The 142,727-nt window shown below is 36.5% G+C and overlaps 1 protein-coding gene and 1 long non-coding RNA gene across 2 annotated transcripts; both read right to left on the reverse strand.

Moving 5' to 3' along the window:
- Nucleotides 1–1,680: 1,680 nt before the first annotated feature.
- Nucleotides 1,681–110,448, reverse strand: ACER3 (alkaline ceramidase 3). Its single transcript, XM_016161498.2, has 11 exons — nt 110,253–110,448; nt 70,460–70,570; nt 55,263–55,315; nt 42,920–42,972; nt 40,340–40,421; nt 35,954–35,989; nt 28,095–28,153; nt 12,352–12,453; nt 10,127–10,231; nt 5,612–5,657; nt 1,681–5,080 (listed from the first exon to the last, which is right to left on the reverse strand). The coding sequence occupies exons 1-11, from the start codon at nt 110,353–110,355 to the stop codon at nt 5,027–5,029; spliced, it is 804 nt and encodes a 267-aa protein (XP_016016984.1). The 5' UTR covers nt 110,356–110,448; the 3' UTR covers nt 1,681–5,026.
- On the reverse strand, nt 56,906–65,606 carry LOC118602775. Its single transcript, XR_004950752.1, has 2 exons — nt 62,294–65,606; nt 56,906–58,563 (listed from the first exon to the last, which is right to left on the reverse strand). It is a non-coding gene; the product is annotated as an uncharacterized LOC118602775 (long non-coding RNA).
- Nucleotides 110,449–142,727: the final 32,279 nt, after the last annotated feature.

A 142,727-nucleotide genomic window follows, 5' to 3' on the forward strand; every position in this document is an offset into this window, starting at 1 on the left:
AGGCCCAGGAAGCTTAGACTGTTTTGGGGACTGTGAAAAGAAGGAATTCATCCGAATCTGAAAGTGAAGTCTGATGGTGAGTTCTCGGCTTGCATTCCTAGCTTGGAGGCTTTTAAAAGTTCAACCTGAGAGTCCTAATAAAAGTTCCAGCAAAACAAACTTTAAAAGGCCTACGTCTTCAGTCACTATTATTGCTGTACTTATATAAACGATCAGGCCTAGTTTGATGAGACTAGCCTTGTTTTGCAAACAAAAGTAGTCTTAACTTGATTATCTTTAATAAAAATGGGGGTGATTATAGAGGGAAATTTTATGTTTCAATAGACGAGTATAACCCGCCCTTGTGGATTAACATATTTCTAGTTCTGTTCATATTCTTTATTTTTGCCCCTTTATAAGCTGGATCCTGCCATCTTGTGCATTTTCGTCAGTAATTAACATTTCTAATTTTCTTCTACTCCTGACATCTTATCGCTTAAAACTAAACCCGCCCTTTTCCTGAAGCCCTGCAAGCTGAAGCCAGACGACTTGATATAACTTTAAAAGATTTATTACAACAGTTAATGCGCTCAAGAAGTTCACCAGAACATAGTCCTTTAGATCCAGGAAATAACCCTGACTGAGACCACCACTACCACCCTTACTCCACCATGTAAAGATGCTTTGAGACCAACACTTAAAAATCATTTTGATTGACTGCCCTCTGGACTAAAAAAAAATTAGTTTATGATATGCTCCCACTATTAATTTTTATTTTCCTTTTGTTTCTCCATAAATCTATGTCTTCTGTTTCTAGATCCTAAGAGATTTCTCCACAGCTACCAAATCAGCTTCTGGTCTGTGACACTTAGGAAGTTTTAGTTGGGAAATAAAGGGGTCCACAACACACCACTGTGGCATAAAAATTATTTTGAGCTGAAGGCATTCAGGAATCAACAGATGTAGAAAGAGTCCTGTTCCTGCCCACCCACCACCCCCCCCCCCCGCCCCCTTGCTGAACTCCTTTTATCTGCCTAAACACAGAACCTCCCAAAAGAACTCAACTGTCATAAATCCTCTCCCCTGGAGTTTCAGCACCACACCTAAACAGACATTGTCACAAAACTATCATTATCTGCCATCTATTCTCCTAAGGGCCCATTATCTTTCCTAAAAGTCATTTGTTTTTCCATAGTACCCATTCTTTACCTTTCCTTCTCTTATTAAGATGGTGTATAAGCCCCAAATTCTGACTTCTTGAGTCATATTTCTCTCTGATCTCCTACATACATATGTGAACAAAAATCTCACTTTTCCCTTGTTAATCAATCTGTCTTTTGTCAGGCCTCCAACTACTGAATCTAAGAGGGTAGAGGAAAGGTTTTTCCTCTCCAAAAGGTGAAATTGTCAAGTCTAGTAGCATGCTCACATAAACCTCAGTGATATTGGCAATTTCTCTCTAGCAACTACAGTTAGACATTAAAATAAACAATTTCCTAATTCTTAAAGGAAGTGCAACAGTTTAAAAAGCAGTATTGAATTTTTCCAGTCAGATGGGTCATGACCATTCTTGGTTTTTGCTTTACAGCCTTCCCCCAAAAAAGCTTTAACTACTTTTGGCCAAACTTTTGTCATTATTTCCAAATACTTACAGCATATTGAATAAGCTGTAATTTTAGACACTGAAAAAACAAGACAAAGTGATCAAACTAATTATATTATGGCACTGATATGTTGCAAAATGTAAGACAGAGTTAGATCTGCAAATCACCACATAGTTGTAAATTCCAATTATAACTGGTTCTCTTTGAAACACCTGTTTTATACAAATGTTTATCCAGCAGCACATCATAAACCACAGGGTTAAAAGAATTTCTTGTCATGTAATGTGGAATTGAGAGCTAAAACTGTTAAACTTAGCAACAAATGATTTTCTGCAAGAGCAAAGTAATACAGCACCCACATGACTCACAAGGAAACCTTAAACTAAATTATTAAATACTTTTAGGGGCACCGGCTAAATTCTGCATTAAAACAGAACTTAGTTTTTTCAGGCATTTAGATTTTCATGCATTTTGTACCTGGTATTTTTGGTCTCTTATTTTGACTCACACCCCCTCTCCTTAGTATAAGAAACATCCTCTTTGTGTAAGAAAAGCCCAGATTTTAACAGTCCTGGAAATTTTGCAGTAAGGTTAAACCATAGTATCTGATCAAATTCTGCTAAACCAAATATCACTCTTTGGGGTTTTCATTCGTATATTATGTTTCTCCAGTTAAGCATCAATTTATAAAATATCACAAGGATAAAAGAGATCACTTCAGGTGGTGGCAATGTTTCACAAAACACCAAGGTGGGGCGGAGTGGATAGAGTGATCAGTCAGATGAACACAACCATCTTCACCTAGTTTTTTCTTAAAAAAATTAAAAAAGTCCAATTGTTTTCCATTTTCCACAGTGAAAATGGCAGCATAGGAGGAAGGATACTAAAATGTACAAGCAACATTGCTTCTTTCACATCCTTATAAAGTATTAATGTTTTCTAAAATATAATTTGTTATAAGGCTCACAGATGAACACCTTTCACATCAGGTGATATGCAAACAAACCATTATTTGCTCAGCAGGAAACAGGTTTTTTGTACACTCTAGTTAACAGCAAGCAAGTCATCCAAGAAAATAAAGGGAGGCGGATAGTAGTAATCCAACTCTGTAATGCCCACCCAGAATCCTAAGAGGAAAAAAAACAAAGCCATTGAAACAAAGATGATTTAGCAATATCCTGAAGGTTGGCAGTATTTCCATAATACTCGATATGGCACAAGTGCAAAGTCCTGAGTGTGCTTATACAAGGGTTGCTGAAAAGAGAACCATGTGTTAGGCACAAACTAACTTGGAAAATTAAAGAGCCTGGAATTAGTCTGCTTTTTGCTCAAAACTTTTAAAACGTTTTATGCTGAGCTTTCATGCTATTTTCAGAACAGAAACAAGGGTCTTTGCAAATTTGGCCATAGTGTTACTAGTCACCCAATGGGGCCCATGCTTCCCCAGTGAGGTGCTGGACAACTTTATTCAACAAGTGGTGTCTGAATCAGTCATTCAACAAACTGCTCTAGAGGGCCTATATCAGGGCATGCTCTCCCCTTAATTTGACTTTAATACTGTAGAATCTCAGTCTCCCAGTGTTTAGCAGCATTATCATGAAGAATGTGCCTTTGTTCCTATATACGTATTCTTTATGCAGAAGTATATCAAAAGACAATGGTGCGAAACAAATGAACTCATTAAAAATGTAAGGTAGCTGCACATAAAATGTAGCCAGAAGTCAGAATCTTGTAATAAATGAAAGAACAGTCTTATGGGCTGTGTGTTAGATCTGTTGAGTTTCATATTTTCCTAAGGCACAACCAGAGTTCTTTTAGATTTATGTTTTGGCAAGTGCTTTTCTTGCTGGAGGATCATAAATGTAGGTGGAAGTATCTGCCTAAGTGCATGTTGGTATGCTAAGGTAAGGGAAATAGAACTCGGACTAAAACTAAGGCCAGCAGGTGAAGAAAACACCACCATTGTATTGGTTTTAAATTTGTACTAAAGCTACTTACTAAATACTGGAAAAATGACTGAACTGTTTAATACATTTGCTTAAAAAAAAAGTGAGTTTCTTTTTGAAGCTGTAGCTCAGGATTGTATATAGGTTAATATCACCATGTGGTTAAAACCATCTGAATTTTATAATAACGTATAACCAGGAAAAAGTCATAAAAGTACTAAATGGTGTAGAACTACAAATACAATGATATATGAGCAAAGTTGTCAAATCAGGTTTTTAAATCTAGATAGGTGTTATGTTTGTGAAAAGTGATACAATTTGTTACACACTCAAATCCAAATTAGAACTATCTGCCTTACAATGAGATTCTGCTGCCATTTTTTGAGCACTTTAATTTTTGGAAGTTCTGTTATAAGTTCAAGTAAGTTTAGAGCTGTTTTTAACCCTTATACTTATTTCTTTCAAAAAATTAAGGAGCAGGTATTCTAATAAGCTTTATATAAATAGGATCCTGATCATTTATTTCTAGTCAACCTAACACATTTCCCTGGGCATAACCATGGCCTCTGAAAACTGGAAAATATTGCATAATTTAAAAAGTCAGAGTATAATAACATTCACTGGTAACTTCAAATAAATTATGCTAGGAAGATGCAATATGAGTAGGCTTCACCACTAATGTTTGCCTAGCCATAAAAACAGTAACAACTTAAAGATCTGCAAAGATCAAAGGAAAGAAAATAACCACCTTTAACTGGCTGGAGATACAACATTCTACAGGTGTCTTTGTGGGCTCTGTAAAGGCTATAAGATGATCCACCTACTCCGATTGGCTGTGGCCACACACAGACATGACAGAGCTGGGATGTGACAAGGACAGAACACAGTGGCAGGTCTGAGCTGGCTTATGATACTCCGACTAAGCGCACAGGCAGACAGTGAAGAACTACCATCTGATAGTTTTTTGTTTTTTTGTTTTTTTTTTTTTTACCTTAGAAAACCATCCATGAGGTTACTATAACAAAAATATAAATCAAAGCTGATACAGCTAAGTGCTGGCTGACAGCTGGCCATTTGGATATAGCGTTTTGCCAGCCTAGCTGTTTTCATTAATCAAATATTAAGTATAATTCACATGCAACCCTTGTCAGAGAAGAGGAAAAAGTTAATTTCCTATGATCAGCACAAACTGTTAGCCTATTAAGAAAAGCTCAATTTTTCTAGCATTCAAGTATATACATATACATCATGTCTGTTTCTTTTTAAACATGTCAGGGTGAGGGTTAGGAGGAGGACAAATGAGATCAAGACATGAGCTAAATATCCAACAAGCCCCATTTCTCATTCTGCGTGTAGCTGGCAGCGTTAGTCAGAAAGTCACTTCCTTGCTGTGAAGGTCATGCTATATTTAAACATGTAGGTCTTTAAGGATTTCCTTATTCATTTGGCCAGGTCTGCGATAGGTGCGTTTTTTTGTTTTCTGGGTGGTATAATTCGTCAGTACTTCCTGAGAGGCTCAAACAGGATCACTGGCCAGATTCCGAAGATAAACTGTTTGGAAACAAGTTAGAACAAAATGAGAGAAGATAAAATTGTTCCCTGAAAAAATGAAAAAAAACACATGTGTGAGCTATGACTATAGTGCTTGGTAGGTTTGCTAGTATTGTCTTGGTAGTAGCGGCCTGAGCACAGCCCATTTTTTCCAGGCTTCAAAAGGCTCTGGTTCCAAAGCCTTTCCCAGATCACAGAAACTATTTTTAATTCATTTATTTAAATATATTAAGCATCTACTAGCATGGAGCTGGACATTTAAATCATCCTTAAAACAAATCTTTAATATAGCTATTAACAGCTCCATTTTATTGTTGAAGAAACTAAGGCTTAAAGAGATCTGCCTAAGGTCATAGAGCAGTGGGTGCGAGATTAAGATTTAAGGGTATCTGGTTCCAAAGCCTGTACTCACTCCACTACCTCCCCACCTCACCCGCTTCTTCCGCCTCCATCTCATCCTTCCAACACACACAGACACACACACACACACACACACACACACACACACACACACACACGCAGCAGACTTACCTTCACTTTTGGCCTGCATCTCAGGTAAAGCGTTCTTGTATATATACTGAAATAAAAGAGGAAGGAAAGCTCTTCAGATTGACTTTTAATCCATGCACACTGCTTACTGACAAATTTAACCATAGTGTTTCTGTATATACGAGAACAAGCAACATTGGTATATCCTTTGTTCTTTTAGCAACCATATTTTTGAGCGCCTACTCTGTCCAGAACACTTGGCAAGATGCTAAGAAGACAGAGAAATGATCGACTCAGACTATGACCTCAGGATGTTTGTAGTTTAGTAGGGAGCCTTCTCCACTCATGCTCGATATGATTTATATCACAATTGCCAGTTTCATTTCTGCAGATATACTGTAGTAAGGATTAAAGTAGAGTGTTCTTCGAATGCTTTGGAAATTATTATTGATATTGTAATCCTCTACAAGGTATGAAATAACCAAGACAGTAACAGAGTCTTCTTAGTATCCTTGAAAATGAATCACCTCTGAAGATATCATATTCTAAAATTAGTGCGTACAGCAAAAGTAAAGTAAAATTTATCCCTGAATTCATTAAGCTATCTATAACATACAGCATACATAGTTTTATGTATAGTACACTATTAAATTTGTATATTAATATACAGTGTATCATGTACATATGCAAAATAGAATTTTATAGTATGAAAATTTTTCTCTTTTAAAAAATCACGGGAAAAAAAGGTGAAAGAGCATGTATAGTTGAATTTGCATAATTTAATGCGGCTATGATGCCACTCTTTCCAAAACCAGAACTGTAAAGAGGAGCATCAAGTATTATAAAGAATATTCTACTGCCTTATAACTGTCAGATATACCTTATCTGACAGTTTTTCAGATATTAATCTCTAAAACAAAGTTGCCACTTTTTCCTTTCTCTTTAGGAAATAATCCTAGACTGGGGTAGAGAAGCCCTGTATTTCAACCCTTGCTGTTACCTCCAGCACTCCCGACTGTTTATTATGCACCTTCAATGATGGGGAAGCACTGGACCCAGAGCTTTATACACATTTCATTCTTACACTACACCTTACTAGGTAGGTATTATTATTCCTGTTTTGCATTTGAGAAATGGTCTTAAAGTTCAAATGTTCCATTCAAGGTGCCACAGCTATTAAATGCAAAAAATAGAATTCAAATTTAGGTTCTATCTAATTGTTAGCCAATATACTATACTCTAACTAACCAGTGACCTTGAGCAACTCACTTCTCTCTGGGCCCAGTTTCCTTTACCATCAAATGAAGATTTTATATTAGGTGATTTCCGAGGACTACTAACTAGATTAGTTTGGGGAGACAGAAAACTCTGGGCTCAACTCCAGGCGATAACACTAAGATCATGTGTGAGGTACTTGAATTCTCTGAGCTTGTCTTTCCTCAAGGAAAATAATACCTTCCCTATAGGACTGCCTTGAAGATTAAAGGAGGCAACGGATGTCAAATGCCTAGTCCGGATGAAATTATAAGCTTAAAATTCAAACTTTTTATTATGAAACATTTCAAACATAAACAAAAGTACCTATCACATAAAATATTAAAAATATCTTCTCATATGTGCAGAATCTGTAGTGATGTTTCCTCTAAAAACTCTCCTAAATTACTTCAGTACAACTCTTCCAACCAGGAAATTAACATTAATACAATACTACCATCCAAGTCAAGACTTCATTCAAATTTTGCTGACTGTCCCAACAATTTCTTTTTTCTTTCTGATCCAGGTTACTAATCAGAAATAGGCTTTCCATTTAGCTTTCATATAATGTCTTAACAATTTATTTTCTAACTAGAACAGTTTTTCAAGTGTTTCTTTGTCTCTCACGTACCCGATCGTCTTAAAGCGTATAGGACTTTCAATCTGTAGAAGAACCTTCAACCTGGGTCCATCAATGCTTCCTTACGACCAGACCCAGGCCATGCATTTTTGGCAAGAATGCCACAGAAATGATGCTTAGCTCATCTCAGTGCATTACATCAGGAGACACACTATACTGACCTGCTCCATCATGGGTGATGTTTAAACTTAGATGCATAGTCAAGTTGGTTGCTGACAGTTTTCTACACTGTAAAGTCGCCATTTACCCCTTGTATTGGTGTGTCATGGGAAGACATTCTGAAGCACACCAGTATGTGTTCCTCATTAAACTTCCACCTATCAGCCAGAGCATCCATTGGTAACTAAAGCCTATTGACTACCCCTACGATGGCTGCCAAATGCTGATTGTTTCCATTTGTTACTTGGTATTCTTCTGTAAGAAACAGTTTTTGCTTCTCCTCATTTATTTATTCACTTGTTTATATTAGTATGCACTCACAGATTCTGCTTTTGTTCAATAGGTTGTTAAAAGTCTTGCTATTTAATTTTGATACTCAAATTATCACAGGAGATAGAACTAGGTAATATATGTATGTGCAAACATATGTATACATATATTTATAATTTACACAACACAATCATCTTTTTCTATTTCTGAGTGTGTACATATGTGTATATATGTGTGTCACACACCCATGAGTTCATACCAATCCTTTTAATTCCAATCTTACCCGCTAAGAGTTCCTTCTAGGTTTTCCCCTTTCCATATTTGTAAATCTCTTCAAAGACAGTGGAGAATTCAGGCTTTTGTTATTCTCGAGATATCTACTTTCTGTTTAATCAATTCATTTATTTCCCAACTCAAGCCACCATCTCCATCTATCCCCTCCACACCCCTTCCCCTCATCACCCTGCTTCTTTGCCCTGCACAGCAGCCCCTTCCCCTTCCCTAAGACAGCCAGATTTTCTTGGAAGCTCAGCATGCTGCAAACCACTGACCCCTCTTCCTCATTCCCTATTCCTTAGACATTGAATGCTACCATCTTACACAGCACTTGCTCCCCCTCAGTGCCCTTCTTGAAGGGTTTCCACACCAGGACTAAAGAAAGTGAAAGGAAAATGGAAAAGGGAAGGAGAAAGTGGGATATCCTAGCCTTTTAAAATAGAATATAAGTATAATTTCACCTCCTCTTGAGTATTAGAGAAATTCATTACTGTATTATATTTCACTGAGATATTGTTCTTGGGACTTCTTGGGCAGTGGTAAGGTCCTACATTTTTAATTCTTGGGTCAGCTTTATAATTATTCTTGTTTCTCTTCTTCTATCATTTGTCAATTTCCCCAAACATTTTCTCTCACATCCCTTTCCTTTTAAATTAGATATTCCCCTTATGCTATGGGCTGAGAATCCAAATAATCAATGTAGTAAGAAGTTGCAAAAAGTATATATACTTAGAGTCAGAATTTAATAACCTTGAGCTTTTCATAGCATGAATTCAGTGATTCTTATTTAGTTGTCCAGAAGTTCTTTTTATATAATTCTCAGGTAGTTAAATTTTAGATAATTCAGGTTGCCTAAACAAGTTGATCTCCAGATAGGTGAGATGCAAATATTATTTTGAGGAGGTATTCTAAAAATTTCGCTTAAGTAAATTTTCACATTGATTCAAAGGAAAATTTTCTCCCCCTTTCTACACATATATCAGCTCTCTCAATTCTTTTTTCTCTTTATCATTACTATTTTTTTAAAAAATTGGGTGACATTAATAAAATCAAATATGTTTCAAGTGTACAATTCAAAAGTACATCATATATATATTGCATCATGTGTTCACTACCCAAAGTTAGATTTCTACTCTTTCAATTCTTGAGAATTTGAGATTAAACTTAGCCTTATCCCCTGGTAAAGAGATCAATATGTACATATTCACTAAGTAAATCATTTAACAATATATATTGAGTGTGTACTATGTGATAGGGTGTTCATTGTTCTCAGCATTTGGAAGACTAACAGTGAATAAGATAAAGTCCCAGCTACTCTTAAGGAACTTATAGTCTAGTTGGGAGAGGTAAACAAGTAAATAAATATGTAACTGGTTATAAATGCTTTGAAGAAAAATAAGGCCTGATAAGGGGGGAGAGAGTGATATGGAAGTATTATTTGAATAGGGTGATCAGAAAGGATTCTGATTTAATTTTTGCTATTAATGGCCGACCGCCAACAGATTCTTTACTAGGGAAGCAGCAGAAAAGTGGCAACCAATGTGACAAGGAAAGAGACTACTTAAGCTGCGGACTTCAGACTCATGCTTTTCCACTCCCCTACTCAGGGGGTCTGGCTGCTTTTCTTTCCCCCTTATATTTGTTCACTATAAAATAAGATATGCTGATCAACTAGAAATGGAGATATTTTATTCTATTATTAAAAAAAGTTTACATCTTACTTGCATTAAATAGATCATGTGTCAGAGGTCAATTAGTATAACTGTCTTACTTTAAGGATGAGAAAACCAGCCTTGAGAGAGAGAGGAAGGGACTTGCTTAAGGTCACGCAATGGCAGAGGCAAAGCTGGAACATAAGTTTCTGATACTGTCTCTGACATTTTATATTTACATCAGCCTATTTGAAGAGTATAGAAAAAAACACGCAATATTAGTTTTAAAAAGCCTCTATTTCCTACCTGAATAGGATGTGAAGATAAGACCCAAGGCCAGTTAGAATATGCCACCATGCATGAAATTGTGTGGTAACACCTATGACAGGTGGTACCTTCTTTCGAAAGTTCCTGTATGGAAAGTGGGGTAAAATCACCATGTTAATTTTTTATTTTTATTTTTTTAATATTCAGCAACTAATGCTGACAGTCTCAGAAAACTTTGAAATGCCATTTCTCAAATACGGCAATTATTTCATTTCTAAGCCTGTTGCAGTCTGCTGTTGTTTTCCAAAGTGTATTTTAAAGAACAGTATTCTTAGCAAAAGTTCTACAAAGAAAAGGACTCTGTGGTCAGAATAAATATTGGAAATAGTACATAGTTTATTGTGCTTTTGGCAATCTGTGATGCATATTAACAGATAACAAACTTTGAAAAGTCCTACCATAACTAAAAGAGTTTATCTTCTTTTTTTTTTTCAGGTAACCTACTAATTGACAGGACCCTTTACTCAAGTAATATCGACACCTTATGGAACAAGTGCTTCCTGGAACACTCTTTGGTAAACATTGGTTTACTTAGCTATTTATTCACTTTAAGAAACTAGATAAATGCTTTTCCTATGCCCTGCATACAACCGTAATCTTAGAAGAGCACCACACAGTATACAAAGTCCTTTTGTATCTATTATTTCATCTCATAGCGAATATCTGAGGTGGCTATTATAAGCTTTGCTTTACATCTGAGGAATGTAAAATTCGGAGAGGTTAACTGAATTGTTCAAGTCACTCAGCTGGTGGTACAACCAAGTCTAAAATTCTAGATATTTTGATTGTGTAGCATATTAATAGTCTCATTTAGTAGAAGGGAAAAAAGTCAATGTGAAACACCAAATTATTTTTCTAGATATCTCCATGAATTTTTAAGACAATCATTATTTCTAAACTAGAAACCTACTTTGTTTCTTAGTGGCCCTCACCCAGAGGAGGACTTACATCAACAGTGTAAAAGCTCCAATGGGGTTTCTGATGAGTATTACTGATTCAGAACAACGCAACTAGATCTTTGTTTCCTGAGCAAAGTGTATTACTTGTTTGTTTATGTACATTTAAAATCTCAATTTACTTAACTTTTTATTATGGATAATTTGAAACATGTGCAAAAGTAGGCAAAATAATGTACCCATTATCCAGCTTAGCAATTTTAACTTATGGCCAATCTTGTATCATCTAAACTCTAATCCACTTCTCCCCCGCCCCATATTATTTTGAAGCAAATCTATCATTTTATCTCTAAATATTTCAGTATTATCTCTTGAAGATTAAAACCTTTTTAAAACATAACCATAATACCAGTTTTACACCTAAAATATTATTAATCCCTTAATATCATAAAATATTCAGTTACCAATCAAAGTTCTAATCATCTCATTAACTTTTTTTTTTAATAATTGGTTTGTTTGAATCAAAATCCAAAAAAGGTCAATATATCACATTTGGTTGATATAGCTCTTAAGTCTCTTTTTTAATCTATATGTTCCTTCTCCCCTAACTCCTGCCTTCCCCTCCCCCCGTTCCCCCTCACTCCAATTAATTTGCTGGAGAGACCAGGTCATTCGTCCTACAGATTTTCCCCAGTCTGAATTTTGCTGATTGCCTCTCTGTGGTGCTCTTCAATACATTCTACTGGCCTCTGTGTTTACATAAAACTGTTTAGGTCACAGAATTTTGAGTTGGAAGGACCCACTAGTGTAACCTATTTAATTTGTTCATTTTATGAAAACTGAGACACAGAAAGAGAGTGTCTTAGTGACAGACGAGGGTCCAGGGACCCAAGAATCAAACTGTAGTCAATGCACAATTGCTGACAAGATAGTAAAATGAACACTTGCCTTTTTTAGAAAACAATATTAAGCACATTAAAGTACAAAATTATATACATATATTTCAAATGCTTATTACAAATCATTCTTATTTCTTCAGTACAGCAAATTAGGCAGATAGATTTCAAAGACCTAGTCAACATTTGATTAAAAATCCCTACGGATGTTACAAAATATCTTTAGACCTAGATTTTTAGGTAATTTAAGTAAGTCTTCCCAGAATTTAACTTTATTGTGTTGTACAAATCTTTTTAACTTCAACGATGGCAAAAATTCACATCAGGGCACTAATAATTCTATATGCCTATGAAACTCTGCTTAGTTGATTGCTTCCAAAAATTTTTCTCAAAGATTAAAAATATATCTTACCTCAATGAGACACAAAAGATGTTATCTATGTTCCATAATAAAAATCCCAATAAAAATAAACCCAAGGATGTATAACCCAGTCCTCTAAGCCAAGGATAAACCCTGTGGGGGAAAATAAAAAGCAAAGCAAAATAAAATTTTGTCAAGTCATGTCATAATCAGAGCTTGAAGTCATCATTTTCATGAGAAGGAAAGGTTTTCGATAGTTTTAAAAAACAAACCCATCTATTAAATTCTCTAATACATTTGCCTATTACAGTTAGCCATTAAAAGATCCTGAAAGAGAATGTGCCACTAGGACTTTGCTAAATGTATCAAGAAGGTAATTTGAAAGCCCTCAACAATTCGGCAGTCTCATGGAAGTGTAAGGGGAGTGGTACAACAGAATTAACACAGACTGAGTCACTTGCTCTGTTTTGGATACCGGAGTAAATTAGATATACACTATACACGCTATACAACAGACACATAGACACACACACACACACACATAAAATCTTCAAATAAACCTTGTGAGGCAGGTATTATTTTTTTCATTTCACTGATGAGAAAATGAAGCTTGGTGACTCGAAATACTAACAGTAGTATATTTTTGATAGCTTCAATGAGGTATCATGGACTTAAACTGTATATATTTTAAAGTGTACATTTGATGAGTACATCTATATATATCCATGAACCCAACACGACATTCTAGATAATAAACATAATCATCACTTCCAAAAGCTGAGTGTGCATTTTTTTAGAATGTTATATAAATAGAATAATATAGTATAACCTCTTTATTGTTTTTTTCACTTGGCATAATTATTTCAAAATTCATTTTCTTTTATTGCTGAGTAGTACTCCACTGTATGGATATATCACAATTTGTTTTTCTGTCCAAATGTTGGAGAACATTCGTGCTGTTTCCAGTTTTTTGCTAGAACAAACAAAGCAGCTATGAACATTCATAAGTCTTTGTGTGGACATATGCTTTCATTTCTCTTGGGTAAAAAGCTAGGAGAGGAATGGCTGAAATGTATGGCAGGTGAATGTTAAACTATTATAAGGCATGGGTAAACTTTTCCTAAGCAATTGTATCATTTTATATTACCACTAGCAGTGTATGAGTTTTTTGTTCTACATCCTCATTTATTGTTCCAATGGGTGTGTAGTAGTATCACATTGTAGATTTAATATGCATTTCCCTGATGACTAATGTTATAGAGTATCTTTTCACTTGCTTATTTGCCATCTATATATCTTCTCCGATACAATTTGTTGAGCCTTTGCCCATTAAAAAATTGTTGTTTGCCTTATTATTATGAATTCTTTATATATTCTAAATCTTGTTGGATATATTTTGCAAATATTTTCTCCGAGTCTGTAATTTGCTTTACAATTTCTTGAAGAACCAAAGTTTGCTATTTGATGAAGTTCAATTTATCAATATTTTCATTATAGTCTGCATTTTTTTTTGTCCTATTTAATAACTCTTTGCTTAACTAAAGGCTGCAAAGACTTCTATATTTTCTTCTAGAGTTTTATAATTTTAGCTTATACATTTAGGGATATGATTCACTTCCAGTAAATTTTTGTAATGGTGTGAGTTTAAGTTCACTTTTAAAATAAGAATATCATGCTGTTCGGCACAATTTGTTGAAAAGATTATCTTTTCCCCACAGAATTACTTTGGAAAGTTTATAGATGTGTGGATCTATTTTTAGATGTTCCACTGATCTATATTTCATTCTTACCACCAATATCACATTGTCTTAATTATTATAGCACAGAATAAATCAAGTAGTGTAAGTCCTCTAACTTTACTGTTTTCAAAATTGTTTTGGCTATTCGAGGTCCTTTGCCTTCCCATGTAAATTTCAGAATCAGTTTCTCAATTTTTACAAAAAGCCTGCAGAGATTTTGTGATCATACTGAACCTATAGATCAATTTGGGAAGAATTCACATCTTAATAATACTGAGTTTTCTATCTATGAAAATGGTACATATCTCCATTTATTTAGGTCTTCTTTAATTTCTCTCAGCAAAAAAAACCCGTTCATCATAGTTTCCAATGTACAGGTCTTGCATATATTTGCTAAATTTAACCCCTAAATATTTGTTGTTTATTGATGCTATTTTCAATTGTTTGCACTGGTACATAAAAATGATTTATGAATATTGACTTGAATCTGGTGGCCCTGTTGAATTCCACTTATTGTTTCTGGTACATGTCCTGTGATATTTTCTGTATATTATCATGTCATTGCAAATACCATGTTGGATAAGACTTCTACCAGTATAATATTGAATAGAAATGGTGATAATATATATATCCTTGCTTTTGTCTTGATTTTAAAGATAATTTTTAAAAACATTTCATGACTAAATGTGTTGAGTTTATAGCTTAAGAAAGTTATCTTCTACTACTGGTTTGTAAAGAATTGTGTTTTTTTAGATCATGAATAGCTGTTGAATTTTATAGAATGCTTTCTCTAAATCTATTGTTATTGTCATATAGGTTTTCTCCTTTGTTTTTTAATATTGTGAATGACAAGAAAAGATTTTCTGAAGTTTTTTGTTATTTTAACAATAAGTATTTGCATATAAATGAATGAAAAGGGTGATTAGTTTAAAAGTCATCAGAAAAACATAAACCTGGCTGTGTATGGAAATGACATTACTGCCACTGTTTGATTAAGGTTCTCAGAGAAGATGAGGTTAAGAGAATCGTAATCTGTCTTCAGCTTTTAAGAGTTTATCATAGCCCCATTTGGGGGAGACAAGAATGATTCCCAGAAAACACAGGGCTCAACAGAATGAAGGCATCTGGCAGGGTTGTAGTGTGGACTGGGTGCTGAGATGTTATAGGAATACGATCAGTGGGTGCAGGACACTATTTTCTGCTTCTAGGCTTACTTACCAGGGCCAATCTTCAGCTTTCAGCAGTAGTTCAAAGCAAAATTCTTCTGTGAGGTGAAATGCATGTCTGGTTATCCAGGTAGCAGGGTACGCAGGAGAGAGCAAGAACTTCATCAGCACATGGTCCATGCAAGCTAAGTACAGATATACTTCTGGGGACAAACTACCCATATATTATCAGGTATAAGAGTCTACAAAACAAAAGTCCCTCAACATATGTGTCTGGAGTCACGCTGCTTCATTTTCAACTGGCTGCCTGCCTAGTGTATAGCTATCATCTGAGAAATCCTTTCCCTTCACCTTCACTTTGGGAAACGCCTTCACCTTTCTCTGTAGTGGATTTCCTATGTCTTGTTTCCCATGTCTTCCTTTTTTCTGGTTTATTCTCTTATTTTGTTCAAATGCATCCAACAACAGGTTTTTAAGCAATAGTTAGTTCATGATATGTAAGTTTTTTGAGAACTCGAATACATAAAAATATATTTTGTCCCATGCTTTATTGATAGTTTGGCTGCCTATAGAATTCTAGGTTAAAATTCTACCTTCCAGTTTTGCTTTGGTAGGTCTGAAGATATCTGATTTCTGACCCTTTATATGTATATCTGCCTTCTAACTGTATAAACTTGCAAAATCTTCCTTGTCTAGAATTCTGAAACTGGCATGGGTCTATTTCCGCCTATTGTGCTGAAGAGCCAATGGGTTCTTGTTGTCTAATAACTCGTGTCTTTCAATTATAGAATAGTTTCTTGAAATATTTTGCAGATGATTGCATCCCATTTTCTCTGAAGCCCTGTCCCCTTTTTTATGTTAGTACTTCTGGCCCAGTAATATTTCTACTGAGTCTCTTCTAGTCTCCATTTTCCCCTCATCATCCTGATGGCCCCCAGGGTGTGTCTGTCTGTCTTTGCTTCTGCCCTTTCTGCTGTGAAGCACATAGAGTTGAGGAAACACCTTGCTGCTTCTCCACCGCAGTGGTGGTGAGCGAGCCTAAGGGTCCTGAGGCCTTGCAATGTCCTGTTTACTCAGCCATACCATGGATTTCACGCCTCTTGAGTGGTGGATTCCTGCTGGTGAATGGGGGAGTGGGGTGATGGACCATAATGGAATCATGGTGCATGTCTAGGAGGAGGGATGCCAGTAGCTTCATTTATCTTTCAAACCTTTCACTTTAGTTTTTCATTTTATCATATTTTTACATTCTATTTTTTTAGGGATTATCTGAATATTGCTTCTTATAGTATCCTACTCTTGATTCTTAGGTGCAGTATATTTCTAGAAATATTAATAAATATTTGTTCTTCTCTTGATTTCAAGTTTTCCTCTTCTTTGTTTTTGAAGTTGTTTCCTCTATGTTGACTTTTTCCTTTATTATTTGTTTTGGCCTGTCTTTCATATTGGATGCATTTATCATATGTCTGGTACTGTTTCTTCATTCTTAAGAGTGGGAAACTAAAAAGGTGATGACAAACTCTAAATGTATGGTTAAGGTCTTTAGAGTAGTAATTTCACTATAGGGTATTTTGTTGGGCCAATATTAGTACCTTTAGGTCTTTTCAGAGTACTCACATTCCCTAAAAGAAGATTCTTTCAATTTTCTGCCTATAGGTCTTTGCATTCAGCATTCAGAATGTATAAGATCACCCAATTTCCCTGATTTCAGTATAGTATTCATGTGCTCAGTTGTGCCTGGTAATATCCAATCTAGAAACATTGTTTACCCTTTCTACAGAATAAACTTCCAAACTTTTGCAGTTGCTCAGTGGTATGGAGTAGGTAAGAGGATCTAATGATTTAAGTTTTCTTAAAACATTTAACCTATCCTCTATTTTTGAGCCCTCCTTCATCTCCTTGTCTAAAATGTCTGTTGCTGTTAATGCCTGATACTTGAGAAATTTTCTGATGTAAAGTGGAGGTTCTTGGCCTATGACTTGTTTTTTGGGGGGTTAGTTAAGGCAGTTAGCAGTAATCCATCTATTTTTCAGCTTCTACATTTTATTAAGTCTTTTCCTTGTGAATATGCTTTATGCTTTAAAAATAGATTCCTTTGTTGTAGTCTTGGTAGGGTTTTAGAAGTGAGCAAAATTAAGTATCTGTTGATCTTCAATATTGTACCTTTGTTTTCTTCTTCATTAATTTTTGCCCTTTATTAGTTCCATTCTTCATTTCTCTTTGGGTTTATTCTATTAACCTACTTTCTAATTACTGAAGTTGGATGCTTAGTTCAATATTCTTCAACTTCTCTATTTCTAATGTAAACACCTAAGGCTATAGATTTCCCTTAAAATCATTCTTTGAATACAAGGGAAAAAAGTCAGAATAGAAATTTCAAAATGCTTAAAATGGAACCATAATGAAAATACTACAAATCAAAGTAGAATGTAGCTCAAGTGGTTCATAAAGTTTCTAAATATATGGGATATTCTGACGAATCCTGTTTAAATAATTGTACTATAGTCAGAGAATACATTGTGAATGATACCAATTCTTTAAAGTCTGTTAAACCTTGCTTTAAAGCTAGTATCTGACAGATCTCATAATCATTCAATATATGCTTGAGAAGAACATGCATTCTTTAATTGCTGAATGTATTAGATGGTTTTGTTATTATGTTATTCAAATTTTATCTATATCATTGTTCGCATTTTCTGGGTCTGAGTTACTGTGTTAATATCTCAGCAGAATTGGAGTATTTACCTATTTCTTTTTTGTAATTCTGTCAATTTTTGCTTAAAATTTCTATACAAGTTAGAAATTGTCACTTGTTTCCTAGAAGTTGAATCTTGATAATAATATAGTGAACACTTGTTGTAAATAATGCCTTAAATTTTGTCTGTTATTAGAATGGCTAGTTCAACTTTCTTTTAGTCAAGATTTGTGTGATATATATATTATTTATACCCTTTCAAAATTACTGTGCATTTATGTTCTAACCATGTTTCTTATAAACAGCACATTGTTGGACATTTTTTCCATGTTTGGCAGTCTATTGTCTTGTAATTGCTTAGTTTTGTCTGTTTATATTTACTATTACTGATATATTTTGAATTATTTCTACCCCTTTATTTTCTGCTTTATATGTGTCCCAACTTTGCTTCCCTTTCCCCTTCCTCCTTCCCTGAGATTTTTAAATTCAGTTTTCATAATTCTATTTCCTCTTTCATGTTTTTGAAAGTTATAAAATCAATTATTGTTTTTAGTGTTTACCAAAAATGCACATGTAAGATCTAAAATTAATCACTGTATGTACCCTCTTCCCAAATAAAAAAGACTTTAGGAACTATGTATCTTATGTGTTATTCTGTTCATCATTTTAGCTCCACATTTTTAATCTCTCAAATTAGGTATTATTTTAAACACTCATAATATTTTGTTCAGATAGTTCAATAGGTGACCATTTTTTCTTTTACTGTTCTTTCTTGTGTCTCAGCTCTTTCTTATAAAAGTATCTTTTAGAAAGAAGGTCTCTCAGTGAGGTGTAATGGTAAAATTTTTCCATTTTTGTCTCAGAATGTCTTTATCTTACCCTTGTCCTTAAAAGATATTAGGGTATACAATTCTAAATTGATGTTTAATTTCTCTCAGCACTTTGAAGATAATAGTCTATTGTGTTTTGGCTTCCACTGTTGCTGTCGATAGTAGATTATTTGTTATTCCTTTGTTGGTAATAGGTCTTTTATCTTTGGATGTCTGTAAGATCCTTGACTTTGGATTTCACCAATTTCAGCATGCTTTTCAGGAATCAACTGCAGAAACTATCTCTATTTAAAGCAGAAAAAATTTTAATACTTTAAATTCCAACCGAAATGCTGAATGAACAAGATTTAAGCTCTCCAGGAATGGTTTATGAACACAACCACAGAATTATTTTGCCAAAGGAACATTTTTTCCCCCCACATTTAGGAAGCTGGAGAACTGGAAAACCTCTGGATAAAACATTGCATCCAGCAACATACCATCTTAGCTATAACTCACAGATCAAGAAGCTGGCATCCCACTTGTTTGTTCTAGAGCCATGGTATGCACGCCCTAGATATACAACAGTAAATGGTTGCCTTACATACTACCACTTCTCTTCCCTAAGCTGACTTAGTTCTGAATTCTAGTCTCATGTGAATACATATAATTGGCAGAACCTGAATGTATTTAGAACCTTACCTGCAAAGAAAATATGGGAAACATAGCTCAGCTTTTAAGTCTCTCCACTATAGGAGGGCACACTTAAAGGAAGCTGGAATAATGCTGAGTGAGCTATCTATCTTCCACACCTGAGAAAGATTTGCTTTCATTTATCCTGCTTAGGAATTATTCTTGACATTGAGGAATCATGTCTTATTGATTCTAGAAAATTCTCACCTATTATCTCTGAATATCTCTTTTTTCCTCATTTATGCTATTCTCTACCTTTGGAAGTGCAATTAGACATGTTATCTCTTTGTGATGCTTTAGTTTATTTCTTTAGACTTCCACTTTAATTAACACTCTCTTCAACTATGTCTAATCTACTTCTAATTTATCCATTGAGTTTTTATTGCAAGGATTTTTTTTAAATGTCAGATGTTCTTTAATTCTTTTTCAAATCTGGAATTTCATTTTTGATACTCTACTGTTCCTTAGTTACATTTTCATTTCTCTTTTATTCCATTAAATATTGTTAAAAAATAGTTACTTTGTTTTAGCATCTGATTTGGGGAGTTTAGTTCTCCTGTTTTCTTTTTCTCTTGACTTTTGCTTATGGTAGCTAATTTCTTCTTCTGGATTTGGAATTACTGATTGTATGCAAATGTTTGATCTCCAGTCTGTGGAAATCCTGAGAGGCCTACCTTATGGGTACATTTCTTTACAGATAATTTGCTTTTCTTTTTCTCAGATACACTGGGGCTCTATGAAAGTTGGATCAGTTTGAGTTAATTTTACATGTTGAGGTTTCTAAGACAATGAAAGTTACAAACCCAAACCTGTGTGAATGAAGATCAGTGATTACAAATTCTCAGGGGAATAATTTTTCCTACCTAAAATTGAGACTAAAAGACAAGTTACTGAGAAACAAATTTTTTCTAGCCCAGCCTTTCACTGACAAATTATCTCTTTGATGGTCCTGTCTTATGTCTACATGTGAATGGTGGTGGTCGGGGGTGGGGGTGGGGCAGTTCTAACAGCCTGTTTTAAACATGTCAAAAGCTTTGCCTTATATCTCCCTTAAAGCTATTCAAATCTAACGTTCTGATTTCCTGGTATCTACAAATGCATTTCAAATTGATCATGATCTCAGAACTCATTTGTCTAATTTACACCTCCTTCTTTGAATCTGATGCTCTAAAATTTAAGTTCTTTTGAGCTCAGCTATGAATTTAAAGGATGCTTCTTATATTTTACCCAGAATTTCTAACGTTTTTTTACAGGAGTAATTTTCAGATATCTTGTCAAAAATATTAAAAGAAACAGAAGTTTTATGAGTTTCAGACTCAAAAAAATCTTCACTAATAAGCACTATTCTGAGTTCCATGGGTTAGCAAGATAACTAAGACTTTAAGAAGCTTACAATCTAGTTGGGCAGACACATTAAGTAAACAATGAACCATACTAAATGAAATGATATAAGAAATGGAAATATAAGAAAGAAGCTATGACGAGACAGATGGAAGAAAGATGTTTTTTACTTTATAGGATAGCCACTGTTCTGTACTTTTTATAGGTCCATCATTTGTCTTTCTAAACGTACCAGTATCCTATCTACCAGACTTGATTTAAGTCAAGAACTGTGTTTTATGCTTATTTACATTTCCCTAGGGTGCCTATATTAAAAACAAAATAAACTATGGACTTCCACTTCTGAGAAGATAAAACAGACATACTTTTCCCTTCTTCTTCCCATTAAGTACAATTAAAAACCATGAACATTATATATAAATAGATATTAAGAAGATTCTGAAAGGTGAAGAGAAGAGGGCAGATTGGTTAAAGGCTCTGGGACCATTATAACACCACAGTGACAAGTTCCATGTATTTTCTTGTCTCACATATTCCAGAGTTGGAATTGGAGTAGCCAGAAACCCAGAAATGCCCCTAAGCACAGATAAAAAATAAAAAAATTAAAAAAATAAAAATAGCCCAGCAAAAGTCTGTTTTCTAGCCAAAGGACCAGTTAAGAAACACAGTTTAGAAACATAACCACTATTCTATAGCTAAATATCACAGAAAAAAACATGGCCTCCCTCACCCATGTTGCAAAGGCTGATTGGGAGCCTAGACTCTCCTCCTCTTTAGGCGATAAGGAGGAGCCATAACCTCTTGTCAGGGTGAGGGCAAGCAGGAAAGGGCTGAGACTTTCATCCTTACCCAGTAGTAATGTGCTCTCTACTCCTTGCATTATCGGTGGAGACCATGTGGGGAGGCTGGACTTCCATTTTCATGTGGTAACAACATGGTCTTTTTATCTTTCCCCACTGTAGTGGTGTCAGAGGAGACAGACTAGAGAGTCGGATCTCACTGATGGCCAGAGGTAACAAGGTCATATCATTGAAGTATCAGTGGAGGCCACATGGTGAGGAATAATTAGGCACTCCTGCCCCTCCCAGTCAAGGTGGTATCAGGAAGGCCTAGTGAAAAATGGGAATTCTACCCCGGCCCAGCAGTAATGTGTGCCAAGAGAGGTCAAGGAGAAACCTGGAATCCTACTAGTATATGGCAGTAATTGACCTGTCAGACTATAACAAAAGATCCACCATTTGTGTTATCAGTGTTCTGGGAGGAGAGGAGAAAGTACTTGATGAAATAATGACTGAAAACTTTCAAATGTGACCACCCCCTCCCTCAAAAAAAAAAAAAAACTATAAAAAAGCTATAAACCCACAGATTCAAGAAGCCAACCTCAAACAGGTTAATCCCAAAGAAATCTACAACAAGACACACCATAGTCAAACTTCTAAAAACTGAAGACAAGGAAAAAATACTTGAAAGCAGTGAGAAAGAAAAAAACACCTTACCTGTATTTTAGGGTAAAAGCAATTTGAATGACAGGATTTCTTATCAGAAAACTTGAAGGCCATAAAGAAATAGCACAACTTTTTTCAAGTTCTGAAAAAAAGAACTATCACCTAGAATTTTATATCTAGTGAAAATATCCTTCAGGAATGAAATAGAAATCAAGATATCCTCAGATGAAGGAAAGTTAAGAAGTTATGTCGTTAAAAACTAACCCTAAAGGGATGGTTAAGGAAAATTTCTAAACAGAAGGGAAATGACGAGAAAAGAAATCTTAGAATGTTAGAAAGGAATACAAAAGGAAAGAGTAAAAATATAGGCAAATGTAATACATTTTCCTTTTCCTGTTGAGTTTCTAAATTATGTGTTATTGTTGGGGCAAAAATCATAATACTGTCTGATGTGGTTATATATGTATATAAAGAAAATATTTAGGATAATTGTATTTTCAATGGGGAAGGGAAAAGGCAGTTACAGGTTGAATTTTTCCCCTCAAAAAAGAGATGTTGAAGCCCTAACTTCTAGCACCTCAAAATGTGACCTTATTTATAAATAGAATCATAGCAAATATAATGAGTTAAGATGAAGTCACCCTGGAGTAGGGCAGGGTCCTTATCCAATATGACTTATGTCCTTATATAAAGACAGCCATGTGAACACACAGAGAAAAAGGGAGAATATCATGTCATGACAAAGGCAGAGACTGGAATTACGCAGATATAAGTCAAAGAATCCCAGATTGTCAGCAAACCATCAAAAGCTAGAAAGAGGTAAGGATGAATTCCCTTCCAGGTTTTAGAGGAAGCATGGCCCTAGTGACACCTTGATTTCTGACTTCTTGTCTTCAGAACTGTAAAACAATAAATTTCAGTTGTTTTAAGCCACCCAGCTTCTGTTACATTGTTATAGCAACCCTAGGAAACTAATATAAGTATGTAAAGGGGAAGTAAGGTTTCTGTACTTTACTGGGACTAGTTAAATGTTGACACGATTAGATTGTGATGTTCTGTATATATGATACCAAGAATAATCACTAAGAAAGCTATAGAAAGAAAAACATTCAGAAACTCTATAGATATATTAAAATGGTTCGAGTAACTCACAGAAAGATAGAAAAAAGAAAACAAAAAAACTATACAGGATAGAAAACAAAAACTTGGGAGATAATCCTTAATATATTAATTATGTTAACATAAATGAACTAAATACACTAATTAAAAGAGATTGGAAGAGTGAATTAAAAATCATGACCCAACTATATGGCATCCAAAAGAAACTCACTTCATATCTAATATAGGCAGTTTGAAAGTAAAAGAACAAAAAAGGTATATCATGTAAACATTAATAAAAAGAAAGTTTTATTAATATGGCTATGTTAAGATGAGATAAAATAGAGTTCGGGCCAAAGAAAATGACCAGAGACAAAGAGAGAAGAGAAGAGCATTACAGTATGACAAAGGATCAATCCACTAAAAGTCATAACAATTCTAAATGTCTACGCACCAAACAACAGAACTACAAAATGGGATGAATGACAAGATGAAACAAAAACTGACAGAATGAAGGAGAAAAAGACAAGTCCACAATTTTATTTGGAGATTTCAACATTTTCCTCTCAACAAGACCGAACAACTAGACAGAAAATCAATAAAGATAGAAAAGAACTCAACACCACCATTGTGAAGTAAATGGATAATTCAGTGAGCTTGGGTTATGCAAATACTGCACATTCCAAGGAAAGGATTGGCCCTTGACTGGTTCCTAGGAGATAACCTCTGAGTTCTTGGAATATCCTGTGTTAAAAGAGTGTCTCTGTATAGCTGACACCTTGGGCCACACCATATGCTAATAAAGTGATTAATGAATGGTAAATGCCTGTTTTTGTTTGCCTGGGGCCCTGGGCCATACTATATATCAGTATGAAATGTAATCATGAGTATAAAAGTTTTTCTGAGTTTTGTGAGTCCTTCTAGCAAATTATTGAACTTGAGGGTAGTCTTCAGGCCACTAACAAAACCATAAAACATAACCTAATAGATGTTAACAGAACATTTCACCAAATATCAGCAGAATACACATTCTTTTCAAGCACACATGGAACATATGTCAAGATAGACCATATCCTGGCTCATAAAACAAGCCTTGACTAATTTGAAAGAAATTAAATCATAGAGAATATGTTCAGTGACCATAAGAGAATCAAACTAGAAGTCAATAAAAATATCCAAATGCCTGAATGCTAAACAATATACTTCTAAACAATCTATGGGTCAAAGAGGAAGTCTCAAGGTAAACTAAAAAACATACATTGAAACTGAATGAAAATAAAAATACAAAATATCAAAATTTGTGGAACACAACTCAAGTAGTGCTGAAAGGGAAATTTACTGCATGAAATGCTTACTAGAAAAGAGGAAAATTCTCAAATCAATAATCTAAGATCCTTGAAAAAAGAACCCTGAAAAAGAAGAGCAAAGTAAGCCCACAACAAATAGACACAGTTCTGACAAGCTTGACAGAGAGAAAAGAGACTCACATATTACCAATATCAGGAATAAAACAGGATATTGCTATAAACCCTGCAGACATCAAAAGGAAAACAAGGGAATATTATAAACAACTCTACGTACACAAATTTTGACTTAGGTGAAATGAACCAATGCCTTGAAAAATACAAACTATCACAACTCACTCAATAAAGTGATAAATCTGAATAGCTCTGTAACTATTAAGGAAATTGAATTCACAGTTTAAAATTGCGCCCCTTCCCCCAATATTATAGGCCCAGATGGTTTTGCTGGAGAATTCTATCAAATAATTAAAAAAGAATTAACACCAATTCTACACAATTTCTTCTAGAATATAGAAGGGGAAGAAAGATTGTTCAATTCAGTTTATGTAGCTATTATTACCCTCATACCAAACTAGACAAACACAATACGAGAAAATAAAACTTTTATGAATATAGATGAAACAATCCTTAACAAAATATTAACAAGTATCATTTAGCATACATAAAAAGAATTTTACACCATGACTAAGAAGGGTTCATTAAGAATACAAAGCTGGTTCAATATTTGAAAATCAATCAACGTAATACAACCATAATAATATACTACAGGAAAAAAGTCATATGAGCAAATCAAGTGATATGGAAAAAGAATCTGACAAAATTCAACACCTATTCATGAAAAAGATTCTCAGAAAATTAGGAATAGAGAGCAACTTCCTCAACTTAATAAAGAGCATCTACAAAAACCACACGGCTAACATTGTACTTAATAGTGAAAGATTAAATACTTCTCTCGTAAGATTGGGAACAAGGTAAGGATATCTGCTCTCACCACTCTTATTCAACAAAAATCCTGAAAGTTCTAGTAAAGGCAATAAGGCAAAAAATACAATCAAAAGTACATACATTAGAAAAGATGCTATAAAATGTCCCTATTTGCAGCAAATCTCAAGGAATTTTCAAAAGTCTCCCAGAAATGTTTTCAACAAGGTGGCAGAATACAAGACAAACAACTAAAATCAACTGTATTTCAATATAATAGCAATGAACACGTGGACACAAAAATTTAAAAATATAATAACGTTTACTCTTGCTCAAAAAATGAAAACTCCAAAATGCTGAAGAAAGAAATCAAAGATGATCTAAATAAATGGAGAGATACACTATGTTCATAGATTGGAAGAGTCAACATAGTAAAGATGTCAATCCTTTGCAAATTGATATGCAGGTTTAACGCAATTCCTATCAAAATCTCAACAAGATTTTAGACAATTTTATTTTAAAATTTATATGGAAAGGCAAAGGAACCCAAACAGAACAATTCTGAAAAAGTGAGAAATATCAGTTTATATGATTTGTAGAGTTATTTTACAGCTACAGTAATCAAGAGGGTGTGGCACTGATGGAGAGATAAGACACACAGATCAAAGCAAAAGAATAAACAACCCAGGAACAGATTTTTACAAATATACCCACATAATTTTTGAGAAATGTATAAAAGCAATTCAATGGTGGAAGGATAGCCTTTTTAATCAATGATCTTGGAGCAGCTGGACATCCATAGGTAAAAAACGAAACTCAACCCAAGTCTCACACCTTATATGAAAACTACCTCAAAATAAATCATTACTTAAATGTAAGATGGAAAACTATATAAAACTTTTAGTGAAAAACATAGAAAAATGTAGGGTTTGGGATAGAGTTCTTAGACTTGACACCAAAAGCATGATTCATAAAAGGAAAACTGATAAATTGGACTTCATCAAAATTAAAATCTTTTACACTGTAAAAGACCCTGTGAAGAGGATGCAAAGAAAAAGTACAGATAGAGAAGATATTCATGAGCCACATGTTTGATGAAGGACCACTCTCTAGAATACATAAAGAATGTTCAAATTTTAACTGGAAATGGAGAAATAATTCCATTAGAAAATGGGTAAAGACATGAACACACACTTCACCGAAGAGTATATACAGGTGGCAAATAAGTACATGAAAATACATTCAATATAATTAGACACTGGGGAAATGAGAATTAAAACCACAATGAGATATCAGTATATATACATAAGAATGGCTAAAACAACAAATTTTGACAAGGATGCAGAGAAACCGAGTCACTCATACTGGTGGGAATGTAAAATGGTAGACTCACCCTGAAAAACAGTTTGGCAGTTTTGAGAAAAACCAAACACAACTATCACAGAACCTAGCAATTCCACTCTGGGTATTTATTCCAGAGAAATGAAAAATTATATTCACACACAAACATGTAAACAAATGTTCATAGCAGTTTTATTCATTATGGTCTGACCACTGGAAACAATCCAGGTGTCATTCATCAGGTGAATGGTTAAACTGTGGTACATCCATATCATGGAATACTACTCAGCAATAGAAAGGAATGAACTACTGGTACACTCAACAATTTATATTAATCTCCAGTGAATTATGCAAAGTGCAAAAGTCCAATCCAAAAGTTTATATATACTGTATGATTCTATTTATATGACATTCTTGAAATTAAAAAAATATATAGAAATGAAGGACAGATCAATGGTTGCCAGGGATAAGGATAGGGGGTTGAGAGGATGGGGTTGGGAGGGAAGTGGGTGGACTATAAAAGGACAACACAAGGATCCTTGTGATGGAATTGTTCTCTATCTTGACTCTATCAATATCAAATCCTGGTTGTGATATTGTCCTATAGTTTCATAAGATGTACTTTGGTGGAAATTGATAAAGGGTACAGGGGATCTCTATTATTTCTCACAGATGCATGGGCTTCTACGATTACCTCAAAATAATAAGTTTAATAATAAAAAAAAAAAACCCTACGAATCATACTATTTATTATGGAGCACCTACTGTATCACCAGGCCTATGTAAGGTACTTACATGAATATTTATTTAATCTTCATAAACTCTATAAAGATTATACCTATTTCCTAACTTATATTTCTGGAACATTGATTCTTTGTGACATTAATAGCCTTCCTTAAAGAGTTCCTTAGTGAAGTGGTTTGAGAAACGTAAAAACATTTTTTTTTTGCAGTAGGATTTTTAAAGGCCTTTAATATACTTACATTATAAATATTCAAAAGAAAGCCATCATATACAGCTTTCCTCAAATTTCTTTAATTTTTGAGCTTTTGTTTTCACATGCCTACTACCAACTTGCTTAAAGAACTAGCATTCTTTGTAATATACCAGAATAAATGTTGGATTATAGTTTTCAATCAATATCCCTACTGGAGTTGGATTTTATGTGTTATTTCGATCTAGGTAATATATTTACCACTCGAATGTACTCTAATCATAGTGTTGCTGATCCAAACTACTTACCATGTAACAATATAAATAGATCGAAGTACCAATGTAAAGACCAACATTCCATACATGACCTGAATAAGAAAGGAAAAATGAAGTTAGTAAAATCATTATTCTATAGCAAAGGGAGTATATTTTGCACATGAAAATAGCCCTCCCAATTAAATGTAAATTACATTTTAAAGAACAGAATTTTTAAAAATATGTAATTACATAATTGAGAGTCATACTAACCTTTAAGGAAAAATTAAGAGCCTGCTTGTAAATAACATCAGAAGTCCTGTGTCCATTGTAATTCTGAATGGTTAAACACAATTTTAAATATCTGCTGAAACCTGATATTTAAAATTGTGTTTAACCTAATTTTGCCTCACATTCCTTAGATCTTTCCCTTCTCTTTAGCTTCATTTTCAGCAAATGATTCTACTTATAACAATATAAATATGAACTCTTTTAACCTTTTCTCCTAAACGTTTCTCCATTCATATATGCATCCTCTCTCTGGATTCTTTCTCTCATTTGTCTCCAAAGAGATGCCCATTTCTTTTTGACTGAGGTAAATGTAATTTGGGTTCTTTAGTCTATATACTCCTACATCTTCCTAGACTTGGCTCTATCAACTATCTTTCTCTTCTGTATTGATCAATGGGTAGGTACTACTACTACCTGGAAAACTGAACCTAGTGGAGAAATTGAACTTTTAAAATTATGAAATAGTAAATACAAAAAAATTGCATAGAATATAAATGTATAGCTAAACAAATATAAAGCCAACAGCTGGGAAAGTACCACTCAGGTTAAGAAATGCATCTCTCCTAATACCGAGAAGTGCTGCATGTTTCTCTTTCCAATCCAACCCTTGCCCCTCCCCCTTGGAGGAATATCTGAGTTTAAAACTTAGGAGGAAAATCTGAGCCGAAGAAACAGGTTTATGAATCATCAGCATACAAAAGTCAAGGGAAATGGATTGTTCAGGGAGTATATTAAATATACTGAATGGATAAGGAAGGATCTATACCCTGGCAGTACCATGGGGCTTTTTTAAATTAATGTACTTCTCTTTATTATGTCTAGCTATAAAAGGCTGACTTCCTAGGCTCTCTTGCAGCTAGAAGTGGCCACATGACCTTTGTAACTTTATGCATACTATAATATCAGTCATATTTTAAATATAGATACTAGAATATTTTTCTGCTCCTTTTAATTTTCATCTGAAAATATTTTAAAATTTTTGTCTTTCCATATTTAATAACTTTTCAGCCTCCAAGCTCCAAAGACTATGAAAATATTATTAGTGTTTTCTATCAGCTAAAGTATCCTAGAAATATGCTGTGTATAAACGGAGACCTGCTATTTATTCTCAAGGAAACTATAGCTTAGGAAAAAAGCAGGCTGTGTTTTTATCAGTAAAAAAGAAAATGAAAGTGTATGAGAAAAGCAGAAAAGGACAAATGTTTTGTTCTGTGAGCTGCATTAAAATGTGGAAACATTTGAAGATGGATGAAACTGAGAGGTAAAAGAGGGCAAATTAAGTGGGACAGGGCTATAGTGTGGGACTTTGGAAAGGGTACATATACAAAAATTATTCTGATGATACTGAGAGAGACTGACTTTAAATATTTCCTCAGAGTTAACATTCTCTAGGATTCATTCCTTATGGTCTAGTTCTTGGAATAAATCAGTAATTGAGAAAAGTTCCAAATAACCAACCAGTTTATTTTCCGCCAAGTACTTACTGAACATTGACAGTGATAGCCATTGGACCAGGCATTTATCATTCAAAGATGAAAAGGCACACTATTCCTGACTTTAGTGAGCTCAGTGAGTCTAACAGAGGAGACACATGTGTAATCAAATCTAGCACTTGGATCTGGTTTCTCAATTCCATTTTCCAATAAAAGAAACCAGGGCTCCATGGAGATTTGGCTGATTTCAGGCTTGAGGTAGGGGAAGAGCAAGATAAGCCCAGAACATCTTATACTAAAATGTAAGGAATACTCAAAAAATAATGAGAACATGTCAAAAGGACACAGAAACCAACTTGAAAGGGCTCCACTGGCCAAATATGAGGCAATTATGTATCCAAATAAATGATAGTAACAAATCATGACTTGGATAAAATAGGAATACATTAGTCCATAGAGATAAAAAATAAATTGAAAGTTTAATAATTGAAAGAATTTTCATAAGTCTCAGGGTACTTTTCTACAAATTTCTTATTAATTATGCAGGCACAAAGAGTAACTTTACAATGGAGAAGTATGGTAGACACTATCTTAAATGATCACGCTACAACATGCTCCAACATTTTGATAAGATACCTTCAAGTGGTTCAGGGGGAAAATGTTCTCTGTAATGTTCTGGCAACTTTTCTGTAAGTTTGATATTATTTAAAAATAAAAATAGAGTAAGTCTTCACTTAAAGTTCACAGATTCTTGAAACAGGCAAAATGACATATAATGAAACCAATTTTACTACAGGCTAATTGATAAAAGCAAGAGAAAAGTTCCTACAGCATATGATCAAAGTATAAGGAATGATGTTGAATGAAATGACGTTTAGAATCTGCTGTATTTAAACAATAAAGAATTTTATACTAATCTGTTAGAATACTTAGGCACTTAGCTCACCTGTGGCCAAGTGCAGTTAATCAGAGTGGAAGGTAGGTAAGGACTTTTATATAAAACCCCAGTGAGTGGGAATACATGGTGGTGATAGGTAATGGGATTTAGGCATTTGGATTTTGTAAAATATTCACTCATTATTTTAATAACAAACAATTATCCAAACATAGTAAGTAACCTCTAACAGATAAAGCCAAGAGCTGCAGTTGGAGGATCTAGAGTTTTCTGCCATCTAATTACTGCCTCACTATATAACCTTGAACAAGTCACTTCCTTATCTTGGCCTGGACTCCCCACTTGTAAAATGAAGTGACTGAGCAAGGTGATAGTGGTTTCATATTCCTATAATTCTAGTCAAAATAGGGGTGCAAGAGGCATTTTATCTGAAAAGTTAATATGTTACTCTAATATAAGGTTGGTGCTTCTACATAATTATATGATAGTTTAAATACTAATAAGACAAATGTAGATATTACTTTATAACTAGAAAACAATTATACAAGTCTCAAAAGGCAATATAGTCTATGGGTAAAAATATAGTTTTTGTAGATATTTAGACTGGTTTAAGATTATAATTCTGCCCCAACTATACAGCCTTCTAATTTATTCTACATAAAACTGTCAGATTATCTGCAATAGATCTTATCATGTCACACCTCTGTCAATGACAAAAGCATAAGATCCAAACTTTAGCATGATATCCAGTGCTTCACTAACTGGTTCATCTTCCTTTCCCTTCTAATGTTCTAGAGGATCTTGCATTTTAGTACAGGATTTCCCAAACAGTATCCCCCAGAATACTATTGTGCTGGGTGATATCAAGAAATATTCTATATAAAAAGAGTTCTATGGTCAAATAAATCCTGTTCAAATGTCATTTCTTGTGTGAAGCCTTCCTGAAATCCTTCTATAGACATTAATCTCTTTTTAGTTCCAAAATATTTTACTTATATTTGACTTCAGGCAGTTTCTAAAGTTGATAACGGAATTTTGGTTTACCTTAAGTAAAGCATAGCTACGCCTAAGTGTTGCATATTAAGTCTTCATCATTTTTTCTGTAAGTTCATCATTGTACTAAAATCTAAATAGCATTTTTCGTTCTTTCTAAAAACATTTTTCTGATAATAAATTAGATTCCATAGTAATCTGCTATAAAGTGCATCATCGTATCACAGAATACATATGGACTTTGAAATAAAAAGGACCTTGAGGGTTCAATTTCCAGCTCTGCCACTAACTAGGCAAGAAACATTGGGCAAAATATTTAACCTTTCTGACTGTTATCTCGCCTACAAAATAAAGATAATTTGTTTGCAGGTTTGTTGATATTTTAGGAAGATAATAGGTAAGTCGATCGTTATAAACTATATGAAAGAATACATAGTAATTAGCACATAATAGATACTTGAAATGCCAGTTTCTTTTGCTTCTTTTCCAAGTGTGCTTACATAGTAGTTTCCTTACATCCCTAATATGTAATAAAATGGCACAAATGAAACAATAAAATTTAAATAAACAATTTTTCCAACTGTTTATATAATGTGTCCTTTCTTGCAAACCTTGAGGGTCAAATTAGAAGGAACAGTAATAAAATACTGATATGTCATATCTAGAAACAATCTTTAGGAGAATCTATTTTGGCAGAAAGACTTTAAGCAATAGTACTCTTTGAGACATTAGATGAGATCTCATTTGAGATATTCAAGTACTGATTTGTCAATTAGCTGCTTAAAGAGGGTTCACTAACTTCTTAAATGTTCTTTTAATTTATCCTCATGCATGCTTTTTTTGTTTCCTTAAGATATACTGGTATTTCTAATGAATGTGGCAGCTGTGTGATTTGAGTATTACCCTTTGCAAGGCCACCAAATTAAATAATTGCATTTGGCTCTCTTTTGGAGATGTTTGGAACACCTTGGATTTAATATAGTAAAGCGCAACTGTTATCAGTATTTTCTCCCTCTGGGAAGCAAATTTGGTCAGTAAGACAATCATGCTGGTTGTGTCAAATATTTTTTTAAAGTGTTTATTAACTCTTTCCTTCTAACTGTATATCATTACTTACCTCTCTAGGCCCAAATCAAATATTTCTTTTCAGAAGCTTTCCATGATTATCATAGGCAGATATTTATACATGTCATCTTACATCTTAATATGTACTTTAATTTTTTATTTTTTTCCTCTTTTTAATTCCCCTTTGCCCCACATCCATCCCTGACCTACAGATGTTGCCATTTCCCCATAAGAATTGGATCTCTGAAGGCAGGGTGTTCCCGTTCCCTCCCACATGCTTGCTGCTTACACCTCGTACACCTCGGGGTGCATTGGGGGGGGGGGGGCTTGACACACCTGGTGCACCTGGCGGGTGGGGGTGCCGGGGGCGGGGGTGGGGGCGGGGGTGGGGGCCGGCACAGCCGGGGCCTGGTGCACCCGGGGTATGGTTCATGGCTCCACCTGGGGCGTAAAGCCAGGACCTCCTGCGTGTAAAGCAGACGTGCTAACCACTCCACTATGGAGCCACCCCCTCACTATGTACTTTTACTATCACACTGTATTATGTTTATTGCCTCGTGCCTTTATTATCTTATATTAATTATTTTTATATTATCCTTGTGAACTATATTTATTTGAAGACTTTACAGATGAGGAAACTGAAGAACAGGCACAGCAAGAAATCTGTCCGTGGATAATAAAGTGGCAAGAAATAAAAATTCCAAACTTCAAGAAATCAAACTAGTAAGAAATCAAGATTCTAAATTCTCTAGCCAGAGCTCCTTAACATTGGACAATGTTGCTTTTCCCTCCTTTTCCATTATTTTTAAGATCCTGAAAGTTACTGTAAATCTTATCACAAATTCCAAAACAATTTTCTACTTACAAATTCCAAAAGAATTTTTGTTTCTATACATAAGAATATCAACAGTTTATATGAAAGAATGAAAGCAATAACTCCAAACTTTGACAAATATAATATTCTAAGAAAAAAGCAGTTCTCTTAAGATACTCAGAAATAATTAGAAATAGATTTTTTAAACCATCAGTATAAATAGAAAGTATCAATTTTAATTACTTAACGGATCAGCACAGGATGTTCTAGATTAGACATTTGAGGTGAAGGCCTCTTCAAATTAAGTTTTACGAAGTAGTGAGAAATGCTACTGTATGACAATAGTGGGGCATTTTCCCTGACTTTTTTTTTTAATACCAGAGCAAGTAATAATTTAGCTATATGCAACAGATGTATTATGTAATCCTCTCTTGAGTCATTTTAGTAGACTGTGGCCTTATCTACATTAGCACTACTTTTATGTATTTATTAAAGAACATATATACTGCAAATATTTTTTACCAGGTCTATCTTCCTGACTAGATAGTGAGCACCTTGAAACCAGCAGCTCTATCTTATTTGCCTTGGTATAATAATATCAGTTAATCTTTACTGAGTGTTTACTATGTGCTAAGGGTTTTTTACATGTGTTATTTCATTTAATCCTCAGACAACTTTAGGAAAGTATTATACCAATTTTAGAGATACAGTTTAAGAAGCTCGTTAAGAGTTATCTGCCTAATATAGCACCTGGCACTTCGGGTGCTCAAAGAAGTAACTTGTCAAGGGTATACAAGTTAGTAAGTGGAAAGATTAGACTGAAATCCAGGTCTGCCTGACTTTAGATTTTAAAGTCTTGGTCTAATCCTCTCTACTCCCAACTTCCAGCTTAGAATTTGGTGCTGAGAAGGTATACAGTGGACATCTGTTGAATGAATGAATGTCTTTTACTTTCAGGTTACTTATCCACTTCAACCCAAGCTTTCCTGTACTTCTTCACTTCTCTATCCTGATTTTTAATCTCTGATCCCAGGATATAAGCCATAGCTATAAGCTTTTATCCTGCCTCCCATCCTATTAGCAAACCTTGCCATTATACACAGAAAAGAAAATATTACTGAAAAAACATGGAAATTCCACTATGGGAAATTATATCAATAGTTACTTTTATTATATAAATAGTGTCAAATAGGTCTAAAATACAAAATGGAAAATTGATGGTTATAAGTTTACAAAACTTAACCTCAAATTTCCAAATTTTATATTTTTGTGGTTAGAATTTTTCATTCAAAAGCAAACAAATTATAGAAACTGGAAGTATTCTTCTTATAAATAAACTTCTTCATTTTTTATAGTGTCAATAAATCTTTTTAAATAAAGGGGGTAACTACATAATGACATCACTCTAAGCTATAATAAACAGGAAAGTGAGGGTGTCTTCTCCTGTATCATCCACCTTAGTACATCTAGCTTCATCTAGCCTGTAGAAAAGCAAGATGCAATAACATGGTTTGAAATTTATTTTAAAAACGAGATTTCAGTTTGATGATTATTGTCTAGCTTCGGTTTTAAAAGTTCTAAGAACTTCATTTTTTATATAAGCACAATATATTCTATAACTACGAGGCCTCTGATACTCCTGAAATATGTGCTGATTCATTTCTTTATATTTATTTGCTAGTTTGTTAAAAGAATGCTGACAGGAGTCAAACAAATCTAGGCTACAATCCTGGCTCTGCTCCTTAATAACTGTGTGAACCTGGGGCAAAGTACTTAATATCTCTAAACTCATTTGTCTTAAAAAGTGGACAGTAATCCCTAATTTGTAGGACTGCTGGGTAGATTAGAATCTGTGTAGTAATGGGCATAGTGCTAGGCATATGGTGGCACTCAATAACCAATAGTTTTCTTTATTTAAGGTCTGCTACTTTATTTCACCCTGGTTTCATTATGGGATGCACTTACATCATTATTTCCTACAGTAAAGTTTCCTGATTTGCTTCCCTTAATCTAAATAACCTCCCACCTCAACAATTTTATTAATATATATATATAAGGAGGAAAATATTCAAGGAATTTTCAGTCTATCTTTTCAAGAAAATCATATCATAAAAAAGACTTCATATGTGTATGTGCATAATGCTTCTTGTTTTTTTCTGCTTATAAGAACTATGCTGCACTGCATTCTGACTACCAATAGCCAGCTGGTCCTGGGCATTGGCTGTTCCAGGTATATTCCTGTTACCTCCACCTGGCTCTTGTAAGCACTTGAGTTTGCAACCTCTATTTTAAAAATAGTCTTAACACATCTACCATTTCATTTTCAGAAGTTGTATCTGCATGTAATTTACCAAAAAAAGGAAAATATAAGGCAGGAAAGTATTGTTAAACAATCAAATGTGTAATAATTTTTAAGAATTACCTGATGGAATACAGGCTCCTTTACCTTAAGGTAAACCTGTAAAATATTAAAACACATATGAATAAAGTACATTATGGAGGGAAAAGAAAATCTATTCTAACAGTTCTGCAAATCCCAAACCTCTCCTGCTCCTCTAGTCCTGCTACTTAGATCTCACTCCACTCATGGAAAACCAATCAGATTAGGTGGCATGCCACAAGAGGGCTAGTACCTACAGGTGAATCTCCCCAGTGTTATCTTTACCATGGTAAACTACATGTTTCAAAGCTGCTGCAGATGACTCTGGCCTCTTGGCCTCTGCATCAGCATCAAGAAGGGGCAAAGATGCACAGATACTCCTAAGGGTGAAGAGGTTATGCTGACAATCCCTGTAGCAGATCTGTTCTACAGTAGAAAAAACACCGAACTTAGAGTTAGAGACAGTAGTTAAATTTCAGACTCTGCTACTTGCTTGCTATAATCTTTGAGTAAGTCAGTGGCATTTACTTAACCGAAAGACAAATTTTTCCTTATCTAGATAATAGTGAAGAGGAATAATAAGCTAAAATACGTGAAAGTGTCTAGCATATACTAGGTGCTCAGTAAGTAAAAAGATGCAAAACAAATTTCTTATGCTTTCTCCTGCGTCAAAAAACCTAAAACTCTCTCACCTGGATGCATTCTCAGTTACATAAACCCTAGTTTTAGGTTCCAGTGTCATGTGGTTGATATTATTGCCCTATAGGAGTAGACCTTAAAAACGACATGGTAGAGAGGAGTCAAAATTCAAATCGTAACCCTGAAATGATGCTCACTGCTTACAAGACAAAGTCCAAATTTCGAAGCCTTCCATGATTCGTTTGGTCTCATTGCCCTCCTCTTGTCCCTTTTTCATCCTATGATCCAGAAAGTACAATACTTCCCCAAATGTTCTAGCTCCATGCATCTGTATCTTTAAAAAGGCTACTCTTTACTTTGCTCACAAATCCTTCCTTGCTTGCAAACACCTATCTTTCAAGATTCAGCTGAAACTATACCTCATTCTTAAAGCCTTTTCTGATTCTTTCTCCATTCAGAAGCAACCACTCACCCTCCTCTGTACCCTCACTATGTATAAACTTCATGGTATTTATTTGTTTCTCTCACCTATAAGGAAATAATCTATTTGACAGCAAGAACTGTGCTTAGATATTTCTATATCCTTATTTAATGTAGTGCTTATCTCACAAATTTTACATAATTTTATAATTTGGCTGCAAAATTTCCTATTCCTAGAGGAAGTTCCTTACCTTACTACAAGAGATTATTTCCTTTAAGTATTCATAGAGCTCTAATAGTAAGATGTGTATGAGACATTACATCTGTAACTCTAAACTGAATACAGAATATCTTTAATCTCTGAAATTTGATACATAAAATACTAATTTCCTTTTTTCTAGTTCCAGATTTCTCATTGTTACTAATAAAAGCAATGCAGAAGAGCATGCCTCTTAAAGACATTTTTTTAGGGCAAAAGAATTATGAAGTTCTTACTATCTGCCAGGTATTAATTTTTACAACTAATATAAAATATATGCTATTATTATCTTCATTTTACAAATGAAGAAAACTAAAGCAGACAGTAGTAACCTGCCCAAGGTCCCACAGTTATAAGTAGTGTTGGTCCAAACTCAGATCTGATTCTCAATTCTCCAATAAAACTTGGTTGGCCAGGCAAGTCACTAAAGCTCTCTGGACTTTATTCTCTTCTTGTACACAATTACAAGACTTTCTTTCACCTCTGAAAGTCTAGGATTCTCCCACAATTAACAAGTATGTAGTTTATGCAAAGGACTATGAAGGGCAATGAAGAAGCACAAGAAAATAGGCTGTGTTCTTTCAACCTCTTATTCACCTTTTCAACTCACTGAAACCTAGTTTCTGCCTCCACCCATCTACTGCTGATGGTATCCTTATTAAGGTCACCTGGTCTTAGAATTGATTTTGTTATGGGTCAAACCTCAATCTTCATTCTATTCATCTTCTTAGATGCAACTAATCTGGTACTTTTTCTAGAAATCTCTCTGTACTCTGTGATATCAGACTGTCCTAGTTTTCCTACATCTCTGATTACTTGTTCTCAGTCTCCTTTACAGGCTCCATTTCTTCCACCTGACTCTCAAATGTCAATGTGCCTATGCACAGCACGATGACTATAGCCAATAATACTGGATTAAATACTGGAAATTTGCTGAGAGTAGATTTCAGGTGTTCCTATTACACCACACACTAAAGTGGTAACTATGTGAAGATATTTTAATTAGCTTGACTGTAGTCATCATTTCATTATGTATATTTATATCAAATTATGTTGGACACCTTAAATGTATATAATATTTATTTAAAAATGTTGATTTTTATTGAAATCCTTACGCATTATGAAATGAGGTATCCTAATTTTATCATAAAAAGAGTTTGCATACTGACGTGCTTTGACTGTCAAATGGACAAATCAAGTGTAACTTTTAGGGTATAGTATCATAAATGAATACTGTTTTGCTTATCTCTAATAATAAAAAAAAATGTCAGTGTTCTATAGGGTTGTATCTCTGGTCATCTTAATGGTCTATGCTATTATCTCTGTGCCAGTTCATCTATTCCCACATTCATAGTACCATCTGTTTACATGACAACTCCCAAATCCACATCTTTAACCCAGACTACCTGTTAAGCCTCAGGTATCAATACTATCTGGCACCTCAATCTCAACTCATTCCAAAATAAATTAATCTAACCCTACTCCCATGTTATAAACCTCATCATCTTTCCTGCAAAATCTTCTCTTCTTCCAAGTTTCCTAAGTTGGTTAAGGACCTAATATGTAACCAGGCCATAAACTAAGGAGTCATTCTACATAATTCTTTTTACTCCATTCCTAGTCCCTATACTTAGGGAGTCACAAGTCCTATGGGCTGTTATTTATGACAGCTTTTATCCCCAAAGCTATTTTACTCTAGTCTGAGTCATATCTTGCCTAAGCAAATGCAAAAGGTCCTGGGTCTAGCTTCCTACTCCTCTAATCCATCCTCCATAACCAAAGGAATCTTTCTAAAACATGTATCTAATTATGTTTTTCCTCTACTGAACCAATTAATGGCTCCGCACTACCTTGAAGATAAAAATCCAAACAAATAATGGTATACAAGGGTCTTTATGATCTGACATTTATTTAAGTCATTGGACTTAACTCACTCCTCACCACTTAACATATGCTCCAGCCATATTAAATCTCTCCTAATTCTTATTGGTTGTGCTGATTTAATTAAATCTCTCCCCATTCCACTGGCAGTGATAATTTAATAAGAAAATAAATGTACTCAGTACAGCATCTGGCACATAGTGAGCACTTAAAAAAATGATAATCCATTACCTGTTCCAAGGTTCAATGCCTATGGACAATGTCATAGTTTATTTAGAAATGCTTCACCACACTCTTGCCCAGGAGCCTGTCGAACTTCCTATCATCCATTAAAACTCAGCTCAAGTATCTACTCTCTGGAGTTTTCCTTGGCCCACTCAAGCTATCCTCATTGATCCTCTTGATCTCATCATCATATTAGTCTTTACCTTTATTACTGCAATTATTTTTTAACGCAATCTTTGTTTACATGTTTTACTTCCCTACTAGAAATATACTCCTCAAGCACAGTAACTACTTGTTAATCATCTTCGTATTTTCTACTGCCTGATATGGTAGGTTTGCAATAAAAGTTTGATGAAATGAGTATCTTTTACATAAAATGGAATTCACATGAGAGAAAAGAAGCACTTGGGTAGGGCCAGAAGAGATCAGCTATCTCAACTTATTAGAAAAAGGCTAACCATTAAAATAGTCATACTAGGCATAACAGAGCAAAGCCAATCTCTCTTTTTTTAAAAACAAATAAAAGGTAATATGTCCACCCATGAGAAAAAGTTAATTTTTTCCATTGCTACTAAATATTTGCCTTTGACTTTTCCCCAGTTAAAAAAAGACCCAGATTTTTAAAAAAGTTGTTCCAACTTTTTATTGAGAAATAACACCTAAACGGGAAACAAAGAAGCCGGGTTGGACCTAGTTAGTACTTGGATGGGAGACCACCCAGGAAGACCAGGTGCTGTAAGCTTAAAAAATAAAAAATAAGAAATTGTAAACTGACAAGGTCCTTGCAATCTGTGAGGTCAAGCAAGGGTTGCCTTGCCTAAACAAACAAACAAACAAACAAACAAATAAAAAATAAACCAGAAACGAAGGAGCAACATCTGTGAGTTTAGTGTAGAAACATTTCAGTTTGAACAGCATGAAGCAAAATACTGGAAGCAGAATGTGCCAAACGTCATACATGGCTAGTTCAATGCTTAATATGTTAAAAACAAAATATGACTTACTGTGGTTACTACTAAACTGAATAGAACTAAGGTAAAAAGCATATGGTAGTTTACTGAGTTCTTGATCTTGAAACATTCAAACCTTAAAAAAAGAGAGAGAAAGAAACTTGTTTTAGAATATAAAACTATGAAAACAAATAGAAAGCTGTTTACCACTTACCCACTGGGTCTAGTTATGCCCATCATTTCCTCCCACCCAAGTGCTCATCTCGGAGAACTTGTACTGCCTACAGCCTCCAGGACACTATGGGAACAAGAGCAGGCATCTTCCTTAAACTGAACCAATGAGAGCCTCTCTCTTGAAAATCTGGAGTTTGGGAGCCAGAGATTGAATCGATTAAATGTAGAAAGTCAAAGTTATAAAGCTGTATGGATTCCAGTTCTGATGCTGATATCTGGGCAGCTAACCTGAATGAATAAGGAGATGATTGAGCAGGGAAGTCATTCTCAGAGAAAGAAAAATAAAGCACATACAAAGACTTGAAACCATGTGGAGAGGAAGTAATGGAGAAAAGAGAAGGAGAGAGAAGCTGTCCTTCTAGTCTAGTGAGGCTGTACTTCCTGCTATTGGGTTCCATGTAATTTCTTCACATCCTTACAATAAATAAATCTCTCTTAATTCAAGCTAGCTTGAGTTGGTTTCTATACCTTGTAACTAATGATCCTAGACTAAGGCATACTATTATGGAAAATATCTCTTTATTTATCCATCTCCCCAACCAGACTGTGAATTCCTTGTGTGCAGGGATTAAATCTTGTTTGCATATATCTTGTGACTTAGGATAGTGTCTGACATACAGGAAATATTCAGTGAATACAGAAATATGAACAAATATCTGGCCATCCATTAAGGATCCAACCTTTGAGTCTACGTTTTGGTACAAGCAGCAAAGAGTTCTCTCAGTTTACTTACTAATTGGCTACAGAACTGGACCCAACTTCTACTTCTTTAACTATAAAGAAAGATGGTAGCCCAGGAGATTTCTATGATCTCTTTTATATTTAAATTCTGGAACTGAATAACTTATTAAAAAGAGCTCATCTGAAAGCATTTTTCTAGATCAGGGCAGCAAATTTCAGCCCAAGGGCAATTTCTCAGCATAAGCCTGTTTTTATAAATAAAATATTACTAGAACATACTCACGCCCATTTGTTTACATATTAATGTCTGTTTCCACAGCAAAGTTAAAGAGTTGTAACAGAGACCATAGGCCCAGAAACCTAAAATAATTACTATCTGGCTCTTTACAGAAGAAATTTCAGCTCTTTTTTAACATATATACATATATTTTTTAATTCCTCCCCCCGCTTCCACCCCTGACCTACTGGACCTCTGAAGGCAGGGTGTCTCCTCCCACATGCTGGCAGTGCACATCCAGGGATGTGGACCGTGGCTCCACTGGGGCTCAAACCCAGGACCTTCTACGTGTAAAGCAGACATGCTAACCACTACTCTATGGAACCACTACTCTATAAGTTATAAATATATTTTTTAACTATTCTGAATTTTACATATCTTTAGAAGAAGATATTCTTCAATTAACTATGATGATCGTATTGAAAAGATCAGACAACCATCACATAAGGGATTCAGAGATGTCTTAAGTATTAGTGCTAGGGAACAGAGGTATACTTAGAAGGTAAGGTTCTTAAACTTGTAACTCAATTTCCCACTCTGACACTAACTACATGATCTTAGGCCAGTCATCTATGTATAAGCTTTGCTTATATCTGTTCACAAAAAAGGGGTTCTATAGAAAGTAATGTCACAGGGTGATATGATCATAAATTCCTAAAAGGGCAAGTTATGGTGGGTAGTCATACCCCAGGCATATAACTTTTTTAGTTTAAAAGGTTTATCTTTGTCTTAAGCAAGTTTTGTCCATCTCTTTTGTGAATCCAGGTTTACAGACCTTTGAAATAAGTGTAACCACCCGCAAGAAAACACATAGTCTTATTACCTGTCCTATAGTCCAATCCCACCTTGCTTTCTCCCACATTCATGTAATCTTCCTTAAATTCCCAGCTTAATGCTAAATGCATAAAAGAAGCTGCAAAAACTGTTTTGCTTCCCTGCAATTGTCAGTTTGGGCTCAAATAAACTCATAATAATTCTCTATAGGTTTGGATGTTTCTTACATTGACAGATCCTTAGACAAGTTACTAAATCTCTCTGTGCTTCACTTCATCATCTATAATAAAGGGACAATATGCATTTATCTTACACAACTGTGAGAATTAGAGATGACTTGGTAGCTCTAAACAATTACAGGTACAAAGTAGATACATACTATTTTTATGACATAATATATGAAATCTTTCTCTCAATTTATACATTCATAACTCAAGGAAAGGTAAATTATGCAATTTAAGTCACATTTAAGTAAGAGTCTATCTAAATTGGCTAAAGGGTATTGAGATCACAAGTTATAATCTTCTACACTATTACAATCTCCCAGTATTATTAATTGAGTTAATTATATTACTTAATTCACTAAGGCAAATATGAATTTCAAAATATATCAGATAACTGAATTTCAAGCCATATTGAACAAAATAATTTTAAATATTAATACTTACATGCAGTATACAAATATACAACAGCTGTAAATCATTGGGAGTTCATCCAATAGCTATAAGAAACAAACACAGAAACAGGATTTGAATATTGTAGAGTTGCAATTATGCAAATCAAAATTAAACATCAGCATGATTAAGATGTTTACCTCACTAATATCTTTTACCAATTCTTTTATATATTTATCATCATCTAATTTACTCTATGTATATTTAGTTAATTATTTTTGAACAAATGATCATACCCATCCATCTCCTATTCTTAATGTATATACCCTAAGTAGACTCACTAGGCAGCTCAGATCACTTAGTATCACTATGATATCACACTTTCAGGAAAGAATGTCTATCATCTGCAGGTCTGTGGGTCCTACCAGTATTCTTTTGCATTTCTCCCCCTTTCTATAGCACCTAAGATTGATTAAAATGTCCACTAATACATATAAGAAGAGATATTAATGGTTGGGAAGTAAGTTAATCTAAATAATCTATGTCTCTGAAAAAGAATATTACCCTTATTAGCAATAATAATAATAGCTATTATGTATTAAACTAAAAGCTAAATGTTGTAGATAGGTTATTTCTAATCCTTGAACTAATCCTATAGAATTTATTTATTCGCAAGAGATGCAGTTAATTAATTTTTTAATAATATATCTACTAGGTGCCAGGCAATGTGTAAGAAGCTCAGGATAAGTCATTGCCTTCAAGGAATTCAGTCTAGTGAGGTAGAGGGAATGAAAAATGTATGTTTAAATATAGAGTAAAATGCCAACAAAAGGTAGCAGGAAATGAAATGGGTGGCAGATAAAGGCATTCATTCCAAGAGGAAAAGAGTTTATGCAAAGTAGTATCTTCTGGTAAATAACAGCATGTGGGCAAGGTCTCACGGTTAAGTGTTTTACATTCATTATCTCATTTAATTTTCACAACAATATAAGATAGGTACCATTATCACCATTCTTAGATGAGAACACTGAGGTTTAGATGTTTAAGTAACTTGTCCAAGATCACAGAGCTAATATGTTAACAGAGCCACATTTTGAACTGACAACTCTACATTCTGTTGTTTCTAAAATCTTCCACTAGAATCACCTTTAAGTGCTCCAAAAAAACTGGCATAGTTATCATGACATCCTGTAGATAAATCTACCATAAGTTTTATGGTATATAAAGATTTCTCTATTAAAAGTTTTGAACCAGGATCTACTGGCTTTATACTATACATCTTTTGCATTTTTATCTTCCTTAAGTTTTCATGTGTTAGGAAAATATTTGTGTAACCAATTGGCCGTTTCCATATGTACTGAGGTATGTAAATGGTCCATTTTGGAGGATTCTATCCATGTATTTGGAGGGTAGAGCATAAAAAGATAAACTTTTTCTCTACTATCTCATAGGCCTATCATAAAGTCTATGCAAGGCAGTTGAAATAGTTTCTGTCATTATTTTTTATTGATTATTTATTGATTCAACAAATATTAAGCACTTACTATGTGCCTGGCACTATGCTATGTGCTAGAGACAAGATGGTCCATGCTCTCACAGAACTTTACAATCTAGCAGGAGGTAGAGACATTAAACAGTTAACTGTATGAACCAATGTTTAATTATAATTATGATAAGTGCTATGAAGGAAAAGTACAGAGTACCAAGACCATACAATAGGGGCCTTAATTTAAGGAGTCATAAAAATTTTCCTTGAAGAACTGACACATAAACTAAGACTTGAAAAAGATGCAGATTTAAGTAAGGTGAAGAGAGGCTGAAGGGAAGACGAGAATCCTAAGTTGGGGAAACAGCATGTGCGGGGGTCCTGTGGTAGGAGGGACTTTTAAAGAATTGAGAAAAGCCTAATGTGGTTGATGCCTAATCAGTGATAAAGAGAAGGGGTATGAAATGAGGCTGGAGAGATAAACAGCAAAGGGACTAGGCAAAATGTTTAGGCTGAAAGGGCTTCTTAATTTTATCTTAAAAGCAATGGTAAGCCATTGAAATGGTTTAAGCTAGATGACTATCTTCATCAGCTTGGGCTGCTATAACAAAACACCATAGAGATTGGGTAGCTTAAATACCAGAATTTGTTTCCCACAGTTTTGGAGGCTAAGAAGTCCAAGATCACAGCGCTGGCAGATTTGGTTCTTGGTAAGGGCCTTTTTGTTGGCTTGGAGATAGCTACCTTCCCACTGTACCCTGACATGGTGGAGAAAGTAAGGTCTCTGGTCTCTTCTTATAAAGGTACTAATCCCATCACAAGGACCCCACCCTCACAACAACATCCAATTCTAATTACCACCACAAAGCCCCATCTCCAAATACTGTCAAATTAGGGATCAGGGATTCAATATATGAATTTTGAAATTATTCAGTCCACAAGCAGTGGTGGTAGTGGTGTTTAAAATACAGGGGTTTATAATTATTTAAGTATGGTGAAGCTAATACTTCAGAAGATGACTGCCATTAAAAGACAGTTTGTTATTCAGTTTCCAAGAGCAGAGGGCATGCCATGCATGCTGAACAGGGCTATACAGGAAAGCACCAGGGTCAGTCAGGAGGAAGGAGCAAGGGAAAGAATGGGTGACAGCCTTTGTTGTGATTTCGAGAGAAAGGCGAAGCAAGGGGGGATAAGCAGGCCTAGCATTGGTCAACTTGAATAATTTCAGCAGGCTCTGGAAAACAGAGATCTAGTGGTCCTGGGGTGATTAGGGCAGAGGAATGCTGCCTCCTGGAGTATAAGAGGTAGTTTAAGAGTATGGGCTCTGGTTTGGTTCATTTGCATAAGAAAGGCACAGTCCAGGGTGAGTTGTTTGCTATTTCTAAGAATCGGCTATCCCTGGTAGGGGCAGTCTCTCACTAATCAGTGAGGCCCCAGATGCCAGAGCATCAAGAATACAGAAAATAAGAAAATATTATGGACTGACTGTTTTTGTCATAGCCCAGAGAACACACTGAAGCCCTCATCTCCAATCTGACAGTGTTTGAAGATGGGGCCTGTGAGAGGTAATTAAGATTACATGAGGTCATGAGGGTAGATGTGATGGGATTAATACCCTTATAAAAGACACTACAGAGTTTTCAAGAAGGTGGCTGCCTGCAAGCTAGGAAAAGAGTTCTCATCAGACCCAACTACCTGATCTCAGTTTTACAGCTTCCAGAACTTAAACAATAAATGCCTATTGTTTAAGCCACCTAGTCTGTGGTATTTTGTTATGACAGCCCTCACTGATTAATACAATAGTAAATATCCAATGCCAGATCAGGTATTTGTGGAGTGCTGTGAAGGGAGTAAACACAAATGTGGAGGACTGGCTAGGAGGTTACGGCAGTCCAGGCTAAGGAAAGTTGCTATTTAGATTAAGGTAACAGAACTGGGAACAGACATAAGTGAATAGGCTTGAGAAATATTTAGTAAGTAAAATAAACAGGGATTTGTAATGGATTTAATATAAAGGTGAGGAAGAAGAAACTGCCAAGATGACTCTCAAGTATCTTGCCTAAACACTTCAGTTGATGGTTCTATAGTTTACTAAGATTGTGAAACAGAGAAAATTACAAGAACAAATTTCAGCATGTTGAGTTTAAGGTACTTGTGAGATAGCCAAGTAGAAATATCAATCAGGCAACTAGAAAAACAAATCTGTAGCTCAGAAGAAAGATCTGGATTCCAAATGTTGGCTGCTTGTTTATTTGTTTAAAGAAACTAAATTAAACTGAGCATATGTTAAAAGGGCATAGAGTTTTAAATCTGCATGATACACATACAATAGTTATTTGAAAACTATAACTAGCAAAATTATGACTGGTACAAGAGCACAGAGTTCCAGGGTCAGGTGGGGTGTGTCTGAAGATGAGTCAAGAGAAGTAGCTAGGGGCCGGATCACAAATCCTGAGCTTCAAATTTATGAGCTTGAATCAAAGTTTAAAACGTGACATGCCATTTAAAGATCAGGGGACTATGTTTTACTCGTTTCACATCCAATACTTGTACAAAGCCTAGCAAATGTTACTTGAAGAATGAAAACAATTAGCTTTGTTTGTAAGAAGAGCATTTCTGCTCCAGTGTGACAAATGGATAAGGGAGGCAGGGACACCAATCAGGAAGTATTTATAGAAACCTGGGTTGGAGATGATGGATTAAGGTAGTGGCAGTGGAGATAGCTAGAGGCAGATGTATCCAAGAGTTTTAAATTTGAATCAAAAGGTTTTAGTGGTTGTAGAGGTGAGAAAGTAGGAGAAATTAAAGGTGAATCGGCTTAGGCTTTCGATTTAAGATGGCTCCACTGACTGAGACAGGGAGCAAAGGAGAAAGAAGGGTAGCATTTATAACCAGAACATCTACTGTTCGTATTATAAAGTCTGAATTAGCTTATATTATTACCTAACATATAAGCTATCTTTGTTTTTGTATTATAAGTAAAGTTATATGTGAACAAACATTTTTCTTTGGTTTTATTTTCTAGGACAAGTAAATTTATTTTTACTTATGAGGGACAAATACATTTCTCTTCTACTAGCATTTATTTTTTCTAATATCAAACATATTATATGCTCAGAACAGAATACTTGGAAAAAGCAGAAAAACACAAATAAAAAATTAAGAAATTGTCTTTAATTTTACCCTCTACAGGATTATCAATAACAGTTAGTGAAAGCAAAAAAAGAATGAGTTCAATGAGTGAACAAAAGAAGGTGGGAGAAGTTTAAAAACTTAAAACCTTTATACTCCTACCGCCATCAATACCTTAAGACAGTTAAAGGAAACAAAAGAATAGAAAACAAATTTGGGTCCCAATCTTGTCTCTAACTTTCTGTGTAACTTTAGTCAAGTCACTCTCTTATTTTTCATTTATAAAATTTGTAGATGGGACTAAATTTTAAAAATCTCTCTTAATATCAAAGCTCTGTGATTCTAAATTTTCCTTTGGTACCTTTCATCCCTTATTTGAAGGCCATCTGCTCACTCCTGGTGTCTCTACCCTTCCCCTAGTGTCTTCCTCAATTCCATTCTCAAATGGCTTTCTCTTGGGTAGATTCCACAAGAATGTGACACATTAATCCTAAGAAAGGAGTTAGTAATAGCTTAAAATGTTACCCTTCACAGGGCACACATAACTTGATTGTACCCAAAGTAATGAATCACTAACAATGGATCAATAATGATAATGTCAGACATTCTGCTTGGCTGAAGAAAAGGGAAGAAAACTAATATTTATTAAACATTTATTTACCAGATCCTATGATGGCACTTTCACATAGGCCAGTCAACTGATCCTCATAACATTCCCACAGATATTATTAGACCTAGTAGATAGATGAGAAAACTAAGCCTCAATTAGATTAAGTGGTATATCTTAAAGAGCCTGTAAAGAAGTAGAACTTGAACCCAAGTAGCCATCTAGGAATAATAAATCTGAAGGAAACACTATCCAAGCTCCAAATTATTCTTTTATTTTTTATTTATTTTTTAAAAATTAATTAATTTTTTATGGTGACATTGGTTAACAAAACCCAGTAAGTTTTAACTGTACCCTTTAAGAGTAAGGCATATATATATATTTACACTGTGTTTACCTCCAATAGTTAGATTTCTTTCTGTCACCACATATTTGACCCTCTTTATCCTGTCTACCTCCTCACTCTTCCCCCACTCCCTACTCTCTGGTAAACACTAGTCTATAGTCCATGTTCATGAGTCTCTGTTTGTCCTATTCATTTGTTGCTCTTAGGGTTTATATACCACATGTAAGTGATAGCACGTGATTTTCTACTTTTTCAGTCTGGCTTATTTAGCTTAGCATGATTATATTAAGGTCCACCCATGTTGTCACAAATGGCAGTATTTCATCACTTCTTATGGTTAATATTCCATTGTATATATGTACCACAGCTTCTTAATCCAGTCGTCTATTATAGGACAATTCAGCTGCTTCCATATCCCCGCCACTGTGAATGTTGTTGCTATGAACATCAGTGTGCAAATATCTTTTTGGATGTGGATTTTCAAGTCTTTGGGGTAAATACCCAGTTGAGGGATTGCCGGATCATATGGTAGATCAATTCTTAGTTTTTTGAGGAACCTCCATACTGTTTCCCATAGTGGCTGTACCAATTTGCGGTCCCACCAGCAGTGTATGAAGGTTCCTTTTTCTCCGCATCCTCTCCAACATCCAAATCATTCTTAAGACCAAACTGTCAATATCTGCTTGAGCTCACGTTAGGCAGAGCTGAGCCTCCAATATCTCTACAGCTATAACAAGCTAAGTTCAGGCTGGTGGAATCGTTCACTGACTACCAGAATCAGGTCAGTGGCAGTACTGCCATTTCTTACTTTACTTCACTGACTGTGCATAACAAATGATGGCCTAGCATAACTGAGCCAAATTTACCTTGAAAGGAGACAAGACAGGGAGCCTGCAAGAAATATTTATAATCATTTTATGTTTACATTAGAGATAAAGAAGCTGTTTATACAAGTCCTACAATATTGATTATTCTTCCTTACTCCTCAATCACTGGAAAAATGTGATATCAGCCCAGTAAGACAAATATATAAAAGCACAACTTTGTAGTCCAAGAGGGGAAGAAAATAAGGCATTTGTATAATTTGTCCATGAAGTTGATAAAGTAGTATTAAAGTAATGATAAAGCACAAAATCAAAGATCTCAGAATGAAAGGCCATCTTGCCCATCTGAATGCTGTGCTATTTTGCCAACAATTAAGTTTATAAGCAAATCAAAGTGTCCCACCTTTGTTTAAAGCATCCCACCTTTGTTCAAAATCCTTAACAGCTCACAGGGGATAAAGTTCAAGAGGCTTAGATATAGTTCCTAAAACATATCTCTTGCTTCATAGTTCAATGCCTGCTCCAGAGTAGGTACTCGACAATTTAATAAATGTTAGCTATTATTATTGGTAGTACTATCACCATCATCACCACATACTCCTATTCCATGGCTACAACCATAATGTATTATTTACAGTGCCATGAGATGCCAGACGTACTCTTACAACTCTGAGTTCTAGTTGGCCTGTCAAATTCCTATTCACCTTTGACAATGCAACTCAAATATATATCTGAGTCGTCTGTGTGAAACCCCTTCTCTGACCTTCCTCCCTAAATAATTATTCTTTCCATTTCCATAGCACTCTGTATGCCCCATAGATTCACTGAGAGAAGAACAAAATCATCTTCACCTATACATGCCTGTTTCCTAGGTCTGAAAAAAAATATTTTGAACTAATGAAAGTGTTTGTCCAGTCTGTGTTTGGGCACTTTCAAGTACAGAGGACTCAAGGTCTCCCAAGGCAGCCCTGACCATCTATTCCCTCAGAAAATTCTTCCCTGTGTTAAACAAGATGTCTCTTTGTCTTTAATCCCACTGGGACCACATATAATAAACCTAATTCTCTTAAATATTTCCACTCTAAATACTGATGCATAAAACATTTATGTAGTGCTATGTGCCAGACCTGTGACATAAATAGTGGATACATCAAGGTCAACCAGAGACAGTCCCTCCTCTTAAGTAACTCACATTCTGATAGAGAAGTCAGACACATAAATACATAAAACAACACAGATAGGGCAGTAATAAAGACACATGGAGTGTTATGGAAGAACATCTGAGGGGGGTATATCCCACCCTGAGGCCATAGAAGCCTTCCCGGAGGAGTTGCCTCTTTGCCTGAAACTTAAAGAATGAACAAGAATTGTCCATGGAAGAGAGGGAAATGCAATAGGGCCAGACGTGAACAAATGCACGGAACAGATAGTCTGGTGCATATAGCTGAGTGTGGGTAACAAGGCAAGGCATGTCTTCTCTTCTTCAGGCTAAATATAGTCATGCATTGCATAACAATGTTTCAGTCAACCATGGATGGTATAAAGGATGGTGGTCCCATAAGATAATGGAGCTGAAAGATTCCTATTGCCTTGTGCCACTGTCGCTATCATAATGTCTTAGTGCACACATTACTCACGTGTTTGTGGTGATGCTGGTATAAACAAACATACTGTGCTGTCAGTAGTATAAAAGTATAGCATGTAAAATTGTAGTAGCAGGTTATATCATTTAGGTTTGTGTAAGTACACTCTATGATGTTCAACCAATGGAACTGTCTAATTACATTTCTCAGAATATATTCCCATTATTAAGCAGCACAAGACTGTCTTCCAGTTCCTTCCCTTCAGCATTATGGCTAGATTTTTAGTTCTTTCATCATTCTGGTGCCTCTCATTTGAACACATGCCAGATTAGTCAGTCCTCAGACTGAATGCAGTTATTACAGTCAAGATTTGATGAGCGCACAGTAGGGAAGCCTAACCCCTCCTTCCCTTGGATGCCTGATTTCCTGACATCTTGTCTCAGCACATTTGTCCAGTTGTTTTCTTCATATCTGGCACAGATACATAGATGAAATGGACTTCAGCAAAACTGAAAGCTTTTTTGTTCAAAGGATGCTATTACGATAGTGAAAAAACACCCACAGAATGGAAGAAAATATTCACAAACTATATATTTGGTAAGGGTTTAGTATCCAGAACATAAAAGAACCCTTGCAATTCAATGATAAAAGGCAAATGATCCAATCAAAAAATGGGCAAAGGATCTGAATAGCTGTTATTTGCTGAGAAAATATACAAATGGCCCATTATCGCATTAAAAAAAAAAAAGACTCAACATCATTAATCATTAGGGAAACACAAATCAAAACCACAATGAGATACCACTTCACACCCACTAGGATGAATGTAATCAAAAGGACAGCATAACAAATATTGGTATACATATGAAAAAATTGCTGATGGAAATATAAAATAGTACAGACACTCTGAAAAACAGTCTGGCAGCTCCATCAATGCTTAAGCACAGAGTTACCACATGATTTAGCAATTCCACTGCTAAATCAGTTCCACCCAAGGGAACTGAAAACATCTACAAAAACATGTACATGAATATTCATAGCTGAATTATGCATAAAAGCTAAAAAGTAGAGATAACTAAAGTGTCTGTTAATTGATAAATGGGTAAACAAAATGTGGTATATCCATACAAAAGAATATTATTTAGCCTAAATAAAAGAAGCCAGACCCAAAGGCCACATATTGTATGACCCGCTGCTATGAAATGCCCAGAACAGGCAAGTCTATAGACACGAAGAGTAGATCAGTGGTTGCCAGGGGCTAGGTGAAGGGAGTAACTGCTAACTGGCATAGGGTTTCTTTTCGGTGTAATGAAAATGTTCTGCAATTAGATAATGATGATGGTTCCACAATTTTGTGAGTATACTTAAAAGAACTGGTATACTTTAAAAGGGTGAATTTTATGGTATGTAAACTATAACTTTAAAAGAAAATCACCTATGTATCCATAATACTGCCAACAAAATCAGGAAGTTAACATTGATTTATTACTACCATGTAATCCTGAGGCCCCATTCTAACTGTTTTAATAATATAAATATTAAGCATGTGCAAACACAATCCAGTACAGAATTACACACTGTATTTAGTTGCTCTTTCCTAAAATTTTAATCTGATTACATGCCAGTTGTTTCATAGACTGTCACTCAATCAGATTTTGCCTGATGTTTCCATAGAAATAGATTCACATTATGCGTCTCTGACAAGAATATCAGAGAAATGATGCTGTGTTCTTGCCACTGTATCCTATCAGGTGGCGAACAATTTTGATTTGTTTCATTACTGAAGATACTCATTCTGACTGCTTAAGGTGATGTCTGCTAGTTTCCTCCATTATAAAGTTACTCTTTTTCTCTTTGTAATTATTTTGTAGTGAGGTAGTTGAAAACTATGTAACTTGCATATCAAACTTTTAATTTATTCATTTATTTATTATCACTTATTGTTTCACTTATATCATGTATTATCTCAGTATGGACTCACAGTTTCCCATTTTATTCAATGGGTTATATAATCAATGGATTTGATAACTGTAATAATCTGTTATTATCATTACTTATTTTGATGCTTAAATTGTCCCCAAATTGGCCACTGGGAACCCGTTCAAGTTGGCTTCAATATCCTTTTGACATGTTCCCATCTTTCTGTTAGCACGACGTTCCAGGTTCATATTGTCCTTTTTTCTGCCCCAGCACTTGACATCAGCCTTAGTTCCTTTTACTGAAGAATAATTTTTTGAAACCAGATCTGAATAATAGGTATGCTCTTTAGTATTGGGGTTCCCTGCTCCCAGGTCCTCCCATGGACTGAGAACTAGAGAATGTGTGTGTGTGTGTGTGTGTGTGTGCGCGTGCGCACATGTGTACAAAAATATGTATGTATGAAAAAATATGAGCTATACCACTTAAAACTGCATGATTTTGGTTAAATCAATTAGTCTTTCAGATTCTAGGACTGGAATTTGTAAAATGTAAGTCATAAGTATCTAAGATACTATATATAAAAACACTTGATAATTGCTACAGCTGGACAAATTCTAATTAATTTTTAGTAAGATAAAATGCAAAGCCTTAATTTCAGTATTATTACTCAGCTGTTGCTCACTGGTATCACCATACTGATTGTTAGTACTCTTGCCATAGTGTTGTTAAATATTTTGAATATCATTCCTGCCATTTCTCATCATTTCTTCAAACACACTTTAAGTTCTAGTTGCATCACTGTTGTCAGATACACCACACATTATAATGACTCCTTGCTTCTGTTTATGTCATAGTGTAACTCTGGTATGTCATTTCATCTTTTTACTATTGAAAAATTTCAACTAATTCTTTCAGAGTCTGTTTAAATGTCTTTTGTCTTATACAGATTCTTGCAAGCTCCACTGTGTTGCCATAGATTACTTTTACTTCTTTAAAAATAATTTTCAGTAATAACTATGTATAGAGTACCAGGTGGGTACTAGACTAATTGGGGGGATCATTTCGTAAATTATATAAATGTCTAACCACTATGCTGTATACCTGAAACTAACATAAAATAATACTGAATGTCAACTGTAATTCAATAAAATAAACATAATAATTTTCATATTATACCATTGTTTATAGGTGTGTTCTCCCAGCCAGAAAGTATGATAATTGTATTCTACGCTCGATTAGGTCAGACCAGTGTTATCATTTGCATATTCTCCAAATCAAGCATGGCATGCACAGCACACATGACATCTTATCATAAATGTGCACTGAATATTAGAATCAATTCTAAGAATTCTTATACATTTAATATAGCTGTAATTTATAATTCATATAATGTTATATACAAAGATTCTTCTAGGATAGCACTGTCCAATACAGTAGCCTTAGCCTATGTGGCTACTAAGAACTTGAAATAAACCTAATCTAAACTGAGGTATACTGCAAGCAAAGTGTGAAATATACAACTGATTTCAGGATGTGAAACATTTCATTAATAAATTTTTATATCGATTACTTGTTAAAGTAATACTTTGGATATATTGAGTTAAATAAAATTAATTTCACCTATTTCTTTTTAATGCAGCTTTTTAATGTGGTTACTAGAAAAAAATTTAATTACATACATAGCTCACATTATATTGGACAGTACTGTTCTAGAAGTTTCTGGGTTGTGATGGGAAAAAAAGGTGTCAAAAAACTGAGGACTAGGACATAGTTCCATAGTGTAGAGGTTAGCATGTCTGCTTTACATGTAGAAGGTTCTGAGTTCGTGGCCCAGTGGAGCCACAGTCCATAGTCTATGGCCATGCCACCTTGAACAAGCCCGATGTCTGATCTCGGAAGCTAAGCAGGGTCAAACCTGGTTAGTACTTGAATTCGGGAGACCACCTAGGAAGACCAGGTGCTGTAGGCATAAATAAAAATATATAATAAAAAAAAAAAATTGAGGACTAGATATATGGTCTCCTTGGAGCAAGGACAGTAAATAAAAATCCTTGCATAGCTTTAAAATTTTGTGACCTAGAGGGACCAGATCATTCAAATAAATGTCCTAAGAGAGAGACGTGAGGAAATGCAGATATCTAAGAATAAGAATATATTTATTTTGGTGAACTGATTATGTCTTTTTAAAATGTCTCCATGGAACTCTACTCTTTCATCTTGCTTTAAAACTGTACATGCCTGCATAGAGATGGTCAAAAAGCTATAATGCTCTCATTTGTTTTCTCTATGGATAACTTATTTGCTTGCCTCTTTACTTTACTTAAATCAATCTGGATCTTTTGGCCTAAAGCAAAAAGTCCAGACTACAAATCCCATCTGTTTTTTGCCTTTGGTCTCTTGTCTTGATACCATCTCCTCTAGGAATGTGTCCTTTTCTCAAATTTGAAGTATCTCTGGATTAGAAGAAATAGACATTTAGTCAATTTTGTCATTACTGACCTGCATTTCATATTTCAGAGTCATGTGGAAGCACCAGGATCCCATTCCTACCACTGAAATTAAAGCAAAGAAACAAACAAAAAAAACAATTAGCATAAAATTATTTGAAGGTAGCCAGAGTGACTTGAGAAGACAATAAGACATTTCAGAGCACTGAGTTTTTAAGAAGAACAAAGTTTACAAAATCTTGTGGCAGGATATAACAGACTTTGCATGAGCTCTATAATTAATGAAATTTTGGTATAGAAAAAACAATGTAAGTTCTCTTAAATTCCTTCCACTAAGTGATTTTACTAGACTAATCAATATTCTCCATTCTTTCTATGAAATACACTACCTGATGCTCAGGGTAAGCTTTAAGGCTCATAGCTGATTAACAATCGTTCAGTACTTCCTTGAACTTCTGCTCCAAAGAGCTGAACTATATGCTTACTAAGAGCCAGTCAGTTATGTTTGTTCCCAAACCTGTTAATGCCACTGTATTTAGTTAACAGAAATGCAAGTTTAAAAAGAAAGCTGCTGTTTCTACAAAAACTATTTTGAATGCTTAAAACAGACTCAATAAACTTGAATTGCTAATAAAAATAGCTATTGAATTAGGTGTGGGTAAAATATGTTACATATCAGGAACAATAGTAAAAATCTAAAGATTCTATATCTGTGCCTCAAAGTTCTTCCTATGGGCCTCTATTTTAAATAAACTGCTTTCATTTTAAGGTTTTGAAATCTTTGTTTGTTTTTAATACAAGAAAGACAAAATAAAACTATAATTAGAATCTCATATTCAAAAGTCATGCCCTATATCAAATTGTGAAAAATTATATGGCTATGTGTTTTCACAAAAATAAACCTTTTACTGATGATAAGCTTTGACTTTTTAAAAAATCAACTGACCAAATAATAAATCTGATAACTGAGCTACTGTGATTCATTAAGTTCAGTTAAATAAACATTTACTTTCTATTTGCCAAAGTCAGTTACAGATGCTGAAGTACAAAGGATAAGATTCAGTCACTGGCCTTAGTAAAGCATACAGGCTAATGGAGGATACAGGCAGATAAACAGAAGATGCCAGTATATAGAGATATGTACAGAGTACCATGAGAGCACAGAAGAAGGGCATTTATGAAGGAAGTCAGAGAATGCAAGACTGATGCCAGAGGAGTTAACCTTAAGGATGTATAGGAGTTAGCCCAACAAACACGGTGAACAAGGTATCACCAAATAATCTGTATGAAGCCACTTGAGAAAAATTTCAAACTCTTTGTTACTCTTGCTTTAAAAGAAAAAATCACTGTATTTATCATTGCATTATTTTCTACTGCTCAAAATAAGATGAGAGAAGTAAAGTTATTACACTTGTTTTACTAAAAAATGAGAAAGCAGGATGCTTGGTGTCTTTTTTTCCAAAGGAGAAATTAGCAGGTACAAAGGTAGATAAATTAATGAAAAGGGGAGCCAACTCTGTGAGGTATTTAAAGTCACACAATATACTATGAAGTCACACAATATACTAGGAGATGACTATTCATTCTGAAAGGGAGACTGGACACTTAATCATGCTTCACTTAAGAAACGTTTTTATCTAAACTTTTCCAAACATTCTCTTGGTACTGTTTATTTATACAGCATTAAAAGTCTGATTTTTAAAGAGATCTCTATAATTTATTTTTTTCAACAACCCATTAGAACACAAAGAAATGTAATAGAACAGCCATCACCTTCTCCACACATTGTTTCATATTTTGTCACATTAAGCAAACCACCAATATTTATTAAAGTTTACAAGCTTTATAGATATAATTCACATATTATAAAATTAATTTATTTAAAGTGCATAATTCAATTGTTTTAATGTTCAAAAAGTTGTATAATCATTGTCATTATCTAATTTTAGAACATTTTCATCACCTCAGAGAGAAACCCTGCACCTATTAGCAGTTACTCCCTATTTCTCCTCAAACTTCCCCGCTCCTCAGCCCTAGACAACCATTAATCTATTTTCTATCTCAATAGATTTACCTGTTCTAGACTTTTCATATAAATAAAATCATAAAATATGTAGTCTTTCTGTCTGTTTGCTTTCACTTAGCATAATATTTTCAAGGTTTACTCATGTTATACCATGTAGCAATAACTTATTCCTTTTATGGATGAATATTCCATTGTATAGACCTATATTTTATTTATCCATTCATCGGTTGATGGACATTGTTACACATTATATGTTTGCACTCCCCAAATTTATAGCTTGAAACCCTAATCCCCAATGTGGTAGTATTTGGTGGGGTAGGGCCTTTGGACGGTAGTTAGGTTTAATGAAGTCATGAAGGTGGGGCCTTCATGATGCGATTAGTGTCCTTTTAAGAAAAGGAAGAAACAGGACCTCACTGTCTCTCTCTGCCTATATGCAACAAAAATAGGCCATGTGATGACACAAGGAGAAGGTGGCCATCTGCATGCTAAAAAGAGGGCTCTCACCAGGAACCAAATAGACCAGCATCTTAATCTTAGACTTCTTAGCCTCTAGAGCAGTGAGAAATGAATGTATGTTGTTCAAGCCACCCAGTCTATGATGTTTTGTTATGGCAGCTTGAGCTGACTAAGACAGACTTTTAGGTTTTTTCTACATTTTGGCTATTATGAATAATGCTGCTATAAAAATTCATATACAGGCATGCCCCGTTTTATTGTACTTCACTTGACTGCCCTTCACGGATATTGCATTTTCTATAAATTGAAGGTAAGACTCTCCACTAGCAAAGATTACAACTCACTGAAGGCTCAAATGATGGTCAGCTTTTTTTTTTTTTTTTTAGCAATAAAGTATTTTAAAATAAGTTGTGTATATATTTTTTTTTCAGACATGTTATTGGACACTTAATAGACTACAGTACAGTGTAAACTTAACTTTCACATGATGCACTGAGAAACCAAAAAATGAGTGTGACTTGCTTTATTGCAATATTAGCTTTAGTGCAGTGATCTGGAACCAAACTTTCAATATTTCCGAGGTATGCGGTAATCTAGAGATGACTTTAAGTATACAGGACGATTTGTGTAGGTTATATAAAAAAAAATTAATGACACTTTACATAAGAGACTGAAGAATCCTCAAATTTTGGTATCTGAGGGGACTCCTGGAACCAATCCCCCATGGATACCAAGGGACAACTGGACTACGTATATATATATACGCATACATACACACATACAGAGATTAACATAATTGATTTTGCATTTTAAAATATAGCACTCTGGTTACAAGGCAGGATAATATCTACAGGACTGGTCTCCAATTCTGAAAGCAAAAAAAAAAAAAAAAATTAGCAACCCCATAAATGTATATTTATTTATGAATTGTATACATACTCTGGTCAATGTAAGGCCCTGCATGATCTAGCTCTTGCATAAATCTCTCCAACCTCCTATTCTGCCACTTGGCTCCTTAACTACTGAAGAATATTAGGGCAAAGTCAGAAAGCAAACAGAAAATTACAATATGGTGTATTAAGCACAGTAATAGAGATACACATTGTGTTCACTGGGGGTACAGAAAAGGATCGTTTAATTATATCAGGTAGTTGAGAAAGGTTTGAAGGAAGCCTTTCTAGAGAAAATGAGAGTTAAACTGAGTCCTGAATAACATGGTGAGTTTACCCGACAAAAGAGGTTAAAGTCAGAGATGTAAAAATATATATGGTACTAAAAATAGCAAGTAGTTTGGCCTAGCTAAAGTGTAAAGTACATGTAGGAGAATAGTGGAAGATGAGGCTAGTAAGGCAGAGAGTCCAGATTAGGACCAATCTGCCAAGAAATATAGATTTTCAAGTAGGTTATCTCATTTAAAGACAAAATGATTCCATTCAAAGAGGCATGTCTGGCTGTAGAAAACTGGTGACATTTAGCACAGTAAACCAGTTTTTATCATTGACATACTACAATTTATCAAGAGGTGCATATTTTCTGAAACGTCATCCAAATTGGCACAAATAAAAAATTGAAGAAGGGGAAGTTATTTAAGCCAAAGGAACAAATGTGAAATGTGTGAAAACAAAACGACATTCACTAGTCCTTAAATTACACAAATTAGAAATTCTGAAGATACTTAAAAAAAAAGGAATATAAGTATTTTTATTTTCTTTTTTTTGCAAATCAACTGATTGGTTCAATCACACAGAGAACAAAATGTGTAATTAATATAAGGGTGACTGAATTTGACCTCAAAATAAAGAAAATAAGAGCAAAAATAAATAAATGGAACTATATCAAACTACAAAGCTTCTGCACAGCAAAGGAAACCATTGACAAAACAAAAAGGCAATCAAATGAATGGGAGAAGATACTTCCGCACAACACCTCCTATAAGGAGCTAATGTCCAAAATATATAAAGAACTAATACAACACGACAAAAAACCCCAAACAATCCAATTTAAAAATGAGTAGAGGACCTTAATGACACCTCTCAAGAAGACATACAAACAGCCCACAGACATATGAAAAGATGCTCAACGTAACTAGCTATTAGGAAAATGCAAATCAAAACCACCATGAGATATTACTTCACTCCTGTTGAGGGGCTATCATCAAGAAGACAAGTAATAACGAATGTTGGAGAGGTTGTGGGAAAAGGGAGCCCTCATACACTGCAGGTGGGAAGGTAAATTGGTATAGCCACTATGGCAAACAGTATGGCGTTTCCTCAAAAAAAAAAAAAAAAAAAAAAAGTAGAATTACCACATGACTCAACAATCCCTCTTCTGAGTATTTGCCCCTAAAATTTGAAAACATTTATCTGTAAAGATATATGCACCCCGATGTTCATTGCAGTAGTATTCACAGTGGCCAAGACACGGAAACAATCAATAGGTGATTGGATAAAGATGTGGTACATATATACAATGGAATGTTACTCAGCCATAAAAAAAAAAAATGAATACTGCCATTTGCAACAACATGGATGAATCTTGAAATTATCATGCTAAGCAAAATAAGTCAAATAAGTCAGACAGAAAAGTTGAGAACGATATGATTTCACTTATATGTGGGATATACAACTGAAAATAAATAAAGCAAAAACTCATAGACACAGACAGCAGTTTAGTGGTTACTAGAGGGAAGCGGGGAGAGGGGAGGTAGGTAAGGGTAAAGGGGGTCAGTTATATGGTGACAAAGAAGATCTGACTTTGGGTGGTGAATGCAATATACAGATGATTTTTAGCAAATTGTATACTTGAAACCTATATAATTTTATTAACCAATGTCACCCTGATAAATTTAATTTAAAAAAATATATGGGTGACTGTTAGCCAACATTTCATCCTGATGCTTCTCTTAAAAAAAACTGAGGCATCAAAGTTAAAATAAAATTCACACTCGTAGGAATTATCCAGAGCATTCCAAAAAACAACTAACAGGTACAGGTTTCTCTACATGGTCATACCTGAAGTGAAAACTGCGGCAGTCAAAATAGTAATAGAATTAGAATAAAGAGGTCAATGTCCCATATACATCTTCTAATTAGATTTCCATATTCATAGCATTTTAATACAGTTTTAAGAGTCTCTCAAGCATATAACGGAATTTCACTGAGTTGAAATCTCCCGATTCAAATATTTTGGCATGACACCAGTCAAAGTTTTCAAGGTTACAAAATACAGGTATGTTCTGATACACATTTACTTTGATCCCTCTGATTGACCATACTGTGGAAAGAGTCTTAGAGGACTTTGTAATCAGACCTTAACCAGGATCCTAGATCTATCACTTATTACTTATTAACTTATTAATTGACTCTCTTTGAGACTCAGCTGCCTCTGTAAAATACAGATAACGATGTTTTATTTATTTATTTTTTAAGTGTAAAGGATAACAATGTTTATCATGAAAGGTGGCTTGAGGATTACCTAGCACATACCTGGCATATAATAGGTATCAATAAATTTTATTTTCTAGTCCTTAACTCAAGCAATGAAAAACATCACACACATAAAGAATGGAATCATTAGATCTGGGAAGTAGGTTAGCTTATTTGCCATGACATAAAATTAAAGGCCCAAGATACATTGAGTTCCTTTTAAGTTACATCATGATTTACCACAATGCATAAGGAACCCAGCATAGATGAAAAAGAGCACATTAACTACAAAGTGTCAAAGGCATTAACAGTATAATGTGTGATTGTTTTAAAATCTATGAACTCGACTAGAGATTTTAGTTTTTTTGGTGGTGTCAAAACAATACCAGCTACAATTATAGAGCATGCATAATTGTACTTTCCAGGTGAAGTTAGCATTTGCATTAGAAACAAAATGCACTATCATATTAGAAAGGCAGTAGAGTATAGTGATTAAAAGAGCTTTGGAGAGTTGTCCTAAGAAATTTGGACCTTATCCCTAAGCTGATGAGAAGCCATTTAAGATATTTAAAAAGAGCTTTTCTAATCATTTGCCTCCTATCCTAAAGGGAATTGATTATTCACTCCCTTTTCTATCATTAATCTAGTATATAACCTTATTGTAGTAACCCACGCACATAGAGAGATGAGAATATTCTATTTAGTGATATCAATGTATTTTGGATTACCCTCTACCTTCCCACCCCCAATAAAGTTGCTACAACATTAGTAGATGGGCTACTATATTAATTTAGCAACATAGGTTACAGTAGTAACTACATTAGTGTGGTAGGCAGAACAATGGCTCCCAAAGATGTCTACATCCTAATCCCAGAACCTGTGAATATGTTATCTTCAATGGCAAAAATAACTTTGCAAAGGTGATTAAATTAAAGGCCTTGAGATGGGGAGATTATCTGGATTGTTACAGTGTGCCCGACCTAATTACCTGAGTCCTCAAAAGCACGAACTTCTGGGAGATGTGATTATGGAAGAATGGTCAGAGATGTAAAGTTACTAACTTTAAAGATGAAAGAAAGAGGCCATGAGCCAAAAGACTGTGAGCAGCCATATAAACTAGGAAAGATAAGTAAATTGACTCTCCCCTTAGACCTTCCAGAGAGGAACACAGACCTGCAAACATCCTGATTCATCCCATGAAACTTCTGTCAGATTTCTAATCTGCAGACTGTAAGATAATAACGATATTTTATTGTCTTAAGCCACTTAATTTGTGATCCTTTGTTATAGCAGCAAAAATCAATTTAAGTACCAACAAATGGCTAGTATATTAGTTACTGAACCAGTACATGAAGTGCTTTTTAAAACTCTTGCCTAAGAACTTCGGCTCATCTGAAGGCTCTCAAGAAAAGTAAAAAGGCAAGTTACAGACTGGGAGAAAATATTTGCAATACATATAATATCTAACAAAAGGCTCGTATCCTGAAATATGATATAAAAAATCAGTAAGAAAAAGACAGACAACCCATTTTAAAATTGGCAAAAGATTTGTTGGCACATCACAAAAGATGACATTGTTGACACATCACAAAAAATGACATCCAAAGGGTCAATAAACTTTTGGCAAATGCTCAACATCGTTACTCATTGAGGAAAAAATATTAAAGCCTCAGTGAGATACCACTACACACCAAATCAGAATGACTAAAATTAAAAAGACTGACAAGTATGGGCAACAATGTGTAAAAAATGCAAATCTCAAATATTGCTGGTGGGAGTGTAAAATGGTCCAACTATTTTAGAAAATTGTTTGGCAATTTCTAAGAAATTTAAACACAGACTATCCTATGACCTAGCAAATCTACTAGACATACATCCAAAAGAAATGAGTGCATATGTACATCAAAAGACATATAATACCCACAGAATATTTATTTATAAAAGTCCTAAACTGAAAACAACCCATTAACCAATTTTATTAACCCATTTCATTAATATGAAACCAGGCAAATGAACTGTATTATTCATACAATGCAATAATACATAACAATAAAAAGAATGTACATCAGTACATCAGATACAAACTACAATGGTGACACTCAAAAATACTATATCAAGTTAAAGAAGCTACATGCCAGAGTACACGCTATATGATTCTATTTATATAAAGTTTAAGAACATGCAAATTAATATATGGGAATAGAAGTTGGAATAGTAGTTATCTTTCTGGGGGTGTACTGACTGAGAAGGGGCTCAAGGAAACTTTCTGGGGTAATTGAAATTTTCTGTATTTTCATCTGGAGGGGTTTACTTAGATAAAACCTCATTGAACTGCATGTATACTTAGGATTTATATATTTGAATGATTATGAAATATACATCAATTTTTAATAAGAAAAAATTGAGAGGGACCACCTCTTCCTTGCTGTGCTCTAAATATACCTTGTCCATCAAAATACTCCCACCTAGTACTATCCATATTGTTTCTGGAACACCTTCAGGCAGGTTAAGTTAGTGACAGACTAATGTTTCATAGGCAGAGGAAAAGTAAGAATACAAAGTAATGATGATACTAATAGATAAGAGATAATATGGTAATTGAAGAGAGAACTAAGGTATTTCTGCACCCAAGTAAGGGGAATGTTTGGACCTAGGGAGGTTAAGGTATGTTAAATAGTATAGACCTAGAACAATTAATAATAGACATGATAATAACAGAAATGAGACTAGATGTTATGATTTTTATACTTATTTTCTTAGAAAATAATTGTTATTCAATTATTGTCTTACTCTGACTCCAGTCTAAAACATTAAAACATAAACCACAACTCAGGCCATAGGAATCTGCCTGTCTTAGGCTACTTTCTACCAGGCTCTCTACCTTTCTGCTTGCACTTTCTACTGGGCAATTTTCCTGGCCATCTCATTTCCTCACCTCCTGTTCCCTAACTACATGGGCTACTTAGCTATGGTTTCTGTGGTTTCTGCTTCTCTGGTTAAGCCTGTTGCTGGGTTTTGGCTATTAGATTGAACATTAGATTGAATATTAGATTCACGGTGTAGTCATATGAAAACCACAACTGCACATGCATAAAGATGAGAAACTATTTACTAAAAAATGAAAATACTCTTTCTGTTGGGTGATAAGATTATGGGTATTTTGCATTGTTTTTCAAATTTGTCTTCAATATAACCATCACATACTTTTTTAACCAACCAGCAAAAAAGGTCATTGATGTTTTTGGCAATGTCTGGAAAACTGGGAATAAATAAAGGGAAATTAGTAGGCAAGTTATAAAATGATTTCTAAAGGTCCTTTCAACAGCACATTGACTTTATGTCTATTTCATTACTAACTGTAACTGCTATAATCTAAAATGTTATTAGTCCAATAGGCAGTCTACTCACTTTCCCCTTGATAAGAGGAATAATGTTCTTAAGATCATTTCAGATGACTTTGATTAAGTCTGGCAGTAAGAGACTGACTATAGGCATGATCACACTAAACTCAAGGCAGCTCCATGCAAAGATTTCCAATGGTTCTTTTCATAGGGTAATGACTTGGTGTCTCTGTGACATTTCTACTTCAGTAACTTTCTATTTCAGCACTAGGCTTAGAGATAATAAACTCATTAAGTAGACTTTTAAAATCTTTAATAATCTTTAATAGATTTTTTTCCTGCCTTTTTTTTTTTAAACTATTTTACAACTCATTTCTCTTGTTGCTAATTACCTACTCACTTAAATAACTGCACAACAAACACTGGCACAATTACAAATAGATTTTGTTGTTTATTTATTTGCAATTCATCACCCCTCAATGTAACATAAGCTCTCTGGGAATAAGGATTCTTTTTTGCTATCATATAATATGTACCGCATAAAAATATTTGTAAAGGAAAGAATAAGTGAACACATTGCTATTTTAAAGAAATAAGATAAACCACCATTTGTGATTTGAGCAGTAAAGAGAAAAACTAAATCTCATGGGAAAGATTTCTTTTAGCTTGGTTCTATTGTAGGTAATGCAGTTTAAAATTACTGGCTTATAGCACAGTGATTTCAGTCATGTGCCAACTAACAATGGGGAATGTGTCATTAGGCGATTTCATCATTGTGTGAACATCATAGAGTGTACCTACACAAACCTAGATGGTATAGCCTACTACTATAAACGTAGGCTATAATGGTATAGACTATTGCTCCTAGGTTATAAACATGTACAGCATGTTACTGTATTGAATACTGCAGGCAATTACAACACAATGGTTGTTATCTGTGTAACTAGACATATCTAAACAGAAAAGGTAAAGTAAAAACATGGTATAAATGATTTAAAAATGTTGCGCCTATATGGGGCACTTGGCATGAATGGAGCTTCAAGGCTGGAAGTTGCTCTGGGTGAGTCACTGAGTGAGTGATGAGTGAATGTGAAGGCCTAGGATGTTACTGTACACTGCCGTAGACTTTATAAACACTGTACACTTCATCTACACTAAATTTATAAAAATACTTCTTTCTTCAATCATAAATTAAACTTTGCTTCCAATAACTTTTTTACTTTATAAACTTTTTAATTTTTTAAAACTTTTGACTCTTTTGTAATAACATTTAGCTTAAAGCACAAATGCATGATATAGCTGTACAAAAACATTTTCTTTCTTTACGTCCTTATTCTATAAGCTTTTCCTATTTAAAATTTTTTATTTTTACTTTTTAAACCTTTTTAAAAAAACTAAGATACAAACACGTTCGTTAGTCTAGACCTACACAGTATCAGAATCATCAACATCACTGTCTCCCACCTCCACATCTTATCCCACTGGAAGGTCTTCAGGGGCAATAACACACATGGAGCTGGCATTTCCTATGGTAAGGAAGCCTTCTTCTGGAATACCTTCCAAAGGACCTGCCCAAGGTGAGTGTCACTCCTTGAGGAGGTGACACTCTTTTCAAAAACACGTTCATGGTAATTTGGTTTCTTTCTTTCATCACAGATTTGTTTGTAAGCAGATAAGGCACCACAAACATTTCTATTAATGAAAACCTTTCAGAGTTGGGGTCCATGTTTTAAACTTTATAAAGAGCTTGTTGAGGTCTGCCAAAGTTTCTGCTAAACCCTTCACTATGAGTTTTCTTGAGGGGAGGGTGTCTCCTTAATCACCTGCAGTTTTCTTTTATCTTACCTCTTCTTCAGCTATGTGTTCCCACTTCAGTTCCAACAACTCTTCAGTCAGTTCCTCAGGAATCACCTCTACAAGCTTCTCAATGTCAGCCTTATCCACGCCCTGGCTTAAAGTTGTTGCCATCTCAACCACAACCTTGATGATTTGTACAACCCTTATCCTTGGCAAATCTTTTGAAGTCATGGATGAACTTCCTCAATGTCTTCTTCCATGTGCCACTCATATACTCCTTGCTGACATCATCCCAAGCCCAAGCAGTCATTGGTGTAGTCACAGATGTTGTAATCAGAATTGTTTCAGTATCTTAAGTAGCTGTCACAATAACCTAGGCATAGACTTCTTCCTTGAGTAGTAGGCCTTAAAAGGTGCTACAACTTCTTTATCCATTGGTTGGATCAAAGAGGTGGTACTTGGAGGGAGAAACACCCCTTTGATATTGGGATGAAAATCCCAGTAAAAGGAAAATGTCCAAAAGTATTATCATTAATAAGCAAAATCTTGAAAGGTATGTATTCTCCAAACAGAGCAATTCCAGAGGGCATCTTGGAAGAGGAGTTGATCATTCATAATTTCTTATTGTTCCCCTAATACATTGGCAGTGTGTGCTTATTGATATGCTTGAAGGCCCTGAGGTTCTCACTGTGTGAGATCACAAGAGTTTTAATTAATTTGTAGTATGCAACACTGCCCCCAAGCAAGACTGTTATCCTTGAAACCAGGCATTGACTTGGTCTCCTTATGGATGAAATCGTTTTCAGGTGCCCCTTTCCAGACTAGGGAAGTTTCACCCATATTGAATATTTGTTCTGGCAAGTAATTTTCCTCCACAATCAGCTTTCTAGAGTTTCTAGAAATTCTTCAGCTGCCTTCACATCACCACTTGAAGACTCAACTCTTTCACATTATGTAATGAATAACGATTCTTGAATCATTTAAACCACAAAACTAGCAGTAAATTCAACATCATGGTCAGGTCTAGCCTTTTCTTTCAACGTCACAAACTTTTTGCTTTGGCTGTCTGTGATCGTCATGATGCTGGGAGGGATATGTCTTTATATCTGGTCTTTAATCCACATCATTAGAGTTTTATCCATTTCTGATACATGCCCTTCTCAAACTTTTGTTAATCTTGTTGCTTTCAATGAAGCAACATCACTTTGTTCTTGTTCTTCTAAATTGGAACTACTGTGGAATGGGGACATACCTGACTAGCAAGCAATAATAGTCCTGATTTTCTACCTTCATAGTCCTTAATCACTTTTAATTTTGTTTCCAGTCAATCACTTGATATGGCCTCTTACTGGCAGAGTCAGCAGTGGTTAATGTTTTACATGGCTTTGGGCCATGATGAACAAAACATGAGATTAAATCACACACAAAAGAAAATGATGCAACCAAGAGATAGTAAACACAAGATATATAAGGCTGATACCAGTTTAACACAGCATATTGTTTTACAACAAACTTTTTTAAAGAAAGCATACACTTTAAAATAACTGTAAAAAGTATAATATAGTAAATACATAAACCAGTAACATAGTCATTTATCATTATCAAGTATTACACAGTTCTATGTACTATATTACATGACTAGCAGCATAGGTCTGTTTACACCAGTATCACCATTAACACATAAGTAATGCATTGTGCTACAACATTACACCAGTTATGATGTCACTAGACCTAGACGGCAGGAACCTTTTTTTTTTTAAGTTTATTGGGATAACACTGGTTAACACAATTATATAATTTTCAGGTGTACATTATAATTTGACATCTATATATTCTATTTTGTGATTACCACTCAGATTCCAATTTCCTTCAGCTACCATATATTTGATCCCCTTTACTCACTTTACCCTCCTCCAACCCCCTATATTTGACACTCTTTGCTCTGTCTGCCTTTTCCCTCCTCCCCCACTCCCTACCCTCTGGTAACCACTAGTCCATTGTCCATGTCCCTGAGTCTCTGTTTGTCCTGTTCATTTGACAACAGGAACTTTTAAGCTTCATTATAATCTAATGGGACCACTATCGTATATGCAGTTTGTTGACCAAAATGTTGTTATGTGGTTCATGGCTGTAAAAGCATAAAGATCTGGGTTCAAGGTATAGGTCCACCATTTACTAGTTGTGTGATCTTGGTCAAGTTACTTCTCAAATAAAACGAGGTTACAGAGTTCTTCATAGCTTGTAGAGAGTATTATATGACTTCATATAAATTAATGTACTTTCCACAGAGCCTAACATATATAATGCTCTATGAATGTTAATTACCATTGACTCTTCAACCTCCAACGTTAACAGCAAATTTTATGACTTTATAAAAATTAATGACTAAGCTAATATCACTTGAAACTTGGAAAATTCTAAGAGTACTAACCAGGCCCGACCCTACTTAGCTTCTGAGATCAGACAGGATTGGGCTTATTCAGGGTGGCATGGCCATAGGCTGTTTTCTTGTTATAGTAATTTTGCATGGAAATACACTGCTTTTTTGGTCCATTTTTGGGAAGAGTAAAGATTTTAGGTGGCTTAAAAAAATGTAAGTCAAGACTGTCCCCTTTTGTCAGAACAGTCAAGTTCAATGTCCTTTTTCATACATATTTATTTACTGATGGGGGGGCAGTTAAAGAAGGGTCTGATTGTTTTAGTAGGATCTTAATTCCTCTAAGTTCCTTCTTTCCCTTAACTAACATGTCTCAAAAGGGTATCCCCCCTTTCTAGTTATCTCTTTCCCAGAAGTGATGCCTTTCCCAAACTGCCACCATAGGTCTCAAATACTTTCAAGTCCCTTATCTTTAGCTAGTAATGTGATCTACCAGGTCTTAGAATGCTTTCAGAAATTTTATATTTATTGTGGATCTTTTTCTTTCTATTGGTGTTTTTGTCAAAATTAGGCCCTCAATACCTCTCTCTTCTTTTCCATGTAATTTTAAAATCCTCCCCAAGTCTAAGACATCAAATATAGTTCTGTTGGAATTTACTGTTTATTTCTTACTTAAAAACAATTTCAAGTTCATAATATTGTTTTTCTCTTAGTAAAGCTGTGGGTTAAGTATGGTTTTATTTCTGTTCCTTCTTAACCTGTCCCTTTTTATTCTTATTATTACTGGCTGTGATTTAATATTTTATAAACATTCTTAAAACACCCCAGGAAATAAAGCAAAGAGCTAAGTTTGTGAACAAGTCTTTCTTTTGAAGATAGATCAAGTAACTTTCGTAAAACATCATGCATAAAGAAAAGATTCAGAAATCAGTCTCTCATATACAATGACTAACCTAATTATGGTAGAATCTGATATGATACACTATAGCTTATAGTTTTGTACTAATTAAAAGTCCTTTTTGCCCATGTGTTAATAATATCTACCTTGAGGTAAAACAAAAGAAACTGTGTTTAATTTAGAAAGTTATACAAAGAAACAAACTAGAATCCATTTTCTTTGCTATTTTTGTCTTTATGATGATAATGCAAGAACATAAGAGAGTGATTTTCCCATCTCAGGCTCTGGTAAAATTCATTCATTCATCTACCCAATATGTACTGAGGACCACTAAATTGCCACCTAATAGGGATACAAAGGTAACTAAGACACAATCCCTGCCTCACAGAAAGTAGAGGAATATGAAAAAGTCACAAAGGTTAGATACAGGACAGTGTCCTTTACAAAAGTCTTAAAAATATGCAAACCATACTATATATACTTTTTAATAATACATACATATGTTGTATAAACACAAAAACGTGGGAGGGTGTGCTAGGAGAATAAAGGGAATAAAATCAGGTAGGAAAACAAAGGGAGCTTCAATCTTACCTATAATTTGTAGTTTATTTCTTTAAGAAAGAAGAAAGAAAGACCTGAAATAAATATTGCAAAGTGCTAAGATCTGACAAAGGCTGGTGATAAGGCACATGGGTGAATCTGTTATATTATCTCTATTCTTTTCTTAAAGTATTTTGTGATTTTTAAATTTTTTTATTCAAAATATAGTTCAATTTACTTACAAGATTTGTAGAGTTTTAATTTAGAAGTCTCAGAATATGTTCAAATTGTGTAATAAACACAAAACTTAGAACCAATTTTAGGAATGAATGAGAAAAATTGCCTGAATACTGTACATCATTTTTTTAGATAAAAATTATACATACCTGTGAGTGCTAAATAAGAAGCAATGTACCGCTTTTCCAGTCCATCTTTAATACTTTGAATTGCACCAAAAATTGGAGGTATAATCATAATCAGGTTACTCACTGTATTCCCTGTAGGAGAAAAACACAAGCAAGAAAATAATCAATACTACTTTAAAGATATATGCATCTGGCTCTTATCAAAAATTAAACAGGTGACTTCTCAGAAAGATGGTGAAAAGATATGAGCAGCTAAGTGTGAATGCTCTATTCAACAAAAATTTTTCCCAAGGATCCAAGTAAATAAAGATGCCTTCAGACAAATGAAACTAAGAATTTCAAACAGAGGCATCCAGGAAAGGAAATACTAAATTCTAAAGGGAAAAAGTAGAAGTATTTCAGAAAGAACCTCAAAGATACAGCAGAAAATGAGTTGGAGAAGGCAGCTTACATAATGCAACTAAAAGGATGGTCTGTGGATACAGAATGTCAAGAAAAAATATAAGACTGAGTTAATTTTGTCTTTTGAATCAAATGGCAACAAATCAGGTTCCGCATTTTTCATGTCTTTTTAAAAATTTTATTTTTTGTGGAATGGAAAAAGATATTTGTATATTTGTATTTTATGGCAATGTAGTAATAATCTTAACCTGATCTTTGTTATTGTCTTTATAAAAACAAAGCTCAAACGTGAATAGCAAAGAAACAATAAAAATCCTAATAGCAGAAATAAGAAGAAAAATGGGGAGAGAAATGGCTAAACTATTTTCTAAATTGATTCTGGGTAGGATAAAGTGGCACAATACATTCAAAGTTCCAAATAAATGATTTTCAATATAGAAGAAGATATCAAGACAAATAACAGTTAATGGGCATATACAGAATACTCTATAACAATAGCATATACATTCTTCTCAAGTGCACATGGAACATATTCCAAGATAGACTATATGTTGGGCCGTACATTAAATCTCAATAGGTTTTAAAAGATAGATAGATGGATAGATAAAGTATCTCCTCCAACCACAACAGAATGAATTTAGAAATAAATAACAGAAGGAAAAGTGGAAAATTTCACAAATTTGTGGAAATTAAACAATACTTAAACATTCTTAAACAACCCAGGGATCAAAGAAGAAATCACGAGAGAAATGTGAAAATACCTAGAAATGAATTAAAATGAATCCACAACATACCAAAATTAATGGGATACAGCAAAAGCAGTGCTAAAACAAAATCTTCAAGCCGAATTGAGATGATGCTACTTAACAACATGAAAATATACAATACACTGATGAAGGTAAATATGTAGTCAAATTCAGACCACTAATACTGTAATATCATGGTGTATTAACCACTCTAGCATAAAGATAAAAGAACAAAAGTACTAAAAATAACTGCAGCTACAATAATTTGTTAACGAGTACACAATAAAAACCAAGTAAATTGTGACATCAAAAACCTAAAAAGAGGGAAGTAAAGGGTACAGTTTTAATGTGAGAAGTTATCAGCGTAAAAAAAGACATAAGTTGTTTTATGTAAGCTTTGTGGTAACCACAAAGCAAAAATCTACAGTAGATATGCATAAGATAAAGAGAAGGGAATCAAAGCATACCGCTACAGAAAAATCAATTCACAAGGCAGGCAGCAAGAGAAGAAAGAAGGGAATCACAAAACAGCCAAAAAAGCATAAGTAGTCCTCAGTAGGCATTAGTAAGTCTTAAACTATCAATAATTACTCTAAATGTAAGTGAATTAAATACTTCAAGAGATTCACTTCAGTTTTAAAGAGATACATTGGTTCAAAGTGAATGAATGGAAACAGATATTCCATGCAAATGAAAACCAAAAAAAAAAAAAAAAAAAAAAAACCAAACCAGGAATAGCTACATTTATATCAGAGAAAACAGACTTAAAAAACAAAAACTATAGGAGATACAAAGAAGATTACGTAATAAAGTGTTAAATTTTCAAGAGAATATAACAATTGTAAATATATATGCTCCCAACATCACAGCACCTAAATATGTTAAGCAAATACTAACAAATCCAAAAGAGGAAATAGAGAACAATACAATAATAGTAAGAGACTTCAAAACCCTACTTTTAAAAGTGAATAGATTATTAAGACAAAAATCAATATACTAGAACCCCCTTATCTGTAGAGGATATATTTCAAGACTCTTCCCACCTCCCTCAAAAAAACCATGAATAGTACAGAACCCTATATATGCTATGATTTTTTCATATACATACATATCAATGATAAAGTTTATGGCTTCTCTTTGGCATATCCAAATTGCTAGAATCACTACTTTTGTGCCTTGGGGCCACTGTTAAGTAAAATAAGGGTAACCTGAACACAAGCACTGCAATACCACCTTAGTCAATCTGATAACAGAGATGTCTACTAAGTGACTAATGGGTTGGTAGCATATACAGGATAAATACACTGAATAAAGCATGATTCATAGGACAGAGCAGGGTAATGAGACAGTTTATTACATTACTCAGAATGGCATGCAATTTAAAACTTATGAACGGTTTGTTTCTGGAATTTTCCATTAATACATTCAGACTGCAGTTGACAGAGGGTAATTAAAACTGCAGAAAGCGAAACCACCAATAAGGGGTGACTACTGTATAGAAAAGTTGGAATTCGACTATACCTGAGGCCAAATGAACCTAACAGACTTAAACATTCCATCCAAGAGCAAAAGAATACACATTCTCATCAAGCACATTTGAAATATTCTCCAGGATAGATCATATAATAGCTTATAAAACAAGTCTCAGCAAATTTTAATAAAACTGAAATCATACGAAGTATCTTTTCCAACCACAATGGTATAAAACTAGGAATCAATAACAGGAGGAAAACTACAAATTCACAAATATATAGAAATTAAACAACATACTCCTGAACAACCAAATAGGACAAAGAAAAACACAACACACCAAAACTTACGAGATGCAGCTAAAACAGTTCTAAGAGGGAAATTTATAGCAACAAACACTTACACTAAGAAAAAAGAAAAATCTCAAATAGACAACTTAACTTTACACCTCAAAGAACTAAAAAAGAACAAAGCCCAAAGCTAGGAGAAGAAAAGAAATAAAGATCATAGTGGAAATAAATGAAATAGATCAATTTCATTTTGTTTTTTTTTTAATATAGAAAAACAAAATTAACAAACCTTTAGCTAGACTAACTCAGAAAAAAAAGAAGACTCAAATAAAGTTGAAATGAACGAGAATGTTATTTGTTGGCATATAATTGTTCATAGTAATCTCTCATGGTCCTTTGTATTCCTGCAGTATTCATTGCACGTTCTCTTTCATTTCAACTTTGAGTCTCCTTTTTACAATTATATGCCAACAAAAAACCTAGGAGAAATAGATAAATTCCTTGATATATACAATCCAATCCACCAAGACTAATCAGGAAGAAATAGAACATCTGAACAGACTAATAGCGAGGAGTTTGAATCAGTAATCAAAAACTTCTCAGCACAGAAAAGCTGAGGACAAGTGGTTTCACTGTTGAATTCTACCAAACACTTAAAAGAATTAACACCAAATCTTCTCAAACTACCAAAAAATAGAAGAGGGAATACTTCCAAATTCATTTTATGAGTCTAGCATTATCCTGATACCAAAGTCAGATAAGGAAAATTACAGACCAATATCCCTGTTAAATATAGATGCAAAATTCTCAACAAAATATTAGCAAATAAAATTTAATAGCACATTAAAAGGATCATACACTATGACCAAGTAGGATTCATCCCTGTGTGCAAGGATGGTTCAACAGATGCGAATCAATAAATGTGATATACCACATAAATAATAAAATTCATATGGTCATCTCAATAGAGGAATCTGACAAAATACAATATCCTCTTGTTATAAAAATGCTCAACAAATTGGGTAGAGAAGGAATATATCTAACACAACAAAGGCCATATATGACAAACCCACAGCCAGCATCGCACTTAACAGTGAAAGGATGAAAGCTTTCCCTCTAAGATAAGGAACAAGAAAAGGGTTTCCACTCTCAGTAGTCCTATTTGATGTAGTATTGGAAATACTAGCCAGATGAATCAGGCAAGAAAAAGAAATGAAAAGCATCTGAATGGGAAAAGAAGTAAAATCATCTTTGCAGATGATATAATCTCACATTTAGAAAATTCTAAGATTCCACCAAAAAACTTCTACAACTACTCAATGAATTCAGTAAAGTTGTAGGATACAAAATCAATATACAGAAAATGATTGTATTTCTATACAACAAAACATCTGAAAAAGAAACAATCCAATTCACAATATTAAAATCAGTAAAATACTTATGGGTAAATTTAACCAAGGAGGTGAAAAATCTGTGCACTGAAATCTATAAGACTTTGATATCGCATGTTCATAGATTGTCAGAATTAATATTTTTAAATTTTCCATATTACCCAAAGCCATCTATAGATTAAATAAAACCTCTATCAAAATTCCAAAGGCATTTTTCATAGAAATAGAAAAAAAAATCCTAAAATTTATACTGAGCCACAAAAAACCTTGAATAGCCAAAGAAAACCTGAGAAAAAACAAAGCCAGAGGCATAACAACTTCCTGATTTCAAACTATACTACAAAGCTATAGTAATAAAAATAGTAGTGGCACTGGCATAAAAACGTATGCATACATCACTGGAACAAAATTGAGAGCCCAGAAATAAACCATCACATATATAGTCAACTAATATTTGACAAGAGAGCAAAAAACACTCAAGGTAAGGATAGTCTCTTCAATAAACAGTGTTGGGAAAACAGGGTAACCACATATAGAAGAATGACTTTATACTACTCATAAAAATGAACTCAAAATGGATTAAAGACATAAGCATAAGACCTGAAACTGTAAAACTCCTAGAAGAAAATATGGCAGTAAAGCTCCTAAACATCGGTCTTGGCAATAATTTGGGTATCACACCAAAAGCACAAACAACAAAAGCAAAAATAAATAACTGAGACCCCATTGTACTAATAAGCTTTTGCATAATAAAAGAAACAATCAACAAAATGAACAAGCGACCTTCAAAGTGGAAGAAAATATTTGCAAATCATATCTAATAAGTAGTTAATATCCAAAATTTATAAAGAACTCACAGAATTCAACAGAAAAAAAATCTGATTAAAAAATATGCAGAAGACCTCAATAGACATTTTTTCCAAAGAAGACATACAGTTGATCAACAAGTACATGAAAAGATGCTCACCATCACTAATCATCAGAGAAATGCAAATCAAAAGCACAATGAGATATCCTCTCATACTTAGGATGGCTATCATCAAAAACACAAGAGAAAACAAGTGTTGGTGAGGGTGTGGAGAAAAGGGAATTCTTGTGTACTCTTGGAGGGAATGTAAAGTGGTACAGCCACTATGGAAAACAGTATAGAGGTTCCTCAAAAAATTAAAAATGAAACTACTATATAATCCCACAATCCTACTTCTTGGTATATATCCAAAGAAATAAAAACAGGATCTCAAAGAGATATCTGCACCCCCACGTTCACTGCAGCATTATAATAGCCAAGACATGGAAACAACCTAAATGTCCATCAACAGAGAATGGATAAGAAAATGTAATACGCATGCATGCGCGCACGCGCGCACCCACACACACGCGCGCGCGCATGCGCACGCACATTATTATTATTAAGCCATGAGAAAAAAAAAATCTCGTGATAACTGAGATGAACCTGAGGAAATTATGCTAAGTGAAATATGTCAGACAGAGAAAGACAAATATTGTATAATATAAAGTGTATTTGAAATCTAAAAGAGCCAAACTCAGAAATAGAGAATAGAGTGATGGTTACCAGGGGCTGGGAGTGAAGGAAATGGGGAGATATTGGTCAAAGAATACAAACTTCCACTTATATGATTAACAAGTTCTGGAGAGCTAATGCACAAGATGGTGATTATAGCTAATAAGACTGTATTACATACTTAAAAGTTACTAAGAGTAGATCTTAAATGTTTTCAACACACACACACAAAACAGTAATTATGTGACAGACTAGAGGTGTTAGCTAATGCCATACTGGTAATAATTTTACTATGTGTAAATGTATCAAATTAATATGCTATACACCTTAAACTAACGGAACATTATATTTCATCTATACCTCAATCAAGCTGCGGGGGTGGGGGGGCGCGTGGGGGAAGAATCCAAAAGGATTAAACGATTTCCAAGTAACTTAACCCTAGAACAAAATCGAAGACTATATTTGATAATACGAAAAATATCCAGGTCCCAGTAAGGTAAGAAACACAATGTCTGGCATCCAATCAAAGATTATCAGGCATACAAAGAAGGAACAAACACAATCCATAATGAGAAAAATAATCAACTGAAACCAATCCATAATGTACACTAATGACAGAATTAGCAGACAAGGATTAAAACAGTTCATATATAAAAGTCTAGAAAATACAAACTAACCTATAGTGTCAAAGAAAGCATATCAGTGGTTGTGGGGTAGTGCTGGGGTAAAGGAGACAGTGGGATGGAGAAAGAGGGCTTATAGAGGGACATGAGGAAACCTGGAGATGATAGATACGTTTACCATCTTGACTGTGGTGATGTTTTCACATATGTACACATATGTCAAAACATAATTTTGTACACTTTAAATACATGCATTATATTATGTGTCAACTATACTTCGAAAAAGTTTTGTTTTGTTTTTTTAATGTTTTGCCTCTGAGGAGTAGAACTGGAGGATAGAGAGGAAAGAGTTATGGAATGGCACTGCTTTCTGGTTTTGTTACAAGTCTTTTAATACTAGATGGATTTTTATCTATTTTTTTAAATGTATTACTTTGATAAAACAAAAATTAAAGAAACTTTTAGGAAAGAGAATACAATAGATGGGGATACTTTCATAGATGTGGTAACATTTGAGCTAGATCCTGAAAGGAGAGAAAGGAACTAAAACCTACCAATAGCCTATTAAGTACCAGGTACTGGACCTCACATTGTACAAGTGCCAACTTATTTGCTTCTCTCAATAACTTTGTGAAGTATTAGTGCCCCATTATACAAAAAATAAAGTCAGGCTAAGAAAGTATATAATTTATCCAAGTTTTTACAGTAAGCAAATGGCAGAGCCAAGATTTTATTCCATATTTATCTACCCTTACAGCCAATGTTTCTCCCCTTAAATGCATTAGCAAAATGTTTGCATAGAAAGGTCCTTATTAATATTTTAAAAATTATGTGAGAGAATTCTATTAAAAGTGTTTTAAAGTAAATTTCAAATTGTACAAATAGCAAAGTTATTTGCCTAGATGGAGTATGAAAATATAAGGTGTGAAGCTAGACAGATGGAAAGTTTTAGATCTAAATAGCTTTAAGTAAACCTGTAGAAGATGTTGAATATTGTACCATTCAGGGAGTCCTAGGATTCAAACTAATGAAAATCTTTACTGATGACTGAGATAAGGGAATTGAAACATGCCCAAAGGAACATCTAATATTAAATTCAGCTGAGATGTCAATACTATGACGTCAGAAATACATTTTAAATAACCTAGAGGCAGTGGGTAGGGGAGGGTCCTAGAAAGTACATGAAACTCAATTAAGAAAATTACAAGTTAGAATGAGGATTTGCAAACCACAAGTCTTTTCTGAAAGAAAAGACTAAAATAAAGGAATCATTTACTCAATAAATAAAACATGTCAAGTGGGGAATGGCATGATTGCTAGAGTCAAATATCTGAATTGTTAAACTAAAGGTGAATGAGTCTTGTGGCTGTACAATATCAAAACTAAAATCGATAACGTTATGGAGAGGCAGATTTCTGCTCAATATAAGGCAAAACATTTTAATAATAGAGTGATCCAAAGAAATGTAATAAGATGTTTTATTAGACTGTAAACTTTTGAGGGGCAGTCTCACTCATACTTCTATGTTTTTCACTTGGCACAATACCAAAGATAAGGGCAGGTACTCAGGAAAGTCTGGTAAAATGAATAAATCTATGCATGCATGCTGAAACCTGAATATAGTAGTGTCTCCCTTATCTTCTGGTATTATTCATAAAATTATGTGTTTCTTAATTTTTTGATTTAATGATGGTCACAGTGGATGGTAGCTTTATTTAAGAGTAACTTCTCTCTTTTAAAAGTGACAAATGTTTATTGTAAAAAATTTAAGTAATTTAGAAAAGTGTAAGAAAAATTAAATCATTAAACATCCCCAACACCTAGAAATTATCAGCATTAATATTTGATAAGCTTTACATATATAGAGAAATGAATGGACGAATTAAAAAAGAAAAAGTAAAGAGTTTATTTTTTTTTTTCAATTACAGTTGACATACAATATGATATTAGTTTCAGGTGTACAGTATAGTGGTCAGACATTTATATAACTTTAGTGATCATCCTGATAAGTCTAGTACGCACATGATATCATGCATTATTACAATATTTTGACTATATTTTCTATGCTGTACTTTATATCCCTGTGACTATTTTTCTAACTGCCACCTGTACTTCTTAAGTTCTCCTTTTTCACTTCTTAATCTCATCGTCCCAAACCTCCTTTCATCTGGCAACCATCAATTTGTTCTCTATATCTATGAGTTTGTTTTGTTTATCATTTTTTAGATACCATATATAAGTGAAATCATACGGTATTTGTCTTACTCTGTCTGACTTATTTCACTTATAATAATACCCTCTAGGTTCATTCACGTCATCACAAATGGCAAAGTTTTATTCTTTTTCATGGCTGAGTAATAGTCCTTTGTATATATGTACCACATCTTCTTGGTCCATTAAGAAAAGGCAAAGTTTTATAGGCTATTAGACATACTGTTTAAAAAAAAAACTACTAAATATATCTTAATTTAATGAAAGAAAAGAAAGCAAAACTGAATATGAAAACAATTAGAGTCCTGATTTTTACATTTAATTTTTATAGCAAATGAATCCTGGCTGTGAAACATAAAAAAATTCACACTCTTCAATTTCCTCCCATCTCCTTTCCCCTACTTATTGATTTTTATTAGTCATTTCCACATTGTCAAGGACTATAAATTTCACATTGTCAGGGATTTTTATTTAGTTCTATAAACCACATTTTCCACCCTTTTTTATGTAATAGCTTTAATAAGACAAAATTTACATATCCTAAAATTTACCTTTTTCGTGCGTACAACTCAATGGTTTTTAATATATTCAGAGATTTGTGCAACCATCATTACTAATTTAAAATATTTTCATGAGCCCCAAATGAAACCCCAGACCCATTAGCAGTCCCTTCCCATATTTCCCCTTGGCCTCAGTCCCTGGCAACCACTAATCTACTTTCTATCTCTATAGATTTGGCTATTCTGGACATTTCATATCAACGAAATCATATAATACGTAGTCTTTTGTCTCACCATAATGTTTTCAAGGTTCATCCATGTTGAAGCAGGCATGTATCTACAGCTTCATTCTTTTTTATTGCCAAATAGCCCACTGTATGGATATACCACATTTTGTTTTTATATCCATCCTTGCACATCTAGGTTGTTTCTTTGGCTATTATTAATAATGCTACTATGAACATTCATACACAAGTTTTTGTGTGGACATGTTTTCAATTATCTTGGGTATACATACCGAGGAGTGGAATTCCGGAGTCATATGGTAATTCTATGTTCATCTTGTTTTTAGCCTCAGTTCTCTCTTCAAATGGATGCAGTCCCTACCACCGGTCTTTTTTCCTATGGCTTTTCTTTCCATCTTGCCTTTTTATTTTTTTAACCAAGTTTAACTTATTTCAATTCACCATGATTTTCATATAGTTTTTAAAAGAATTTATACATGCTGCATTCTCTGATTTTTTGAGTGCTTTCAAATATTATCTTTTGTCTTTATAGTTAAAAGATGACTTAGCTATAAAATTCTGGGGTCTCTCTTTCTTTCAAAAGTACTGTGCTGTTGTCTTCCAGATTGAACATTACTATGGAGAAGTTGGAAGCTAGCCTGAATTTTCTATTGTAGATGACTCACTTTTTTGCCTAGACTCCTGAAGGATTCTTTATACTTGAATCTGTGTATCTTGGTAGTTATTGGGCATCCAGATCAGATAAAGATGCTATACTTACTATATCACTCTATAAAGCTAAGTAAAGATAGTTTTAGATCAAAGACATTTTTGACTCTTAACTCAGGCTGACAGCTTGAACCTGTAACTATAGCTGTGGAGCTACAGTTAAAACTTCAATAGCATCAAAACATGTCACATACCTAGGTACAAATCTAACAAAAAGACAATGTTAGACACGATACTAATAAAATTCCCAACAAGTTTTTTTGAGTGCAAATTTATAAGCTGATTCTAAATTTTACATGAAAACTAAAAAGCAAAGAAGAGTCAAGACAATCTTGAGTAATAACAACTAAATGAGTATTTACACTATTAGATATCAAGTCCTATTAGCAAGGATAAACAAATAAGACAATAGAACAGTTAAGATTCCAAGAACAAAATAACGTTTACAGTCCCTCCATTTAGACAAACATGACCCTGCAGTGTAGTATAGAGAAGATGGTCTATTCAATAAAAGGTACTGGATCAGCTGGGCATTCGCATGGATAAAATGTTAGTCTGGACACCAAGCTCACACTTCTTACTCAAAAATAAATTCAGATACACTGCAAATCTAAATGTGAAAGGTAAAACAGTATAACTTTTAGAAGAAAACATGGGAGAACATCTTCAGATCTTGGAGTGGCAATGAGTTTTTAAAAAAGACACAAAAAGAATTAACCACAAAGGCAAAAAGACTATAAATGTCCAGAAGATAAGACTATAGAGTCAAACTAAGACTATAATGTCGAGAAGAAAAAATAAGACTTTTTTTTTAAAAAGTTGACTTGCAGAATAGATATGAAATTGCTTTGTAAATAAGAAGATAAATAAATGTTAGATAATTTAACTTTACTGAACAAAAAGAATGCACATAAAATGATCATGGACTGGATATTTTTGGTTAAAAAATAGTAAGGGTCCAACCAAGAGAGATAAACCACAGAATAATCTGAACCGTTAAAGATTACTATAAAGAATCATTAACTTTAAGAGGGAATCAGAGTAATGAGGGATTGACTTAATAAGAAGTAAAGAGAACTCAACAGAATATAGAAATAGCAGAAGTACTCCTAAGATGGAAACAGAACACTAAAAGAAGAGGTCTCTGCCAGGGCTGAGATCCAGACCTCATTGGAGAATGGATGACCATGGCTCACACAACACCAGGGAAGGTGCTGTAGTGCCACACCTACAGAGCTTACTGAAAATCCACTCCAGTATTTGTCCTTAATCTGCCCTCCAGGGTGCCAGGGAAATCTGATCACATCGAGGGGGCAGTTAATGGCACTAGGTGCTGCTGACTACAGTATTCTGCAGGAGCTGGCACTGGAGACGCTGACTAAGCTTCAAGATCTAGGTACTAGGGAAGCCTCATGCATTGTACCAGATAGACACTGGATAAGCCACTTACGCAGCAAGACTCACGCACTGGAGAAGCCACTCTGCCAGCACAGCAGAACCAGGAAGAAACATCATTTCCTACTGCAATGTCTCGCAAGTGCCCTCCACTGACAAAGTTTAATTTCCTGCCAGCTGTCAAAGGAAACAGAGGAGGCAATGAATACTGAATTTGGAGCTGAGAGGTAATAAATTGATATCTAGCACAATTATAAAACTATGTTTTTTACCAATTATGATTGGGCAAAACTTTGGTTAGTGAGGGTTCCCCAAGTAACAAAATGATATGAATGGGTGTTTTATTTAAGATGGCAAAATAATATAATTTTTCCTCCTTTTCCCTCACATTTTCTACAATGTGGTTATATTGTTTTTATAATTTAAACTAAAATATTAATAAAATAAATGAATGATAGGAAATTAGGGTTAAATTGCTTCTATTATGAGTTTAACTGGGTTTGGAGTACTCCCAGGAAATTCAATTAAAACAGTTTTTTTTTCTGGAAATAAAAACTAGAGATATATTTACATACCATGCAATAGTGTACTAAAACATTAAAGTAAAAAAATCTCTTTTTTTCTAGAGGGAAATTTGGTTTGGACAGAGACTTAAGAAATTTTTTAAAAAATGAAAACTATGATAGTTTTATACCCCAAACACAATCTCTTTGTATTCTCCCCCCCAAATACAATTTATAGGTGAGGTTGACAATATTCTAATAACTTCAAGACTTCTTAATAGGTAAAGTCATCTTTTTCAAGCAAAAAAAAAAAAGGCAAATAGTAAAAGCTTAGAAAAGTCAGGAGAAAAAGGCAATGTGCATAAGAGTAGATTTGAAACAACTCTGCATGAAGATGCTATAGGAAGATGTTTGCCTCCGCAATGACTGTAGGTGGAGCCAGTGTGCTCAAAGTGTGTGCAACAGTCTTAATAGTTCTTGGGACTGGCAGAAAACACCGAGCCCTGGGGCAAGTAGATAGACAATCTAGAGGTCAGTTGTATTTCAGTTGTATAACCACCATCCAGAGCTAAGGATTAAAAAAATAGAAGTATTAAAGCCTGGTGAAGCTAAAAAAATGATCTATACTGCTTATTGCCACTGTGCGGAGCCCTCCTACGCAGTGAGCAAATGAGCTAGATGAAAGCAATAACTGGTCTGAGTCTCCCCAAAGCATTTTGTCAAATATTTTACTGCTTATGCAAATGTTCAAATAATGTTAAAATTCCCAGAACTTCAGAGACTTCAGAGATCGAAGAAGACAGGGAAATCATCCAACTTAATCTCCTTGATTTACAATAGGCAACATTTTGTTCATACCTACTACCACTTCCTTGCTGTATGAACGTGGGCCACTTATGTATGCTTAAGCTTTACTTTCCTGACCTGTAAAGTGTATGAGGGGGACCAATAATATTTAAATTATTTAAATAAATAAACATGATTAAAACAATGAATATGGCCAAATAATGCATATAAAGATCACTTCTGATAGGAGAATGATCCATTGAACACTATACAGGAACTTCCACAATCATGCTATGTTAAGAAATGCTTCCTGGGAAAAATTCTTGTACTTGGACCAGCTCAAGAACAGCTGTCACAAGGGAGAGTGTTTGCCCCCTAATCTAGACCAATAAATAACAAAGAAAATTGTAGGATGCTCTGGTTCGTTCAAAAATTTTTTAAAAATCATATATAAATGCATGTTATAGTACCGGGTACTAGTTTTTAATTAAGACTGATAGCAGATTAAAAACAAGAAGCTAACACAGGTACAGTTAAGTCCTCACTTAATGGCATCAATAGATTCTTGGAAACTGTGACTCTAAGTGAAATGATGTATAAGTAAACCAATTAGCCAATTACCATGGGCTAATTGATATAAACAAGAATTAAGTTCCTACAGCATATTTCTGATCACAAAAACACCACCGAACTTCTATGTTAAGCCCCCAAACGCTTCTAATGTTAAACAATTAAATAAGTGTGAGCTGTACATACATTTAGGAAAGATGAAGAGAAACAAGTAAGATAGTTCTTTTCCAAACAACTTATTCAGGTTCAGTCGCAGGTGGCCAGAGCCTATCCCTGCAGCTCAGGACGAAAGGCGGGAACCCACCTTGGACAAGACGCCCTTCTACTCTACTACAGGGCCACTCACACACATACCCACCCACACTCACTCAGACTGGGACAATACAGATATGCCAATTAACCTAACATTCACATTTTTGAGATGTGAGAGAAAGCCAGATGCAGAGATGCAGATGTGGGGAGAACATGCATATGTCATACAGTCAGTTGTCCCAGCCTGGAATTGAACTTTTTTCTCATCAACATCACAAAACAAACGCTGAGTAACAACATTATTTGAGAACCTGCTATAAGTCTTCCTTTAAAAAGTGATAAATACAAATTCAGTTCAATTTAACAAACATTTATTAAGCATTTTCTATTGGCAAAGTACTGAGCTGGGAGATGGGAAAAAAGGTTAGTAAGTGAATAACCCTGGTTCCTGTCCTGAGGAAGTATATGTACAATTTAGTAAGAAAGACAGACAGGTAAACAACTAGCAAGGAAGAAAGGCAGGACCAAAGAACATAAATGACATACTTAGGGGGAGGGAGGGAACCCAAAAGGGGCTTCAGTAAGGAAGTCACACTTGAGATATACCTGAAGAAGAATTTTTACATTAATACAGGAGTCATTCTATTTTCTTTGGCACACATATAGTAGCTTCAAAAATTAATTTATTAAAACTGGTTTTTCACATTATTTTTAAAAACAGACATTACACTTTCACTTTACTGCATGTGAGTTATGACAAAAATATTTTAAAACCACATATTGTAAAAATAAAAACATTCCTATAAAATTCAAGATGATGTACAATTTTAGGTTTGTGAAGAAAGGCCAAGTACATAGTGGTAAGGAGATAAGAGAAGAACTTGGGAACTCCACTGTACTTTGTGGCTCAGATAAACTCTAGCCTAACAAGAGATAGAGTTCATAGTGGGGAAAGACTTTTCATAGCAAAAGGAGCATTATGTATACATAACGCTGCTTTGAAGAAGGTTCAAAGACAAGAGCTGAACAGGGAGAATAAACAACACTGAGAATAAACAGATAAGCATGATGGAGACGGCAAGAGTCAGAAGAACAACGGAAGAAAGACAGTATTAACTCTGTGGAGAAATGCTTGGTGAAATGAAGATTTTAGATTTAGCCAAAGGTCAAAAAGAGGAGTTTCTAAACCATGCGCAGGATGACCAGGCATTACTGAAAGAACAAAATCTGAAAATTATTTTGATAATCCCTATTTCCTTTCCGTTTTTATTGAAACTTCAGGACCCTGAGAACAAGTTTTGTCTAACCACCTTACTGAAAATGATCACTCCCCCTTTTTACAGCACATACTGTTCTAACCTCTCATCTGGCACTTAGCACAGATTGCCTTGTATAGTCAGCACTTTTTTCCACTAAATCAGAATATAGATATTATGTCTTATCTCCTAAGCTAAACAATATGGAAGAGGCAACCACAGAATCAGATGTAATCACACCAACAGCATGTCTAACTAAGAATTAGTCTCACAATAAATTCATTTGAAATAGTATCTAGTAAGTTATAATCTACAGAAGACTTTCAAGTACAGAAGCAATAACTAGACAGCAACACAAAAGTTACCAGATAGGAATCATTGGTATTTCTAGTAAGAACTGGTTTCTGGCCCAATCTATCATAAAGAATGTTTGTTTCCTGAATACATAACTCAGAATATACCATCATTTGGGGCAGGAGGAGAGTCTTTAAAGTCACTGGAGAAGTTTTAAATAAATAACCAGGACATTAAACTGGCTGTGTAATATAAGTTACTGATCCGCTCCTCCTGAAGGAATGAGTGAAGAAAACAGGGAGAGAACTGGAATTCATTAAATATCTATTTTGTATCAGATGCTATATAACATGACTTCTGTTTTAATTTCAAAATCTCTAAGAATAATGTAATAAACAATCACCACCTAGAATTGATCAGTTTATATTTTATGACTGCATCAAGCTTTTTATTTTAATAAAGGAAATAAATTATTACAGATAAAGTTAAGGTCACCCATCTCTCCAGGCCATTCCCCTTCATGCATTTCCAGAGGTAATGGCTAGTGTTAATCTGGTGTGCATCACTGTAATTCATTTAAAATTTATTTTACGTATATGTGTGTCCATAAACATAGTTTTGCTTTGTTTGTGTTTTTTTTTGATTTTTTATCTAAGTAGGATAACTTTTTTCTGCTCCTTTCTATTTTCTATATTTTTTCTTCAGAACATTTTGAAGAGTTGAATTATTTAAGTACTTCCCTAAGTCTGAACGATGACACCATGAAGATTTTACCACTATTTCTCCCAGGCTTAGCACTGTGCCTGGCATACTGAAAGTAATCAGACAATATATGCTGATTCAAAATGTTCTACAATAGAAAAGTAATTACTTTCTAAAAAGAAAAATGGGAAAAGTTGTTTTCACAAAGAAAAGCCATATAAACATAACATCAATAAAAAAAAAATACAACATACCATAATGTAGGTTAATAGGAAATGGTACCAATTAATTAACCCTTGGCTTAATATAACTGATGAAAATTTCACAGAAAAGATAATATTTGAGTGTACTTTAAGGGCGAATAGGAGTTAAGACAAGTGCAGAAAACAGTATTCAGGGCAGAGATAAGAGACACAAGCAAAAGAAAGAACATAGTGTGCCTAGGAAACCATAAGAAGTAACTTATATTATGTCTAGGGGACAAGGAGAAAGCTATGAAGATAAACTTAAACATAGATAAACATGTGTGTGATCTCCCTACCAAATTGTAAAAGGTCTGAACTCTATCTCAGGGAGCAAATGGAGAGCAAATGAGGTAGAGGAATCAATAAAAAAAAAAAAACAAGAAACTTAGAGTTAAGCCTGAGAGACTGCATATGATAGAAGAGGAAAAATAGGACACTACTATAATAGTCCAAATAAGTGATGATGAGGGCTTGAACTAAGATGCCTATGAGATGGGCAAGAGGGAAAAGGCATGGATTCGACTAACTTAAGAGTATTCCCAATTGGTTATGCAAAAGTCGACCCAAAGCGAGCAAATATGTAATTATTACTCTGCTGAAAACTAATAAAATGGCAAAAGTGTTAAGAAAGTTACCTTTCTTTCCATAGAAGGAGAGAGTAACTTTAAATATGCAGGGTCATCATCATAAATATTCCCTAAACAGATTTTTCATTATAATTCAATGAGGTGCTTTAGCTTGATGGTTGGCACATAGTAAATGCCAATAAATATGAGCTGCTATATTAATACTACTGTTCTGAACATTATCTAAAAGGCTATAAAAAGAGCTCATTTCCCTGGAAATCTGTATATTCTTTAACAAATAGTCAGTGGTTCCTCCTTGAATCTTGGCACGAATTCTCAGAATTTAAATCTTCCCAGTTGCCTATGGCAGAAAGAATTTCATCAGATCTAACTGTTTAAAGAGTTAAACAGAAGAGTAAATACATAAAACTATTTAGCAGTGGTAGGAAGGTCAGCAATGAGGATTTTAAACATGTCTGTGCGCTCTCCCCCCTATAGAGTGGGGCCAAGTATCTGAAACAACTAATAAATTCTACCTTCTTACTTCCTGCTAAAATATACTCCATTAAAATCTCTCTACAAAGTAGCAGATTCCAAAAAGCTAAATGTTAAATACTATGTGCAAGTGGACAAATCTTTTTTAGTAGGTTAGAGCCACAGTTCTCAAACTGTGGTCTGTGGATCCTTTGGGGGGTCCTTTAGATTAAAACTATTTCATAAAACAGAGTTATTTTCCTCATTCACTGTATTGACATTTGCACTGATGGCACAAAAGCAATGGTGGGTACAATTGCTGGTATGTTTGTACTAATCAGGGCAGTAGCAACCCAACTATACTACAGTCATTGTATTCTTTCCCACTGCCATACATTCACAGCTTAAAAAAAAAAAAAAAAAAAGCCAGTTTCAATTAACAATGCCTTTTATGAATACTTTTATTTCAATGAAGACTTTAAAAATTCCTTTTATTTTAATGAAAATGAAAATTACTAATTGCATTAAATCTTAGCTCTTAAGAGCATATCTTTTTAATATTCTCTGAAATAAAATGGAAATCTGCACAAAAAACTTCTACTATATACTGAAGTATGATGGTTCTCAAGGAGAAGCATTTGTGTAAGTGTTTTGAGTTGTGATCTCAACTAGCTGCTTCTCCCATGGAATGCCATTTTTACCTAAAAGAACAAACAGGTAACTGTGATTATTCATTTTGGGTATTTAAAAAACATTTTCCTGAAAATGAGAAAAGTGGGCCTGTCACTTCAAGAAAAACAGCTGACAGTAATTTTTACCAATGATAAAATTCAAGCTCTTGAGAAAAAATTAGAATTTTGGAAAACTTGCATCTGCCATTGTGAATTTGACAGCTTCCCAATACTTAAGAGACTTTTTTGATGAAATTAGAGGTGATATATTAATAAGTGTGATCTTTTGATATTACATAAAGAAATGTCAACATCTAGAAGATCTGCATCAACAGTGAAACAATATTTTCCATATGAATGATACATGACACTATAGAATCATGCACGGGTAAAGTCTACTTGAAGTGCAAGACAGGCCAATGGATTTTAATGTAACATAGTAAGAAAAGTTCAATGATATGGTTTCAGATTCTACATTTTAATTAACCCTAAGACTGCTCCTTGTCAAGTTTTGGTATACTTTCAAAGAATAACACAGACGATTATCCGGAAAGGCTATTTTAGTAACATAATTCTTCCTTTTCCAACTACATATGACTGTGTACAGACTGATTTTCTTTATACACTTCAATCAAAACAACATATTACAACATATTAAATGCAAAAGTAGATGTGAGAATCCAGATAACTTCCATTCAGCCAGACATTAAAGAGATCTCCAGAAATGTAAACAATGCCATTCTGATCATTAAATTTTGTGTCTTGGTTATTTTCCATAAAATTATATTATTTATGTTAACATATATTTATTGTTTTTAAATGAATTAAAACAAACATTAAACATTTTTTCTCTTTGATTTCTAATATAGTACATATCAATAGACAAAACACAAATATAAATAAAAGCTCTTTGGGATTCTCAATTTTTAAGAGTGGAAAGGGGTCCTGAAAGCAAAAAGTTTGAGAACAGGAGAGTGGAATACTAGCCCAACACATTTCCTATAGTCTACCACAGGGTCAAACCAGTTTTCTATTCAGAAAAAGCCAGACCTGTGGGGTGGGAGGGGGTGTCCTTTAGCAAGGTTTCCGTAATGCACCCCTGTCTCAAAGATCTACACTTAGTGGGACAGGAGTGAGGAAGCCTGAAGGATATAAGGGGACAAAAAGGAAGGATAAGACTTCATGAAAATCCCAGATGCAGGTCCAGAATCTTGGGCTTTGGTAACATAGTAAGGATCCAGTGGCTGGTCCATGTGTAAAAGATGTTTCAAGAATACAAACATCTGAAAGTAATAATCCCTTTGCAGAGAAGGGACTGATATGGAGTGAATTTTCTGTTTTTGCTGTTTGGCCTAAAGGCAAGCCATAGTCATAATGGTGTGGCTAACCACCAGAAATAAAATCTATTTGGCCTGAGGAACCAGGGAATGGAGCCCAGGGGAACCACTGCCACCTGAGAGTGAGGGGAGAAACAGATGGGAGGGAGCTAAAAAGAGTCCCTAAATTATCTGTACGAATTCTGTCCAAGTCTCAGGCAGACCCCTGAACCATACGTGCACAAAGCCAACTTAAAACAACTTGCAGCTATGGTTAGAAAAGTGAGCTGATGTGTTTATTTCTAACATGGCAAATATTAATAGACACGACCTACGTAAACAAAAGCTCTCTGAAATCCTCACTTAAGTTTTCAGAGTATAAGGGGTTCCAAAACCAAATTGTTTAAGAACAGGTTTACAGGCTATCCTATTATCTATAGGATAAAACTGAGACTCTCTAAGATGTCACATAAGATCTTTAATAACCTGTCTCTTAATTACTTTTCCATTACCACCATGCATTCTATGCACAACCACATTAGATTATATACTTCCCAGAAAAGCTTTGTACTTTCTTATCTATGGATTTGCACACACTGTTCCCTACTTTAGGTGTCTTATAATTAAATATATCAAATGTCAATTGAATGCCTATTTGGCCGGGCACTTATGCTAGACAGTGGTAAAATTCTATTCACAATTTAAAACCATCTAAATTATTACTTTCTCAGTAAAACCCTAAAATAAGAAGAGAAGAAAGAAATCACCCAAATATCCTCACAGAATTAGTTGCTTTCTCCTCTGAATGCCAATACTATCACTTTGTTGATTTTCTATTTTTTCCTGCACTAATCTCCAATCTCTCTAGTTGTCAAGTTTGATGTTTACTCCTCTTGGTATTTCAAAGACATAGCATATACCTTGTGCATAGTAAGTGCTCCGAATGTAATTGTGTAGGAGAGAGTCAATTTACCGCTGAACTGGGAAAGCTCTACTCTTCTCTCTAGGGATATTGGATACCTGTCTCTTGGACAAGATAAGTCAGTCGTATTTATGATATGCTGTTTAAAATCCAAACCTTCCCTGGTAACTGTAAACAAATTTGTTTGCTGATGGTTTTCACCAGACAGAACTGCTTAGCCAGCTTGGCTTGACTACATGTCCAGAGTGATACAGAATACCCCACCGGGAATTTCTGCTCTGGGCTCTCCTAAACCCAATATTTACCACACAGATCTTGGTGGTTCAATCCAGAGATGAAGTAGACCTGTGGGCAAAATAGGATCCTAGGAAGTTTCACCTTGATGTCCCCCACATCCTCAATGCTTGTCTGTCCTCTCTTTCTTTTGCTGCACCATATCTTTTGCCTTTAAATAAAGGCCTTAGATAAATAATGCTCTATGGAGACTTGTGAGTCCTTTCAAATACCCAAACTTGTGAAATCTTTGCAGTAATATTTTCTATACACTTCAATGAATGTAAAAAATAAAAATAAAAATAAAGCATATGAGCCAGCTCATATCCTTGTCAATCTTAAAATGAAAATTTCTACATTTTATACTGCTTTACAGTTTATAAATACTTTCATATCCACTAATGCTAAATTCTCAAAGTAACCCTATAAAGGGATAGTGTCACCATTAACTAGAGAAACTCAGGCTCAAAAAATTAAATGACCTGTCCACAGTTCCTCAACCAGTAAGGCATAGAACTGGATTCTATCTTAGGTCTAAGCCTATCAATTGTACTAGGCTACCTCCAAAGTTTGCAGCATTACATGTCTCTGCTGTAATTAAAGGGTTTAATGTAATATCTCTGATAAGACTTACTGAAACAAGTCACAAAGGCATGTGCATTCATATATTTATTAAAGAGGTTAATAGCAATATATCATGTTGATGTCAAGAGGTTGAACATATTCATTCATTTACTCCACAATTACATGAGTACCTATTACAGGGCTTAGGCGCTGTGTTAGGTAGAGCTTAACGGTTTTGGTGAAAGTGAGACATTTTAAAGCAGAAAAATTAATGCTTTTTCAGTCCATTGATGAAAAAAAAGTCTGAATTTAATTGTATGATCTGACATTTTAAATTCTTAAGAAAGCCATTAACCATCATGTATATGGTACTTTGGAGTGTATGAAGTCATTACTTATCTAATTTGATCCTCAAAACAAACCTACGAAGTATTTTAAATTCAATTTGACAGCTAAAGAAAGTGAAAATCAAAATTAAGTCATTTGTCCTGATACATACAAGATTACACAGCTTGTACAAGGCAAAGTCAGGATTCAGGGACAAGGTTACAAATCTATCGCCTTTCCACTTTGTAAACTATTTCTCTTATTCTTGTGTTGATTTGGATTTAAATGCCATGTCATTTTTTGTTTTAAAACATCTACAAAATGAAAATAAGTAAAACCTTTGCTTATTTTACCATAATAATTATTAATTCAGAATTTTAAAGTAAAATAATTTAAATTTCTTAGTGATTTTATTCTAACTGATGCGTTCATTATAAATGTTTCTTAATATTTATTGACTTACACATTTTTAACCTGGTAATTTCAAACAGTTTTTTGGCAAATAAAAATCATTCATTTCTTTAAGTCAGCCTCCAGATCAATATAAATGAAAATGAATAATTAAATTTAGATTTGTGTTTTCTAAACATAAAGTTTTCTGAGTTGTGGAATTCATTTTGAAAAGGTATAATTAGTTGTTAATGTTTAACAGTATCTCATAACAGTGTAAGCAACTAATATTTGTTCCAAAGGACACATTAGGTAAAAAATAGGTTTATGAATTTATTTCATTTAACTTAAATTCTTAAACAGTGTTTAATTTAAATCAAATTCCTAGTTCTACCAGAATCCTTTGGACCAAGTTCCACTGGAACAAGACTTTTTTCCAGGGTACTCATTGCCCAAGTGTCAGCTTTTAAAGATCTGAAGAAAACCTGCTTTAAAGAAAACCGGAGAAAATGAGATAGGTCAGCCAAGGCAAGTGCACCATGTAGCAAACAGAGGTTTCTCTGTGATCCAACTAAAACAGCAGTTCTGTTATACCCACACACATACAACGAATACTTCTATGGTCTTTCCCATTAACCTTTAATCCAAATACTAAAATTTTTATTTTTAAACTTGATTTTAAGAATAAAGAGAATGAAAGTGAAAAAAGTGAAAAAAAATCACAAATTAGATAATTAAAAAAGAACAAAGCAGAAGAGTACTAACAACCATTGAGTTTATATCCCTGAAGCCCTGCTAGTGACTTTATTTACATAATCTCTTTTAATATAAAATATCGCTTTGTGCGGTGGGTTTATTATTCTCATTTTATGTATCAGGAAATTGAGGCAGAGCAAAATTAAGGAACTTGCCCAGTGTCACACAGCTCCTGAGTGGGAATATCTAGATTCAATCTCACATCATTTCTCTTATACAACAAGCTGTGTGCTTCCTACCATATCATATAAAAAGAAAAAGCAAAAGTGAAGACAAAAGAGACACAATCATGAGTGTCTGGTCTACACTAATAATTCTTAAGAAGAAAAGAAACCATGTAATTCTGCCAACTATACTAGACTCACACGAACCTCTATAGAATTTATTCATTTGTAATCCACATGAGTAAAGAAATGATATTGTCTAAATTCTTTCACTATTGTAATGAACCACTTACCTTTGTGCTATTTACCTTTTCACATTTAAAGTTTATAACCTAGGTAGAGCATAACCCGTTGGGCAAAAAAAAAACCCATCAAGAACACTGCAAAGTAATATACATACAGTAGGAACCTAATAAATATTTGTTGTTTGAATACTGTGGAGTCAGTAAGTACTTGAATAGCTGAAGATGTAATTAGCCTTCAGTCACAATGAATTTAAAGTTCTGGTTTTGAAGTTCAGTCTGGAAAAGGGTTCTGTTTTAACAGATCACCACCAAGACATACTACTAGTCTGAGTTAATTCATCACTTCTCTAGTATCCTCTATTTTATCAAAATGGCTTCAGAATGACAACCAGGCAAAAACAAATATTTTTTATTCTGTAGATTACAATTGGTAGAATATGCCAAGCAATTCCTCAATGATTTAAAAAACATTTACTGAGAACTTAATCTATATTAGACACTGTACTAAGTGCTGTAGATACAGAGGTAAAGCTGAAGAGCTTTTTTAACTTGAGACATTATTGATAATAGTGGAGAGTATGGACAGGTATATAAATAATTACAATACTATGTGAAGTATACTCACATCATTCATTCAATATTTTTTGGAAAGCTGCATGTACTAAACACTGTAACAAGCACTGGGATACAGCAATGAAAGAGACCTTAGAGCTGCTGCGTCCCCAAAAGACTGAAGGTGATTCCCAAAGCAGGGGATTATGACTGTCCAACAGAAAGAGATAGAGCAGTGAACTGCCTGTCTTAGTACCTTAAGAGGCTGAGGTTCGATGCTTACACAGGAATAAAAGATATAACAAAATAACATGATCATTTCAATATACAGAATAACATTTGACAAAATTCTTGACAAAACTCATGACAAAACCCACTCATGACAAAACTCAGCAAGTTAGGAAAAGAGTTTTCTCACTCAGGCAAAGGATATCTACAAAAAACATAGAGCTAACATCACACCTAATAATGAAATACTGAATGCTTTCCTCCTCAGATCAAGATAAAGCAAGATGTCAATTCATACCGCTTTTACTTAATATTGTACTTTAAGGTATTAGCTGGTACAATAAAGCAAGAATAAAATAAAATAAAATGCATAAAGATCAGAAAGGAAAATATGAAACTTTCTATTTACACAGTACATGATAGTTTACTTAGTAACAAAAAATAGGTGAACTTAGCAAGATATAAGATAAAAGGACAATAAAAATCAATTTTCTATCTAACTGCTAACAACAATTAGAAATATAAAATTTTAAAAATACGGTTTATAAGAACATCAAAAGTCATAAAATACTTAGAAATAAATTTAACAAGATGTTTAAGACTTTACAGTGAAAACTGCAAAGTACTGAGAGAAATCAGGAAACCTAAATAAATAGGGAAATATACCATGGTGGATTTTAAGACTCATATTTTTAAGATTTCTGTTCTCCCCAAACTGATTTATAGATATAATATGATCCTAATCATAATCTCAATAGGTATTTTTAAAATAAAAATTGATGTATTAGGTATCTTTTTTACATAACAAATTACCTCGAAAAAGCAGCTTAAAAAAATCAAACATTTACTATTTCACATAATTTCTGAGAGTCAGAAATATGAAAGTGGTTCAGACTCAGTAGCATTTATGGACCCAAATCTGAAGACAATTCAAGGCCTGAATGGGGCTGGAATACCTTCTTCCAAGATGGCTGATTCACCTGGCTGTTGGCCTGAGACCTCTCAGTTCCTCACCAAACAGACCCTTCTTCATGACAAGAGAGCTAGCTTCCCCGACAGTGATCAAGAAACAAGCCAAAATGGAAGCATCTTTTATAACTAAGCCACACCTTTTATAACCTGGTGTTTGAAGTCTCACCCCTATTACTTCTACTTAATTTTATTGTACTAGAAGAAAATCACTAAATTCAGCCCATACTCAAGGGGAAGGTATGGTTACGTTTCACCTCTTAAACAGAGAAGTAAAAAAAGATCTGTGCACATCTTTTAAAACCACCACAATTGACAAACTGATTCTAAAATTAATATGGAAATGCATAAGACCTAAAATATCCAAAACAATCTTTAAAAAGAGCCAAGTTGGAAGACTTATAGTAGTAGTTGACTTAAAGTCCTACTATAAAGCTGTATTTATCAAGACTTTGTGGTAATGGCATAAAGATACACAAATAGATTAATAGATTAGAGATTCCAGAAACAGACCAATATGTACAGCCAACTGATTTTTGACAAAGGAGTAAAAGCAATCCAATGGAGAAAGAAAAGTCTTTTTAGCAGATGATGCCATAACACCTTGATATACATATGAGGAAAAATAAACCCCAATACCTACTTCACATTATATATGACAATAAATTTGAAATGGATACAGACCTAAATATAAAGTTATAACTACAAATCTTCTAGAAGAGAATATAGGAGAATATTTTCACAACCTGAAGATAGACAAAGGTTTTTGGACAGGATAAGGATAAGGAAAGCGATAACCATAGAAAAAAAAGCTGACAAATTTGACACTGTCAAAATCTAAAACTTTTCCTCATTAAAAGACATCTCTAAAAAAATGAATAGACAAACCACAGACAGGGAGGAAATAATTATAAAACATCCATCTGATAAAAGGACTTATATCCAGAATATTTAAGGATCCCCTGTAACTCAATAATAAAAAGAGAACAATTTTTTTCTAACGGGCGAAAGATGTGAAAAAAACGTCACAAAAAAAGATATCCAAATAGTCAAGAAGCACATGAAAAGGTGCTTAACATTTTTAGTCAGCAGGTAAATGATAACTAAAACTATAATGAGATACCACTACACATATTCTAGATGGAATAAAATTAAAAAGAATGAAAACACCAAATGTTGCAGAGGATGTGGAACAATACCTCAAACTTCCATGATGAGAATGAAAAATGGTACATCACTGTGAAAAAGTCTTGCAGTCCTTTACAAAATCAAACATAAACCAACTCTAAATCCTAGAAATTTACCCAAGGAAGATGAAAACTTATGTCCACAAAAAGACCTGTTTAAGATGTTTGTAGCAGCTTTATTTATAATAGCCAAAAACTGGAAACAGCCCAGGTGTTCATTAATAGGAGAATGGATAAACAATCTATGGTATTTCATATAACTTAACAATTAAAAGGAACAAACTACAGATACAAGAGCATGGATAAATCTCATTTCTCATAAGCATAAATCTAAATGGATTAATCAGGATTTAAAATGTTTTCAATTTTAACCTCTGATACAGCAAATACCAATAGATTTAACTCACAGAGTTCAGGGTCCTCAATAATCTTGAAATGTGTAAAGGGGTCATAAGTACAAAAAGCTACTTCTGATCTGGTAAAAGTTGTATATGGGCATTCCCTACAATCTAACAATTATCCCTCTAAGTACATACTGAAACTCTTAAACACTGTGTGTACAAGATGTTTAAGAATGTCCATAGCATTACTTATAATAGCAAAAACCTGGAAACAAAACATCCAATGGTTAAACAATGAATAAATCAACATGTGCATACAGTGGAATTCTAAACAACATAAAAATAAATGACCTACAGCTACACATATCAACACAGAGAATTCTCAGGAACATAGATGACAGTAAGGACCACAATTTGGGTGAAAAAGCAAGTTGCAGAAAAACATATATATGGTGCAATTCCATTTATATAAAATATAAAACAAGCATACCTAAACAGTATATATTTGTAGGAATGTATAAGCAATAAAAATTTAGGAAATGATAAATCGTAAATTAAGGATAGTTATCTCTGGAGTAAAAGGAAGATGATGGGATCGGGGAAGGGCGTTCAGGGTCGCTAAATGTTTATTTAATGATGACTTCTCTTAACCAAAGAATAGTTATCTTACTATCAAGGTCATAATTCTCTTTAATTGTGAAGCTTTAAGTCTGACATTCCTAGAGTAATAAAAGAACAGAGAACATCCATCTGAATAGCAACATTAATTGAATCAACTGGGATATCCAAAAAAAGGAGGGATGCAGGGTGAGGGATCACTGTTATCTAACAGGTAAAATAGCCTGGAAACCATAATATTTCATTTTGAGAACACTATTTTCTTATCTAGAATCTCTCTTACCCTTTTATATGAATGAACAAATGAGCGAATGTTGGTCATAAAAAGTTGTTATAGCAGTATCAAGATTTTAACATGCATAATTTGGGACTTCTGTTTTGTTTTCTGGTTCCGTCCAGTCTATCCACTTCCATTAAAAGCAGCGTGCTCTGAAAAGTTAAAGAACTTTAAAAGCAAGAGTGAACACCTATGAGCCAAGGATTTGTCTAGCTCTGCAACTGAATTATTTCAGCCTTGAAGTACTTTTTTACTTTCACTGAGTAAAATACCTCTTTTGAGTCTCATGAGTACTTTACAGGGATAAATAAAATGATGCTTATAAAATTCACTGAAATCTTCAGATGGAAGGGCTCATAAAAGTATTAAACTTTATTCTTATGTTGAAAGTCTCATCTAAGAATAAAAGGCATGGTGTAATTTGGTATACTCTAAGTTTACACAACAGGAAATCAAAATTGCTCAAAACTCAACTTCAGACACTGTTTCAGTTATCTATTGCTGAATAACGACCACCCCAAAACTTCGTGGCTTTAAAAAATAATTTATTACTATCTCTCACAGGAACAGCATGAACAATGAAAGGTGCACAGAAGAATAAATGTATACATAAACAGCCTGTTTTGGTGGGAATATGGTATAAGTAGGAAGTACAGGGAAAAGGAGGAAGAAAGACTTAAGAGTTTAGAATAAATTGGATACTATAATGAGCTAAAGCTGCACGTCCACCAGAATAGCTAAAATTAAAAAGACTGACACCAAATGTTGGCAAGAATGTGGCTCAAACTCTGAATGTAAAGTAGTACAACCACTTTGGTAAATGAGCTGGCAGTTTCTAATATAACTAAACATATAACTACTCTATGACCCAGTTATTCTAATTCTGGGTATTTATCTACAAGAAATGAAAATATATATCCACAAGAAGACTTGTACAAGAATGTTTATAGCAGCTTTATTTATAACTGCCAAAACCTGAAAAGGGACAGATGTTCATCAACACGAAAAAAGATAAACAAACTGTGGTATATTAATACAATGGCATACTATTTGGCAGTAAAAAGAATCACCAATACATACAAAAACATGGATGAATCTCAAGAACATTATGCTGAATGAAAGAAGCCTTATGCCAAATAGCTACATATAGTTCTAGAACAGGAAAATCTAATCTATGGTTTGGGGGAAAAAATCTAAATATTTTTGTCCCTAAGGAGAAGGGGAAAGTTGGAAATAGGATTAACAGAGAAGGGGCATGAAAAATTTTCCTACTTGATGGTCAAGTTCCATATCTTGATAGGGGTTTTAGTTATACAGATGTACGCATTTCTCAAAATTCAGCAAATGTACACTTAAGATTTGTGCTATACACTGAATATAAATTTTATGTCAAAAGGAAAAATGAAGAATTGACCTTTAGTGACATCATGCTGAATTACTTAGCAGAAAGTGTACAGACGTCTGCAATTTACTTTGAAATGTGTCAAAAAATAAAATGAATTGACAGATGGAGAGGAATGGATAAATGAATAGATAAGTGATAAAATGTGTATAATAAAATGTTAATGGTAGAATCCAGGTAGTAGGTGAACAGAAATTCACTGCAAAATCTTTCCAACTTTGTTGAATGTGTGAAAATATCCGTTAAAAAAAAAAAGGCTTTTTCTCAGAAGCTAAGCAGGGTCGGGCATGGTTAGTACTTGTATGAGAGACCTCCTAGGAAGACAAGGTGCTGTAGGTAGTTAAAAAAAAAAGGGGGGGGGGATTCTGGGAAAATATGGCAGAGTGAGAGACGTCCTCAGATCTCTCCCTTTGAAACACCAATAAGCTGAACATCTAAAACTGAACAAAAAACACCCAAACTGCACACCAGCATGTCTGAGTGTGGGATCTGTGCACAAGAACTACCATAGGTCAGAACCCCGGGTATCAGGCAGTGGACTGGGACAAATAAAGAAGCTGCCTCTCACAATCGCCAGAGCTCCCTGCAGGAGGGGCGGGCGGAAGGGAGAAAGAGCTGCGAGTTCCCTGATCAGCCCTGCCTGGAAGTGCCGGGACTTTTCTATGCAGCCAGCAGCAGGGCTCAGTCATCAGGGCAGAAAGCAGAGAAGCAGGACTGGACAGCAGAGAAACAACAGGTGATTATTACCGGCTTCAGTTGCAAAACCAAGGCTGAGCTGCCGCCTCCAACCACCAACCCTATACCTTCCGAGACTGATCACTGTGGAGCCCCAGGGGAATCTGAGCAAATGTTATCAAAACTGTTGCTAACACTGACAGGGACTGAAAGTGAGAGTAGCGAGTGTGATTAAAATCTACAAGAAAATAAAAGACGTTAGGCTCTATATAAAGCAGGGATCCAAGAGGCTTAAATGCCACCTACTTTAAACCAAAAGAAAAGTGTCTCCTTTGCAGCAGGCTAAAAAGAGACCTTTATATAATAAATCCTCTTTCTGGAAAAATAGCAGAATATACTTCCATTAATGCCTAGGAGGAGAAATAGTCCATTAAACACCAGGAACAACCAAGACGACAAGGCATCTCAGAAAGAAAGAGAAAAATCTCCAGAAAATTAGCTTACAGACATAGAAATATGCAACTTAAGTGACAGAGAATTCAGGATGGTACTTCTGAAAAAAACTCAGTGAATTCCAAAACAAGTCATATCAACAATTTCAGAAATTGCAAAACAGCTAGATGAGCGGAGTAAGGAGACTGAAACCCTCAAAAAGAACCAAAAAGAACTTCTGGAGATAAAAAAAAAAAACACACTCCAAGAGTTGAAAAATGAAATAGCAAGCTTGGGAAATGGAGGAAAGGACCAGTGATACTGAAGACAGAAATCTAGAAATAAATCAGAAGGAAGAAGAGAGAATCTGAAGAACGAAATTTTACTGTTGTCTATCACCACACATCAAAATTAACTCAAAATTGATTAAGGACCTGAATATAAGACCTGAAACAATAAAATGCATAGAAGAAAACATAGGAATTGAACTCAAGGACCTTGGACTTAAAGAAGATTTTCTGAATTTGACCTCAAAGGCAAGGGAAGTAAAAGCAAATTGGTACAGCCACTATGGAAAACAGTATGGAGTTTCCTCGAAAAGCTAAGAATTGATCTACCATATAATCCAGCAATCCCACTACTGGGTATTTACCCCCAAAGACTTGAAAACCCATATCCAAAAAGATATTTACACACCGATATTCATAGCAGTATCATTCACAGTCGCCAGGACATGGAAGCAACCAAAGTGTCCTACAATAGATGACAGGCTAAAGAAGCTGTGGTACATATATACAATGGAATATTACTCAGCAATAAGAAGAGATGAAATACTGCCATTTGCGACAACATAGATGGACCTTGAGATAATCATGCTAAGCAAAATAAGTCAGACTGAAAAAATAGAAATTCACATGATATCACTTATATATGGGATATAAACTTAAAAGCAACAAATGAACAGGACAAACAGAGACTCAGGGACATGGACAATGGACTAGTGGTTACCAAAGGGTAGGGTGTGGGGGAGGAGGGAAGAAACAGGTGGGGTAAAGGGGGTCAAATATAGGAGGGTTGGGGGAGGGTAAAGTGGGTAAAGGGGATCAAATACATGGTAGCTGAAGGAAACTGGCCTTTGAGTGATAAACACACAATATAATATATAGATGTCAAATTATAATGTACACCTGAAAATTATATAATTGTATTAACTAATGTTATCCCAATAATCTTAATAAAAAAAAAATTAAAATAAATAAATAATGGGGTGGGGGAGGCTTTTCATGCCATGTTAGATTTTGGCCTTTATCCTTCAGTCAATAGAAAGTCTTCGAAGAGAAACAGAAAAAGCACCTAATTGTGTAAGGGGTGATCAGTTGAGTTTTAAAGAGGTGTCCAAGGGAACGGCACGTACAAAAGCAATCAGGTTAGGGTTGTGTGGCACATTATACCCCAACTGACCTTCCGATTGAAAACACCTAAAATTTCTGCTATATTCATAATATATTCAAACAAATGAAAGAAAAAAGGGAGGGAAGGAGAAGGAAAGTCTACTAAGGTGTTAAGTCAAGTAAGAAATCTCCCCAAATAAAGGTTTAACCTCCCCAACGTACCTCCCTAAAACTCAATGTTTGTTTTCAAGGCCTTTCAAGGACTTGAATGAGGCTCACCCAAATTATTTAGGGTAATCTTTACTTAGAGTCAACTGACTGTAAATGTTAACCTCATTTACGGAATATCTTCATAGCAACACCTAAATCAGTATTTGATTAAATGACTGGATATTATGACCTAGACTAATTTACACATAAAACTAACCATTAGAGATGAGGAGGCCACAACTATAATAGAGTATGATTTATTTTTTTTTTAACTTATTTTGACTAGATTCCAATTTGACTAATATTTATTGAGCACCTAGTATTTGTTAGGCACTTCCCTGTATGCTTTCATGTATATGTGTGTGTACATATAAATCATGCCATTTAATTCTCATAACCCTGCTAAATATCATTATTCTCATTTTATAAAAAATAGACTAATACAAAGAATGATTAAGTGATTTTCCCATAGTCACAAGGTTCAATGGAACAAAGTTCAGTTAGGAATCTTGATTCTGACTCCGAGTCATTGTACCATATACTTTCCTCACAGTAAAACCTTTGACTTGCACATGACTGGAAACTGCTTTTGCCATTTCTTGAGCTCTATCATTTTGCAGGGTCCTAAAATGCTTCTTCATGCCTTTACTTCTTAAAATGCTCTTCTGTACTACCTAAAACTCTCCAGGTAAGTTTTTCTACTGACTGAAAAACAGTTTGCAAAGGGGCAAGAGTAGAACCCAAAATTGAAGAAACAACTTAAAATTTTAGCCTGAAATAATAATCCACTGGGCAAAACTTTGGTTTAAATGTTTACTGTTCTATGTATTCCACCTAATCCCAACCATTTGAGGTAATTTTTCTTATTTACCATAACATCACTTACTGTTCCAACAACAAAAAAAATTCTATTGTTTTTTCTAACATGTGCTACCAAATGACAACTGTTTTTAGTTAATATCTTGGACAACCTGGGTAAATGCCAAATCAAAATGAGACTTCAACATGTACTTAGCCTTTAAGTATTACTAAGCTCTAATTACTAACTACAGACTTAAGTCTAGAAGGTATTTTGGTTTGAGCTTGGTAAAGGTATTAGTACCAAATGAGAATGAAAACTCTCTGAAATGAAAAAGTAATAAGTTCAATTTTAAGTTCTAATTTTACTCATTACCCAGGATGATCATTTTCAAACTTTGCTTCATAAACCATGTCTTAAACCTGTTAATGAGAGGGGAGTAAAGAGGGGATGAACACCTAACTTGGTTTTCAAAGTTTAAAATCTCAGTTCCAGTATCAGCCCTGTGATCCTGAACAAATCAGTATCCTTCTGAATTTGGTTTCCTGACATACAAACAGGGATAAATAACACCTACACTTCACAGGAAAAAAGAATTAAAAGTGCTTTCTAAACTGTAAAGCCTTGCTTCTCCAAGTATAGGCTCCAGACCAGCAGCACTGGAATAACCTGACAGCTTATTAAGAAATGCAGAATCTAAGGCCACATCTAAGGCTACTGAATCGAAGTATGCATTTTAACAAGATTGTCAGGTAATTCACTTGCACATTAAAGTCTGAGAACCACTGCTATAAACCACTCTATAGATATTAAGGATCTTCACTGTAAAAAAGTAGTTCATTAGGGCACTTTTTGTTCTGAGCAAGTGCTATGATCTCATAACATTTGACATCATCTTCCTCAGCTCAACCATTTCCCATACTGAGAAACTACTGTAGATTCAGGTCTAGCTTTCACCACTAATTTGCAATATAATCTTTGGCAAATTACTTCAATTCTCAAAGTCTTTCTCCTTATATATAAAATGAAAAAGTTACACCATAGTTCTCAATCTAAGGTCCCTGGACCCACTGGGGTCTGAAAAAGTGATAATGAAGGGAGGCAAGATAGTATGGTAATTAAGAGCATAGCTTTGGAATCAAATGGCCATTAGGTTACTTAGACTCTGCTACTTAATAGTGTGGCCTAGGGCAATTTATGTAACCTTCCTAAACTTCAATGACTTAAACTGCAAAATTAGAATTCTAATAGTACCTACCTCAGAGATCAACATGGTTACAAATGAGTGCTCTGCTGGGTAACTTTCAGGGTGATAGACACAGTCTACATCTTGATTAGGATGGTAGTTACACAGATGTATATACCTGTCAAAACTTTTCAAACTATACACTTAATGGGTACATATTATTGTAAATAAATTATATCTTAAAAAGTGAATTTTAAAAGTAAAAAAGAAAGAGAGGAAAGAGAATATGCTCTTGAGCCACACTGTGTAAGTTCAAATCCTGGCTTTGCCAGTTATAAAGTAGGAAACTGTACAAATTACTTAACCCCGTGCCCTAAATTTCCACATCTACGAAACAGGACTATTTACAGAATCTAACTCAAAATCGCTGTTATAAGGATTACAAGGGTTCTTATAATACCATATACACATAGAACTTTGTACATTAAGTACCCCCATCATGTTAGCTATTATTACTTGTATTGGCTACTTTTAATATTTCAAAAATCACATTAACCACAATAAGGATACACTGAGATTACGCTGTTCTGCTTTGGACTAGAATTATATCAATACATTAAGGTAATCAGTGAATGCATCTCATATGGATCAATAAAGTGTGGTGACAGTGACTAGAATTCTTTTGACAGTTACATGTGCCTTTCATTGGTTAAAATGGGGGTAAATAATAATTATAATTTATGCAGAATAATAAATTACAAGAATATAATAAATTTATGGGGCCCAAGAAAGAAAATAAAAGGCTTCTTTCTAATGAAAAGGTAAAACTAGCTGCTACGTTACCATATGATCAAGCAATTCCATTTTTGGGTCTCAAAGAAATAGTTGTACACCCATGTCATGGCAGCATTATTCACAATAGCCAAGAGGTGGAAACAATTCATGTGTCCATCAATGAAGAAATGGGTAAGCAAAATGTGGTATATACAAACAATGAAATATTATTCAGCCCTTAAAAAGAAGGAAATTCTAACACATGCTACGACATGGATGAACCACAAGGACATTATGGTAAGTAAAATAAGCCAGTCACAAAGACGACTACTGTATAATTCCACTTATATGAGACACCTAGAGTGTCAAATTCAGAGACAAAAAGAAGAGTGGTTGCCAGGGTCTGAAGATGAGAGGAAATGGGGAATTGTTTAATAGATGTAGCGTTTTAGTTCTGCAAGACGAAGAGTTCTAAAGACTGGATGCACAATAATGTTAAGTAGTGAATGTACTTAACACTACTTAACTGTACACTTAAAAATAGTTAAGATGGTAAAGTTTTATTTTTCCACAATAAATAAATAGCTGGTATGGCAGTTCTTCCAGCGCTAACACTCTAAAGCCTTTATGCTTTAAGTTTTTAATAAGTATACTTTCCTTGCATCCCAAAGTACCACATACATATGTCTGTCCATCAAAGCACCTGAAACTATTTATTGGCACTCTTTGACTTGTATATATTAAATCTAAACCCTTTTGTACACTGTATTTGACCCTTCATTTGGCCTTCATTCTTTAGTTGACTTATGGTACTTCTGAGCTGTTAGTCAGAGACAGTGCTGCTTGCCTGTCAAAAACCCTTAAAAATAGATCATCTTTCCTTAAGGTAACAGGATGTCTCCTCTATCAACCCATGGGACTCCAGGACCAAAAGGACCCTGAAATATGCTCACTTGAGGCTATAGAGAAGATAGGGGAAAGGGGACTGAGAAACGGGAAAAGAAAACAAAGGCAGCAATGAGCTACAAGCAGCTTTATTCTTCAGTGGCACATGTGTGTGGCAGAAGCAACTGGTTAAAGCCTCTGTGGTCTTGCACTGCAGTGCCAAGGAAAGAAAGACTCCTTTACTCCATCTAAATGAATCTCATAATAAAGAGCTAAAGACTGAAGGTTGCCCTACATTCCTTCTGCCCAATTTCTGTGAATAGGATAGGAAGAGGGGCAGCAAACCTGTGAGAAGCCATGATGACACTTACATAGCTCAAGAACAAAAGGGAAATGGCTAGATGGTCCTACCAGAAGTTACCATCCATTCTCCCCATCTATAAAAGTTTTACTAACCAGGTTACCTTCCCCCTCAGACTCAAGTAGCCCCTATAAAACCCATAATTAGGCATTTAAAAATATTTTTTAGCTTTCTGATAAATAAACCCTCTTTCACAATGTCAATTCTTGGACATTCTTCTTTCAAATACATGTTTAGGAATACATTTCCCTTGAAACCAGGAAATGTTAATTTGAACTTTTCTGTTAGGTACCTTGAACAGATAAACAGCCTTCATACAGTTTTATTCTGAGTCAACAACAAAAAACAGTGTTCAGTAAATATTTGCTGAATAAACAAAACATTCTGAAAAAATTTTAACTGGGTAATTCTCTAAGGCCATAATTAAAGTACAGAATTCCCTTCCACTTCCCGTTAGGTACTATTTCTTAAAATTCCACTTCCTGTAGACAGTATGTCTTGGTAGAAAGAGCTGTCAGATCTATGAAGCTGCCACTTAATAACTGTATGATGCTGAGCAGGTTATTTAATTTCTCTAAGACTCAGTGTTCTCATTTACAAAATGGGAATAACATCACCTACAATAACATCTGAAGATTAGAAATACACAAGCAGTTTTCACTTTGCAAGGTTCTAATATGCACAAATTTCAATTATCACGGTATAGTTAAATAATACCAATACCCCAACAACGCAATTCAAATTTCAGCTGCCATAGTGTATTAACTGTGCGTAATTACATATAGTACTACAGACTTTGCTACTAGATCTTCAGTACACAAATCACTATATAAAAAGAAACACATCACCATCAGTGGATTAATGAAGTCACTTCTTTCAAAATGTGTTGGTGGATTTGACAAAATAAACTGCAAAGCAATAATAATTAGACTGTTGGAGGACTTCTCATCAGCAACAATAAAAGCCAGGACACAATAAAATAATATCTTCAAAGTGCTGAGAAAAAAATAGCTCTCTGCCTAAATTTCTAAGTATGGCTAAAACATCAGGGCAAAGTCTGTTTGTGATTAGTCACTGCACATCTGTTAATCAGTTCTTGTACAGATACCAAAGCATATAGCTGAGTTGCCTCCTTGTCTTCTGTGGTGAATGTATGTGAGATTTTACAAAAATGAATAATCAAGAGGGGAAAAGCCAACAATGATGAAAGTACAGCAAAGAAACAAAAAATGACAACGTTGGAAATGAAATTCCAATCATACTAAACAGAGTTACAGAAAAAATAGCTGACCATGACAAAGTCGGCCCTGCTGCCATTCAAGAGACTCTAGATATGCAGCCTTAGTGAAGACAAACTTATTGACACAAATGAAGAAAAGTGGTTGTGAGAAGAGCATGAAGATGGACCAAAAGTGATGCCCGCAAAAAACTCTGCATTAAAGGAACTCTCAAAGATATTTCACAATATTGAAAGTGCAAAGAATAAAATGTTAGAAGCTAATTCAAACTTAGAAAGGAGTATGACAATTTGCCAAGGCATAGAAAAAATACTCATTCCATATCATAAGTTTTAAGACAAGAAGTCAAGCACTGTTCAAACTACTCTTGATAAGTTCTTTTACAAAGAAATAAAACATTTTTTCTCAATGTTTTTAATGTTTTAAACTATAGTGCACCAAATAAATATGTTTTACTGTTTTCTTTTTAATTTCTATATATTTTTATAAGCTACAGTAAAAGTGTTTACAACGTTTGACAAGAATGTTTAAAGGTCACAGAACAATTGTAAATTTTCGCATTAAGATTGCTTTGCAGGTTTTAACTTGCATGGTCATTTATGTTGCTCTATACTACAATGCAAAATGAGGGCTGTCTGTACCTATAACTTCTGGCACATCAAGGTGTTTATTATTTCACAAGTAAAGCGAAACCCTCCACCCTTTCCCCTGGTCCTTACAATCTACTCAAACAAAAAGGAATTTGAAACGATCTTCAGTGATATTAAGATAGCTTTTGACTGAGAACCATTACCATATCCAAACTCATCTTAATGTTACCCAAAATACACACACTCTAATGCTGAAAGACAGGCTTCTAGAATAGTTATCCAATTTACCCTTTGTGATGAGTATACTATTTCATGTGTGTCCTTATCCCTTGCATTAAAGGACAAAACAATGAAATGTGATAGAAGTAACATGGTATAACAGCTCTAGAGTCAGACCTCAACTTGAATACTACCCCAAACCACTTTTTTCAGCCTTAGATAAGTTACTTCTTAGAACTTCAATTTCCTAATCTATGAAATGAGGATAATAATATCTTCTTTTTAAAATTATGGTAAAGATCAAAAGAAATATGATATATGAAGTGTTTAGTAAACTGTGATACACGGTATTTAGATATAGCTATTATCACCATTATCTTTAATATTTCTATCATTAATAAAAATATTAGAATGATAAAGTTGTATTTGTTTTAAACATCATTATTAATCAGCATATTTTTCAAAGATCGAATTCTCTTAATCCAAGATATGATAGATACCTACCATCTGCTGGGTAAGAACAATTGACTTCAACTTCCTACAGATCATTTTCTCCAAAGATACATGTGCAAAGGGTGGCCAACATTCACTCATTCTCTTCTTGCAACCCTTGATTCCTATGTCAAAACCCTCCCTGCAGTCTGCTCAGAGTTTCCTCTTCTGAGGACATTAAGAACTAAGGCCATTTCCCATTTCTCAGAGTTATCTGCCAGAACAGTAGTATCTTGCTCTCTCATAGCTCACATGACTTAACTGTCAGTTTTCTCTTTTGATTCTAATCCTTGGTTCTAAACTAAGAGTCATTATTACCTACATCTACCCATAAAGCTGCAAAGAACCTAAAGGCCAACTAAAGCCAAAACTTTTTCTCTACTAAACAATTCCCCCTAAAATATTCATGTGTTAGTGGAGCAATGTCTGTTTTAACTTTCAGTGATGAAAAGCTCTCTCCTTCTCAAACCAGCCCACTCCAAGATTACATCTTTAGATAAAAAGTTTCCTTATGCTGATGCAAACCCTCTCCCCTTATAGTTTCCACCCATTGGCTCTAATTCCAAATTCTAGGGAATTACAGAAAGTTTAACATTCTATATAACAGCCCATCCAATATTTGAAGACCCTTAAGTTTCTTTTCCATGTTACACATTTGCAGTTCAGAAAGCATGGTTTTAAGTCCCATCCCTCATGGACCTTCTCTGAACCAGGTATGGGCTTGCCAACATTGGTGTAACAACAAATCGGTAAAGCGCTTTCTTTGCCAACATTTAGGCTGCCAAGTAATTACACCACATTACCCTTTGCTCATATTCTTTCATTATTAAATAAAAATTATTAATTTAACCTAGTTCAGAAAAAATCATGGAAATTTTAATTATTAATTTAAACTAGTAATTCAAGAAAAATCTCAGCCTAAATAGTGGTTTAAACGTGGTGCTAAAGTCCTGAAAACTGCAAGAGTTCTCTTTTCTTCTATTAACTTAGCTAATTATTGGGAAGAGAATTTAGCAGGATCAGCTGGCATGAAAAGTTTGCTTCTTTCTTACAAGCCAAACACACATGCCTGACGAGGGACACAAAAATGGGAAGGTTGGCTAAAAAGAATTTGCTTCGTGTCCTGAGAAAGCAGATCAAATTAAAAGAATAGCCAAAAAATATTACCTGTACCTTGCTGGAGCAAGTATCTGAAGAAAAATCAAACACTGTGTTCTCAAAACGTGACCAAAGTAAACAACAGAAAAAGAACTGGCAGATTTTTCATGTGCTTTCCTCGCCTGGCAGGAATAATCATCTGGGGAAATATACAGAAAAAAAGCCCGAGGGGACCAGTGGTGCCTGCAAGGAGCAGCAGCTGGAGGATTCTTCCCCAAGTCCTCAGAAGGTGCAATCTGTGGAAATAGTGTCCCCAGATGACCCCCTAACCTTTGGGCAATTGGAGAGGAGGCAGAGTGGAGCAGGGACTTGGTCCCTTGTGCTCTTGGGAGCCCGGCACGAGCAGGACGATACAGACTGGGTGCTCTGCCTTATACTTTTGGTGCAAGGCAATAGCTGAATAGTCGTACTCAAGAGTAGGTGATCTCTAGTACGAGGAGATCGTGAGTGGGAGGGATGAAAGGTAGGGGTCTGGATCTGAGACTGGGAAACCAACCCCTGGAGGTGACCGAAGAGGTCTAATATGAACAGAAAAAAGAGGAAAACAAAGACTTTAGAGTTTTCACGTATGGGGGAAGGAGGAAGATTAAGCCAAGACCTGCTTCCTTCTGTGCCCTTAGGGCGAAGGTGGTGGCGGCAACAGTAGGAGCAGAGGTCCCGGGCCCTCATTCTAAAGAGCAGAGTCCTCCAGTCTCCCAGTCTGCCCCAGCCTGTCCGCCCTCCGCTCCCCATGTAGAATTCCTATTCCCAACCCTGCTCCTCAAGCTTCCCCTTAGGTTTAGCAGCGACTGACTCCCCGCTTCTTTTCCATCCCCCAGTCTTAAGCCCCCACCCAACCTGTCCAGACCTGGCCCTCCTCAGCGACACACCGGATCCTATCGGCTCCCTTCATCTGCGGATTTCCCACTCCACCGCCCGCAGCCGGGCCTGGCCTCCCAGGCGGCCGGGTCTGCCCTCTCCCTTCCCCACACGGCGTCTCCCCCTCAGCCCAGCGCCCTTTCTCCCTGCCGCCCGCCTCAGGCCGGGACTCAGGGCCGGGAGCCGCACTCACAGAACTCGGCGATGTACCAGGTCACCGCGTAGTTCTCCTCGCACCAGTCCAGCGTGGAGGTGGTGGGGCCCCAGTAGCCCTCGCGGTCCGCCGCCGGAGCCATCACGCGCGACGCCGCCGCCGCCGCCGCCGCCCAGGCGCTCTACTGGCTGCGCTCGGCTCCGCGGGCTCCCAGGCCGGCTCCGGCCCGGCTCGCGCGCTGGCTTCGCGCCCCGCCCTCCCGCCCCGGAGGGCGGGGCCCGGTGCCGTCACTAACAAAGCCTGGAGGGGAGGCCCCGCCCACCGGCGCCGCTCTGCCGCCCTGGCCTCTCCCGGACAGGGCCCACCCCGAGGGCGCGGGGGTTGCCCTACCCCCTCCTTCCCCAGGAAGAGGCGTGATCCGGTAAGGCCCGCGGCGGCGACTTGGGCCGTGCCTGCCCTGCCTCGACACGCCTGTGGCTGCGGATTCGGGGTTCCAGATATCCTGGAGGCGGTTTTCTGTCAGGAAGTATCTGAGCTTCCATCTGTGTGTGTGGGGATGGGGGTGGAATGAAGCCTTCAACCAAGAGCTGACTTGATAAAACCTGTGCAGAAGTGCACCTCACTATTTTCCTGTGGCTGCAAGCTTCAAAGGAGACCAGAAACAGAACACTCCCAGCCCCCAGGACTCCCCGGAAATACACTGATTTTCCGTTAAAAGTGTAAGTGTCTCTTGGAAACTAAGAGAAAGGACAACAATTCTGGATCAGAAAAAAATTAAAAATGAGCTTTGAGATCCTAAAAAAGAATGCAGCCAGAGCATGGGAGCAGAATTATCCTGCTTCAATTTGGGCTTCCAAGCCCAGAGGTTTCGACCATCTAATTGTAATTCTCCAGGCAACCAATAGCCTCCCCTACTTCCAGGTTCAAGACTCTACTACTCCACTGAGCTCCTGGAGGGATCTTTTTAAAATGCTACCGCTTCTGCACCTCCAGTTCAGCTACACCAAACTCCTCTAGCTTGGAAAGTGCTGGGTCCACTCCCATCTTCCTGCCTTTGCTCCTCTGTCATTTAGCTGGGACTACCTTCCTCTCTTCTCCATTTGGCTAATTCCCACTGGCTCTTCAAAATACAGCTTCCTGAAGCCCATCGTGACTCTAACCCCCAAGACATCCCTTGCCTTTTGTTTACATCCTCCCATGATACATCGGTTTAGAAAGCTTGTTTTCTATTCTTTATTGTCCTTGCACCCAGGACTCTGCCCGACCATGCAGTTTGAAATGAACAGTATATTTAAGGATAATACAATTGCTATTTTCTAAAAAAACCAAAGTCAGATAAGGTGTAATCAATGTAAAAGAGAAAACAAGGAGAGATGAAGAGTCCACAGCCCCTCTTCAAAGTGACCTTAGCAGATGATAGATGTAGAACCTTTACTAACAGAATCCAAAACCCAGCAATAGAGGCAGTGTGTTTTAATAGATAGAGTAAGATATCTGAAATGTTTCTTTCAAACGGCAGACATTGAGCTTCTGCTATGTACCCGGCCCTTGGCTGGATGTTGGGAAGACACAGAAGTAAATAGGAAAGATCCAAGAGGATGGTCTCCAGAGATATAAATAAAAGCCACTGCGGTGTGGAGAAAACTATTTCTAATCTTTTCTAAATCTCATCCTTTAAAAATTCTGTTTTGTTTATAATTTTAATATATATAATAATCATAAGTATGTTTTATAAATGAATAAATATACATGTGTTTGTATACTCAAATGAATATGCAGAAACGCATACTCAAAGTGATTTGCTGATGAGATTGCAATGAAAACAGTGTAGATAGAGGCCATAACAATGGATTATGATAATACTCCATTGCTAGGAGTAAACTGAAAGTTAGTGTGTCGTGGGAGCCCCTGACCTAGCCAAGTGGATCAAGGCAGGAGAGGAGGCCTTAGCTAGATCAGTACCCTACACGTTGTTTACCAACAGTAAAAAAGCAAACGAATTACTAGGACCAGGACAAAATTTAGAGAAAAATTCCCCTGCCCAAAAGAAAAGGTACACTGCATAATATCACTCAGGAAACATGAAGTAGATGTCACAGTTCTTTGAGCAATGTCTATTTTCCTTTCTCTCTTTTCTAAAAAACTTTTCCCCCTGAGTATAAAAGCAATGTGTGGAAATATAAGGGACCCAGAATAGCCAAAACTATCTTGAAAAAAAAGAAAAAAGTTGGAGGATCACACTTACTTATTTCAATACTTTCTACAAAAGCTATACTAATCAAGACAGTGTAGTACTGGCATTAGGATAAACATGTAAATCAATGGAGTAGAACTGAGAGAGACTCCAGAAATAAACCCTTATATTTATGGTCAATTGCTTTTTAACAAGGATGCCAAGACCATTAAATAGGGAAAGAATTGTCTTTTCAACAAATAGTGCTGTGACAACTGGATATCCACATGTAAAACAATGAAATTAGACTAACTCTTGCTACAATAAACAAAATTTAACAAAACGGATCATAGTTTATATGTAAGAACTAAAACTATAAAACTCTTAGACATTTGCGTAAAAGTAAATATTTGTAATCTTGAGTTAGGCAATGGGTTCTTATATAAAATACCAAAAGCATGAGCAACAAAAGAAAAATAGATAAATTAGACTTCATCAAAACTAAAAACTTTTTTTGTTATAAATGATACCACCAAGAAAGTAAAAAGACAACCCAAAAGTGGGAAAAAAATACTTTCAAATCATATATCTAATGAGACTTGTACTCAGAGTATATAAAGAACTATTATGACTCAATAAAAAAAAAAACACACAATGAAAAAATGGGCAAAGCATCTAAATAGATGTTTCCCTAAGGAAGATATACAAATGGCCAATAATCACATAAGAAGATGTTCATGTTTGCTATTAAAGAAATAAATCAAAACCACAATGAGATGTCACATCACAAAAAGTAGGATGCTATAATCAAAAAGACAAATAATAAGTGTTGACAAAATAATAAGTGTTGACAAAAATATGGAGAAATTGGAACTCTCATACAATTGCTGGTATGCAAAATGATACAGCCACTTTGAGAACTAGTTTGGCAGTTCCTCAAGATGCTACACAAAATTTCTATATGGCCTAACAATCCTACTCCTAGGTATATACCAAGAGAATTGAAAAGATATGTCTCCAAAAATTTGTACAAAGATATCAATATCAGCTCTATTCATAATAGCCGAAGAATTTGAACAAACCAAATTCCATCAATGGATGAATAAATTCATAAAACGTGGGATATTCATACAATGGAATATTATTTGGCAATCAAAAGATGAAATACTGATACATGATACAACATAATGAATCTTGAAAATGTTATGCTTCATCAATGAAGTCAAACTGGGTACATATTATATGAGTCCATCTATATTAAATGCCCAGAATAGGCAAGACTGCTGAGATGGAAAGTTAATTAGTGGTTGGCTGAGAGATGGAGTGAGAGTGACTGTTAATGGGTAGATGGTCTCTTTTGGAATGATGAAATTTAAAATTGGATTGTGATAATGGTTGCTCAACTCTGTTAATATGCAAAAAAAAAAAAAACCATTGACCTGTGTATTTTTAATTGTACACAAAATATTCTAAATGGTTGAACTGTTACTGTTCCCCTACTACTCGGTATTTAGGTTATTTCCAATGCCTATGTTTATTTTTCAACTAACAAATGAGAACCCGAGTTTTGGAAGCTTTCAACTAGATTCCTATCGAAAACTGTTTTTATTGTAATCCATCTTTCCACATGAGATACATTGTCCAAGAAAGGGAATAACATGTTTCCATGTATTAGGGAAAATGGGTTTTTGGTTTGGGGGTATTTTTTTTTTTATAAGGAGCAGGATGAGGAGAAGAGAGCAATCAGGAAAACTGCCAGGCATATACTCTTGGCAAGAGATAGGACAGTCATGGAGATTTAAAATACAGCACATGGAATATAGTCAATAATATTGCAATAACTATGTGTGGTGTCAGACAGGTACTTAATTTATTGGGTCATTTTGCATGTTATATAAATGTCTAATCACTATGTTATACACCTGAAACTAATATAATATTATATATCAACTGTAATTGAAAAATAAAAAAAAAAGAAAAAGTATATATTAAAAGCAACTGAAAGGAAAAAAATAAAAAAGAATATAACATAAAAAAGTAGGACAGTCATGTTATATTGCAACACAGGTCCTGGGAAGTCCTCACACTAGCCTTTCTGGAAGGAACTCCAGGGGCACTTGCTTCATGGAAAACAGAGGGGAGCTGAGGTTTACCACATTAGCTCCTGAGCCCCAAACACACCACACCCTGGGACGTAAGTTATCACACATATGACCATAGTCATAAGCCCTTGGTTAAACACCTGGAAAGTTGTCACAAAATAAAGTACATGGGGGTGAATAGTAATTTAATAGTCCTAAGTTGGTTGTTTTGTTCTGAATAAAGTTATGAGAACATCAGTAATAAAAAAGAAACCTAAAGACACTTGCCCTGTAGACAGGAATTTCTCCATTCGACGTTGCCTGCAAACTGAGCCCTTTCTATTCTTTGACTAGTAAGAATTGCTTACACTGGTGTCTGTTTTTCTCATATCCACCTAGATGCTGTCAGTTACCATCTAGATGTTGACCCAAATCTCTATCTCTAACCCAGATCTGTCTCCAGAGCTTTGGTTCCTGAATCAATTAGGATCATGTTTTGCTACAGGTGACAGAAAACCAATCTCAGTGGCTTAACTAAATTAGGGTTTATTTTTCTCAGATGATAAACATCCCAGGGCCATAAAACAGCTCCAAATGCCAGAATCTGTCTGTCTTTCTGCTCTTTCCCCGTTAGCATAGGGTCTTCATCCTCAGGGTCACAAAATGACTTTATCTTGTCTAAGCATCATAATGTTGTTTAGGCAGGAAGATGGAAGAAGGACAAGGGTCTGTTCATTATTATCAGGAAAACAATGATGTTCACGAAGAGTTTATAGGTCAGAACTGGGTCTCATGACCAACCAGAGTCTGGGAAGATTGTAAGAGAGTCCAGGAAGGTGGATATTGTAACTGGGCACATCACTGTTCCCAAGTTGGCTTCTGTTAGGAAAGAAGAAGGGTAAGAGATATTGAGTGAGCAACTAGCAGGATATCCCATGGACCTACATTCCCACTGTCTTCAAGACAGTTCTACTTGTATATTTCATAAAGATCTCTACTTCAGTATATCTTAAAGTAATCTCATCATTTTCCCTCCATGCTGGTTTCTCTTTCAATCATTTTTTACTACAGTGAAATTCACAACCATTGACCCAGTTTGCTGAAGAAAGAAGCCTTGACTCCTCCCTATCCTCATCCTGTATCCAATCAGTTATCTTACTCCACGGACTCTTCTACCTGTTTACTTCCTTCCTTCTCTCACTGCCATTGTCTCAGTCCAGGTTATCATTGCCTGTGATCTACCTTATAGCGCAGAGGAAACTCTTACCCTTTCCCAGTTCCACAACTTTTTTTTTACACTGTGGCTGCCACAGGGCTCTTCCTTAGCTCTGAAACTATCCATGGCCTCCTCTAACCATAAACAAATTTCAGTGATTTTTCAATCACTTGTAGAATAAAGTCCAAACTTCCTGGCATAACCAAAAAGGCCCTTTGTGACCTGCCCCCTGTCCACCTCTCAGGCCTCTTTACTGTATTCCGCACTCTACTCACACCAGAATACCTTAACATACTCTTCCTGAAAAGAGTCACTTTTCTTACTGTTGGGTTTTGGTGAACATTTTTTCTTCAACTTGAATCTCCCCTATCCTTCCTGCTTCTTTGACTAACTTGTTCTTATTTTTCAGCTCTCAGATAAGTCCAGGCTTCATCCAGATTTTTCCCAGACCTGCCACTGTCACTCATTATTCTGCATTGTAGCCACTTGTTTACTTGATTTCCTCACCAACAAGATCAGTGGCTCTCAAACTTATGAGAATGTCAGAATCACTGCTCGCTTTGTTCCTCCAGAAACCTACAGAATCAGACTATCTGAGGGCCCAGAAATCTGCATGCTAAATTAGCAACCTAAATCATTGTGAGAAAGGTGGTCCAGGAACTAGGCCTCGAGAAACACTGAACCAGACTGGCATAGTGGGGCCAGCTTACAGACCAACATTTGCTGAGCCCTGACTACATGTATGGCAATTTACACACATTTTTTTTTTTTCCATTTAACCCTTATAATTTTGTGAGGTAGGTGTTACTGCTCCATTTGCAAATGAAGCCCTCAGGGTTAGGGAAATTGGCGATTTGATTAAGGTTACACAGTTACTAAGTAATGGAGCTCAAACTCAAATTCAAACTCAAAGGGTAACACACTCCAAACTGACATCCTTCCCTGATACACCAGCTACCTTGTCAACTTCCATTGTCTTGATAAAAGCTTCATGGGAGAGATGGCTTAATGGAGTAGAAGGTAAGGGCTCTCAAGCTGATTAAAAGTTGGATTTAATTCCGGAGACTTTCTGTGTGGACAAGGATGAATCACTTGATAACTCTGGACCTTGCAAAATGAAGATGATGACACTTGTGGCAATGAGTGGTTGGACACATCACAGTGCTGCTTAACCTTAAAAGAACTATGAGAATGTCAGTGCTTTTCATTAGGGGTTAGAATTTTAAGATGTCTCTGAAGGAAACTGCACAGCACAGAGTAGGCCCTCTGCTTGAACCTGGAGAGATGAGATGGAGGGAGTGGCTTCATTTGCCCAGAGCAGGAGTGCAAGCTTGGCACAGTATTTCATACTTAAAGCAGATCAGTAAACATTAACTGAAATTAACCGAAGCAGGGCATGGGAAATAGTTTGAATGAAAATTGATCATTAAATATTTGTTGCTCACTTTGTGCAAGGCCCTGAGCTGTGCCCTGAGGAGATAAAGAAGAATGAAATAGGTTCTTTATACATCAAACTAAAGGTTCTAAATACCACTAGAGAAGTTCTCTAAAAACTGCTGGGGAAATAGACATGAATAACCTAGACACTTGCTCAAAGAGCTCCCATCTGGGTGAAGGATATGCATCTTAGGCAGAGTAGTCAGTGTCATCAGAGTAGGTGCTCAGAAGGAGAGTGAAGACTCCCTGGCTAGGGGCAAGAGACTGAGAGGTAGGGAAGGTTGGGAGCAGTGGTGGGTGGGAGTTAAGGTCCTTGACTCTTGGTTCGAACTCAATGGATGGTCAGCATCAATTTGAAACATGGACAATGGTGGGTTTTAGGGATGGAGACGAAGGGGACAGGGAAGAATGAGGCTGAGAAGGAGGGACTGGTGGGTGCTGTGAGGAACAGGATGCGAGAGAAAGGGAGAGGAGATGCAGGTAGGGCAGTTGTCCAGCGAGGAACTCTTTGCTTAGGGAATGGGTCAGGTGGTGGTTTTATCTGCTGAGAGGTTACTTCATGACATGGGGAGAGTCAATGCATTAAAGTCTTGCACTTCTTATTAGCCTCATAGATTTACTCATGAAAATTTTCTGAACTTCAGTTAATTTATCTATAAAAGGCTAATTGTACATTGTAAGGAATAAATTAAATCAATTCAGTAGCATATATGTCCTAGGAGACACATCCAAGAGTGTACCTAGCAGCACTGTGTGTGTTGGAAAAACACTGGAACCATCTTAAGTGTCCCTCAACTTAATGGATGAGTAAATTACAATGTATTCACAAAAAAGAATACTATACAATCAGGAAAATGAATGAATTAGAACTCTATTCATCAATAAGAATGAATCTAAAGAACAAAATGTTGAATTAAAAAACTAAGAAAAAATTCACATATTCTAATCCTTTTATTTAAAGTTAAAAAATAAGCAAAGCCAAAAAAAAAAAAAACTCTTTGAGGATACAAATATCTAACTCTAAAGAAAAACAAGGGAGAAAAGCAGACACTTTAGGAGCGTGGTTCCCTCTGGCATGGGAGAGAAGGTGATGTGGTAAAGGAGGGACCCTCAGGGGGATTTCAAGGTAATGGCAATGTTCATTTCTAAAGACTGGTTTTGGGTGCAAGAGTTTTATTGTATCATTGTTTTTTATACCTTATGTATATTTTATAAGTATTCTTTTTTTACCTACTTAGTATTAATACAACCAATTAGAAAACCTATCTCATCTAATACCAACTGCTGTAAATTACATAACAGTTTTTAAAAGAAATAAGCAAATTTAGGGAATTAATTTTGAATAATTTGGCTTTTGGTGCATTAGCTTCTGGCTTATTAGCCATTTGGCAAAGTGTTGGTTTGAGAAACTGTTCATTTGGGAGGCTGGCTTTCTGTGATTTGCTTGTTGGAAAATCAACCTAGTGTCTGGTATTGGGTAAGATCAGGGCTATTGGAAGGAAGGTGTGGGCAAGCCTGGAGTAGCGGAGGTTTGTTGGAGACCTGAGCTGAGTGCTGAGGAAGTGCTAAGCAGTTCCGTCAAGTCTCTCCCTGAATAACTCTCAGATATGCCCACTTCTCTCCACCTCCACAGCCACCCATCAAGTCCAAGCTCCTGGCATCTAGCCCCAGACCACTACTATGGAGGCCTCCTGATGAGTCTCCCAGCATCCATTCTGACCCTCTTCAGTGCTCCACACTAGAGCCAGAGGGAAAATTCTCATACATAAATCTGATTTCTTTTCCCTGCTTGACACCATTCAATGACTTCCTATGGCTCATAAGATAATAATCACAATTATTAACTTCATAGGTTATTGGGACAATTAAAGGAGTGAACACATGCAAAACATTTAAAAAGAGTGCCTGGCACATAGTGAATGCCACACAAACGTTAGCTGTTGCTATAGTTACCAGGCTGTGTCCCTCCTCCTGCCTTCACCTTGCACAATCTCTCCAGGTTTACCTTGGGATTGTTTCTCTAATTTCAAGTACTCCCCGCTTGTCTTCTTTCTGTTCCTAGAATGCACCATGCTCCTTTGTCCTATAGGGACTTGCTCTTTGGGACTTAGCCACCTGATTGATTTCCTCGTTCAGTAAAGTGTCTTAGAGCACACAGCCTGCTTCTCCAGGCAAGAACAGTCTAATTTCTCTCTGTCCTCAGTGCCAAACACAAAGTAGGCACTTTTGTTAAAGAGAAGAATGGACACATTTAAGGGCCTGAAGAGTTGTCACCAGGACTAGAACTTACCTATTTCCCGCCACTCTGATGGTAACAGCCATGTTTCACAACATGCTGGGCTGTTGGCTGCCTGTATGACTTGTTCATTAGCCCAACATTTTGGGGATTACAGAAAATTGTTTGAGGACTTCACCACTAAGCACCACTCATTAGAAGCCTGAGTAGGTGCCCCAGGACAGTCAAACCTTGGGTTGGACTTTCACAGTTGTCTTGCTGTAGTCTCTACTTGATTTCCTCCCTTCCACTCCCCTGCATGCAGTGCAGTTCATTTACGGGTCTCCCACACGTGCCAGCACTGTGTGAGTGCTCAGTGACCCAAAGTATTCAGTAATGTGAGCCAGAAGCAGCCTGGACTTCAGGGCTCCAGGTGAAAGATCATGTGGCCTGACTTAAAGCAGTCAGCAGGACTGGAACAAGAGACTGTTTCAAGACATGTTTCACACTAGAACAGACAAGACTAGGCGACTCATCTAGCAAATATGCATGATACTCCTGCTGTGTTCAAGAAAACATGTCTGTGTGTGGGAGGGGAGAGATACAGAGATGACAAAGACACATTCCTACCCAATGCACATTCATTCATCATGTCAACTGAGGGCCCACTTAGTTCATGTACATAAGTGCAAGGCCCACAGTGGCAAGTGTGCAAGGAGCATTTCTGTGAGGTGCTGTAGGAATTTAGGTGCAGCAGGGACCTTCTAGCTTGTGGAATTAGCTGAGGGAAAGTGGAGAGGTGGCATTAGAGTGGGACCATGGGATATGGGGTGTGTGGTGCTTTGAGATGCCACTATAGGTAAGGGGAACAGTGCGAGAGAGGGCACGGTGATGTCAAGGCCTAAGGAACTGTGATTCAGTCTGGTGCCTGTGTGTGTGTGTGTGTGTGTGTGTGTGTGAGAGAGAGAGAGAGAGAGAGAGAGAGAGAGAGAGAGAGAGAGAGAGAAAGAGAGAGAGAGAGAGATGAGCCCTGCCCTGAATGGGGAGATCAGTAGGTAGAAATTGGCATAGCCACCATGAGCGATGATGATGCTCTGCACGAGATTTCTAGCAGAAAAAAAGTGAAACTGAGGTGACAGATATTACAAAGGCAGCCTACTTAAGGGGCCACAAGTATTTACTTTCTGTGCGCTATTTATTGTCTGTTCACAGAGCCAGGTTCACAGGGCTAGGCATCGGGTATGTGGGGAGCTTCAGGCCCAGATCTTGTAAGTCACAGGTGAGTGAGTGGGGAAAGCCAAGAAAGGAAATATTTATTGCCTTTAGATTAGGTGTCGAGGACTGACAAAAACTCGATATACACGATCTTGCTTAATCTCAAAGTTACAATCAAATGGGTAGGTAAGATTATCTCCATTTTGCAGATATGAAAACAGACTCTGAAGGGTGAAGTGAACTCACCCAAGGTTGTAACAGCAGCAAATTAGGAGGACCCTCCAAAGACAGTGCTTTGTCTCCTATCAGGAGTGTCTATGGAAGCCATCCAGATGTCTCTTGCATTCATTTTCCTCATTGCATATGTAGATATCAGTAATGATCTCAATGACTAAGAGTTGAGAATTGTTCTAAGCACTATATGTATACGAACTAATTAATACTTGCAAGAACCCATGAGTTAGACACTATTGTTATCCCCATTATATAGACAAGGAAACTGAGACACAAATGGGGCTGATAATTTATCCAAAGTTAAACCACTGGTAAGTAGAAGAAACAGGATTTGAACCTGGCAGTCTGGTTCAAAGCCCAACCTCTTAACCAATATGTTATACATAAATAACCAGATAGATTATCCTATATAGACATAAATTAAATCTAGTCCACTTATTTTGCAAGACTTTATATCTACATATGTTTCTTTATTCATTCGGCAGTTATTGAGCTCCTTTTACATTTCAAATCCTATGTTCAGCACACCAAGGAGCCAAGGATATCCTTGGATCAGGGCAAGGGCCTGCCCTCAAGTCTGATGGGGAGACAAAGAAATTAGTAAGTACAATGAGGTACAGGGAAACTATTGGAGGGTTTGAGCAGAGGCACATCATGATCTAAACTGGTCATTCTGCCTGCTGTGTAGACAATAAACCTTAGGAGGGTAAAGGTGAGAGTCAGAAGACCAGTGATGGTTGGTGCAATTGACCAAGAGAAAGACACAACAGTGGCCTGGGTAACTGCGTCACAGCCCTGGTGTCACTGGGTGGGCTAAGAGCTCTGTTTTTACTCCCTGGGGAGTATGGAGACCAGTGTTCCACAAACTCGTGGCTCCACCATTAACTGACCCTGTTGGGTCTCTAGCTGGGTGTTTTCAGCTGAACCAATGTGAGGTATGTGAGTCAAAGTGTCTCTAAGATTCCTGTCATTTCTAAGGTTGAATGCTATTACTCTGATACCTTCCAACAATGACTTTCTCTAGCTATCTAAACTCCATACCATGACCTCATGATTCTATCTCCTACGAAATTTTCTGCCACATTCTCTTTGTTAAACTACTCCAGCCACACTGACTTCCTTTCTGTTCCTAAGATAATCAAGCTTGTCCTTACCTCAGTAACTTTTCATCTACTGTTTCCTCATCTTAAGAAGCACTTTCCTTAGATAATCACATGGCCAGGCCCTTCTCAACCTGATCTCAGCTCAAATTTCATCTCTTCAGAGAGGCCATTTCTGACTACCCTAATTTAGATGAACCCCCAATCTGCCATATCGATTCCCCTAGTTTACATTTCTCCTAGAACTTCTAATAACTGAAATATCTTATTTAGTTATTTATGTCCTTGTAGGCCGTTTTCCCAGTATAATGTCAATTTCATGAGAGCAGAAACTTTGTCTTTGTTTATTGTGATGACCCAGTGCTTAGAATAGTGCGTGGTCAGTACATAGTAGACACTCAATAAGTATTTGCTGAATGCATGAGGGAATGGGTGAATGAATGAATGAGCCATCACTCAGCTTTCTGTAACACATATCTAGAATAGAACATTTTCCATTTCCTGAATTAGAAAAAAAAATTAATAGACATGATTAAAAGCACAGCTCTAAAGAAAAAAATGAACATGCATTCTCTTAAATTATTTTTTCTTTTCTTTAAATCATTGAGTCATAGACTGTTCAAGTTGGACGAGAACTCTCTTAGTCTTTAGAGTCAGGCAGAACTGGATTCAAATGCCAGCTCTGTTGCTTCCTTCCTCCAAAAGCATTTATAGGTCACTTGACCTCTTGAGCCTCAGTTCCCATGTCTATTAAGTGGGGGTAATAATGCCTATCTTGAAGGAGGCATTAAATTGCATATTAGATACAAAGTGCCAGGACACAGCTGGTATTCAGTAAATGTTCATTCTTCCTCCCTCCACTGAAGGACCATGTCGGTGTTAGCCTGTTTTACTCTCTAGGCTGTGACCTCCTGAGGGCAGCCTTGCTCCAAAGACCTATATATGATAGACAAATGGTGGAACCCACTCCAAGGCCTTCATTTGGCAGGAGAGAAAACCGTAGCCCAGAGAGGATAAGTGACTCTTCAGGTCACAGCCTGTGAATGGCAGAGTATGGCTTAGAGCTTGGCTTAACTTAAGTGTTTTTTTTTTTTTATTCCCTTTATACTTTGCTGCTCGGGTTTTATTCATTGTTCACACACAGCATTCTGAGTCCTGTCCTAGATTTTGTATGCATCCAAATGGCTCCTCAAGCCCAAAGGGGATTTTTAGACTGTGAGGAAGCCTATGCCAGAGCTAGTAAACAAAGCTGAAATACTTCACAAACTTTACAAAAATTGTTTACACTCAGGCTTACTACAGGCTCATAATGGTAAACTCTCTCTGAAATAAGTTCTCAGCTGACTGGATGTACAGGCAGAGTCACACTGTCGTATTCACCAGCCCCTGACTGTGCTCTGGTATCATTCTGTTCAGTTCACAATACTTTTCTGATGCTACCTCAGTGTCTGGCTTTGTTCTATGGTCTGGTCTCCCAAAGACCAGTGAGACTAGTTAGAGGGGTGAGAGCAGACTTGGACATAGACGATGACCACATAATGTAATCTGAGCCACAACAGAGAAATGCAGGAAACTGGGGGAGCCCCAAGGAGGGACCTCTAGTCGTCCAACCTATTAGAAGGCTGCAGGGAGGACTTCCTGGAAAAGATGAATCTGAATTTTATTTTTTTCTGATGTGTGGAGTATTCCCTTGTTCTGATAACATGGCTTTCACCAAATCTGGAAAACATGTGGTTGAGAGGAAATGAACTTCCCCCAAAGACTTTAATTTTTGCTTCTTGGTGGTTTGGGTAATCCTGATTTGCCTGTGGGATCTTGATGTGGGCATTTTTACCATAATGCCATGTGTATGAACCTGAAAACAAAACAAAACAAAGTAAAACAAAATCCTTTTGCAAAATCTTGTGGTGTAAAAATTATAGGGTTTAACAAAAAATGACTTTGGGGTAGACCACTTAAAACCTTTGTAAGTAGAGCTCTAACAAAAACAGCACCAATCCTAATAAAACAGCAGGAAGGCTAACCACTGTCAGCTCATGGTCACTTCATCCTAGGAGCCTTAAACCTGAGGCTTTTTACTTCCTCCCAGAAGCAGGACCTTGACGGAAATCGCCTCTGACAGAGACTGGATTTATCGAAGAGAAAGATCTGATCTAAGATTTAGACTTGAAAAACTAAAAATTTTTTCATAAATACAAGAGGAAGTATCTCCACAGCTTCTTCATCTGCTCTCCTGCTTCCCCAGAGAGCCTAACGTAGTGGAAAGGATAGTGGTTCTTGAAGCCACTAAATCAGCAACAACTTGCATCTGAGAAAATCACTTCTGCAAGATTTTTAGCATTTTTGTAAGGTCTTCATAAACTTCTACGGCTTCCTCTTTAGTCGTGAGAAAGCATGTTCCTAATTGCTTCGAAACATGAGCATAATAGAATACATTGCATATGAATCAGTACGACTTCTGTATAGCATAGACACTGCCCTCTTCACCACTTGTGTGTGAGCCATTTCAGGTTCATACATATGGCATATGGCACATTTTGACAGCATAGACTGTTTTGAATCTTCCTTGGGGAGGGGCTTTTAAAGTAGCTTTTTCTTCACGGAGTTTTCATAGTACCTTTGGCCTCTCCCTTCTTCCTGCTACCGGTCAGAGCTCACTCATCCTTCACAAGGCATAAGACCTTTTATGACAGACACTCTTGCACACCATTTTCTTCAACCATTATGATATCCTTGTGGATTAAGATATGTAGGTGACAGGCACCACCCCTACCACTCCATCTAAGGAGGAAGGAAGAGGGATTTAACCACTGCTGAGGGCTCCCAGGCATAAGACTTGTGCCAGGCACCTGCCATATGCCACCTAATTTCATCCTCACAACAGCGAGGTGAGGCCAAGGAGGGCTTATTTCCCAGACAGTTTGATGTTGTCTTTACTTTTCAGGGGAGGAGACAGGAGCTCGGAGATGTTTAAGGTCATCTAGTTAAGAAGTGACAAAGCAAGAATGGAACCCAACTCTGTCTGAAGATAATACCTTTGGCTTTTCAGGAAGCCAAACTCCCACTGGCAACATAATGGATGAGCTGTAGAACAGCCCTTGAAATCCTGAATACCTCCAGGCCCAGATCAGGAAGCTCACATCTCAGCAGGACCATGTGAATAATGATTCCAATTTAGTGAACATTTATTATCGGTCAGGCACTGTGCCAAATGCCCTGTAATATTATCTCTCTAAGCTTCTCCCAAGCCCTGTGAAATAAGAATTTTAAAACTCAATTTGCAAATGAGGAACCCGAGGCCAAGAGAAGTTCAGCACCTTGCCCCAGAGGCTTATTTACCCAAGGGTGGGGATCTGAATCCACACTTCACTAATTCCTGTGAATCTAAGGGATTTTGGAATCAATGGCACCTGACAGGGCTGAGACAACTTCCTGTTTGTCTCAGAGTATGCAGGAAGCTCTAAAGACTAAGGGCAAACAACCTACTTGGGACATGTTAAGAGACTAAAACCTCACCAAGAAGATACACAGAAGGCTGAGACCTCAATGGATAAAGAAAGGGGTGATGAGGATATCAATGGAGAGTGGACAGTATTGTTCATTTCTGCCCCTGCCTGCACCCTATCTTCTTGATCCTCGCATGGGAAGGGGAAAGGGGAGCTTGTTCCTTACTTAAGCCAACTGAAGGGGACTTCCAGGGAACTGTCCAGAGTACATGGCCTGTATGCCTTGACAGTTAGGGGGTGTATAGACTGGTCTCTGACCCACATCTGAAAATGTCTACTGGCAGGAGGCTCGGCTAGAGTGCACACTGGTAGCCGAGTGATGAGATGGGGGCACTTTGGGAACAGCCCAGATTCTGGTTGAGCAGGAATGTCTGGTGTTTCCCATTGGCCAGATAAGGCCCCATGGCTAGGAACTGAATTAAGAGGACCACCTAGAAGGGCAGATGACCCCTCAGAGGGGATGAATGGAAGCTGAGCTGAGGGTAAAGGCATAGGTTTCAGCCAAAGAAGACAAAGTCAAGAGGCTTCCTCAGGAATGGGGAAGGTCTGTGAGGAACCCACAAACGCTCCCGCAAGACAAATGCCAATGATTTCACACAGCTATCTTGAATAAGGCCCCAATGCCGAGTTATATCTTCACCCGTCAAGTTGGAACTTATATGCCCATTTTCAATCCTGTCCTTGGAATGAGGAAGGGAAGGCCAACAGCAGCTGGAGAATGGGGGTAGATGTACTTTCCCCCCCAGGGGACCCACTTAGACACCACTGAATTAGATGCCACACCCCTTTGGACACTGAACTCAGTGACTCCCTTCTGGGAAAAATTATTCAAAATAGTTATTTGTAGTGATGAAATACTCCCCACCTGGAATGAATCACTTTTTTTTCTTTACTTTAGTAAGGTTCAGTCTAATATACCTTTAAATATATTTAATGACAAATAAATAATTGTCATTCCTTTGCTCTGGAATAGGAGTGGGAGGGGCCTGTTGCTTTAAATTAATATCTAGTTACACTGTGGCTGTTCAGTCTCATCCCTTACCTTATGTGAGCACAGATGTGCCTGATGGAAAAGGCTGGCTCTGGGCAGGGATCAGCATGTGCCACAGATGGGAGGAGGCTGTGGCATGGTGGAATCCGGCCCTGAGCATCAAGTTATTGCACTGAGCAAGAACTTTCTCATGCTCCTGGGAGATGGTGTGAAGTATTGTGTGTATAAAAATATGGGGGGGGGGGTGGAATGCCCATCTTCTTAAGCAGGGCTCACAGGTCACTGTGTCTCTGTGAGGTCCCAAGAGAACTGTGTGAAGCTAATCAAGCCCAAGGGAGATCACAGAAAAAACATCTCTTACTTTGGGATGAGCGAGAGGCATATTGCTCTTACAAATTTTTTAATTTTTCCTTTTCCATATACGTATTCATTTGTGAACAGACATTTACTGGCATCACTATGAGCCAGGCACTGTGCTCTGTTCTGTGTATAACATTCAGATTTAAGAGCCTTTCGGGAAAACAAGAAAAATCACCTCATTAAATGTACATGTCAATTTCCAGATACATCTTGATTTTGAAAAACAATACAAGGAGAACAACGCATGCCTTAAAGGAGAGGAACCATGGCAGCTCTCTAGGGTGGGACTGCCCTGGTGCCATCCTGGCTCTCACCCGGCCTGTCTCCAGAGCTGGACTCTGCACCGGGTTCCCCCACCTTGGCCAGGACCCAGGAATTTAATAAATGCCTGGAACCATGGGAATCAAATGCTCAGGACTCTGCCAAGGCCCTACCAGGCCATCTGGGCAAGCCCTGGATGGCAGAACAGGGTGGGGTCCGTGTTTCCAGATGGCTCCTGTGGACAGCTCAGTTTCTGGAAGCAGTCTGTGAATGCTCTCCCACTGACACCTCAGGCTTGGCTGGGACTAAGGGATCCAAGATGGATGATAATAGGATACAGTGAATTTCTTAATTTTTTTTTTATTCTCTTTATGTAAGTCATATAGATTCCTTGTGAAAAAGTGGAAAAATACAGAGGTAAAAGAAAAATAGGTATAAATCCTGCTACCCAGAAATCAACATTTTTATCATTTTGGTGTGAAAACTGATCCACCTTCCCCCACCATCCATCCCCCTGCCTGCTTGCCGAGAGCTCAACACACACATGCACACATACCCCACATGTGTGACATATCACACACACAAATTACACACATATGCACACACAACAAACAAAACACATGCACACACATACCACACATATAACAGATATAAAACACATGCACAAAAATACACACACATACCATACACACAACACACATATGCTTACATATCACACACATATATACACCATATAGATACCATAGACACATGCAAATATATCCTCCCAGATGCCCCACACATCATGAAGAGAACTAGATACTCTAATAAAACCCTTACTAGAATGGTTCGAGTCATTCCTTTATTTGAGGGAGAGAGCCAAGGGGTAGAAGTTTCTAAGCCTCAATGGGTCTAAAACCACTTGGGACTTCTGTTAAAATACAGATTTCTGGTTCCACCCCCAAGGATTCTGATTCAGCAGGTCTGGGGTCAGAGGGCAGGGAGGATAGATCTCAGGAAAGAGCCTTCTGTCTCTGTGCTGGAGGCTGGATTTCTGTGGGACTGGAGTAGAGGTGGCTGAGAGGCTTGTGAGAAGGAGGAAGAGCTGTGACTCTCAGAGGAAGAAACGGACAGTTAGAAACTTGGGCATGCCCTGAGGGAACCTCTTTTTTTTTTTACGAAAAATTCCAAGGGTTCCCTTTCTGTTGCAGGGCAATGTCAAGAGAATGAGGGCGTTAACTTTCTCTTTCAACATTGTAGTGTCTTTTAGGATTGTCCCAATCCTTCTGTGCCGAAAGGTTCATCCCCTTTCTGGTTGGATGTGTAATCTTAGGATGACCAAAGGGACAGAACAGTGGAAGAAAAGGAGCCCTGTTCCTTTCCGTCTCCTCCAGCACTGCAGTGGAGAAGGGTGGTCACCACGCCATGGGGGTGCTGCAGTCCAGGTCCCAGGCAGAGACCTGGAGCCCAGTGGGCAGTGGCCTCAAACAGCAAGGGGTATTTCTGGGTGGACAAGTCAAGAGAGGCTAGAAGACTGAAGCTCCTCTGACTCCTGCCTGTTAAAAAGAGTTTTACTTTCAAAGGCGAAAAAGAGAAAGGCGCCATGGGTACCACCAGGCCACTTGTAGCCCACTTGGTGCCTTTGTGAAAATTAGAAAAAAAAGCACCATTCCTCAGCATACCTCACTTCCATCTGTCACAAACTGTCATAATATTTTGAGGAAAAAAGCACTTGACTACTGTCCACCAGAAACTGTCATAACTATCATAGAACCCTTAGTAGCGAAGGGCATGTCCTTAGAAGGAACGCTGTGACATACTGCATAACTGCATGTGACAGCCTTGCTTCCAGGTCTCTTTATGAGTTTTACAGATGAGGAAGCTGAGTTGAGAGAGGGTGAATAATTTGACTAGGGTCACACAGCCGGTTCGAGGTGGATTCAGGCACAGCCAATCTGACTCCGAGCCCAAGCTCTGCACTGTTAGGCCACACTGCTTTTACTGGAAATATTTGATTGTCCCTCATCTCCCTGACACACCCTTATTATTATCCTTACAATGTCAAATTTTAAATTTCAAATTTCACCTCACTCAAAATGCCTTCTTTGACCTGACCAAGTCCAGCTGGCCTTTTCCTTTTTCGTTCCACAGTCCCCACTCCCGGACTTTACCCAGTCCTCTTTTGAAGCTTTATCTTACTGAAAAAATTTGGGAAGTTTAAAGTGTGTATCTACCCTCAGACTGTGAAAAATTCATCAAGGGCTGCTGGGGAGATGGAGGAGTGCCAGTTCTGTGCCCCCAGAGCCTGGCACTGATCCTAGCACAGAGGAGCAGCTCGGTGATGATGGATGAGAAGAACTGAAATGAATTCGCACGTTAAGAGGATTGGACCCAGTGCTTTCCCAGGACCCCTCCAGCTCTGACCTTCATGAATGAGTGCATGACTTGGCATTTGATTCTAAACCTCTGCCAGTGCTGGGAGGCAGAAAGCACAGTGGTGCAGAACGGACAGAGGCAGGATGAAGAGGAATCACCAGAGAATGGCAACCACGTCTGCTGAGAAGTTATCAGAATGACTAGATGGAAATTGGTCTAGAAATTGTGGAGCTTCTTGGAAGCCTCACGTGAGCCCATCAAATACTACCTAATGCCTGCAGCTCCCTAGGCAGAGTGGATGGGGAAGGTGTCAAGGTCATGGCCAAGTTGGAAACCCTCCAGGTGCTCCTACATTATTAATACGTTTTCAGGAACGAAAAAACAAAAACCAAAAAAACAACAAAAAAAAACCTATGAGCTGCCATTCTGGAATTAAACAACATTAATAACATTCTCACTAGGGAAAGGTCAGGGGCTTTCTCCAAGGACATTCCCTGTGTGTGGAACTTCCGGAGACAAGCATAAGAAATTAATAAGTTCGGAAGGGTGACAAAACACAGCTAGTGAGGCCCCCAGTTCTATCTCCTTCTCTTTACTCAGTGAACTGTCACTGAGCTGCCACCATGGACTGGACCCTGCCACAGGGAAGAGCAAGATTCAGCTGGATCTCCAGGGGCCAGTGGTGTCTCTTGCCCTTTTGGATTTTACTAGGACTGAACTCTGCTAACCTGGGGCAGCTGATTACGGAAACTAGAATTGGTGTTGTCATTAATTTCTTTATAATCCTTTTGCATTCACTTGTTATTTGAAAAAGAGAATTCCCAAATGTATTTTTAAAAAACACATTCATAAAGTTGATCTCACCCCTGCACTGATTCATTCAATCCATTTTCATTGCACATCTATCATGTGCTCTTGGACCAGCTCGACAGCACCTTACCTTTGTCCTTTTCCTCTTCCACACTCTTGGCCTCGGCAGGTTAACCTCGACCCACTTGGAGTGAGCTCCCAGAACTCTCCTATGTCAGAGATCTTCATGCAATTTATGGTGTCCTCAGTCCCACGTGGATCAGGACCCAAGAATCAAGAGGGATTGTGCTACTCGGAACCCAGAGAAGCGGACACTCTGCTGTTGCAGCCTGGGCCCTAGGGGCTGCTTCCCCAACATGACTGAACACCCAGAGCTGGGGCACGCACATGGGTGCAGAAGTATTTTCAGACCCCTTGGTATTGCTCTAAGAGACTGCTTGTCCAGACACCATACTTTTTCATAGCAGAGAACATAGATAAATAACTTTTGTTGTTCCCTCTTGAAGAATGAGAAAAATACACAAAGATGGAAAAAATCCTGTGAGTCATCACCAAGAGATAACCACTTTTAACATTTTGATATTTATTATTTCAGTTTAAAAAAAAATTCATATACAGATACATACATCTATTTTTTATAAAAATAGGGTTATTCTGCAATTCTTTTTTATGACCCCTTCTTTCAAAGCATAAATAATTGTGAGTATTTCCCCATATCTCATATTTCATAATATTGCCTGGTATGGATGTAACAGCTTTTTAAAACTTACTCCTGTATTCACATTTAAGTTACTCATAATGTTTTTCCTACTAAGCAAAAGGTAAATTTTTAAAAAGATGATTGCCATTTCCTGCTAACTCACTGTTTCCCTCTCCCCTGCTATTTCCTTTTGCATTTCCACCACCAACTTGTCAGCCAAGCCAGAACTCTGGAGTCAGCTCTGACCTCTTCCTGTTTTTACCCCCACACCCAGTCAGTCACCAGTCATCAAGTGGTCTCTTCCTCTCTGGACCCTCAGCCCTGGCTCAGACCTCATCGTTCTCTCTGGACCATCACAAAAGCTGGGCCTCCTAGTGACCCCCTCAAGTCCTCTTCATTTCTATTCTGAATCATCTTAAAACCAGGATGATACTCAATTTACTCACCTACCATCCTCGAGGGCAGAGAAAGAAGCCAAAAGCTCTTAGTCTTGGCAGAGGAGGAAATCGTATTTAATGGAAATCACCATACCTGCGTTTTAGAAAGGCAGATCTCCAGAGAATAGAGGAGAAATTGGTTGTGGGTCATCGGAACGAGAAAGGACTTCTGAATTGCTTGGGTGCCTTTGGGAATCCTGGGGGTCAGGGCGATGACTGGACTGGCTCTGCTGTTGGGAGCTCAGCCTCTGGCCCTTCTTCTGCTCACACCGTCTTTCACAGGTCCTCACTTCAGAAAGAGTGATGCAGGACAAGGCAAATTTCCTGAGTGTGGAGGGAGCTCAATTCTAGCACCGAGAGTGAAAGGGTTCTTGACTGTATGCAGGAATGAATTCAAACACACGCCAGAGTTAGAGTTAAAAAGTAAGTTTATTAGAGAAGGATTGAAAAAAATGCCAAGACAGAAAAAGCAAAGACAAAAAGCCAAGACAGGAAGCAAAGACAAGAAAAAGCCCTAAGTGTTCGGGAAATTCAGTTTATATACCATTCTTAGTTTCTATGAATTACAGTACAAATATTTAGTTTACCCATTTTCCTTCGATGATATGGGCATACAGTGTAAAAGGATAAGAGTATGTAGTGCGAAAAGGTAAGAATATGAAGCATGAAAGGCCTACTGGCAATTCCCAGCCTTTGCTCCGTAGGTTCCCCATGATTTTAGCCATAGGGAATGAATGATTTTATTAGTATAGGGCATGACTTAAAGACTACTTCTCTGTTTTCCCTTCACAATATGGGTAAATGGTTTGTCAGCAATCCCAGCAGAAATCATCCTTTGTTCTTCAGGTTTCCTTGTGTTCTAGACTTAGGGCTGATCAGCGCACTGCAGTCTCTGAATATGGCTTGATTTAACTTTTAGTTCTCTTGCCTCTTCTCTACATTAGGAAGAGTGGGACCCAGGCCCTCCTAGGAGAAGCTCAGAATGGGGTGTTAAAAGCTTGATTCTGGGAAAGACGAGCCCCTCAGAGCAGGGAAGGCTGTGCATAGTTGAGGTGCCTGCAATGGCATACAGATCCAACTTGTGAGCTCTGTAATCCTGTCGCTTTGGCTCAAGACCCTCTTTTAGTCCTGAGATGTGACACTGCTTCTTGGGTGAAGAGGAAAAATGACTTTATGCTTTCCTTCTAATCAGGGTAACTCAGGCTTTAGAAAGGCCTGAAAGGCCTTTTATTCCAGCTTCTCTGTGCTCTGCTTCATGTTCTTTCCCCAGGGTATGCTATACAATGCCAGCTCCTTCCCAGGCCCTGACTTCACAGGAAGTCTTTGTCTACACACAGATCTTTAGAAAGCTCTTCTTGGACCACGAGAGGGAGGCCCTTTCTCACATCCATGCCTCGGCTTTGTAAGTCCCCATCTTGCCCACCGGGGCAAATTCTCATTTTCTTCTTCAAATCCCAGCCCACAGTCACTTCCTCCTTTCTTGTATCACACAGGCTGAGTTGATTCCATTACTTTAGAATTTCCCACAATTCCCTGAGCTTTCCTTTATCATTCACAGTTATCGGTTTACTCTTCTGCATTCTAATCCCTTTCTCCACCCTGTTTTTGCTACCATGGGCACTCCCGAGGTAGTACCCTGGCTCATTCATCTCCCTATCCTTAGTGCCTGGCCCTGAGCTTGGCCAAGAGAGGAAGAATGAATGAATGAATGATGAATGAATGAATGAATGAGTGAGCAAGACGGGAAGAAAGGAGGATCTCAGGTCACTTTAAACAGAAATAGCTCCTGTACCAACTCTGCTATCTCGGGTCTCTGATTCTTCTAAGCCTTTCCCTATCCCTGATTTTACTGGATCTTCACAGCAGCCCTGACATGGTTTAGGGTATGGACCTGCACTCTGGTTGGCAGATTAGGAAGCTTAGGTCCCAACGAAGAAATGACTTGCTCGAGGTCTTCTCAGAACCTCTTGTGAGAGGCCAGGAACTGTTTCCTTCCTTTTTCACATTCTCGTCTCAGCTTCTCCCACTTGATGCATTTCCCTCAGGGCTAAAAGAACAGAGCTTGGATTCCTGGTGGGACCTGAAGGATTTTGGAGGCCTGAAAGTAGTTGTGGGCAGTGCAGTATGTGGGTGGAGTGCATGCAGACTCCTCTTTGTGTGTGTATGTGGGAGGCGATTATGGTTCCCAGAGAACCCCTAAGCCGGTTTGGCACTGAAATCTTCCCCATGTCTCCTTTCCACTTCTTACTCTTGAAAGGGGGAACCCAGGTGGTCTCCCAATGTCTAGTAGCTCCAGCCATATCAACAGAGTCAACAGAGTGCTATACCATGGCAGACACTCAGTAAGCTACTGAAATTGCTGTGTGACCTTAAGTATGTCACTCAACTTTTCTGGGTTTTAGGGTCTGAATCTAGAAAATTAGAAGCTTGGAGTCCTATCCCTAGGAACTAATAACAGGGACAGGATTGTTGTCTTCCAAATTCATCAGATTTATCGAGTACTTGAATTTCACCAATTTTACATGTATTCATGTGTGTGTGTGTGTGTGTGTGTGTGTGTGTGTGTGTGTGTGTAGTTCTGTGCAATGTTATCACTGGTACCGATTCATGTAATGACTACCACAATAAAAATACATTACCACAAGGCTCCCTCCTGCTAACCCTTTATAAACAAACCCATTCCCCTCCCCCTCCCCCCACTCCTAACCCCTAGCAACCACTAATAATGTTCTCCATCTCTATAATTTCGTTTTTTTTTTTTTTCAAGAATATTATGAAAATAGAATAATATGGCATGTACCCTCTTGGGACTGCCTTTTATAACTCAGCAAAATTCCCTTGAAATCTATCCAAGTTGTTGCATATATCAATAATTTATTACTTTCTTTGCTGTGTAGTATTCCATAGTATGGATATACGATGGTCTGTTTAACCATTCGCCTATAGAAGAACATTTTTTTTCACTTTTTGACTATTACAAATTACTATTATAAATATTTGTGTACGGGTTTTGTGTGAACATAAGTTTCCGTTTCTCTGAGATGAGTGTCCATGACAGTGATTGCAGGGTCATATGGAGAGTGTATTGTTTAGTTGTATAACAAACTGTTGTTTTTCAAAATAACTGTTCCCTGTTGCATTTCCATCAGCAATGCATGAGTGATCCAGTTTCTCCACATCCTTGGTGTTGTCACTATTTTTTATTTTAGCCATTCTGACAGGTGAGTGGTGATATATCATCGTGGCTTTAATTTTCATTTTACTGATAGCCACTGATGTTGAACATCTTTTCACAAGTTAATCTGCCAATTGTATCTTCTTCAATGAAGTGTTTGTCCATGGGAATTTTTTTGGGGGGAGAGGGCCCATTTTCTATCTTTTTATTGTTGAGATTCGAATGTTCTTTATACATTCTAGATAAAAGACTTTTGTCGGGTATGTGGTTTCCAACTATTTTATCCAAGTCTGTATCTTGATTTTTCATCTTCTTCATAGAATCTTTCACAGAGCAAAAATTAAAATTTTGATGAGGTCTATTTTATCAATAAAATAAATAGTGCTTTTGATATCAAATCTAAAAATCTCTTTGCCCAGCCCTTGATCTTGAAGATTTTTTTCTGTTTATTTCCTGAAAGTTGTATAACTTTATATGTTGTGTTTAAGTCTGTGATCCATTTTGAGTCAATTTTGTAAAAAGTGTGAAGTTTGGACTAAGATTGGTTTTTGTTTGTTTTCGTTTTTGACTATGTGAAGCTTAGTTTTTAATGGTTGGCTAACAGTCTATTCTTAGCTATATCATAAGTTACTTAACAGCCACCTTATTGATGAATCTTTAGATCCTATTCAATATTTTTACTATTGAGGCAAAACACAAGCAATGAATATCCTTGTAGCGAAACCTTTTACTTCTCCACACTTGTTTCATAAGAAACGCAATTCCGAAGTGGAATCAGTGTGGCAATTTTTAGGGCATTGGGTATGTGTTGCCAAACTGCCCTTCAGCAAAGCTCATGCCAATGTTTTCTCTCTCAAGCTGGGCACGAAATAGCCTACTTTCCCACCCCTGTCTCCAAGGATGGACCAAATCCTGGAAACAGAACAAAACAGTACACATGGGATCTCCATGGTGTTTTAATTTGTATTTCCTTGATTGCTAAAGACAATTTGGTGGAGGGGTCCAGACATATATGGATGGTGTGCTCGCCTGTCCTTTCCTCCTTCCCCATCTGTGCCTTCTTACTTATCCATTCTCATTAAGCCGGGGGGCCAGGATCAATGACTCTCCTCTCGTCATTGGATGTATGGCCCTGGACAAACCATGTACTTCTTCTCTGACTCTCAGTTTCCTCTTTTGTAAAGGGAGCTAAGAATTCTATCCTAGCTTCTCACAAGATTTTTATGAAGGTCAAAATATATCATGGACATGCAATTGCTTTGAAATATTACATGCTGTTCAGATGGTAGATAGGCATTACTAACTTCATTGTTACTTTTAGTTCCTTTTCCTCCATAATATTTGGCTGCCTTTGCATTCATGTAATTTATCAGTGCCCCCTGCTGAGTGAAATAATGACCCAATCCTCGCTTGGGTCCAGATTTGACTTAATGGCATAGAGACCAGAAGGGAGAGGGTTTAAGTACTAGTGTGGCACCAGTATTGCCCAGTTAAAAGCTACATGTAGCCCTGTCCTGGGATATACACCCTTGGGAAGTGGAGGAAGTTGCTGATGCTACCTGAGGCTCTCAGTGTGCTAGGCCATGAAATGAAGGTTTTGAGCATGGTGTAAATGTGTTGTAAACAGTGTTAATATCCCCACTTTCCAGTGAGGGAACTGGAGTTCAGTGGGTAAAATGCCTTGTCTGGGTGATGCCACTAGAAAGTGGCAGGAGGGGATGAGATGCAAGGTACTTCCAACTGCCCCTGCCACCCTGATTTGAGAGGCAAAAGGTTTTCCTTGCTGACCTACCTTCATGCTTGGGTATCCCCACATAACTAAGTATTTTCAGTTAAATCTCTGAGGTCTCTATTAAAAAGCTATGGATTGGGGAGGGTGGGGGGACTACACTGTGCCTCCATCCTTCATGAGCAGTAGCCAGTGAGGCATTCTTGGGTTTACCTTTTGCTGAATGGGGTCCCATGAGGGGCAGAGAGAAAGCCTGGACTGGAAGGTCAGAGGATCCAAGTTCAAATCCAGGAGCAATCAGCCGGGTGACCTAGAGCAGTTTACCCAAGAAAGGACAAAATGAAGACTTGGGCCTACAGGGCCTTTCTCTGAAGAGCTTCCCATCCCAGAGTAACCTTGGCCAGGAGAATAACCAAACAATGATGACTAGAAGCTGATCCCAACTGACTCTGCTCAGGATTTGGCTGGAGCCAGGATCAAAGCAGTTGGACCACTGGCCTGTAGGACCTCAAGTCCCTTTTGAGGTCCCCACCAAACCCCAGCCTTGGCTTCTGTGAGGGAAGAACCAGAGACACTAACACTTTGGGATTCTTTGTTTTTGATTCTGTAAGGTTAGTATTCTACTTTCCATTCTATGACCTTAGCAGTTTGTTTATGGGCTTCAGAATCAGACAGACTTGCTTTTAAAATCTGTACTCTCTGTGTGACCATGGGCTAATTACTTAACCTCTCTGAGCCCCACTTTTCTCATCTTTTTGTATAGTGAGAATTAAATAAGTCAATATATATATTTATTCACTGATAAATTTTAAAAACCACCTGAATAAATTTTAGTTTTAAAAGTTTGTAAATTACAAAGATTGGTAGTTATTTTATTAGAGGGAATGTGAAGGCAATGAAGTCCTTGATGATTACCGAAAGTCACTGCTCATTCAGACTTCTGCTTCTGAGTTTGCCCTCTCCTCTCTCCTTCTGGGGACTCCCTAAGAACAAGGAGGAAAGAACTGGCTGAGAAAGGAGAGGAGAGTCCCACACGCAGCGCCCTCTGGTGGGGAGACAGCTATCACAGGTCAGAGACCTGGATTCCGCCTGCCCCTCAATTCTTGCAGGGTTCCTCAGTGTGCCCCTCTATTAAATGAACTTGCCACCTTGCATTGCACTATACAGGGAGCGGCTGGGGCCGGAGCTTGGTCTATCTCTTGGGTTTGGTCCACCTCTGGGTGTCCTGTGGTCAGGACTGTGGTGTCTTTCTGACAAACACAGGGCTTAAAAGTGTTTGTGGGAGTGTACCCTGAGCACTGAGGCCGGGGGGCTTGCACCCTGGGCTGCCCTAATCCTTTGAATCACTCTTTTAGCATCCTGTTGCCTTTGTCCCAGAGTTTTATTATTCTTGTCATCTCTCACCCCCATCTCCTAGCAAATGGGCTTCTCACCAAATGATTTAGCTTCCTGCCAGGGTTAAGCAAGCTCTTTGGGCAGATCTACCAGCCAAGTAAATTATATTTGTTGTCTCTCTCTCTCTCTCTCTCTCTCTCTCATCTAAATCACTCTGCAGAGAGTGGGAAGAGGACAGAGTTTGAAACAGAACCTCTGAATACAAGTCCCAAGTACTTTCTGGGCATTATGTTCCTTATCTGTGAAATGGGTTAGGGATAAGCCTTGCACTGATTTCCTCATGAGAAAGTTGTGAAGAGCAAATGAGGTATGGGTGTGAAAGGTAAGATCTATATTAACTTTAAAGTCTTGCCCACACCTTATTCTTCAATAGAATGATCTGAATTTGTTTATTTTTAAAACCGTGAAACTACCACCACCACCACCACCACCACCACCCATGTGCATGCACACACACACACACACACACACACACACACACACACACACATGAAAGTTAAAAACTTATGTATTTTGTAGTAAGATTCTGATGCATTTGGGAAAAAAATGAGATTTCTGGGCCTTTCTGGTATTTAGTGAATGTTTGTGCTTCATGCCACACTGTGAGCAGCATAGAGCTAGTGCATCAGCTTTCTTCGGTCTTTTTAGTAGGGGTTCACAGACCTTCAGTTAGAAGGAGTCTCATGATCTCCTAGGCTGACTCATTTTACAGCCTGGGCAGCAGGCTGAAAGAGGTAAGACTGCCCCTCCACAGCCAGTGAGGCTGCTGCTGGAGTGGGTGAGGTGGTGCACAGACTTAGTCACTGTGGGAAGTCAGAGCAGAGATGGGTCTCTGTCAAGGAGCTAGAGAGGAGAAGGTGGAACCTCACAGGGGACTCCTGCCCTATCCCAGCGTCAGGCCTGCAGGTGCACACACTTGTTACCTGAGGGAGGGAAAGGAGACCCTTATTGCAGAGGAACTGGAAGTCTCAAGACCTGGTATCTGCCGTGAGCTTGCTGTGCAGCCTTGGGAAAGTCCCTTAACCCCTCTGGGCCTCCACTTAACTGCCAGTAGAATGGGTGTAACAGACCTATTTATTCATTTATCAAATGTGTACTGACAACCAAGTATGTGCCAGGTACCAGCCTGGATGCTAGGGACCCTTTGGGGAGCAAGGTAGGCACATATCTTGCCCTCAGTGTGAAGTGGAAGCTGGGAAAACAAACAGAAAATAAAGGTGATGAGTGTGACTCCAGAGGGAAGATGATATACTGAGTTAGCATAAAGGAGGAGCATTTAAACTTGTCTGGGATAGGATGGGGGGAGGTGGTCAGGGGAGGCTTCCCAGAGGAGGTGTCATGGAGGCTGAGACAGGAAGAATTGGTGGAAGGTAATCAGTTTCGGGGGTGTGAGGATAGGAAACATTCACTGTCCCCTCCTCGACTCCTTTGAGGGTCACCTTCATTTAAAACATGTTAGCGAGGGAGGTTCTGTGTAGTCCCTCCTGAGAGGTCATTCAGAAAGAGGGACACTCCCTCCCAGCAGCCGTTCTGGTCCCCACCCTCTCACTTGTCTGCACACGATGTTGGATTTAACTGGCGGGTGGAACAAGTCAAAGGAATTACAGTGTTTGATTCTGTGTGAGAGAGTATTTTTAAAGTTTGTGCTAAGTATGACTTTGTCCACAGTCTGTGGGAAGCACCAAAAAGCTACACCTTTCCCAGGGTCCACTGGGAGTGCCCTCTGTCCCAGACTAGCTTCTCTTTCTCCTCTTCTCCTTTGAGGAGCTGCCACTACCCTCCACCCAGTGACTGGCCTCACCCCAACCCCAGCTTCCCTCATATAAGTCCCTGGGTCTGGTGGAAAGCCCTAAAGGGAAGGGGAAGGCACCTCAGCAAGATGGTGGGCTTAGGTCTTTGTTCCTCCTGTTCCCAGCAGTGCTGCACAGGAAATCCCAGAGTAAGAATTGGGTCTGTCTGCAAGACATTTGTCTGGGCTGGGGGAGGGGGCTGAGAGGAGGGTGCGAGGCTTAGGGAAGACAGGCCAAGCCTGCTGGGTGGCTGTGAGGCAAAAAAATAACAAGAGACAAACTCGTGCAGGGTGGCACCTCATAAACTTTAGAACACTGGGTCCATGTGTTTCCTTCCAACTATGTCTCTCTGCCGTGTCCCTTTGTTCTGGCCGTCTTCAAGGAGGCTCTGGCTGTTTGGCTTTGCCATTTGGCATCTTCTAGGTATCTTTAGCTGCTTGGATTTAATGGCGAGGTTAACAGTTCTTTTATCAAAGAAGCCAGACAGGGTGGAGCAGGGGCAACGGGGGGGGGGGGGGCAGATGTGGAGCCTATGACCTAAGTGTTTTGGTTATCTATTGCCATGTAAGAAGCCACTCCAAAGCAGAATGGTTTTAGAACAATGATCGTTTTATTTGCTCACGATTTGCAGTCAGGGCTGGGTCAGCTGGTCAGGTCTTCTGCTGGTTTTGTCATCGTCACTCATGTGCATTAAGCTAGTGGGTCTGCCAGAGTCTGTGATCTGCTGGCTACAGAGTGGTTGAGCTTTTCTCTCTCCATATAGACTTAGAGCTTCTAACGTAGTCTCTCCAGACTCCTACATGGCAGCTCCAGGCTCCCAAATGGCAAAATGAAAGCTGCTAGGACTTCTTAAGACTTAGGTCTGGAACCGGCCCAGAGCCACTTCTATTACATTCTATTGATTAAAGCAAATCACAGGCCCAGTGTTAAGTGCAAGAGGAAGGGTCTACACAGGGTGATAATACTAGGAGATATAGGTCACTGAGGGCCACCTATATAAGGATATCACATTGTGTGGTAGACAAGGCAGCACATGTAAGAGACTTTGTCTTTCAACTACTTTATGGGTCTCACAACTTCTCCTCCAGCAACACAGTCTTAACATCTGTTATGTCAACATAGCACCATAAAACCATGTTTAGGGTATGTCATGTTTGGGAAAAGTAGGCAGGTACCCCTTGCTCCCATTACTTAGTGAATAAATGCCCTCCTCTCACACAGGTAGTTAACTCTGTCCCCCAATCACACTCTCAGTGTCCTGGGCCCCCGCCTTTCTAGCGAGGACATTAGACAACAATCACGGCTGAAGCCAAAGAGTAACGGTGGAATTTCGGACGCAGTGGGTCTTTCATGGAGAGTGGGATGAGTGGGAGGTTTGTTCCCGCATCTCAAACCACAGCGGGTTGGCCATTCTGTCTGTGATTGCCAGGCTTGAAGAAGAATTGTTAGTACATTTCCTAAGCAAGTCCTTACAAGTGTTGGGTTAGAAGGAAGCTGTACAGTGAGACAATTTTGAAATGTACTAGCATAGAGGGTAGAACCTCTTTTCAGACAAATTCCTAAGCATAACAACGTCAACAAAGTTATTTGCGAAAATCCGATGGCCACTGAAGAAACACAGAATATTTTGAGCCACAGCATGCTTATCAATTTGAAAAAGAAAGAATTTTTCAAAAAATAGTTTTTCATACTATTTATTACATGGTACTCACTATATGCCAGGTACTATTCTTGGTGTTTTGTGCACACTGACTTACTTATACTCCCCACTGCAACCCTGTGAGGTAGCTACTATCTTCACTTTACAGATGTGGAAACATGAACTCAGAGAGAGGTTCAGTGGCTCACCCCAGGCCACTTAGCCACAAGCAGCAGAGCTGGGCTTTGAGCCCAGGAAGCCTCCCTTTGGAGCCTGCATCTCAATCACTGATTATGCTGCTTTCGGGAGCCCTTATATTCTGCCTTAAACTTATGAGGGAACCTGGCTCTTTCAATTCTTCACCTGAGCAGGAGGGCCGATATCTGGAATCAACATTCCACTTAGGAAAAGTTGCTGCTTCTAAGAAACATCTGATTAGAAGATTGTTCCAAGGTTGACACTTCTGTTCTTAAACCAGTTTCTTTTTCTCTGTCTTCCTGTATGTTGTATGTAATAATTACACACACACACACACATACATATTACATATACACATGTGTATATATCAAGAAACATAAATGTATGTTTGTATTCCTAATTTGGAATCTTTTGACTAATGGGTATGCAATATAAAATGAAAAATAGCTTTTGGAATTAAACAGTAAACATAGGAAGAATTTCCAGCTCAGTTCAACAAACACAATAATCCCTATAAATACAACTATTAGTACTTAAATAAATAAAAGAAGAATAAACACAAGGCATTTGACTTAACTGGAGGGCTATTTGCTGTTGCCAGATATTGACCTATAGACTGATATTAGGTGTTGATGCACAAAGCAATAGTATTTGTAATTAGTTGCCTGCGAACGCTGGGCATTGGTACATGTTGAACAGTAGTGGACATTGTCACCACTGGACATTTTCCTTTAGAGGATATTTTCCATTGGTGAGAATTGTCATTGATGGATATTAGGTATTGATAAACCTTAGGAATCAAGGGACATTTGCTCCCCGGTGGACATTAACCAACACAGAATATAAACCATTGATGAGCAAAGCCCTACTAGCCTATGATGACCTCTATTTTCTTGGTGGACATTAGGTGTGAGCAGAGGGTGGACCTCTGCCCCCATCTCCGCCCCCCGCATACCTGGCAGTCTTGTCCAGGGAAACATCCTAAGCGCTGGCTTGGAGGCAGTTGGTGGGTGTTAATGTCTATGTTTCTATCTGCCTTCTCTCTGAAAGCCCTTTGATCATGGCAGTTTAGGGGCCTTGTGGGGTGGTGTGGTAATATCCTTGGAAGGAAATTCCTGAGTTTAAAAGAGTTTAATTGGCTTCCTGAGCTACAGAGGAATTGAGTTACACACGAATCCACAGGTTCTCATCTGCCACCCTGTTTGTCCCTTCTCTGTAAATGGTATAATTTAAACACACCGGGATGGCTTTACAGGCAGTGAGACCTTAGAAGGGTCCTGTGCTTGAGTTAATGCTCTGCTCTTGCCATCTTGAAATTCTTAATAATTTTTGAACAAGAGGCCTTATGTTTCCATTTTGTACTAGGTTCCACAAATTATGCAGCCAGTTCTGAAAAACAGAATCCTAGCTACCTGCCATGCGACGTTGGGCTGCTCTTCTCTGAGCCTCGGTCTCCCCATCTGTGAAACGGGGTCAGGAAGGGTCAGGAGGAAGACT

This window comes from Rousettus aegyptiacus, unplaced genomic scaffold (assembly GCF_014176215.1).
Source record: "Rousettus aegyptiacus isolate mRouAeg1 unplaced genomic scaffold, mRouAeg1.p scaffold_m13_p_5, whole genome shotgun sequence".
Lineage (NCBI taxonomy): Eukaryota > Metazoa > Chordata > Mammalia > Chiroptera > Pteropodidae > Rousettus > Rousettus aegyptiacus.

Bases quoted from the DNA above. Each gene is read 5' to 3' on its own strand.
- ACER3 (XM_016161498.2), bottom strand. From the start codon at position 110,355: ATGGCTCCGGCGGCGGACCGCGAGGGCTACTGGGGCCCCACCACCTCC. The intron at 40,422-42,919 runs GTAAGTATTAAT...TCTTTTTTTAAG, and splicing joins TGTATATTTGTATACTGCAT to GTTTGAATGTTTCAAGATCA. The intron at 5,081-5,611 runs GTAAGTCTGCTG...GTTTCCAAACAG, and splicing joins GATGCAGGCCAAAAGTGAAG to TTTATCTTCGGAATCTGGCC.